Source organism: Phoenix dactylifera, chromosome 4 (genome assembly GCF_009389715.1).
Source record: "Phoenix dactylifera cultivar Barhee BC4 chromosome 4, palm_55x_up_171113_PBpolish2nd_filt_p, whole genome shotgun sequence".
In the NCBI taxonomy this organism is placed as follows: Eukaryota; Viridiplantae; Streptophyta; class Magnoliopsida; order Arecales; family Arecaceae; genus Phoenix; species Phoenix dactylifera.
The window spans coordinates 2,950,375-3,084,598 of record NC_052395.1 but is presented as its reverse complement, the minus strand read 5'-3'; the positions used below and the strand labels follow the sequence as shown (position 1 = coordinate 3,084,598).

At 40.4% G+C, this 134,224-nt stretch overlaps 7 protein-coding genes across 13 annotated transcripts; 4 read left to right on the top strand and 3 right to left on the bottom strand.

The window, feature by feature from the left end:
* Positions 1 to 18,066: 18,066 nt before the first annotated feature.
* Positions 18,067 to 20,073, bottom strand: LOC103712962 (glycylpeptide N-tetradecanoyltransferase 1). Of its 2 annotated transcripts, none has more exons than XM_008799684.4 (2): positions 19,908 to 20,073; positions 18,067 to 19,845 (listed from the first exon to the last, which is right to left on the bottom strand). In XM_008799684.4, the coding sequence occupies exon 2, from the start codon at positions 19,811 to 19,813 to the stop codon at positions 18,461 to 18,463; it is 1,353 nt and encodes a 450-aa protein (XP_008797906.1). In that variant the 5' UTR covers positions 19,814 to 19,845; positions 19,908 to 20,073; the 3' UTR covers positions 18,067 to 18,460. The 2 variants fall into 2 exon arrangements, with proteins under 2 accessions (XP_008797906.1, XP_026662693.1); XM_026806892.2 differs by having other exon boundaries at positions 18,067 to 19,820.
* Positions 20,074 to 34,017: 13,944 nt separating this feature from the next.
* On the top strand, positions 34,018 to 56,560 carry LOC103712961 (THO complex subunit 6). Of its 2 annotated transcripts, none has more exons than XM_039125317.1 (13): positions 34,018 to 34,354; positions 35,802 to 35,833; positions 35,941 to 36,051; positions 37,116 to 37,183; positions 37,766 to 37,811; positions 38,862 to 38,922; positions 40,320 to 40,373; positions 40,542 to 40,622; positions 41,334 to 41,373; positions 42,748 to 42,857; positions 43,879 to 43,989; positions 47,207 to 47,323; positions 56,238 to 56,560. In XM_039125317.1, exons 1-13 carry the CDS (start codon positions 34,109 to 34,111, stop codon positions 56,328 to 56,330), a joined length of 1,170 nt encoding a protein of 389 aa, XP_038981245.1. In that variant the 5' UTR covers positions 34,018 to 34,108; the 3' UTR covers positions 56,331 to 56,560. The 2 variants fall into 2 exon arrangements, with proteins under 2 accessions (XP_038981245.1, XP_008797904.2); XM_008799682.2 differs by having other exon boundaries at positions 37,116 to 37,192.
* Positions 56,561 to 62,019: 5,459 nt separating this feature from the next.
* LOC103712960 (single myb histone 4-like) lies at positions 62,020 to 71,076 on the bottom strand. Its single transcript, XM_008799680.4, has 6 exons — positions 70,780 to 71,076; positions 69,362 to 69,561; positions 68,662 to 68,746; positions 65,281 to 65,364; positions 62,555 to 62,837; positions 62,020 to 62,456 (listed from the first exon to the last, which is right to left on the bottom strand). Exons 1-6 carry the CDS (start codon positions 70,927 to 70,929, stop codon positions 62,425 to 62,427), a joined length of 834 nt encoding a protein of 277 aa, XP_008797902.1. The 5' UTR covers positions 70,930 to 71,076; the 3' UTR covers positions 62,020 to 62,424.
* A 6,949-nt stretch (positions 71,077 to 78,025) lies between these two features.
* LOC120110391 lies at positions 78,026 to 79,831 on the bottom strand. The gene has a single exon (XM_039125215.1). It carries the CDS (start codon positions 79,829 to 79,831, stop codon positions 78,026 to 78,028), a length of 1,806 nt encoding a protein of 601 aa, XP_038981143.1.
* A 3,587-nt stretch (positions 79,832 to 83,418) lies between these two features.
* Positions 83,419 to 99,333, top strand: LOC103712959. 3 transcript variants are annotated; one of them, XM_026806890.2, is made up of 10 exons: positions 83,419 to 83,677; positions 85,655 to 85,830; positions 88,733 to 88,864; positions 88,963 to 89,013; positions 89,373 to 89,469; positions 90,375 to 90,421; positions 91,209 to 91,425; positions 96,778 to 96,907; positions 97,029 to 97,071; positions 97,676 to 97,980. In XM_026806890.2, exons 1-10 carry the CDS (start codon positions 83,623 to 83,625, stop codon positions 97,895 to 97,897), a joined length of 1,170 nt encoding a protein of 389 aa, XP_026662691.1. In that variant the 5' UTR covers positions 83,419 to 83,622; the 3' UTR covers positions 97,898 to 97,980. The 3 variants fall into 3 exon arrangements, 2 of the variants coding, with proteins under 2 accessions (XP_026662691.1, XP_008797901.1); XR_605015.4 differs by lacking the exon at positions 97,676 to 97,980 and adding an exon at positions 98,812 to 99,333 and having other exon boundaries at positions 83,421 to 83,677; positions 96,778 to 96,924; XM_008799679.4 differs by lacking the exon at positions 97,676 to 97,980 and adding an exon at positions 98,812 to 99,333 and having other exon boundaries at positions 83,422 to 83,677.
* Positions 99,334 to 103,996: 4,663 nt separating this feature from the next.
* On the top strand, positions 103,997 to 107,171 carry LOC103712974 (transcription factor bHLH87-like). 2 transcript variants are annotated; one of them, XM_026806889.2, is made up of 3 exons: positions 103,997 to 104,306; positions 104,517 to 104,682; positions 104,918 to 107,171. In XM_026806889.2, the coding sequence occupies exon 3, from the start codon at positions 104,949 to 104,951 to the stop codon at positions 106,221 to 106,223; it is 1,275 nt and encodes a 424-aa protein (XP_026662690.2). In that variant the 5' UTR covers positions 103,997 to 104,306; positions 104,517 to 104,682; positions 104,918 to 104,948; the 3' UTR covers positions 106,224 to 107,171. The 2 variants fall into 2 exon arrangements, with proteins under 2 accessions (XP_026662690.2, XP_008797919.2); XM_008799697.4 differs by having other exon boundaries at positions 104,000 to 104,306; positions 104,517 to 104,705.
* A 6,104-nt stretch (positions 107,172 to 113,275) lies between these two features.
* On the top strand, positions 113,276 to 121,062 carry LOC103712957 (protein HEADING DATE 3B). Of its 2 annotated transcripts, XM_039125316.1 has the most exons (5): positions 113,276 to 114,397; positions 117,226 to 117,771; positions 117,850 to 118,223; positions 119,493 to 119,544; positions 119,658 to 121,062. In XM_039125316.1, exons 1-5 carry the CDS (start codon positions 114,176 to 114,178, stop codon positions 120,657 to 120,659), a joined length of 2,196 nt encoding a protein of 731 aa, XP_038981244.1. In that variant the 5' UTR covers positions 113,276 to 114,175; the 3' UTR covers positions 120,660 to 121,062. The 2 variants fall into 2 exon arrangements, with proteins under 2 accessions (XP_038981244.1, XP_008797900.2); XM_008799678.4 differs by having other exon boundaries at positions 117,226 to 118,223.
* The last annotated feature ends 13,162 nt before the right edge of the window (positions 121,063 to 134,224 follow it).

The following is a 134,224-nucleotide window of genomic DNA, read 5'->3' as shown; positions in this document are numbered from 1 at the left end:
TAGCACTCTGGAGTTTCAAGGAACAATGCTCGAGTCGACTCCGGGACTCTCCGAGTCGACTCCGACTGAGAACGGACAGAAGACAAAACGATGGATTTTAGACCCTGTCAGAGAGTCGACTCCAAAGGGTGTGAGTCGACTCCAATGCTTGGCGAGCCGACTCCAGATGGTCCCGAGTCAACTCCAAAGGGAAGCAGACAAAAAGACAGAGAATCAGTTTTGGAGATCCTATGAACGAGTCGACTCCGAGAATTTGAGAGTCAACCCTAAGTCAGCCGAGTCGACTCCAAGATGATCCAAGTCGACTCCAAGGCAGTTCAACTCCAAAGACAGAGGATCAGTTTTCGGGCTCTGAGAGCCGAGTCGACTCCAAGATGATTCGAGTCGACTCCAAGGCAGTTCAACTCCAAAGACAGAGGATCAGTTTTCGGGCTCTGAGAGCCGAGTCGACTCCAAGAAGATCCGAGTCGACTCGAGAAAGAAATGCAGAAAATTAGATCTCTCGAACCCTGAGAACGAGTCGTATCCAGAGGGCCGAGTCATCTCCGGATACTGGCGAGTCGACTCCAGGTTTGGCCGAGTCGACTCTAGAACGGGACAGCACTTTAATTCAAATCCTGAACAGTGGGCGAGTCGTCTCCAGTAAAGCATGAGTCGACTCCAGCAACAGCCAAGTCGACTCCAGATCAAGCGAGTCGACTCCGATCCCAACGGATACATTGACAGACTGTGCAGACGGGTCAGAACGGCTCTATTTTTGTCTCTAACGGCTAGATCCTTGTTCCAACGCCATCCAAAGATATAAAATTAAGGGGAGAACAAGGGAGAAGTCAAGGAAGTGGGAGAGAACACATAGGGAAGAGATTTCAAGAGAAACCTCCCAAAAGCACAAAAAGGGTCATTCAAAGCAAAAGAGAGTGAAGAAGAGTATCCGAGTGAATCCCAAGGCTTCCTCTCCAACTGTGTACTGCCTCAGTGATCCTCTACATCGTGCGAAATCAGAAGAGAGTCGAGTAAAGAAGAAGCCGAGTTCTTTCATCTACAAAACTTGTTTGAGGGCTTCTTCTCTTTACTCTATTTGTTTACATTGTTATATCTGATTGTTTAAGAAGCTTGTACTTGTTTTAAACTCTTGTTCTAGTATCTTGTAACTTGATTCAATCAAGGGATTGAATCAAAGGGTTAAGGTTTGTTGGTGAGCCAAAAAAAAACCAACGGTGTAAAGGTTGTGGTTGGTGAACCGGGAAAAACCAACTGGGTTTGATTGTAAACCCGAAAAAACAATCGGTTGGTTCTAGTCGGTGAGCCTGTGAAAACCGACCGAGTTCGTTGTAATCTCGTGAAAACAACAAGTTAGGTTGTGAGCTTGTAAAACAACCGGCTGTAATCTGAGGGATTATAGTGAAATTCTCAAGAGATCTTGGAGAGTGGATGTAGGTGCTGGGGTGCACCGAACCACTATACTTTTGTTGTGTCTGTGATGCTTCTTTGTTATCTAACTTCCTCACTCACTTACTTACTTAGATAAATTGCTTGCTTAACTCTTATCCGCGCATTCTTTAGTTGCAAGCATATTCAATTTACTTAATCAAGTCTCATTCAATATAACTGCATTAAGACTCATTGTATTTAATTGCATACTTGGGCAAACTTAGACTAATCTTTTATTGAGTCCGCTGCTTAATAGTTGATTAGATTAGAATCATACTCTTGCTAAGTTTAAATTCCACTATGCATCCATACAACTTAGCTTAATTAACTCTAAAAGATTAGAAGTAGTTAAAAAGTTTTAAAAGACCCAATTCACCCCTCCTCTTGGGCTGTATCTACTGGGCAACAAGTGGTATCCGAGCAGGTGCTCTTCTATTAATTATAGTCTTAACCGCCTAGAGCCAAAGATTATGACAGCCCCACATAACATATTATTTGCTGAGGGACTTTCTACAAACAGACCTCCACCATTTGATGGAACTAACTATATTCAATGGAAAGCTAGAATGAAAATCTTTGTTCAATCACAAAACTATGAGTTATGGAATATCATAACAAATGGCCCCCACCCCCACTTACTCTCTTACACTGTTAATGAAAAAGACTTAGCACAATTGAATGCTAATGCTATGAACATACTATATTGTACTATCTATTAAACAGAATTTAATGAAATCTCTGCATGCTTATCTGCTAAGGAGATATGGGATACATTAGAAAGTATTTATAACAAAATCCAGATTAGCTCACATGTGCTTCAATTACATACTAACAATGAACTTGCAGGAAAAGTTTTTGAATCCTCCAATCAGGAAGAAAGAACAACAAATGAAGAATTCGGTAATGAAAATAAGGATCCATCCCCAAACACCAAAAAATTCAAAAGCTTCCTAAAGACAAAGAAGAAGAGGAAGCAAGAAGAAAAGAAGAAAGAGATAAAAAGGAAGAAAGCTTTGACCAAGGAAGAGTCAAGCAAGAAAATGAAAGTTAGGAGCAACAATGATGATATTAGCTCCAAACAACTACAAGAGGTAACTAACTTGTGCCTTATGGCACAAGAAGATAAGGTAAAATCTGAATCTAATTTTACATCAAATGATTTTCAAGAAGAATTCTCTTATGATGAATTATTAAATGCTTTTCATGATTTGTATGATGAATGTAGAAAATTAGCTATGAAGAATAAAAATTCTAAAAAGCTAAATCTGAAAATTTCAAAAGAAAGAAATTCTATTGCTAAAATACAAGACAAACTAAATTCTGAAAATGAAAGCTTAAGGTTAAATTCAGAACGATTGATTCAGAAAAATCAAAATTTAATTAAATAAAATCAAAACTTAAGTGAAGAAATTAACCAATTGAAATTTTTTATTCACAAATTTACTGTAAGTTCAGAAAGATTAAAAATGATGTTTGAAAGCCAACATGCAGATTTTGATAAATCAAAATTTGGCTTGACTCCGTCACTTAGCAATGAACCCCTAAAGAAAAAGGTTATAAATTCTTCAAACAAATCATCAAAAAGGATAACGTATTTCAAACATCAAAAGAATGGGCATAACAACTTTACCTATAGTTCTAGTACAATTAAATCAAATGGTAAAGTTATTGCTATTAAACAGATTTGGGTTCCAAAAGGAACCATATGTCCTAACCCTCAAGGACCCAAGCAAGCTTGGGTACCCAAAATGAAAATATGAGAGTGTAGATGTAGATGTGCCAAGATACCCATGGAACAAATGGAATTTTCACACAAATGGGTGTTCTAGACACATGTTAAAGACTGGAACTTAAATGTAATCAAGAAAAAGCAATTAAAATAGAAGAAATAAATTCAAATTCTTCCATCTTTCTATGTTATACTTTACTTATTGATGGATACTTTGTTAATGATTAATCAATCTCCTTAAAATATCTTTTTGAGTCCTCTATATGCTTGATTGAGAGTTTTTTTTATCCATGGCATTATCTTTTATTGATCTTAGGCATAAGAATGTGTACTTGGTATATTTTTATATATATGTATTATGAATACCAAGATTAAAGAAACTAGTTTGGCATATAAAATCAACTCATGCTCGTATGGACTTAATCTCAAAAGATCTTGTCATTGGTTTACTTAGATTAATTTCTGCAAGGTCAAAGCTTTCTATGCATGCCACCTCGGAAAACAAACTAGAATTATTTCTAAATCTGAAAACATTGTTTCCACCTCTTAGTCTTTGAAAATTCTCCACAACAACTTATTTGGATCTCTAGGATAGTGAACCTAGGAGATAAGCTTCTTAACTTTGTAATTGTGGATGATTCCTCAAAGCTAATGTTGGTTTTATTCTTGGCACTTAAATTGAAATATTTTCTGCTTTGGCATAAACTTACAAAAGGTTTCGAATAAAAAAAAAGGTTTGCAAACTGTGAAAACTCATGGCACAGCTTTGAAAACCAATTTCTTGTTAAGTTTTGCACAGAAAATAATATTGAATATAATTGTTACTGCACCAAGAATACCATAAGTAAAATAGGGTTAATAAAATCCTTGAAGAAATGAAAAAGACAACGTTGTGTGATAGTCATCTGCTTAAATGATTTTTGTTAAAAGCTATCATCACTGCTTGTCATATATATGGTTTCTATTAGATCTATTTTTGATGAAAACTCCTTTTGATCTTCTAAAAAATAGAAAATGAACTATTGCATATCTTTCATATTTTTCAATCGTACATGTTATGCATGATATGTTCTGATGAAAATAATGCCAAATCTGATAAAGATACTCCTATCTTTGGGTATCATTCATCAAGCAATGCATATAGAATATTCAATGAAAAGATACTAGTTGTAGAAATATTAATTCATACTATTTTTATCAAAACTAGATTTTTTATTGAGAATATAGTTTATCACTTTGCTTTTATGTCACAATCTGAGTCATAATCAGAATTTTTAATAGAAATAGCTACTTAAGATAATTTGATCAAAACTTAACTTGTATATCTTATTGATAATTATCTTTAGCAAATAGAATCTAAGCTAAATTGATTCTGAAAACAAAGAAATGATTTGACCTTGATGGATCTTCCTACTGTCTCACATGCTTGTCCTTGAACCCTCTTGCTTAATGAAATTGTCTCTTTAGTGCAAGTGACGTGTGCTTACTTATATTTAGGCAATCTCTTGAGTAAAGTGACTCAACATTCAATTATTGTCATATCTTATGTTGAGTCATCTAGTTAAGAAATATATTGGATGAATGTTTTGTATCTTAAAGAAACTAATGACTTTCTTTCAAGAAAGAAAAGGATTTTGTTAATAATGCAGGATCCTTGAGCAAGAAAATGAGAGATTTCAACTTGAAGGATACCTCCACGTAAGATACAATAAACATTCACATGCAAATAAGAGAGAGGACCTTCTTCAGCCAAAAGTTTACACACAAGAAATCTAGTAGGTATTTGACTTGAAGAATGCAGAATGAATCGATAGTTTTAGATACCTCTCTCATAAATTAGCTGAGCAAAGTCAATAACTTAAATCTTGTTATGGCATGATTAAAGTCTTTACTTATTAATTTCTTGATATCATGTCTATATATGTATTGATTGACTTATGCTTTTAGAAATTGCTTCATGGCTTGCACAAACTAAAATATATCTTTGCCTATGTCATAACCATGAAATACACAAGTTTATGCTTAAAATTTTGATTTAAAATAACTTGTGAGAAGCTATGAATCCTTGAGCATAATGAAAATGTTGTTTGCATGATATACATCTATATGATACATAAGATTATTTCTTTATTCTGCTCTTTCATGTAAATTACTTGAGAATAACAAAAAGAAAGAGAGATAAAGAAAAGAAAATAAACATTATTCAAGGTAAGTAAAATCTAAGTAAAGGCAAATACTCCAATCTTAAAGAAAAGCAAAACAAGCATAATATATTCGGCACATTTGTGAGACTTGTGTGAGCATTCTTTTGGAAGGTGTAAAATTCGTAATTAATTACACTTAAACAGGGAGAGTTTGAAGTGAACATTTTAACCTTTCTATATTGCTCATCATAGGGATGGTGCCAATGGGGAGGCTAGTGGTAGTACCCGACACTATTTGATCCAACTATTCGGTGTAGGATATATTAGGGACGGCACAAGAGGGAGGCTAGTGGTAGTACCTCGTGCCCCTTCCAACTCCACCGGATAGGGAGCAAATAGAGTATAGAGCATAAGAAAGTAAAAACAAAAAAAAAACAATATCAAAATGTTCGTTAATTGGTTAAGAAAAGAAATTCAAAAAAAATGAGAAAATGAATGACAAAGTAAATGAAAGTATATAAGAAGAATCAAGTCAAGTTTTAATCACTTGGAAACACACCTTAAGGATGAAATCAGTGGAAGACTATTGTTGGGGGAAAAACCCCAAGTCATACATCCACGGAGGCGCTCGGCCGAAGTACGCCGACCGGAAAGCTGCTCGGCCAAGGAATGCCGACCAGGAAGGCGCTCGACTAGAGGGCGCCGACCAGAGTGCGCGCCAAGAGGTGCCCAACCAAAATAAGCTGCTCGGTTAGAAAGTGCCGACCAAAGACAGCGCCGAGGCGCTCTGCTAGAAGGTGCTCGCCTAAAGGGCGCCGACCAGGAGTGCTCAAAGCAGCCCCGCCACAGGGCGCCCCATTGGGCGACCAGCTCGGCTCGGCACCCTTGCCGAGCCGATGCCTTAACCAAATGTTCAACCTCCGCCTAAAGTCCAAGGGACTTGACAACTCCTACGGCTTGCGACCTGCCACTATCTCCAAGCCATCAAGGCATAAGATCTCCGCAGGCGTTCGGCACGACCTGCCATTAATGCATGAGACTCCCTCAAGTCTCCGATGCACTCAGGCATTTAATGAACACGGCCCAAGACGATCTCCGGATCACTGAACCATCAGAGCGCATGGCTCTACCTGACCGCCGGTTCATTCGGTAATAAATGCACTTACCATCCACAGACCCCAGGCCCGCTACGGCCGGCGGTTCAACCACTCCAACAGGTCCGATCGACCGTGACAACTCCCTGGTTCCGGTCTGATTCGGCCCCGTTCTCCACTACGCCATAAATGGGCCAAATCGTGCCCAATTATTACAGACAGGGACAAATCCCCCGGTTACCTCCCAGGTAACGTAATCCCCTCCTATAAAAGGGAACGTGGGAGAACCAAGGGGAGGAGGACGACAAAAACGGAAACAAATCCCCGGGATTGAACCCGCCGGGAAGCACAGACACAATTGAGGACACCATCCTCTTCGTCTTCTTTATCTTATCCAAATGTTCTTGCTGTCTTCTCCATATACTCTCTTCCCTGCTCTCTCCACATATTGGCCCCCTCTGACTTAAGCATCGGAGGGCCGGCGCCGGGGAGCCCGGCCACCGGCTTTTTGCAGGACTTACACCCTCCAGGAGGACATCGCCGGCCGGCGCACCGCCGTCCGCCCCCTGTAGCAGCGGAGCTCCTCCTTCCCCGGCTTCGCGGCGGCCCCCGGGTCCAATTTCCAGCAACAACTATATTTAAATAGGGGGAGTTTATTTGAAAAGAATTGATTTTGATCCTTGACATGCTTATTCTTAATATTTTAATGTATGACTTAACACATAATATATTTTGCATGTGGCATGATGTTTTGAATTATGGGTTCTCAATAAGTTGTAATGCTCCATGCTTGGATAAGTTGATTGAAATATGTTTTATCAACAACAAATTGATATTCATAACTTGGAATATGTTTTAACTTTGCTCACAAGTCTTTGCTTCACCCTTGCCTCAAACTAACTTGTGTTCCAATGCTTGAATGTTTGAAATACTACATAAAGTTTTTATAAGTAATATTAAAAAGAAATTTCAGATTTATCATTCACGATTATCTTTGAAAGTTAAATAGATTTACAAAAAGAAGAAGAGAAGGATATTTCTATTTAGGCAAAATGAATTGATCTTGATCTACCTTTCTACTTGCCTAACTTTGATACATAATGTCCTAATACTTGTTAAAATATCCTCCATTTTGTATCGAAACTCAATATTAAATACAAAGATTCTGAAAGTGCTCTAATGTTATTGAAATATGTGTTTTCAATCTTAGTGATTTAAGATGAGCTACAATGTAGAAGATACATATCTCAAATTATAATTTTGAAAGCCTTCTTGGAAATTCTTATGAAAATTCAGAATCTGATTTTGTATAAAAGCTTAAACTTAACTTAAAAATGCTTATATCGTTACATCTTTGTAACCTTAGTTATATGCTTCAATGATCGCGTCATTCAGGAGAATAACTCAATATGATTTCTAAATGAAAATTTTAACATAAGAAAAACATAATTAATTTTGACGCCTTGGTTGATTGTCTCGACGCATCCGAAACATATCTTTTCTTATCCTTAAAGTGTACTAAAATTGGTCTAAATGATGTGTTTTTCAATAATCTTGATTGCAAACAAATGTTTCTAAACATATGATTTTATTTTGATATTAAAAAATTATTATGTTTTATATATATACATTGCTGTAAAATCATTGAATTCTATAAATATATATACTTGAATGATCTTCTATATGTTTTTATCTTGTGCTTCTATCATTAAAGGAAAAAGCTATTTTTAAAAGTAGAGTAAATGCTCCTAAAGCTAGAAATATTTTAACTCACTCAAATGACTCTTAAAAGAAAGAAAATGTAATTGCTTTTGAAAGAAATTGAGCTTCAAAAGAATTATTTTGTGACTAATATTTCATTACATTTTCTCAAAGATCAAGACAAAGCATAACTTGCTCTTGAAAGATTAAAAAAAGAGTGATTGCTATAAATTTTGAATAATTCTAGATCACTCAACATTTTTGATATCATAGAGTTTCAGTCTTATTCACGCTTATCATTAAAATCTGAAATTCAACAAAAAAAAAAGGCATGCATCTTTTGAGGGGGAGCTTTAGATATTCAATGCATTTTGTATCTTATCCAAAAGTCACTTTTACTTGATGCATACCTTGAATGTTTTATGCATTGATTTTGATGAACCTCCTTGTATGGACTTATTAGCCTTAGTTACATAATAAGCCTTACCTTGAGTTGAGTTCTATAAAGGTCGTCTTATCTCAAATTTTAAACTTTATGAAAATATGCTCTCATTAGTATAAACTGAAACTTATAGAACATATATTTTCGAGATTGACAATTTGAATGTTTTATTGAACATTATCTTCAAATTCTAAACTCTTAAATGGAATGTTCAATTAAGGGGGAGAAAGAAAATTTTTAGGAGGAGAGATCATATGGAACTTAATCGCATAAATCTATAACTAAAGGAGAGAGAAAGAATACTAAATGAGAAGTGATCCTAATACTCTCCAATATGTATCATTTGAAATTTAAATCTGAAAATCTTTATGATACACCTTGAGGCTTGTTATTTGGTTAATATATCTTATGCATCAATCATGAACCAAATTATAATTCAAACAGTTGATCTTAAGAGCCTCTAGTTTAATGAAGAAAGGGGGAGAATAATGTGTTAAATTTCTTTGAGTATCTCCTGTGAACATAAATTTAAAGTAACTACTATATGTGATAGATTTATAGATTTTAAAATACACCTAATTGGCAAATCAGTTGTTTTGAAAAATCTATTTTGAAATTCACTAATGAGTTCTTATTGGCTTGCACTTTAGAGTTTCTATCCTGTGCCAATTTCTTTTAATTGATTTTGATATTATTCTCTTAAATGGAGCAAAAGAAAATCTTTAAAAGAGCTCTAAAAGAACTTTCAAAGCTCTGCACTTTATGTATGCTCTAAGATATATCATAAATTGCATGAATTCATGTTTTGGTATTTGTGCCCCAATACTCTTATTATCATAAAAGAACCTTCAAGTCATTAAGAATTAATGATCCAACATGATGGTATATTTTTCAAGTATATAAGTTTTAATCTTATACTCTGAAAATTAATTAGATTGCTCTCATGTTGCTAAATACTTAATATATTGGGCCAAAGGTCTTAAATAAACAAGCTTTCATACTTGTTATTAAAGATCTTTCAAAAAGGGGGTTAGATTTTCATTCGTGCCTTCTTTGAATATCAGTCTTGATACTTCTTGAATTAACTCGAAAAAGGTTCCACCTACACTTACTTTGAAAACTATCTTTGGAATCATATTCGATGTACTCTCTTTATAATTTGCTCTGAAATCATCTTAATTGGCTCTGATCTATGCTAATTAATCTTATTCTGACATTATTACCTTGAGTTATATGATTCATATTCTTGCAATAATTTGACATGCATTACCTAAGAATCGGAGTACAATAAGAAAAAGAACTATTTGAGTATCATTATCTTTGTGCTTAATGTTTCATTATCTTGCAACCTTTTTGATGTAGTCAAAAAGGGGGAGAAATATCTGAGTATATGCTCATAATGCTTTATGTGTTGATTATGTTAAGTTGATTAAATCTAAAGCATTATCATGAAGTATATTTTATAAGATATATGTTTTCTACTTCATGCAACTTAGCTATGCATTAGTTCTAGAACACAACAAGTTTATATTGCATCTACTCCAAGTTTTGTCATCATAAAAAAAGGAGGAGATTGATGACCCAAAGATTGATTTAAAGATTGATTTTGATGATCACAAAACCTTGAAGTATAATTACTAATGTTTGTGTTGCAAGAAGAAAGATAATTTATTTTGCAAGGAACATAACAAGTTGAAAGAAAGCTACACATCATTGGCCCAAGGTTCAAGTTAAAAGGATTCAAGTTGGAGGAGCAAATTTAAAGAAAGATTCAAAGAATAGTCCTCGAGTCGATTCCTGGAAGTTTCAGAGTCGACTCTAGCACTCTGGAGTTTCAAGGAACAATGCTCGAGTCGATTCTGGGACTCTTCGAGTCGACTCCGACTGAGAACGGACAGAAAGACAGAACGATGGATTTTAGACCCTGTCAGAGAGTCGACTCCAAAGGGTGCGAGTCGACTCCAATGCTTGGCGAGCCGACTCCAGATGGTCCCGAGTCAACTCCAAAGGGAAGCAGACAAAAAGACAGAGAATCAGTTTTGGAGACCCTGTGAACGAGTCGACTCCGAGAATTTGAGAGTCGACCCCAAGTCAGCCGAGTCGACTCCAAGATGATCCGAGTCGACTCCAAGGCAGTTCAACTCCAAAGACAGAGGATCAGTTTTCGAGCTCTAAGAGCCGAGTCGACTCCAAGATGATCCGAGTCGACTCCAAGGCAGTTCAACTCCAAAGACAGAGGATCAGTTTTTGGGCTCTGAGAGCCGAGTCGACTCCAAGAGGACCCGAGTCGACTCGAGAAAGAAATGCAGAAAATTAGATCTCTGAAACCCTGAGAACGAGTCGTCTCCAGAGGGCCGAGTCATCTCCGAATACTGGCGAGTCGACTCCAGGTTTGGCCGAGTCGACTCTAGAACAGGACAGCACTTTAATTCAAATCCTGAACAGTGGGCGAGTCGTCTCCAGTAAAGCATGAGTCGACTCCAGCAACAGCCAAGTCGACTCCAGATCGAGCGAGTCGACTCCAATCCCAACGGATACATTGACAGACTGTGCAGACGGGTCAGAACGGCTCTATTTTTGTCTCTAATGGCTAGATCCTTGTTCCAACGCCATCCAAAGATATAAAATCAAGGAAAGAACAAGGGGAGAAGTCAAGGAAGTGGGAGAGAACACATAGGAAAGAGATTTCAAGAGAAACCTCCCAAAAGCACAAAAAGGGTCATTCAAAGCAAAAGAGAGTGAAGAAGAGTATCCGAGTGAATCCCAAGACTTCCTCTCCAACTGTGTACTGCCTCAGTGATCCTCTACATCGTGCGAAATCAGAAGAGGGTCGAGTAAAGAAGAAGCCGAGTTCTTTCATCTACAAAACTTGTTTGAGGGCTTCTTCTCTTTACTCTATTTGTTTACATTGTTATATATGCTTGTTTAAGAAGCTTGTACTTGTTTTAAACTCTTGTTCTAGTATCTTGTAACTTGATTCAATCAAGGGATTGAATCAAAGGGTTAAGGTTTGTTGGTGAGCCAAAAGAAAAATCAACGGTGTAAAGGTTGTGGTTGGTGAACCGGGGAAAACCAACTGGATTTGATTGTGAACCCGGAAAAACAATCGGTTGGTTCTAGTCGGTGAGCTTGTGAAAACCGACCGAGTTCGTTGTGATCTCGTGAAAACAACAAGTTAGGTTGTGAGCTTGTAAAACAACCGGCTGTAATCTGAGGGATCATAGTGAAATTCCCAAGAGGTCTTGGGGAGTGGATGTAGGTGCTGGGGTGCACCGAACCACTATACTTTTGTTGTGTCTGTGATGCTTCTTTGTTATCTAACTTCCTCACTCACTTACTTACTTAGATAAATTGCTTGCTTAACTCTTATCCGCGCATCCTTTAGTTGCAAGCATATTCAATTTACTTAATCAAGTCTCATTCAATATAACTGCATTAAGACTCATTGTATTGAATTGCATACTTGGGCAAACTTAGACTAATTTTTTATTGAGTCCGCTGCTTAATAGTTGATTAGATTAGAATCATACTCTTGCTAAGTTTAAATTCCACTATGCATCCATACAACTTAGCTTAATTAACTCTAAAAGATTAGAAGTAGTTGAAAAGTTTTAAAAGACCCAATTCACCCCCCCTCTTGGGCTGTATCTACTGGGCAACAATATCAATATTTTATGATATAATGCAATATAATATTATATTTATAGTATAATACAATGACAAAGATATAAAATATTTTAATCATTAGCATAAATTATTTTTCCATAATATAACATAATATTAAATTATTTAACATAACATATTAATATATTATGATATAATGTAATATAATATTATATTTATAGTATAATACAATAATAAAGGTATAAAATATTATAATTATTAGTGTAAATTAATTTTTCGCCCTTCTGCAGATTTTTAGAATTATAAAGGGACATTTTGTATAATTGTTATATTTTATTACGGGTATTTTGGTTAAAAAAATAATTTTTCAATGGGGCCTAAAAGTGTTTTTCTGAAAAGTTCCAAAATAAAGTTTCTTCCAAAAAACTGTTTTTAGTTTTCTAAGAAAGATAAAACAGCTTTTCAAAATTTTTACCAAACACCTCAAGTGTATGTAACAAGTTCTACAAATATAACAACTAAGATATTAAAAACATAACAACTAAGACAACTAAGTTTGATACCACAATTTGAATTAAAAATAATTACTTTGGTTGCCTGATTAACAAGATAAAATACGTCATTTCTAGTATTCAATGGCCAAGATAACGACATAAAATAGCCTATTTCCATCTATCATGTATTACACATTCTTTGTTATGTATCATTCTATACCTTTATATAACAGTCACAAAGCACTATCTTTTTATGCATCTATTTTGCACATGCCAAGTTCTATCAAGTCCAAGTATTATATTCAATGTGGCCGGCCCTTAGAAAGGATTCTAAGTTTACATCAAGTTCGAGTCCTCTATGCATTATAGAGAGTTGTGCATACTCAAATAACCACTATAGCCCTGTTTGGAAGAGCTGTTGTCAATAGAGCTTTTGGAAGTAAAGCTTTCTGAAGTAGAGATTTTATAAAAAGCTATTTATTATTTGATAACTAAATTTTTAAAGTGCTGCAGCATTTTAACATATATTTGGTAAACAAACTGAGAAAGTACTTTTGTATGACAAAATTATCATAAAAAATATTGCATAGTATTATATTGTAGAGCATAATAAAATATAAACATTATAGAACATAGCATTTCTAAAGTTCATTGGTCTCAAGAACGAAACACACAACACAATTCCTCAGTTATGCATTAGAAAGACCAATAAAGAGCATCACATTAAGATATCAAGCACACAAGATTGAGAAATTGTGTGAGAGCTCTCCATCTCCAATATAAGCACAATGGCGGCTACGTACACGTAGCTTTTGGAGTGCAAAACATTCAAGCAGAGAAAGTAGAGCAAGTTTACATCATGGTGGTCATTGTTTCATATACTGTTCCATCATGGGCACTCCTGTTCGCCCCATGATGGAACAATGAGAGCTGTAATTTTTTGAAAGCCTGGACATCACAGTCATGACTCGCCTCATTTTAATGAGTTGTGAGGCCACTAGTTAGCATGCACATGCAATGATGCAATGCCCACGGAAAGAATGAACGAGTGGAGTCGAATCACTCGAGCTCACAATACATAGTCGTAACATCTTAAATAAATTTTCTATTCCAACTGCGGCAGAGCCTTTAACCAAGATAAGTGCATTAAATACAATAGTTTTTTTTCTAAACTATCCTTAGGAAGGACTCGTCAGTTGAATGCTCCATGAAATATGAGTGGCAATTTATAAATGAACCTAAGCAGATTTGGGTTTGGACTGTAAATGGACCGATCCTGGGTTCGGTTCAGAACTCGTTTAAACCGTTTTGACTAAATTAATAATTGAGTCGAAGTATGACCCAACTCGTTTAACTTATTTAATCTATTTAAAACTGCTTAATTCATTTCTGACTTATTTAACCCGACCTACATAATTTGTTTAACCTGTTTAAATCTATCTAACTCGTTAAAAATCCATCTAATCCGTTTAATAAATGAGTTATGTGGGTCAGGCCGGATTATCTGTTTAACAAAAAAATCGGATACAGATTTAAAATTTGACCTATTTAATAAATAGGTTGAGTTTAAATTGATGAATTTTTAACCCGATCTGCATCCAACCCGCCCCATATCCGACCCGCCCCAACCCAATTGCCAATTTGCCACCCCTAAGTGTAAGACATTCCAAATGACTGATTCATGCAGTGGTACACCCAAGGATATATTGGATGGATGTGATCTCCTATATGGTTAGGTAATTTTTTATAATAAACTATGAAAAGTTGCTTCATGCCTATGAATTTTATAAATTACACCAGATTCTACTAATAATAATATAACCAAAACTGATTTATCATAAGATAAATAGAATTATTGCGTCTCGTGGATTGAATTTTCAAGGATAGTAGAATTTTCTAGTAATTACCACTATCAATATATAGGTATATTAAAAGATGCCAATTTGACCCCCTTTGATCAAGGAAAAGAGAAAGATCATATCAAAAATTCGGCAAAGAAGACAAGGAAAAGGTCAGATTTGTAATAAAGCTAGTGGATGAAGACAAGCTTTAGTATTTACCTAGCATCAAAGGTTTCCCACTACTAACAAGAGCAGATTGGTACTGTGTTTTGATGCCATGAACAAAAGTAAACTTACTAGTTCAATCATACAAGGAGTTGATGGCAAATCAGCAAACTGTTTTCACTGAGCATCAAAATGCAAATGCAGCTAAAGGGAATGGTCAGTGTGTTGCACAATTTAAACACAACAAGAAAAATGTTTTCACTAGATTACAAGTTTAGACTTGATCTATACAATAAGAATATCATTAAACATGTAATGCCAGATATCTAATAACAAAGAATATGAAACCATTTTAAGTTGCCTTGTAAGGTTTGAGATGGAGAAACATATCGCATGCTTGAAAGGAACCAAAGGAAAGGAGACACGGAGGGAATAGGAACTAATAACGATGGTTTGAGGTTGAGCTCACCAGCCGCCCTACGTCAGTAATCTTCCTAACTTCTATTCACTTTTTTTCCTAACTTCTATTCTCTTTTTTTGTTCTAAGGTAAAAGTCTTAAAGAATATAATAATGGCTACTAGCTTATTTGTAAAGGGAAGGATAATACAAGAAATGGAGCAGGAATATTGGGCAGAGATGCCAGCACTAAGTAATAAAGATAGTGTGAGGTAACAAAATTATTAGTGTACCTAAAGTTTAGGCACCAAAAGGGGGTTAGAAGGAAAGAATAAAGTTGAAAAGAATAAAGAAGATAATTCCTATCATGATGAGATAAATTAATGCCAGGAAACCAAAAGGGCGAAATAATTGATCATGACTTCAAAGACCATGTAGATAATAGCAAAAAAGTATGAGATGATGCACGGTAAAAAAAGGATTTTGAAATAATTTACAATGCTATTTGGCAGCTGTATTCCACAATCTCAAACCATGTTTTAATAATAATAACTTTAACATGGATGACCAAAAAATATGATGAAGTATTCAATGAAATCAGTACAAAATGGTGAAAAAAACCCTAATCGAAAAATACAGACATATAGAGTTGGAGACTTGACAACCAGCATGACATATAGCAGCGGTCGCACATATCAAAAGCAAATCAAATAAAACATAAAGAGAACATTCAAGGTTACTTCATCCCAAACTGTACAAGCATAAGGATGTGGTGTAAGAATACTCATTAAAAGATGGAGCTAGAATGTACATGACATCCTGGTCATCATAGGCTCAGATAGAAACTTAGAATTATCAATAAGTAGCAGGCCAAGAAATGCATGTCGTTGCAGTCAAAAACAAACAAGGTTTTTTGAATTCATCTGCTACTAAATAGAAGGCCATGTTCTGATCATTTCTTACTCATTATCATTGGATTCAGAATTATCAAAGAGTGAAAAGACTGGCAAATAATTTGCACATTTAGCAAAGAGTACAGGATATGCTTTAGCAAGTCTGCATTAAAAATTCAAAATCCAATTAGTAAGCCAAGTTATGATGGTTTCAAAGGTTTCCGATACACATTACAGAATATACATACTCTAGAGTATATCAGTATATGTATTTATCTATTATATTATATATGCAACTGTGGTCTGCTATGCTGCTTTCAGGGCTTGAGTCATTTGAATTGCGGAAATTAGGCTTTGCAACCTTATGGAAGTGCATGAACTGTTTGGCGCTGAACTAACAATGCTCTAAACGAATAAGGTTCCGCTGATACTCTAGTTGACATATCATTTAGTCACAATTTTGTTGTTTATTATGAAGGATGCCTGCTTATACAGTTTATTCATAAACAGTAAATGTGGCAATTATTATATTTAAGCTTTGGAAATTAGTTTATACCTTTGGAGTAAACTAAACAATTTCCTGCGTGCCACATAACATTGGAAGGAGAACAGATAAAATAGCTACAGGTCAAGCCGGATTAAGGAAACCATGGTCCCAAAACCAAAGTTTGCAGATAGAAGGAACTCTTAACAATTGATATCTATAGAGAATGGTATTCATATCATTTACTAACATCAAGAATGGCCTTCAGTGATTCATTTCCAAACATGAAAAGTAAAATTTTATTGCATATAAACTTGAATGATGCAAAGAGAAACATCTCTGAAGACTTTAGAACGAAACACTAATCTATAACAAAGGGTCTTAAAGCCCGCAATCTCTAGATTCTTACCTTCTTGGTGTAGGTGCAAGGTTGGAAAACTTTGGAAAGGATTGAGACATTCTAGGATCTCGATCAAAATATAGGGTCCGAGATTTTGAAATATCAACTAGCGTAGTAAAATCTAGATTATTACCATTTTAATGCATTGATTTCAATATTCAATGATTTTAAAATAAATGATTTTAACATTCAATATTTTTTTAAAAAAAAAAAAACCTTATTGAAAAGAATAGTTGAAAACTCTCATCCGATATACCGACATCATATTGGTCACTATCTCAGGATATACCAGCCAAGCTAACAAGGGCTGAGATCTTGTATATATTGTATTCGTCAGTGCCTAGTACTCAGCTGAGATATACAAACCAATCTCTCAGCTGAGATCTCATCCAAGATGAACGCCTTGTCCATAACCAACTAAGCTCGTCCCATTCCTAGGTGTCAGCTTTATGAATTTTCATTACCTAATGTTTTCTAATCAGGGCAACCTCTGGAATTACTGCAGGATTTTTAAAATTCTTTTACAATATCATGTAGATTCTAATATTTACAATTACACCTGAAACCACATTTGACAGCATTGATTTGGTTTTTATTATTTCAATTTCCATTCAGAAGCATCTGCTTTACAGATATATCTATTTTCCAGATTCTACCACAACCATAACCATAGGGAATGAGTCCCTAATGGGCTGATGCAGTGATGGAGACATTTCTTTCCCCTTATGCAAAACATCGTTTAAATTGCATGGTGATGTGTCTGTACGTGATAATAAATGAGATCAAATAAAATAAGACAGAGTATGCCTGCCATAATCCCATCAATCTAAGCAAGAACAGCATTAGGAATTAGGACGCTAAATAGGCTGGAGAAATAAGATTTACTCAGAGCAAAAACAGAAACTTTTGCATCATGCAGAGTACAATTAATTTCAGCATATAACAAAGGATAAAGATACAGAGCACCCACCAGATCGCTGAATCTGAAGTGGCATCGGCATGACAAAGGCAAAATATTACATTTACCCCAAAAAAGTCACCGACCTCTGCGAAATGAACCAACCACCTAGTGCCATGTCGGATGGCGAAATAGCAGGCAAACCGAGCAGCATTCCTTAACATATTTCTGTAGCAGATAATAAAAGATTCTGTGGCATATATTAAAAATAAAAATGGTTTCACATATAATCACTAACCATACAGGTTTCTAAAAGCAGTCATGGAATATATTGAATGATGATGATCAGTACATAGTAAATTAATTCAATTCCAGCCAGGAAGTTCAAGATTTTAAGATATGACAAGTTCCTCATGCAATGCTGGTTACCATAGTAACAATTGGGAATTACAATAAGAAGTAAAAGAGCCCACAAATGCACGTAATTGCAATCAAACAGAGACAAAAGATCTAAGCAGAGATCCCCATTACATACCCAAGATTGAATGTGCAATGTGCAAACGTGATTTGCCAAATTCTAGAAAGTTTCAATGCCTGACACTCGGATGAAGGTTTACCACAAAAAGCAAAAACACTAATTAAACAAGGGCATTGCAATCAGATGGCAACAGACAAAAATGATGAGGCAAGTTCCCACCACAAAGCCAGGACCCAAGAAGCAACCTACAGAAGTACAACTCCAAGCTCTGATGGTTTCAAAGCATTCCTGACCCGATAATTATATAGGTAGTAATGGAGCTGCCCATCCCCAGGCCCAAACTTCAGTTCCTTCAGGAAAGACTCGTTGTGCATGACATCAAGTGCGTTGAAGACATCGTAATCCTTCTGTTTCGCCGTGATAAGTGCATCATTCATCAGCTGAAGCAAAGGAGTCTTCATAGACACGGTGTAGTAAGAATATGCAGCCTTCAACACTGAGTAATTCTGGTTATTGAGAATCGAAGATGGAAGGGTGTAAAAGCTGCAGAAGTCTGTGATTTCATGTGTCTCAGGGCTCTCAACCAAGTAACTATCCATCACATTCTCCAACGGAAGAAGCCAATGCTCGACATCATTCTCATCAAAATCAGGTGCAACTATAAACTGGCTTAAGTACTGCCTCAGCAACCGGGTCACTGCTGGCACATCACGGAGCTCCATTTTCCGGAATCCCGGGGTCACAGTGGATTCAGGCAGCTTGTAGAGCCTAATTGTCCGGCTCATGGTCATCCGGGCTCCAAGCTTGGAGAACCCAATATCAATGAGCTTCTTCGGATTCAACGACCGGTGCCAGTATCGGCAAGTCGTGATGGGTGTTGGGAGGATCACTCCGGCTGTGTACGCCGCCTGCCAGATATTCTCGAGGTGGACCCTCCTGGTTACCTCCTTGATCATCACAGGTGCAAGCCGCTTCGACCGCAGCTTCTTGTGGACACAGAGGAAGTTGATCTCCGCCATCCGAATAATGACATCCCTCACCCGGATCCTCGCAGGCACGCCAGTGATGAAAGCCACGAGCTTGTTGCTGGCCTTCACGCGGACGCCAATGTGCCAGGCCTTGTAGTAGCCAGGGGGGCGAAGAGCCCACCGGAGGAACTCCTTGGAGTAGTTGAATCGGAACATATTCTCATCGTCCTCGACGTAATTGTTGGTGAGGAGGCTGTAGACCTCGACGCAGGTCTGCTCGTCGTCCATGTCGCAGGTGGTCCACTCGTACTGTGAGGGAAGGTTGTAGGGCTCCGGCTTGACATCGGACAGTGGCGTCGGGGGCTCGATTGGGCCCTCGGGGAGGCTGGGGTCGCCGAGATCCTTGAACTGGCCCACCGGCTGGGTCTCCCAGAATCGGTGCCGCTTCCCGAGCGAGAGGGTCTCCTGGACCCTCCGGGCGAGCATCTCAATCTCACCGTCGGCCTCCGCTGCCGGCGGCTGCGGCGGAGCGGAGTCCGACGAGTGGGGATTCGGATCCTGGTTGGAATCCGGGTTAAGGTTCTGGCTCTCGGAGGAGAAGCCGGTGGACGAGCTTTCACCGACCGCCATGTCCAAACTCGGGGAGATCGGATCAAAAGGAGCTAAAAATTTAGAGCCAAATCGATGAAGCGATCGAGATAAGGACACGGGTTGATGCGATTACCTTCAGGGCGCTAGATCTCCGCGCAGGATCGAGCCATAGGGAGCTCGCGGACCGAAGCGAGGAGAGATCGAGGGATTAGGGTTTAGAGAGGGAGGGGCGGGGGGCGAGGAATCGGAGAAGTGGTGGAGAAAGCAAAGGAGCGAGCTTTTTAGAGGCTGCCTCGTCAATCCTCAGCTCTCCCGGGGAGTCTCAGTATTTTACGGGGAACAAGGATCGGCTGGACAGCACTTACACGGAACATTCTTATGGAGCAAATCAATGCCCGACACGTAGATTCCGTTCCGTGATCTGCCGGACCTTTTTAGCTCGATGGAGGGGGCGAAAACGGTGAGATTCTGGGTATGTAAGATTGCATGAAGGGCTCGTTTGGTTCGCGGGAAGTATTTTCCCTCCTAGGAATATGATTCCTGGGAATCAGATTCCTAGAAAGAGGATACCTAGGAAAGTACTTTTGACATGTTTGGTTAACCATGGGAAAGTGACTAATTTCCAAAGTGCTTATGTTTGGTTGACCATCCACTTTCCTAGGAAAGTTATGTATAATTCCTATTATGCCCTTAATAAAAATTAGGTCTTTAATGCCTCTTTAATGCTTCTTTAATGCTGAAGGGTCTTTTTGGGAAAAAATAAAAAAGGAGTGATTCCCACCTCATGGGAAAGTAACTTTTCCATGTTTCTCATGGGAAAGACTTTCCCATGAAATGTGGGAATCATATTCCCATGGGAATACAACTTTCCCATCTCTCTCCTTTGAAAACTCCAACCAAACAAGAGGCATTTCATTACTTTCCCGTTGACCACACTTTCCCCCCTCGTTTTCCTGCGAACCAAACGAGCCCGAAGTGGATTGCGCGGGCGTCATGAAAAATAATTGTTTGAGAAAATAATTTTTACGGAAAATTACTTTTCCATCCCTCTAAAGAAGATCTGATCCCAAAAAAAACTTCCGATCCACCACTAAATGGTTTTTTAATTTCCGGTCCCTGAGTTACTGTTTCCTTTAAATTATAGTACCCAAAGTGCTCCCAGGTTACGGTAAGTACCCCCATGTTGCCGGAAGCGGAAAAAAAAAATCTCCCGCGTTCTGTTTTCTATCCGAAACATGCTCTGTTTTTTCTCTACCGAAGATGCTCCCAAGTAAGCTTCCCACTTGCAGCTCTTAAGCGAAGATGCCCCTAGTAGTCCCACGGAAGATGTTTACCGAAGATGGCTTTGGAGGAAGATTTTGAAACCGAAAAAAAAGGTGACAAAATAGCCCGCAATAGAGTACGTGTTTTGTCTCTGTTCTTCTCTGTTTTGTCTTTCCCAATGGTGATTATTTGGTCAGAGAAGAGACAGGCACCCATTAGGATGGATGCTAGACGGATAGGGAGAGAGCATGTTGAGCCTTTGTATTGACCTAAAAACGTTAATAGTCCCTCTTACTCTTTACCTGTTCCCTGTTTGAGAGAACGCTAATAGTTCCTCTTTCTCTATGTAGTGAGACTCTACTCCACTATATTCCTAACTCTGTTTGCAATTCGGAATTATCTGTTCATTGCCTCCTCTTTTTTCCACTGTCATGGCTTCAGAAGACACTGCTAGCTCTATTTTTATGGCCATTTGTTGTTATGGTAGCGAAGCTGTGATTATTTCCATCTCAAAGGACACAATTCTTGATCAAATTTTTAAGAAAATAGTTGAAAGGTGGAGACATTTATCTTCTATAATGATAGAAGTTAAGTTTTATATTCCAGACAAGTCTAAAATGCTTGTTACGCTCATGAGCGATAAGAATGTTCGTAACATGTATCAAATACACGTCAACTTAAATGCCAAGGTGATCGAGATGGTTGTTTCTCATTCTCCAACTTTGATCGAAGGTGCTGCTGTGGTAATTGAGAGGTATTCCATATTTGAAATTTTAGTTTGTGCAACAGACTTTAGTAAGTTTGCTAAAATAATGTTTATCCTATTGTATAGATAGTGGCTCATCCTATTGTGCTGAAATTAGTTTGAGAGGGCAATATTTTTGAAGGGTAGCTCAAGTAATTTTGGTCAAGTTGTTGAAGAAATAAGAGCCGCAATTGAAGAGGAAGCAAGTCAAAAAAATTCGTTGGATGCTTGGAAAAATAGTATAGAGGGCGTTGGTCAGGAGTTCATGAATGTGGAAACTCTTCGTGACACTATTCACAACTATTGCATTGCAAATTGCAGAGATTTTGTGTTCGTGAAGAATGATCGTGAGCGAGTTACTGTAGAATGTGCATATGAAGGTTGCGAATGGCGTATCCATGCTTCTCGTCTTGGGAACGGTGAAAAGTTTGCAATTAAAAAAATGCACTGTAAGCACACATGTGGAGGAGGGTTGTAAGTGCGGTCTCATCCAAAGGCTTCGAAACATTGGGTTTCGAAAATTGTTAAAGATCAACTTCAAGATATGCCGTTATATTAGTCGAGTGATATTGTAAAGGATATTCGTCGATAATATGGTGTTGAATTGTCGTATCATCAAGCTTGGCGTGGTAAGGAGGTGGCTATGATGAATCTTTATGGTAATAGACGACTATCTTATGACCGGATTCGCTGGTATTGCGATGCCATTCTTCAGACCAACCTCGACAGCATTGCAGAGTATGAAACAATTGAAGGTCGATTCAGACATCTATTCATTTGTTTTCATGCTTCACTAATGGGTTTCATAAAAGGATGTCGTCCTCTGATTTTTATGGATGACACATTTATAAAGTATAAGGATGGAGGTGTACTACTTGGAGCCACTTCCAAAGGTGGAAATGATGATATGTTTCCTAGAGTTTATGGTGTTGTAGATACAGAAAGTGATGAAAATTGGGAATGGTTTTGCCGGTTTCTGAAAGAAGCTATTCATAGTTGTAGTGAGTATCGTGGTCAACAGTTCATATTTATAACGGATAGACACCAGGAGATTATTAAATCTATGCCGAAGTACTTTTCTGATTCTTACCACTCATATTGTATATGTCATGTGAAAGAAAACTTCTGGAATCAGGTTTGCATCGTCATATTATGAATAGTTTAAACTACAAAGTATCCAAGTAATATAGCATGTGGTATATCTGATTTTAATTGTCTTGGCAGGTCCTTGTCCATTATCGTATAGCTGAGAGAAAGAGGCTCATTGATTTACTAAATGCTGCTACCTATACACCAAGGCTTAGTGTATTCTAAAAGCTAATTGCAAAGCTTACATCAAAAGCCCCTGGTGCTACCACCTTTCTTCTACATGCAAAGCCTAAGCATTGGACAAATGCTGTATTTCCAGGTCCATGCTGGGGCATCATGACATCAAATGTGGCAGAGTATTTTAATAGTTGGGTCATGGAGGTTCGTCATCTCCTTGTGCCTCAGATGGTTAACCATATAAGGATTCAAATAATGCAGATGATGCACGAACGGCGTAATCGAGGATATAGCATTCAATCCCAACTTTGTCCGGATGCTGAGAAAGTGTTGCATAAAAATGCTGAAAATGGTCGGAGATTAGCTGTATTTACGTCCAACATAATGATATATGACGTAAAGGATACGAACTACTCATCCAAAGTTGACCTGCAGATGTGCAACTGCTCTTGTGGTGAGTGGCGAATCTTCCGTATGCCATGTAAGCATGCTTGTGCATGTATCGACAAGGCCGGCAGATCACTATACTAATTTACTGACAATTGCTTCCAAACTGAATTGTATAGAGTAACATATGCCGAAGCAATCAGTCCAATTCCTGACATGGAGAAGCCCCAAAGTGCCTCTGAAGAGATTCACATTCTACCCCCTATCAGAAAAACACGTCCTGGCAGGCCTAAAAAGAAGAGAAGACTTTCGCAAGTGGAGTCAGTACGTGAGTTGAAATGTGGACGATGCGGGAAGGTTGGGCATAATAGAAGGACTTGTAATGAGGTCATCAACTAAAGAATATGGAGATTATGAAGAATGTATCGAGATACCTGCAATGTATTTTCATGTTAGTCACCGCATATTAACTGGAAATCTCTTGTATTGATGTTAATGAAGTGCAAACTGAATTGTATATGTTGATTTTTTGTTAGATTTTGATTTTGGTACTTCAAACTGGAATGCAGTTAAAAAATTGTTGAAAATATGTAATGATACACAATTACCTGATGAATATATATTGACACCCATTTAATCAACAGTTGGCACACCAGTCCACACCATCTGTCACAATTACAATTTTTTAGCATGAAATGACACATAGTTGTATTTGGCGTGGAAAAGCTAAAATTGACACCTAAAATCCCGTTTCCTGGCTTGCCTACGACTTTAGCTGCTCTATGGAATTATCTGAGACTCTTAACGAGTCGACTCCCAAAGTATTAGAGTCGACTCGAACTGCCCAAAGGTCAACTCAGAACTCCATGAGATCGACTTAGGCTTCGCTGATTTCGACTGCTCTCTGCCTTTGCTCTGTGCCACCTAAGGGGTCGACTCGCCTTTCACCGGGGTCGACTCGAACATAACTGGTAATAATGAACTTATCTATTAGAATGTTATATTACACAGAACATGAAAATTACAGTTGGACAAACATCCTTTACAACACATTTACAATCAAGTTTTACAACTCATTTCCAATCATGTGATACAACATGGAGTCTACGCTTTCTTTGTACTTGACTTCGCTCCGTACATTGACCAAAACCTATCAAAGGCAACGCAGCCGGAATGTAATAGAATACTCCCTACAGCCTAGCTCCTATATAAAGAAGGATCTTTGAATTCTTCCTGCAATGGTCTTGTGCTGCCTCGGGTAAGTGCCTCTACAAATATAAGCACGTATGCCCCGCAGTCGACACCATCAGTTCTTTGTTGTGCACATTGTCGAATTTCACGATAAGCTAATTCAGGGATACGAAATCCGACATAGTCGTTTAGCCACGTTCGCACAAAAGATGCCTGCAATAATGTGAAGAATGTAAAATTTTTAGAAGAAACCTATGATAAAGAAGAAAATTAGTAATATCATATTGTACAAGTGATACCAACATATCTAACAGTGTCGTCCACAACGTTGAAACTCCACGAGGAGTTGTAGCAATCGAAACGCTGCTCCTTTAAGTCTAGAGAAAGTAGATACCAATGCCATCCCGTATTCATCGGAATGAAGAGATATCTACACTTTTGAAGATCGGCATAATTGAATTCCTGTAGCCATGTTTGAATACTGGGCAGCAATGACTCTATGATTCTTTTGGTAACATCAGTGGTTATCCGGGAATCCAATGGTAGATACTGGAGCATAGCAGCCTGCACACAATTTATTTATTACAGCAGAGTAGGCACGCTGAATTTCAATCAAGAATGTAAAAAAAAGTCATGATGAGCAGTAAGTTAAAACCTGGATCTCGCAGCGCAAATATAAACATGGATTGTCAATAATCTCAGTATACGCTTGAGGAAGAAGCTCCAAAATGCGAAAGTACACATTGATTACCTATACATAATAAAACAACATAGCAGTGAATACCAAATTATATTCCTCCATTAGAAGTGAGGTAGATGAAAGGGAAGACCGATTTTTGCATGCTTCTTATTATTTAAAAAAATTTTAAAAAATGCAGCAGAAGGATAGAATTAATCTAATTAATTCTAAGCATGCATCAGAGATCATATCTCAAAAATAAACCTATCCAGGATCTTTAAACTATTTATGCAAAACAACATGAGCATGATTAATCATAAAATTGAAAATCAGCAACTCTAGTTAAGTTCTAAACTTAATTAATATAAAATCGTACCTTTTGAAGTAGAAGATGGATCTGAAGCTCGAGCCTCGCAGCCACACACGTGTATGTCCTCCACGGATCGTCCACGCGAAGCTCCGGTTGATCTGATCCCGCGGAAGTGCTAGCTTTCGCGAAACCCTGCTGAGGCTGATTTTGTTCTTTCTAGAATCAATCAACCTTTGATTGAACTTCTTGGAAGAAGAAGGAAGAATGGTTTATAGGGATGGAAGGGACTTGAGATCTGATCTACAATCCCTAAAAGGAAATCCCTAAAACCTAATGTGTGGAGGATAATGGAGAGGATGAAGAGGAGGCGTGGAGAAGGTGATTTCTTTTTCATCATCGCGACACAAAGGAACACTTCCTTTTATAAGCATTGCATCCCCTTCATTTTGAATTCAAACTCATGCCAACTGATCCATATCAGATGGCGGATCACAAGGTCAATTAACCATAAGATTCTTCTTATGGCTGATTTGAATTTGAATTTCAAATTCCATGCGGGTGGGAGAAGGGAAACAATCATGCGACCATAAATGACTTCTTCATTTGTGTTGCATTCCTTTAAATTCTGATTCCTAATCACGCACCTCAACCTCATCTAATTGGTCAATTAATCCACATGATAAACATTTACCTTGTGGTGTGTTTGAATTTGAATTCAAACACCATGACGCCTTCCATGGATTTATGCCATGTGTCATGCGACATGAGGGAGATTGTTTTTACCTATTCAAACATACCATGAGATCTAATCTCATGATGCCCCCCCTTTAGATGGTTGCCACTTGTCTCATGGTGCCATTAATCAAGTATTAATAATCCTAATCAAATTAGGATGGCACCATGCATTGGATGAAAAGATATTTGTCCCAATGCGTCATCACATGTTCATGTGGATTTTAAGATCCGCATGATGCAGATCAAACCCAATCCAATTTGATCAAGTCCCATCAATCAGGGAAGCCTAATCTCCTTGGGTTGAACCTAATCTAATTAGGTCAAACCCTGATTAAGTGCAATCCTCTTGGGTTGAACCCAATCCAATTAGGTCAAACCTTGATGAAGCCTAAATTGTATCCAACTCAATTTGGCTCATCCTTAGTCCAATTATTCAATCAAATTGAGTTCATTAGTAAACTAATTGCTAATAAATCCTCCAATAATTCATTAATTATCTTTCAGCAACTTTTATTTATGATAATTTGTCAATCAAATTGATCAAATTATTCCTAGATGATTCTTAATCATCCATCAGCTATTAAGATCAACCTAGAAAACTTCTATGTGTATGACCCTGTAGGTTCGAACCTAAGCCGGTAGCACAGAAACGACTTTCTGTACTAATCGATGTGACCATCTAGCAACGGTACCCGACATCCGGATAGGTCGAATATATGCGAAGCAATATTCTGGAATCCTGGACTATGGTTACCATATAATTCATCACTTTGACTCCTAATACCAGGATGACTTCAGAGTTCTGTCAATTCTGTAATAAGTGCATCCATGATGTGATTCAACTTTAGAAATCCTGTGGCTCCTCACAAGGATTACCCTGGCTAAGATTTTACTAAATTGAACACAAGGCATTATCTTCTGTTTTCAGGATGGGTCAATCCCATCTTGACTCATCACTGTGGTGATCTCAGATCTGAGGGATACTTATACCCATATCCACTCGGAACATCTCTTGATAGTAGAGCGTTCTGGAATTGATCATGTTCAGTGAAATGTACTCCTACACTTCACCTGTGTGACATATCAGTGTCTCTACACTCCTTGGTTAAGAGGACAACCAACGTATATGTCACACAACGACCTAATCTTAATAATGCTGTCGTCCTAGTAACAGCATATCATTTGGTCGCGAACAGATTTAAGGACTCGAAGATAAATCCTCCTTTAACATAAAATAAGTCCTAAGGACTTCATCATATAAGAGTTCATTTGAAGATGTTCTATAAAATGATGAATCATGCCAAATAACACTTTATTAATTTGTCAATTCATTTACAAAATTCAATCATCAACATGCTGACGATTGACATTTAGGATACAAATCCCAACAGTAGAAGCATACGCCACTGCGTAGTGGCTTGTCATGTAGGAGCTGCACTAAGGCATAAGGGCTGCATGGAGGTTTGGTACGATCTTCGTCCTCCCATATTATATCCCTACATAATTCAAATGTTTAAGCTACTTTCAATGTGATAATTGTGAAAAACGGTAAGTTAACTTACCCAAACTCATATTCTTCAAGAAAGAAATTAATAGCTTCTTTCATAGTAAATAGGGAGTATACCTTCCCCCTTCCCATGATAGCTACGTTTCGGTGCCACTCTCTCAAGATCTACCACTTTAGTGGAAGGTAATACTTGCTAAGTTGAATAAATGGTGAAGACAATAATTTTTGTTAGGAAACTTAACTTTATAGACTTAGCAGATTCAATATGGATACATAAACACATAAGGACAAGACAACATTTCTATACTGCTCCCGGGGGTGAGGTTTCCTCCCTTGTTGGAGCAGATTTTTGGAGCTCCATTAATGCAGTAGTCGGTGGGTCGAATATGTTGGTTGACCGAGCGGGCGAATCCTCGGTTTGAGTAGTAATTTCCGTACAAACCTCACCTATTTGGGCAACTTTCACCTTTTTTTTAGCCCTTTTATAAGTCTTCGGAAGCTGTGATATGGCCTTCGCTTTCTCCGATGGCTTCTGCTCGCGTGCTCCCAGCTTCACGCGCTTGCATAAGGAGGACACATATGAGCTCGGAGCTCCAACTTTTTTCTTAGCTTCAACATTGGTGGACCAAATAACCTGATAGGAAAATACATTTGAAGACGATTTATACTACCATTATAAAATCATATACACTACGTACTAAATAATATCATACCTCCACCGAATCAGCACTATGCTGCATATGATCTTTCTGAAGAGCAGCGTCGTGAATAGGTGCAGCAACTGTAATATGCTCCTTCACGTAACCAAGGAAGATCATATTTAAATCAAGCGAGTCGATTCAAACTAGAACTGATAGTTAACTTGTTAGACCTTATTAAATGAAAATTGCTTACCTCAGCGGGAACTGTAGCATGCTCCCCAGATTTGTCATCCACCAGAAGGCCCTTAACTCGTAGGACCTTCTCTATTCTCGACACCCTCTTATCGATCTGTTCTATGCGGGTAGCGTCCTCCCCTTCGACATCCCCAATAGGATGAGGGTCTGGTAAACTAAAGCCATGTTGTACCAAACACTGTAATACGTGTCTGAATGCCCCGCAGTCGATGTCGATCACTTTGGCTAGATGACGAAATCTAAAACAACACAATAATGAATGTGGTGTATGAATTGAACTAACTGTAGGCATACAACCATGTGTGCAGACTTGAACTATGTGCCGGCAAGTGAAAAGTGCGTGCTAAATCAAAAGTGCTTCTAACTATGTTTGGAAATGCTATGTCACAGTTGTATGGTAATACCTGAGTTCTGACATGCACGGATTGTTGCTGTTCTTCATCTGTCCACATCTCAACAGGCCGTACTAATTGTGGCCTTCCTTGCGAGAGAAGGTGCAACTCCTCCTCTCTTGGATATAGCTTCTCAATAACCTAAAGCGACCGAACAGTTAATTTTAGGAACAAGTTAAAATATTTCCAATGTAAGAAATCAACAGTCAAACCTCAAATCGTTTTAAATTCTTCATAACATCCGCAATCATGTCCACCCTACGAGGGAATGGGGTGTTGTTCCAGCGTATGAGACGTGGATACATGAACGGTGACCGGTGGCTTCCAACAATGCTGTTAGCATGCTCAACAGCCCATACCTGGCAAAATACATTGTAAACATCAAATTACAACTAAATATACATATTGTAACAATGAAATTTAAAAAAAAACATCTTTTGATGCTCACCACTAGAGCGACCGTGCAGCCGTCCATGTATCTAGCAAATCCTTGGCCTGTGATATTTCTAGTCTTCACACTATCGGCTAGACTAGGTATCTGCTGCCGAAGGAAAGAGAAAACAGCAAGACCTCAACTATACGAACCTAAGCGGTCTAAATCATCAACATATGAACATAATGTCTTAGGAACATAGTAGTGTACGGTTGGGAAGAGGATAGTCCCAAAGAGATAAAGAACCCATAATTTTGTAAAATCCTCCATATCTTGTCGCCTGCTCTTACCGACAAGGTATTGTAATCTATTTTTAATTGCATCTCTATTGGCTTTTTGATGTCACCATCAAAAAATCGGGTGATGAGGTCAGACGTAACCCTCCTCTTTCTATGCAAATGCACCTCATCACCCATGGCACTCAAACCAAGGATTAGTGCCAAATCAATCCTTACAAAAGGCACTATAACCCTACCAAACCAAAAACCCTCCTCAACATTATCCCACAAGGAGAGTGTTGCTGGAAATTGGATCCGGGGGTGACCACTGGCCGAGAAGGAGGAGCTCTGGTGCGGATGGTACATCGGCAGATTGTGTCCTCAGGGGGATCTGCAAAAAGAAGCTGGTGGCTTGAGTTTCCGGCGCCGGCCCTCCGATGCTTATGTCAGAGGGGGCTCTCTTTGGAGAAGGAGATAGACTGTGTATAAGAGCTTAAGAGTCAGGATCCGAATCCCCCCTCCGGAGGGAGAGGTTTCTCTTTTATAAGAGGGGTACAGGGTTACCTGTGATGTGACTAGGCGAATTAGGTGAGTTACTGTCATGATTGGGTGTGATCGTCAGAATTAATGAAGTGTCGTGGGTGACTGGACGGAGTTGAGTGAGTAAACTGGTTGTCATGGATGATCTAAGATTTTGAGTAAGCCGGAGATCCATGGAGAGCATGCGCATTTATTGTTGAGTAAGCCGGAGATCCGTGGAGAGCATGCGCATTTATTGTTGACAGTCGTTTAGGCGGAGATCGCGGGACGAGGCCCTGGAAGGCTTGGTTCCCGGCGGAATGGAGGAGTTTGCCTCGTTCTCTGACCTGGTCGAGCGTCGAGGTCCGACGTCTTGAGGTCGGGCGCTTGGAGGTCGGGTGCCGGGTCGGGCGTCTTGAGGTCGGGCGCGCCGTGAGATCAAGCGCCTTGAGGTCGGGCGCCTAGTCAGGTGCCTTGAGGTCGGGCACGCCGTGAGGTCGGGCGCCTGGTGTCACGTGTCGGCGGTGTGCCCATGTGCTTCGGGGCAATCCATTTTTCCCCCAACAGAGAGCAATATGTCCAACACAGGCCTACTTTGTTTTATATATGGTAAACCTAGCATGTGTCCAAAAGGAGTGCCACGTATTCTATCCTTCTGCTCATGAGACATACACGGGATTAGGGTGACCATAAAATTTACAAAGTGGGTGAAATAACACCTTCCATTTACCATATTACTCGGGCCAACATAGGAATTTTTGCCGGTACTCTGCTTTGGGGCCATCTTAGATTTCTGCATCACAAATATAGTTAAAAATTATATTTTTAATAATATCAACTCAAAATAAATCATCCTAAAAACTATAACAAAGAACACAATTAGCACGGAATAGACATATTTTTTCATAACAAATATCTCAAATGTGCTACCACAACCTCTCTGTCCATTAATTCGGCAAATCCTAACCATTCCCACAAATATCTCAAATGCCCTACAATATTGCATATCACGTCCGTGTTCAAAAAAATTATTGGAGAAAATATGCAGTGACAAACCTGTTGAAGGAATGCAGAGACGCCTCAAGGAAGATTGGAGAAACCAATGTCCACCTAAGCTTCCGCTACAAACGAACAAGGCGAAGTCGGTTCGAAGGTCGACTCCGAGGCCGGACGGAAAATATCTCCTTGCTCCTCAAAGTCGGGTCGGAAGAAATCTACTTTTCAAAAAGACGAACGGCTTAACAGGGGAAAAGAGGAAGATCGAATATCGTTGGGTAGTGGTTTGCAGTTCTAGGGTTTGAAATCGGGACGAAAAATGAACATTGGGAACGAAACGGGGGCTGGAATCGGTGAAGTTTGAATAGGGCTCGTTCAAATGAACAGAGAAGCATATGAGGAACGACGGAAGAGGAGAAGGGTCAGGGGTATTTTAATCTCCTTATGGCGTTTCAAATGTCAACAGATCGCTTATTAAAAACACGATCAACAGGGACTATTCGTTATAGACGGGTCTAACTTTGGACAGCTAAGCAACTTCCCCTAATTTTTATCATATTTAGTTAATAAAAAAATTGAGTATCAAAAAAAATATTATATTTGATGAAAATATTTTTATATAAAAATATTACTAAATTTTTTTAAATAAATAATTTAAGTAATGCTATTTCTTAGTGAAGGATGGTTAAAAACCATGCCGCCAAGCAGTGCATGATCTATCGGACAGGAAAGACGAGCTGGATTCATTGAAAATGACCACTTGGTGATATGGTTTGAGATGAAATTATTGTAGAATTGATAATATTAAAATAAAATATTTGTGGATGGTAAAAAAAATAAAGATATTTTTGTTAAATAATAATAATTTCAAATTATTCCGTTCAATATTTTATGAAAAAAGTACCATTCTATGGTTCTATTTATTTTATTTCTTTTTTTAATAAAATAAGTATGGACCGATTATTTATTTTACCATCTCTCTCATTCTCTTTTTCTACCAAATATGTTAATTTGATATGGAATTTATACCTCTAACTAAACAAACCTTAAGGCGAGATCGAGTTGGGAAAGCTTATTAGTAACTTTATCCAAATGGATTTGAACTAGTAGACTCGGCACCCAGCACAAAAAGAGTAGAGCTAACCGGTCCTTGCTCTGGATAATATTTTATATAAGATTTATGATTAATCTTTGTACGGTTTGACCTTTTATTCTTCTTTCCTTTTTTTTCATTGGGAAAGTTAACTATTGAGGACCTATATTTATTAAGTTCCTCCGCGCCAAATCAAGGGAGCAAAGCTTGAGTCACACATAGCATCCAATCGAATCCAACACGGGGCAGCAAATGAACAGCAGACTATAGATGTTATAATCTAGTTCGACAACTTACAACTGTTTAGGACAATCATTGGTTTAATTGCTGCTCAATGTGGAGAATTTTTAATGGAGATTGGACCCGGGTGGAATATCCGCGATCATAAAACTATTATTACTTCAATTATTGTTGTTAATTATAGAAAGCTTTTCATAAAGTTCGAGAGTATGCTGTTCCATAATTGTAAAAAACCATAATTGCTCTAACTAGTGATCAACTATTTCATCCAAAATTTGTGACCTAGCTACTTATCAACAATTTATCCCTTCCATCCTCCAGAGATGGCGGCACATGAAAGGTGCTGATTTTATTGAATACATGGCACCACACTTGTACTTGGCTAGGTTGCTATAGGGTGACGGCTCAACCACAAGCAACTCATTAAGAGCAAGGCAAATGACAGAAATTCAAGCGTTAATTGGCTTTGAATTAACAAGTTATCATTGTGATAATTAGATAAATCTGAAATTTGTTTCACCAAAATAGTTACCACGAACCAACCAAAAGTTAAAAACACCTTGGTTTTTTTTTTTTAGCAAAAAGTATAACCTAAAAAAGACTATTGATATGCAAAATATATAGAAAACTTGCACATGGACGTTCACACTTGCGTGAAAACCACATCAATTTTATTTTGTATGTCATATCAACATGTACATAAGAACTTAATGCTAAGAATTTTTAACTGTGCACCCCAACAATCTTTGATTTATAAATAGTTCTTTTAACCAAGAAAATTAATTTATGGATGCCAAAAAGAATCTCAAAATATATTTTAGCAATGATCTTTTCAAGATCTTAAAAAACATACATCAGACTATAATGCATGCCAAAATATACATAATTGTATCCCCATAATCTATGCAAGTGCATATTGAAGTTTATATGCAAGTGCATATTGAAGTTTATATGCAAGTGCATATTGAAGTTTATATGCAAACATTTCTAGAAAAAATATTTTTCGGTAACAAAGAAAAGATTATTTGTAGTCTCTGGATAAACCAGCAGTCACGTACAAGTTTTTTAAGTCGCGAGTTTACATAAAATTAATACGAGAGAAATTATTTCTGAGTCCCTCATCAATATTTCGATTACTTACAAGTGTCTGACTGACGTCATGTTAAACCGGCGCGACTTTGGCCGACTTCAGTTTTTATTGTTCGCGCAGGGACTATCAATTTTCAAATGTTGTCCAGCCGAAATTAACTCCGGGTCCATAAAGTTAATATATTTAGCATTAAGTCCCTAACTAGGTTTCCTTGTGACCTATCCGATCCCCTCAACATAACGCCTTCCAGCCTTCCTGTTTACATCAAAAAAAAAAAAAAAAGGAAAAACAAACTGACCCCTTCTTTTTGTATTTTATATCAGTCCTGTCCCCCCTTGTTATAAAGCCGAAAGTCGCAGGGCTCGGGGCCACCGATGCCGGAAATGGCGAGACGCGGCGGAGGCGGAGGCGGAGGCGGAGGCGGAGGAGACGCGAGGAATTGGGACGAAGAGGGCTACAGGAAGAGCATTCTTCGAGAGCGAGAGCTCCACTATCGGACCGTTTTCCGGACTGCCTTCGCCCCCTCGCTAAACCCTAATCCGGAAACCCTAATCGTTGCCTCCAGCGACGGATCTCTGGCGTCCTACTCCATCTCCGCCTGCATCTCCTCGGTCACTCAGGTACTTTCTTGATCCGGAACTTGTTCGATTGAATGCCGGGGTGAAGGTTCTTTTCTTGGCGTGGCTTTCTCGATCTCCTAGAAAAACAAAGTCAAAGGGAGTTTGGCCAATGGGCTTGATAAATTTTGAAACGAATCAAAAGAAAGAGTGGCAGAAGTAGAACCTTCGAGAAAGTAGCTGATCATTTTCTTGTAAATTAGTATCTAGTGGTTCTTGAGACTTATGACTGTTTTTTTTTCTTGGATGTAATGACGATTTTCTTGGAAGTAACTTGTTTGATTGAATTCTCAAACGAAAAATTATCTTCTTATTACTTCCATATAGGTTCTTTCTCATAAAAATCTTAATTTTGCGAAAGGAGGGTACAATTATCGAGAACAATGATGGTCTGATTGCTCTTCTTTCAAGTACGTTACAAATTTACTGTTCTAAAAGGGTAGCGCTTGTATCAATATAGTTTACCTGTAAATATTTGGAGAAATCATAAATATTGCAATAACTACATCTGAGTAGAGACAAACACAAAAGAAAAGGAAGATAGAGAGAAAATCCTGCTTGAAGGATTAAAGAATGGCATTGACTGCCAAGTGCTGCATAAAAAATGAAGGACCTGATTGAGATTAAGCTTCATGGGGAGGATTTTTTCTAGGAACACTTGCTAATTATCTTAACATCTTGAAAAGTTGGATTGTTTTAAGCTCATAAATGATATTTAGTAGAACTAATTTTTGATCTCTAAGAACATGTGAAGCCAGAGATAGGTACTTTAATATGTTCCTTTTTTGTCCACTATCTGATTCTTTCACGAACTCTTTGACATTTAATATTTTGTTCTTCACTACTATGTTTCTACTTTTGTATTTTAGGACCTTGGGGCTGGGATAAGGTCCACAATCTCGGTACTGAGTACCGTATCGGTACCTTATTGGTTCAATATAGTATGATACAGTACGGTATGGTAGACCTCTGTACCAAAATAGCTTTTTGACTATGTTCTCAATTTTTATCTTGGTACGCCTCGGTACGGGCCGGTACACCTCTGTATGAGGCAGTACGGAGCTTGTTCCAACTTGAAGTTAAGTTTCGTATTGGTTTTCTTCCGGTACAGCTCGATATGGGGTGGTACGGCAGACCATGATCTGAGATTTGTTAATCATGCTCTTGTTTGCTAGGTCTCTTCATATTGTATATTGATATGCGCCCATTTGGGAGTATCTAATTATTGGGGGGATATCAGTACCGCTTTTCTTCTCTATATTTTACCCAATTCTTATTTTTTTTTCTTTTTAATTTTTTTTTTATATCACATCGTTGAACAGTTAATGTATCAGGATTCAGAAGTAAAAGCAATGTTATAATTTTAAAATGTTAAGGTGTTAGCGCTCGAAGTAAACAACAGCTTTTTGTGACAATGGTTACTGATTTTTTCTCTTTCTATTTTATGCAGCTTATGCATTTTAACAGGAAAATTGATGAGAAGTATGTATTTGCACTCCTCCATGTTAATACTGAAGAGGCGCCCCTTATATATGCTGATTTAATTGTTCTTGTTAATTAATCTTACATGTTATTCTTTCTCATGGAAGGCCTGTACCTGATTTTTTGTTGGTGGAACCACTTTCGGTGATTCAAGGACACAAGGGTCCTGCATATGATTTGAAGTTTTATCATGTTGGAGAAGAATATTTGCTATTAAGGTTTGTATTATGGTCGAGCATAAATGCTTTTCGTTGAGTTACTAGTGTTACACATTTACTTAGGTAACATGAGCTTGCTTATTCTACATTTGTACCTTTTTATTTCATGATATATCTTCCATGGGAAATTTGAAAAGTTCTTTATAGGGGGCTGCATTACACTCTAGACAATGATCTAGTGCTGCTTAGAGATTGGATAAGCATGAGAACTGTTTTGTGGAGATGTTGCATAAGTTAGCTATCAAGAATCATGTACTGGCTCATGCAATTATGCACCAAAGTTAAATACATATCTAGACATATAGACACATAGAAAGGGCGGCCTAGTGCATGAGGCTCTTGCCATTGCAGGATCTGGAGAGGGTCAGATGTACATAGCCTTATCCCATGTGCAAAGAGGTTATTTTTATGTTTTGAACCTGTGACTTTATTGTTACCAAGTCTCATACTCTATACATATACAAACTAGTTATAATGCATGTGCAATGCATGTGCCTATTGCTAAATATTTTAGTTATAGGATAGATTTTAAAAAGATTTTAGCATGATTAGGTACTAATATGCTTTCATCATGAAATTGTTTTAAGATTAGATGTATGTGTGTGTTTATACACTATCACTAGTAGAGATTGCATTTTCTGTTTGTTTACTTTAGGATCTGCAACCCTTTTTATGTGAAGAATATTACAATAGACTTGGTAAGTTCCATGGTGTCTTTGTTAGTGCATTGTGATTGCACTTGAGCTTACTTATGTTATTAATAATGTAGAAAAATGGCTCTAATGTGGCTGGCTTTCATCCTTTCCTGGAAACCTCAGCGTCAGTGGGTGTTTAAGGTCATACTTACTTGCATTGGCTAACATAAGAAGTGTGGTTGAAAATCTTGCTATTAGAGTGTTGTTTCTTCATCCTGGAAATTGATTGCAAATATTTTTACATGTTATATTTTTGCATTCCATTATGAATCTGCATTTGGCGAGTGAATAATAATTTCTTGTGCAAATTATGGCTATTATGGCAAGTTATCTAAAATGGTTAATAGCTTACATTGCCATCTTATGCAGTTGTGGTGATGATGGGCGGATACGGGGATGGAAATGGACTGAAGAACTGAATTCTGATCTTTCCATGGGTATGCAAGGTATTCCAAGCACAGACTTTTTTACTGTTTCATTATGTGAGTAGAGTTGATGCTCATGCACCAACGTAGCTCTAAGATCCACAACACATAGAAATGATGACATAGGTAAATGTCCGTCTCCTGGTACATTTAGGTGTTGTCTACTAATTCTGAATACAGAATGCTGATTCTAAATTATATTTCCCTTAAATTTGCTGGCACTATTGAGGCAAAAACAAGGTCTGTTGAAATTTAAAGTCATTCTATCTAGGCTCCAAGAATATCTCTATCAGTGTTTTGGATGGTCTCTATTATTTCTCCCATTTTTTTTCCAATTATACATTAACGTTGGTTCTTGTTCCTGTATCTTCCCTTTTCTGTTCTACAGTAGGATGTCTTTTCTATATAAAGTTTACTTTCATCTGTAAAATATGGGAAAGGCAAGAAAGAATTCTACTGGTAATTATCTCATAAAAATTCTTATCTTCTTTTGCTCATGCTTGTATACTAACTTGCATTGATTTAGCATATGAATGGACAGGTATTCTTATTCTGAAGTAAATGCTGATGTCCTATGTTTCTTTCTTTTTGCAGGAAACGATTTGAAGCCACTACTTGATTTGGTGAACCCTCAACATGAGTAAGTTTTTTTGCAAAAAAACATATCCAGTCTTCAAAGCATGTTTAAAACTTAACAAAAACATTTTATTTTATTATAATCTTGTGCAATCTTCATTCTTCCGAATGACCACTGGTCATGCCTATATTTTTTTTAATCACATGTTTTTTGTTTTGGGTTTTTCTTTCTGAGCATCTACCAGGTACCTAAGGAATTTGTGTTCCAGTAAGGAATACACCTTATGGTTATCTGTGCTGCTCATTGCAGTTAGATACATATATGATATATGAGCTTACGACGTGATGTGCTTGCATGAAATCTAATCACAATATGTAAAACTTCTCTATCGATATGAACTCACAATTTCAGGGCAGTGGGGATGCAAATGAAAGAGTTGAGGTGAGGCGGGTTTGGCCTGACCCAATCTGATAGCACCTTATGTCTGATCCAAAAACTACTTGATTTTAGTTTGATCCGACATGTTTGTGACATGACCTGTTTAATATTTTGGCTGGAGTCACTTAACTCTGCATGAATTCATGTATCGAACTCAAGCCAGCCAGTTGTCCAATGTGACTGATCTTCTAGCTACCCTGCAAATCAACGATTCAAGCATCTCTATTAGTCTATTTACTCATGTGTTCATATGCTTGCCTGTACATATATCTATATGCATATTGTATATGGATGCTTGTATGCTAAGAGAGGGTTGAGTTGGCATTCGGTTTTTTTAGAGGTCCCAAAACAACCTGACTCTATACGTTGATATGACCATGGTTGGTTCATTAATGTTATGGGCCGACCTGGCCAAATTCGAATACTCACATACCAATCCCAAAATTCTTCTTTGCATGGTTGACAATTTACCATGGATATTTATTTTCACCATGTTGGTTCTACAACATATTGCATTGTTTTTTCATAAATAATCATGCTTTTCACATACTTTCTGATTACTTCAAACTTCAAAGCTTTCTTGTTGAAATTACAATGCCATATTCACCTTTAACTTTTATTTTATCTTATTTTTTACATTATGCTTTAAATTTCTAACTTCATACTACATTGTAGAGGTCCTTGGGGTGCTCTTTCTCCGATCCCCGAAAACAATGCTATCGCAGTTAATGAACAGGTAGGTAATTGTTTTAGAGTTGCTCTATTTATCCATAATGAATTATTTTTATTCTATGTGGCTTGGAAAAGGGGAAGGGGGGGAGAGGGGTTGAGGTTAGAGTTGGCGGAACTATCTTGAACTGAGCAGTTTCAGCCGTCCCGAGCCGTACCCGTGGCTCACCGGTACGGTTCCGACAACGGAAACGAAATCTGTTGCCAGAGCTGCAGAAGGAGAAGGAAAGAGAGAGCAAGTGGGGGAGGGAGAGGAAGAGGGTGGGACGCCGGCGGAGGCCGCAACCCTAAAAAATTTTGAATTTTTAAGTAAAGTCGGCACCCTCCTCTGGCCTCTCTCCCTCTCTCTCCTCCCTCTCTCTCTTTTCCTCTCTGCATGCCGTCTCCTCCGCTGGTACAGGCCCGACACGGCCCATACTGACTCGTGCCGGCAGAGAACCGGTATGGTGCCTGGTACCGGTTCCGCCGACCTTGGTTGATATTGTGAAAAAGATGTACCCTAATAGTAAATTTCTGAAAACATTATATTAAATCATTTTTGGTGTAAGGTAGTAGGGAATACAGCCTGTTTCTAACCTGTTTATCTATGGATTGGATCAACATCTCTTGCTTTGAGCCAGCTGGAGAATATTTGAGTTATAGAGCTTCAAATCAACCAGGGGTAACAGGCTCCAGAGCTACAAAGATATTTAAAGATAAAGACCAAGGTTTTGTGATTGAATTCTACAATTTAATCTGCACAGAGTTGTTCTTCTAAAAGAAAGATAGACAAAATGAATGATTTAATGAAGACAAACAGAGAATGGTAGAGGAAAAAAAGAACGTAGAAGAACATGCATGGGAATGCATTAAGGAACATAAGAAGAAAAAAGAGAGGGGGAGAGGAGATGAAGGGAAGTAAATTTACTTGATAATCTGCCTAAGGCAAAACTTTTGTTATCTATAAAAGAAAAGTAAACCCAACTTACATGCGTATATAAAAGCCTATAATACCACATCTAATGTTAGTGAACTAAACCAGTCCCGTCCCTATCCATTGTGATAATGTCCTATGATCTTGTGCTTCCCCTTTTCCAATTGATAATTTGTGATCTTCACTTACCAAAAAGATAGTCTATGATCTACTAACCATATCGCTCCTACCTAAGTTTTCCTTTATATTTGTCTTGCACATTAAGAGAAAAAGGGAGGATCTTTGTCTCAAGCAAACAGACACCACACCATGGTCCTGTTTTTATAATCCCATGCTATTCTCACTCTTTATCCAAATCCCATTTCGACATATTCACCAAAACATGATTTCATACTTGCATTATTTTGTAACTGTAGAAGTTGTTGAAATAATAATTTTATGTTGGCAATATGCTTTATCATGTATACGTGATGCATTGCTTTCTTGAATAGGAAGGATCCATTTACTCAGCTGCTGGTGATGCTTGTGCATATTGTTGGGATGTGGTATGTATTTAGTCAAGGTAAATAGATTAGGTTAAATTTCCAATTCTAAGATGGTTATATACAGATTAGCAAAAGCGCCCCTTTTTTTAAAATTTCTTATAGTAGGATTTTGTTCTTTCCTCTTGCAATGATACCATTATGATGTTGTATGTCCTCTTACCACTGTAGGAGACTAGGAAAAGGAAAATGGTCTTCAGGGGGCATTCAGATTACTTGCATTGTATCACTGCTCGTAAGTCAAGCAATCAGGTTAGTTCGTCTTCTCTTGCTTTCATATTTACTGCATAAATTACCCAAACTGCATTCCAAGTTACATTCCATGGTGTGAGTTAAGAAAAATATGTTCATAAAAATGTTGGTGAACGGAAAAGGGTGCAGTACAGATAAGATTAGGAGAGACAATTAAAAGAAAAGATCTATTTAGCACATAGATAACAAATTATTTGGAAGAATACAAAGAATTTATTTTGCTTATTCACAAAAAATTGTTAGATGTATAAGGAATTGATTCCTATAAACTTACGACAATAATGAAACAAGTTCTTTTGATATTTCCTGTGCCCTATGAGTTAAATATAAGTAACTATTGGATTACTTGCAAGAAGTTAATGCTTTCAACTAGTTTAGTGGCCGGCGTGCAGTCTTTGTTCAGCCAACTAAGGTACAAATAACCTAGAAAACTCCAACCGGCTAGCCCATCACTATAGCCTGACCAATTATTAAGAAATAAGCCCATTTGTCTCCAGTCCGCTCACAACTTTGGAGCTTGCTCTGTTCGTAGGTCATGTGCATATGAGTGGCAAGCAATCTTTGCAATTTTCATTGATTAAGCAGTGTTATAACAGTACCTTCTGCATAAACCATATTAGCGCAGTTAATTGAATATTCCTCATAATGCATTAAATGTCTTTCTTTTTTGCTAGATTTTTTTATTCAGGTTTCATTTTTTACTTGTTTCAGATCATAACAGGTTCGGAGGATGGAACAACACGAATATGGGGTGAGCTATAAATAATATTATACTGTTTGCTGTTGCTGTTGTTATAATCTTTGTTGAGCAAAGTCTGTACTGGTTAAATGATTAAATAAGATCTTGAAAAAGTCTCTTTTCTTGGAGAGTTGATGCCAGTCCTGTTGATTTCCCAGTCTAATTTAAACTTAAACTTTTTCTATTCTTAACTTCAAATGGAAAGAACCAAACAAGCATGTCCAGATGCAACTCTTGACAGTCCCCTTTAAGATCACATGACCACAAAGAAGATCGTGCACGTCTTGGAGACAATAAAGCTAAACGAAGGTGATCATAATCATAATCATCTGGTCTTTTCCCAACTATTTGGGAATGGCTTTATGGATTCTCATTTGCCAACTAAGGCTACCTCTAACATTATTCCAAGTTTTCCCATACCCATCCTCATAACTTCCATCCATGTTAATTTAGGTCTTCCTTTTCTTTTTTTCCAACTTGGAATACAAACTAAAGTATTTCTCCTTATATGAGCCTCCTTAGATCTTTGCTATATATGCCCATACCACCTAAATTGATTTCCATCGCTTTGTCCTTAATTTATGATGTATTCATTTTTTAATCTACCATTTCTAGTTTTACTTCACATCCATTTTAATATTCTTATTTTTGCCACACTCAATTTGTTTTCCTTGCTGTTGTTCTATAAAATTTTCTTGTAAGTCTCCCAGGTTTGTACGACATAGATGACCGAGGGCCCTTCTAGATGGAGCCAGGTTAGGTCACTTCGATCGCTTAAGCCCTCACTGCTCTCACCCATATCTAAACCAATTCTTCTATTTAGAAGAGTGTGTTTATTACATAATAATCCAGATGCACGACTCCACTTCATCCAACCACCATTTCTTTTGGTGTAAATTCTGTCTTATTTCTTATAGAGGAGGATTCCATCAAGAAGTTATTTTCTCTAAAAGTGTACAACATCAACGATCCAACATATGCCATTCTACTGCCTTGCAAGACCTAGACAGGCCTGGCCTAAACAATGGGTTCTATATCATGAATTAATTAACATGTACTGATATGTTTTTCTTGGTGTTTAAAATTCTTCAAATTTAATGCTTCTTATGAGTCTTTTTTTTTTTGTACTTGTAAACCTTTATTACTTTTGCTTCATTTTTTTTAGCTTAGATGTTTTATCCAGTATATATTGTTAAAGAAGGATCATCTTAGTCTTTCCGACCATTAATTCTTGTGGTGTAATTTTACAAGTATTTTTGTGCTTAAAAGATATGTCCCAGATATGACATGCAAACACAACCACATGAATGTGTGTATCTATGGTCATTTATGTGTCTGTGTATCCAGATATGCTAATTTATGCATCTTTTATGATTTTAATTGTAGATTGTAGAAGTGGATCATGTACTCGAATTATATATCCAGAAAAGAACCGTAAGTTAAAGGAGCATTCATGGGTCAGTAGTGTTGCCATTGATTCGAGCGAAAGTTGGCTGGTAATGTATTTTGCCATGATGACATATATCACTAGCAGTTCCCTTTGAATTGCTTGTTTTATAATTTGTGTTAGATTGAGTTAATAAAACTAATTCTTTTTGTTTCATTGGCCGACAAAAGAAATTAATGATCTCAAAGTTGTTTGTCCTTAAAAAGATGATTTTTTTGAAAGCAATCTGAGAGTTGCTCTTAAATTTTCCAAGTCACTCTAGCTTCGTACAATAGTGCCTTAGTCACTTGTGAGATTGATCTGCATGACAACTGAAAGTCTTTTATAAGATGTTTACTTTATGCCACTTTTGGGTGGCCATGCTTCCACCCAAACAGTATCAACTCCATAGCCCAAGTACATAGCTGTTTTAGACTAGCCAATGCATTTGACAAATTTGATAACTACCCATGTTGCTTTGAAAAACATGTTAAGGAGTACAGGGTAGATCATATTCCTTTTCTCCTTTTTTATCGAACTACTGTCTTCACCTTAGAATAATATCAGACATTTAATTTAATAGGAACATTTATCATTTTGAGCAGTGATTTATTCTCAGTTCTTTACAGAAAATAACTGAAGTTGCTGATGTGATTACTTTTACGTAACCGTCTAGGGAAGGATGTATCATGCTAATCTTAATTAGGACCTCTGCGTGATTAATCATCTTGCAGCTTATGTCTGGACTTCCTCATAAGTTGATGTTGCTAATGCACATACTTGTCAAAAGATGATGCTACAATCATTTAAATGATGTTTTATAGTCATATCTCAATCCAATTCATTTTATTCTTTTACATATTTGTTTTATATTAATTGATTTTTGCAAGAACCAAATATTTAGGTATACAACTCAATATGTCAGAGGACATTCAAGCTCAAAAGAATGCATGTTGTCATATTAAGATTTGTTTGTTATTTTTTTGCCTTTTATTTTCTATATTTAAACTCTAGACTATGCTTTAATTTTTTGTCCCCTTTTTCAATGATTAAGGCAACTCAGAGTACTTTGATTGTTTTTCCCCTTCCAGGCTTGTGGCACTGGTAGTGGATTATCAGTTTGGAGTCTGTTATCTTGTGAATGCATCTTTAGCAGTGATAGTTGTGCCCCTGTGCAAGACTTATTGTTTCAGGATAACCAGGTAAGTTTTTAAATCCATGAGAATGTCATTCATAAAGCACATCTCTTTTATATCTAGTTCATAATAATTGCTTAAGTTGACCTCAATGGACATTTACATGATTAGCTATAGGAACCAATTTACCAATGTTTGTAGGCCATTTGCAATAACAACCATAATTTTTTTTCCTCTCTTTTTTTTTTCTTTTTCTTTAATAGCTGTAGAGTTTTATATTCCTCGGCAATTTTCCCATCTTTTTCTGGATTAGCCTTCTTGGCTATCTTCCAATGTGCACCCTCCCCCCCACCCCCCAGCAATAGTGGCTGAAGCTGGTCTCGATCAATAGAGGAGAGCGAGATAGCTGTGTTCGACCAGACCGTCGATCTTCACCCTCGGAAGAGGCCCCCCCTCCACACACCCCCCCCCCCCCCCAAAAAAAAAAAAAAAATTCTAATTTGTATCATTATAACTTATGCATGGTTTTAGCTCATTAATGCCATAGTTTCACTGTCCTATTCCCATCACAAATTATTTCGATCTGAAAAAATTGGTACATGACCATAATTTACAATCCCCATTGCATCAAATTTCCATCTGCTTTATAGATCCTTGTAGCTATTTTGTCACTATTGTATGCTTATGAAAAACTTTATCAAATCTTTTAGCAACTTCCATTTTGGTTTTCTCGTTTGGAACATCACCTGGCTGCTTTATCCTCAAACATATTTCATTGCAACTTTCTTTTGCTTATGTTGCCACAGATCTACCTCAACATTATCATCTGTCTGTGGCTCAGGTTATATAAAATAATATGTATTACTTTATGAACTTTCACAGACACGAGGATGATTATTAGATTTAGGGTTGAGAAAGATCATTTTTGCATGTGGATCCTGTGGTTCTCTGGGACACAGGACAACCTAGGGGAAGACTCTAAATGCTATCTTAATATGATTCCAATGCAAAACAGCAAGCGATATGAATAAATCTGAAAGCTAAACCTAGGAAAAACCGTAAATATAGGAGACTAAGTGATCCTAGATCAAAATTGCATGATCTAATTAAGAAAAATAGAAATGACATTGCAGTAACATGCAAAATAGTCTTCCAAACTAACCCAGGAATGATGTAAAATATGTATGCACCAAGTATGGCATTCAGCTGAGATCAAATCAGAAAATAAAAGTTGCAAGAGGCCTATAAGTATACAGATTTCAGCATGTTCCCAAAAGTTTCAAGATAGTTAGAATGCTATATGCATCAACATCCTTGAAGGCTCCTTTGTGTCGTGATCTGAATCTACATGACAATCTTGCAGCCTGAACAACCTCGTGCGGAAAACTCAGATATCAGCCCAGTTGTGACCTTCCCCAGGCAGTAGTATAATAGTAGCGCTGTAACAAGATAGATGGAAGATCGGCTGCCAGAAGTTGATGACTGGTTGATGTCAGTTTTAGGCAGATGCAACTAGCAGCAGGCATCCAGTCATTTGTGTGCTAAGGGTTAGGGTTTCAGCAAAGAAAACAGGGAGAGCCATTGCACTAAATGGAAAAGAAACAAAGAAGGAGAGAGAAGATATAGGAGAGGAGGGGAAGAGGAAAATTCAGACCTGGAATCACTCCAGAAAGGCCCTACACTGGTCTTCATGTTGCATGAAGGGGAAAATTCAAGACTTAAAAAGAGAACTTGAGAGACAAAAAGAATGTAATTTTATCTTTACAGTACCATAGAAAAGCACAGAAGAGGGGCCGGCTAATATAGATAGGGTTTCAACCAAGGTCCGCCGTACCGGTACCGGTCGGCGTACCGGTGGTAGCCCGGACCGGTACGAACCGGTCCCGTACTGGTCCGAACCGGTTCTCCAACAATAAACTACCGGTACCGGATTCCACGCTGATTCGGTACCGGTCTCAGGCCGGACCGGTACATACCGGCCTGTATCGGCCGGTACGGACCGGTATGGAAGACCATGGTTTCAACTTTCGTAGCCAAAATAACCCTCCACATATGTTCATATTGTAGGCAGTGCAAAAAACACTAAAAATACAGCAGAACATAGCTAAAATAGAATAAAATAATGAAAGTACAAAGAAAATGATGAAAATCCTAAATTATTTGTCTAGATCAACTCAACACTTGATATAAAATCTGGCTCAATCTACGACTTGATGCATCAATAGAGGCTCTCGGTCCAAGCTTCATCCATCCACAAGCTTGTCGGTTCCTGTCATCAATGCTGATTATAAGACTGAAACTTGGGATGGTCTCCATCACCTTATGATTAGATCTTAGCAATCTGCCCTAAGATTTCCCTTCAACTGCTTTCTATATAATGTTAATTTGCCTCGTGACTATGAATTTGTCAAAAAACATAGAGTCGAAGTTAGCATCTGAACCAAGATACTTTTTCTGATTGATTGTTTTCTAAGTAATAAAAATTTAATTACATGTTAAAAATTTTGAAATGATCATAGGGTCCATAAGAAAGAGAAAAGAACAGTATAAAGGACTAAATGACATTGGGCTGGTTTGTTAAATGTGTCATAATTGGTTGTAGTTTCTCTCTCATTTTTCGAAAATATGTGCGTCTTTCTAAATTGTTGCCCCATGTCTAATTTTAGAATTCGTTCTGCCTTTAACTATTTCAGCTGAATACCCACTCCCAGGAACTTTAGATATGTTAGTCATTTAGATTCCACGGAGATAAGAAAATAAAACAAAATCATATAAAAATCCTAAGTAATCCTTTAATCTGGCCCAATTATTTTGGTTAAGTCTATCCAGGAAACTTCACACAAAGATGGTACTTTTTTCTGGGGATAATTAGAATATAACAGCAAAAAAAAGTCTCAAGAATGACAAAGGCTATCTTAGACCCATCTAAATTGGAAGCACAAACTCGATAAAACTTGAAAGCTGGATGCTGCAGATAAAGGATACAAAACTCTGTAATTTAGTGGTTCTTTATTAATATTGCCAATAAGTTTATATTTTTTTCACAGGTTTCTTAGGATGCCTGATATGGGAGATTTATTTTTTACTATTATGCTTGTATCTATTTTCAGTCTTTGCTTATTTGCTTGAACTGTGAGTTTTCGCATGATTTGTATTCATTCTTTTTTTTCCTGCTCTTTTTTTTTCTTGGATAAATGATATTATATAATTTGTGCGGCAATTTTAGTTCCCATATTTTTTTCTTAAAGTGCTACTGTCAAAATTTTCCTTTGGTTCTTTTCAGGTTCTCACGGTTGGTTCTGAACCTGTACTTACACGTTTCGGAATTTATGGAGTGGTTCTTTCACAAATAAAATGTGCCCCGCAGTCAGCATTTTCTGTCTCCCTTCATCCTTCTGGAGTATGCTTCATTTCCTCCTCCACTTTACTAAGTTCTAAAATATCATTCCATCTCATAATTAAGAACACAACATTCTGCCATATATGACTATATTTTGCTAACTGAATAAGGCATATCTTGCAAAGTTTTTATGCCTAGGTTATTTCTTATCAGCTGTACATTTCCATGAACAATCCTGGCTGATTGCATCATCTGTTGTCTGTGCAAATTACAGATATTTTTGGCCAAAAGAAAAGATAATCAAGAAACCTCTTCTATAGTCTGAAAGATAGCATTTACATCTTAATTAATTGCTGTATTAAATATTAGTTTTGTTGGCAAAACCTTGGTGAAAGCTGATGTATCATTTGTCTCTAAATTATTCTGCTGCTGTTCTGTTGGCTCTCATTTATATGCAGAACTCCCAAAATGTCATTTGCTGAACCCTTAAAGAGTGGATCAATTATATTCTTGTATTTCGCAATGAAAGATAACTTTTTCTTTGAACAGTTTAGATATTCTATTTAGGGCCTGTTTGGATATTCCAATAGGATTGGGCTGAAAATCCTGAAGGATTCGTGGATTGGGCTGCTCATTAAGCATAGCTCTATCAACCAGACACCTCCCAGCCCAAATGCTGTGGGAAGGGAAAAAAAAAGATCTATGGAGGTCTTTTTTCTTCTTCCTGCAGCTCAAGGGCTAGGATTTGGGCAGGCTCTTAGAAGATGTGAGGTAACAGGCCAATAGGCCTGATTCCTGCAGGATTCTCAGCCTAATCCTGCGGGAATATCCGAACAGGGCTTTAACTTGTGTAGAAAAATATTGCTGGTATAGTTGCACATATTGCTAGAGTTCATTGAAGGTTTACCATATTGAATTGACAACGAATCTTTTTAGACCCAACTCAATTGAAAACAGCTGATGAGGAAATCTAAACATGTTTCGCATCATAATTTATCCATTGAGAAAGAAATAGATGTATGTTTTTTTCAGAACGAAGGGCTTTTTAAAGACTTTTTAAAGCTGCATTACATCTCATCTTTATTGTATTTAGGGTTTAAAAGATTAAGATTTTCAATATCTAAATTTATATTGAGGTTGTTCTATAACCTATACATAAAAGTGGTAGCTGTCATCCTATTTGGTGCTTCCTATTCAGTCTGTTCCAACCAGCAGCCCCCACCTCTTGGCCTATGGTTTGGGTTTTGCATGGGGCACTTGGTAGGGACTGCCAACAATCAGCAGACAATAACAAGGAAAGGAAGAGGGGAAATCCCTCTCGTCCCTTGCACTCTACATGTCTATCTTCAGGAAATTGCATCTAGCCCAACCAATTCTGTCTGAAACTTGCTTTAAATATTGCACCCTTGTAACTGTTTTTGGCCTCCTTTACATATTATGCATACGATAGATTCTATAACAGCTTATATTTGGCGTATGTTATACTGGTTTTTGTTATAAACAAACAACCATATGTGGTATGTGTACTGTTCTCTTGATAAAATAATATTTTCAAAGCTCAACTTTTTTCCAAAATTTCTCTCCAAAAAAATGTACCATCTGAGAAAAATATATTTTTATCAAACAAAAACGGCAATGTTTCAAAGGGAAACCCACTGAAACAGTTATAACAGCTACAGTGGCTGTTATTTGCCTGAAAAGTTACTTTTGATATTTTTGTTGTATTAAAACAGTTACGATTACAGTGACTGTTATGACAACATTATAACAAAAATAATGTGCATTATAATAAAAAATAATAACACTATTGCTATCTAATGGTCATTATAACAAATATTATTTTGATTTTAAGTAACTTATAATGATACAAGATAGGGCGGAAAATAGCTATTATGACCATTATGTGGATTGATGACGATTTTGGTGGGCATCCATCGTAACGGAATAATGCCTTTATTTCAGCCTTGGGGTTAAAATTCTGCATGACTACCAACATAAGTTCTGCGAGCTTTGATATTTAAACCAACCATATATTAGTCGCATGACCCCCCCAAGCATGACTCTTTAGTATGCAAGTCTCAAGGTTGAGAAAAATTAAGAAAATGAGTCTTTTTCATATTGAGCATTTGTTAATGCCACTGTTTTAGTAATGCTTATTTTGCCAAATAATACATTACCTTCAAACCATTACATGAACATGTTATAGTGAAAAAAATAACCTTTTAATGATCTGGGAATGAAATACTAGTCACTATTAGAACTACTAATAACAAATAGCAAAAAACTTATTTATTATAATTTAAAGATTATTTTTCAGTTGGTACTAAAATCATGAATAAAAAAAATTGTCTTATATGGTGAACTTAAAAGCCTATCCATGTTTTCATTCCCTTTGTGATGTCTCTTGCAAAATTTGGAGGTTGATGTTTTATCCCTTTTCTTGTTATTTCTTTTTTTAAAAAAACTTTTTCTATCTTCTCCATTTTCTAATCTTGCAAATGTACAATGTTTTTGCTTTCTAAGAGAAGATGGATGATCAATTACCAAAAAAAAGGAAGAAGAAAAAGAAAAACTTGGATGGCTTTGTTTCCGTCCAAAACAAATAATCAAAAGTGGCTCTCCTTTAATATTAGATTTTGTTTTCAAATTTAATAAATTGAAGAGATTCATTAACATAGTTAAAAAGAAGCATGATGAATATGCACCTACAATGTGTGTTATGAGTTACACATGCCCTAAGGTGTGGGTGTGTTGGCGTTCTTTTCCATTGGGCGAAAAGGTATGAGTCTCTGGCCAGGTTGTACTATTGCGCAGGTGTGCCACCAATGTCTAAAATTGGAAAGAGGTAAGGATGGTAGCATGGGTCCTAATGCATTGAGTTTTAAAGACTTTCAATACCGAGGCATCACCTTCTTGGAGGAGGAGGTAACCGGGGCGACAAATCTAAGCTAAGAACTGCAGGTTGAAGATAAACAAGGATAAAGCAAGGTAGTCTAAGATAAATTAAGGTAAATAAAGGTAAATGCCAACATAAGTAAAGATAAATGAAATGATAGATGTTTGATCAGCTAAAGATCCTTTAGAATTACATTCTAGTATTTGTACATCACATTATAAATGGCCAGATAACCGTCTACTTCTAGCGTCGACACTTGTCCATGCCTACCCTCCACCTCTCCTTGATAGTTCCTGTAGATGGAGCCAACTGCTCTCCACTTTCCACATCTTGGTAACTGTTATGTTCTATACTAATATTTGCTTTATCGGTTGGTACTATACTATATTGAGCGTATTGTAACGTATCGGTACTGAATCAGTACACAGTCTTGTATTGTATTGACACTCAGTATGCCTCGTTATTTCGTATCGTACTGCGCACCGATAATGTAATAGGATGGTACTAATACGGAGTTTGATATCGAGACGACAAACTTTGCTTTGTACCATATCACAATCCCTCACTGTGGGCAAATCTCCATAAGTCATCATACCTGATCGACCTCAGGTTTGATACGGTTGGTCCTTGCCCAGTCTATGCTTTCAGCGGCTACTCGGCCTATCTTGGCTGATGTTTCTTCTTTTTGGCATTTCGGGCATTGTATAAGTACATTTGTTTCTTCATCCTCTTAGTTATTAGCTCACTTCATCCGTTGATTTTGGGTACTTGGTTCGAGATCCTGTGATCCAGAGTCGGCGGAACCAGTACCGGGCACCGTACCAGTTGTCTGGTTGCACGAGTCGGTATGGACCTATGCCGTGTCGTGTCGGACCTGTACTGACATAGTAAAAGAGGCAGGGGAGGGAGAACGAGAGAGGAAAAGAGAGAGAAGGGGGAGGCCGGCGGAGAGCTAGCAGAGGGTCGGAGAGCCGCCGGGAAGCCGCGTCAGAACGAAACAGGGGCTGGAGGAGGCTCTTTTATTTTTGAGTTTTTTAAGTGAGTCGGCAAACCAATTGCCGACTTTACTTTTTTTTATATTTAAAAAGTTAAGTGCCAACTAAAAAGAATTAAGTGAAGTCAGTAATGGGTTTGCCGACTTTCACTTAAAAACTCCAAAAATAAAGAGGCCCTTTAGGCCCTGTTTCGAATGAAACAGGGGACCGGAGCGAGCCCCTCTTCCGCGGCTCCCTCTACGCGGCGGCTCTCCGACCTTCACCGGCCGGCCTCGACCTTCCTCTCTCTTTCTTCCTCTCCCTCTCCATCCCTCCCCTGCTTTCTCACTCTTTCTTTTTCTCTTTTTCCTTCATCTTCTCCTCCTCCAGGGCCGTTTTTATTTTCGTCATCGGAAACGTCCCGGGCCGCGCCCGGTATAGCTCGGGACGCCCCGAACTAGGCGGTTTGGGATGGTTCCGCTGACCTTGTATGATCATTGCCTTATCCAACACCACTGTGTGGCTGGCACGTGATAATCCCTGGCCACTGTTGGTTAGGATGTGGCGTAGACGTGGTGTCAAGTGGTTCACCAAAGGATCATATGACATTAAAAGAGTTTATATGAATGATGAGATCTATAAATGCCCTTTGCTTGTGTATGCATAATTCATAACAAAGGTTTCTGTGGTGTTATAATGACTATCATAATGATTTTGAGACCACTTTGTTATGTTATATGCATCAGGTAGCCAAGTAACAATAATTATTTAATTACTTTTTTCTATATTGGTAATTATATAATAAACTGATAGCTATTCATGATTATCAACCACTGGTATATTCTTAAAAAACTAAACCAATCACTCAAATGCCAATTGGACAAATATGAGAGCTAATTTGTTACAGCAATCGATGATAGTAACTTGAGGCCATTATAATAGGATAATAGTGGAATCAAACATATGAGACATAAGAGGAAGGAGCTTTTCATCAATGGTTGTGGTATCATGTATGCGATTGGGTAAAGTAATATAGTTGATGCGATCACATCAATCCATATAATTTTTGAAAATGATATTTGAAATTTTGTCGTAGTCCTGTGTGTTTGCCATATAGAAACACATGATCAATGGGATATAAATAGGAATATTGTAAACTGCTCTTTCAACAATTATACACAATCTACTGCACAAACAAATGGAATTAGGGTCTCGTCAGTGAATTGCTCTTTTAAGTTCATTTTACTTGCTATTCTCAAGCAACATGTGCCTAGTTTTCCAATACTTCTATTCAAGGACATTAAATTCTAAGCATGTAGTTCATGAAGACAGCAAGGTAGTAGATTGTATAACTACTATAATGGCGAACAATGTGGATGTTGGGACATTTTGATCCTACAGTGTAGTAGCTATTTTTAACTAATGTTATATTACACTCATGTTCTAAGTGTCTAGTCCCTAGCCTGGATGAGAAAGGTGAAGGTTTAGATTGACAGTCAGTATAAAAGTATGTCAGTGACTATGAAATGGATCCAAATGTGATATGCATGAATATTAGGGCATCCCTTGCTTTATGTGATGCGCCATAAGCTGACTTGATTTTGGTGAGTAGGCAAAGGTTGGTTAGGTCATTGTCCATAAACAACATGCTAAACGTGACCTGGTTTGGATTAAGAAAAATAACAAGTATTTTAGATAACCGATTTGGATTTATGCCTGAAAGGTCTACAATAAAGGCTATATTTTTACTTAGACAATTGATAGAAAATATAAGAAGAAAGAAAGGAGTCTATATATGGTCTTCATGGACTTAGAAAAAGCTTACGACAGGGTACCAGAAAAGGTAATTTGGTGGCCTTTAAGAAGGAATAATGTACGTAAACAGTATATTGAAATTATCGAGGAATTTATACTAGAGTGTTGACAAGTGTTAGGAGTTGTTGCAGTACATTGATTGTATTACCGGTTACTGTACACTTGCATCAAGATTCAGTACTAAGCCCATATCTGTTGCAGTACATTGATTGATGCTAAATTGGACTTATTGAAGTGGAAAAGTTGGAGGATAAGTTCTTAAATATTAGTAAAACGAAGGCAGTATGGAAATGAAATGTGATATCACACAAGATATCACAAAGTGATCATTTCGTTACTTAGGTTCTATAGTACAAAATAATAGGGAGATGGATGAAGATATATATAATAGGATTAAAGTTGGTTGGATGAAGTTGATAGATGCATCAAAAATATTATGTTATAGGTGCACATCTTGGGGACTTGAGAATTTTATAGAACAACAATTAGGCCTGCCATGTCGAATATCTCAGAGTACTCGCAATAAAGAAAATATATGAAAATAAGTTGAGTATAGTAGAAATGAGAATGTTAATATGGTTGTGTTAAAACTAGAGGAGCTATAGCATTTGCACAAATTATGAACAAATGAATTGAAAATAGACTAAGACGTCATGAGGAGACTCTAGTAAGATTTGTGAAGATATGAGGAGACTCTAGTAAGATTTGTGAAGTGTAAGAAACGAAGGGGAAGACCCGATGTAACATGGATGGAGGTTGTCAGGAAGGATATGGAGCAACTTGGAATAATATTGAGAAGGCCCTAAATAGGAATACTTGATGAATGAGGATCCTTAAAGCCGATTTTAAACAGATTAGAAAGGGCTAGATGATTATGGTTATGGTTATGGTTCTATCTGAATGTAATTTGTAGCTGGCTCTGCACGTGCAAGGCATGTGCCAAATAACTAGTGAATGATGTTGGCTGTTTGAAATGAATGAACTAGACATGAAACAGAGCAAATCATCTCTTTGTTCCTATCATTGGATTTATCATTTGACAATCCAAAGCATTTAATTTATAGCTTTTGCTTTTGATAGCTTATTAAATGGGCAAATGACCTATGAATCATGGTGAACAAGACGGACATGACTAAAAAAGAAATAAAAAAAATTAAGAGAACTAAATTGTGTTCAATAGACCGATTTTATTAATTAGCAAGTTCCCATCGTATTTAATTCAAATTGGTAATACTGGCTCTTTTATCGAGCAGTAAGTGCAATATATCTAAGCGCTAACATAAAAAAAGGGCAGTGAGACTCTTGCCATTATGGGGAGGGTTAGATATACGCAGCCTTATCCCCACATTTGGAGTGGTTGTTTCTGCATTTCGAGCTCATGACCTCTCGGTCAAAATGGAACAACCTTATCATTGGACCAAGGCTCATCCTTATCAAAGAGCCAATGTAAATTACTAAATACCCGAGTCTTGATGCTAAATCTCAGGATGAAATAGCACAGAGCCTAGTATAGAACTTGGAAGATACTTGGCAGGAAGGGAAATCCATCTGATCGGTTTTACAGTTTAATCTTGCACTGGTGTTGAAATAATCTTGTGGTTAGATGGGCAATGCACTTTTGGTGTTATATATATGATTGAGGGGGTACATATATGGTTATGGTGTTGGCGATCTGATCGGGGACCTGTAAAGATTGGTATTTAAAAGAGTATATAGGTACTTTTGTTGTTTTATGATATCTGAAACCAAGTGTTATAGGTAAGATGTTCATAGATCCATGACTCGCTGTAAGACAATGAAAATGGTGTTCATAGTTATCAAAATTCTTTTGATTTAGTTATTGCCAAGCGGTAAAGTTTCTTCGAAGGTCAGTTTCTTCGAAGGTCATGCTTGACTAGTCTATCAATAGAGCAAGTGAAATTGTCTATTAAGTTATCACTAGTTTCTCATAATTTAGCTAGTTTTAATCCCTTTCCATACAATATGCGCAACCCTCTTTCTCTCTCCCTCTCTCTCTCTCACTCACCCACTCACTCTCCCCCCTCTCCCCCCGTCTCCCGCTCGCTTGTGTGCACATGTAGTGGGGGGTAGGCATGTCCACAGGTTGGGTCAGAGATATATATCCGAAATTGAACTAATTTAAAATGGTTTTCTAAAATCGAAACCGAAACCGACCAAACCATCTACAAAAATCGCTTTAAATTGACCCAAGAAATTCGGCTCAATTTGGTTCGGTTTATTGGGTTAATGTTCAGTGGGTTGGGGACAAAATGAGCTGGGCTAAGTCTAAACATAAAAATTCTATTTTATATAGAGTTGATGTTGACTAAATGGGTTGGGCTAAGTCATATATATAGAGACACATATGGGTCAGGTCAAATCGGTTTGAATCAATTTTCTAAAAACTCAAACCGAAATTGAAGCGATTTTTTTTGATTCAAGACTCTTATATCGAGACCAAACGGAATTAAAAAAAAAAACAATATAAACTGAATCGAAGAGACCTACTCGGGTCGTGTTCATGGTTCGGCCGGTTTTTAGCACACCTCTGGCGGGGGGGAGTATATGCATGCATATGCTACATATCTAGTGGTGCATTTGAGATGCAAGTTCATATATGCATTTCTCATTATATATTATCTGAAAAGTTTGCTGAACAAAGAACCTCAGGGCTTCTCTTCTCAAGTTAAAAGAACATGTGAGATGCAAGTTTAGATATGCGTCGCTTATTATGCTTAGCAACTGAATATTATAAACTCTAGAGAATTTGGATACGATTATGGTTTCTTAGATTTTATTTTAAAGGATCAAATTTATTTAGAATTACAAGTTTTCTATTTACTTTATACTCTATATATGGGAAAATCTGTAAAGTGGTTTTACGCCTGCAACTGCAACCTTTTTCTACCAGTGCTTTTAGATATTCAATATTTGATAGCCACGGTTGGTTACAATCTTGCTCATAGAGCAGTTTTTTTGCCCTTTCCTTTTCAGTTATCTATAGCCTGATCTTTAATCATCATATGGCAACTGCATTCTGAAAACCCTGTTGTAATATGATTTTGGCATGTGTAACTCAGTTACTTCCGTGACATTTTCCAAATTGTCAGCATGAAGATGAAATGATCCTTACCTCATCATTGGCATCTGGCTGATTGATTGGGAGAGGAATATGGAGGGAGAAAACATTAAAATTACTTTTCCTACTCGAATCTTTGAAATCAGGACAAATTTAGTACGCTAATACCTGCTGCAGAAGACTGATGTGGCTCTTTTTTTTGCTGTTCAGGTTGTCGCAGTTGGTGGCTATGGAGGTCTGGTGGATGTCATATCAGAATTTGGGAGCCATCTTTGCACGTTTTGCTGCCAAGGCATGGATTAAGTACGCATGAACTGTTTGCCAAACAATCCAGCTATTAAGAATCAGCTTATGGCGCCTTTGCATTGGCATCCGTTGCCATTCCCCAGCTGTGTAAAAGATCTGTTTTGTATTGTTTCTGCGATGTATTATCTTGTCTTATGCAATGCAATTATCACACAGGAAACTTAAATTATCAAGTGTTCGTGGACATCATATCCCTGGCCGATCCAATCAATTACAATTTCAGCTCTGATTCCTGTCTTCTGTGTACTGGTTGTTACTCTGAACAAAGCCTGGCTCCGAAACCAAAATTAATTAGTAAACTATAGTGTTATATAACGGGAAATCTGGGGTCTCGCCGCTGCAGGGTTCTCTGTGCCATGCGAGGCAGCCCTGCTTCCCAAATCGGGAGCTGTTTTTGATTACCTGAGTTCTCTTTACCACGGAACCCAGCCCTGTTCTGATCTTACCTACGTTACCATCCATTGGTGCCAGGGACCTGCGGGTTGAGCTATGACGCTATGGGGTGCGTCCGCCAGCTGCTTTGGCCCAGGCATAGGGGGCAACAGTTCGGAAAAAAAGAGAGGAAAAGAAGAAAAAAAATAATTGTCTAATACTTGCCGGGTGGTTTCGATCTTCTTACAGATGGAAGTAAAGCACTTTCCGGAGTACTAATACTGGTGTCCCAACGTGTCATCTCCTGTACAGGCATGTTTTGAGGTATGTTGAAGGAACAAAAGAGTCTCCTTGAAAGCAAACTTAGAAGCCTTGGCCTCTCAAGAAGAAACGTACTGGCGCCAGTGTTCAAGAATGCAGTAGCTCAAAGATGGGAGATTGCAGCACCTCCAACCTTCACAAGATAGGACAATCATGGAGAATTGATAAATCAGACAGATAACTTTTGAACTACAGCATTTTTCAAGTCCTTATTTGACAAACTGCAGTAGAGTCTGTAGCCTTTCCAATGAAGTGGGCTGTACTCTTATCTTAAGCAACAGGATGTCTATGTGCATGAAGTGATCACAGTCTGCAAAGCCGCCAACGTGGATGGATTGCTTTTAAAACTTCGACTTTGAAAACCTCTCATAAGGTCAATCGGAATTTCCTCCTCACGCTACTCGTGAAGCGAGGCTTAGGTGCAGACTGGTGTCGGTGGGTCTCTTGCCTTCTTTCCTCACCACTCTCATGGTCTAACACACGAAGATCCACTATCTCCTTCCCTTTTTTATCCTTGCTGCATGTGTCCTATATATAATTATCCTGCGAGGGGCTGCAGCTAGCTATCGTTACCGGTCCAGCGGCAGGAACCAACGATGAGAAAATTACCCTCCTCTAACTTGTTGAAGCATGGGTGCTCTGTGGTGTTTACGCAAGCACGAACTACAAGGTAAGAAGAGTGCTATGGGATGAGATTACCAGCTTGGTCTCCCAGGACATCTCGATTGCTGTAGTAGGTGACTTCAATTGCATTTTGGGCCACGGAGGGGGGGGGGGGGGGGGGGGGGCTTTCATTGATTCAGTGGATAGGCAGGAATTTCAGGACTGGGTGTCGCGGAATAGTCTAGTGGACCTTGGCTATATCAGGCCACATTTCATGTGGTGTAATAATCAGACCGGCAAAGGATTGATAGGGCCATGACATCTCCAAAGTGGGTTCTTCGGTTTTCTACCTACCATGTGAGGCACCTATCTCGGATAGCATCGGACCACTGTCCGTTGCTAATTACTACAGCATCGAGCTCTAGCCACCATTCCCCCTTTCGTTTTGAAAAGATCTGGTTGTCTTACCCCCAATCTTGAGATATTGTTAGGGTGGCTTGGGCCCTGCCGGTTCGTGGTGATGCTATGCAGGGGGCTTCATGTAAGTTGGAGCTTACCAAGAGGCGACTTCACCGATGGAATAGGGGGGTTGTGGGCAACATCTTCCGAAGGTTATAGGAGGTGGAGGCCGTGATTGTTGATTGGCAAGGAAGAGAGGATCGGGGGGGTGGAGGGGTGAGCTCCTGTTGCCTGATATGGTTGGTCTACGGGGACTTCTCGCCACTCATCACTCACTCTTGCGACTGCAGGAGGTCTTCTAGAGACAAAAATCCAAGATATAGTGGGTCAATGAGGGGGATCGGAACATCCGATTTTTCTACCGGTTGATGGTGATCAGAAGGCAGCGAAGTATGGTCTGGTCGTTGCAAGATGAAACGAGTCAGTGGGTGGAGGGTGAGTCGGCAGTCAATAGGATGTTACTCGACTTCTTCAAATCCAGATGGATGGAGGAGGGGGACTCTACAGACACTGGTCAACTCCCGAGACCAGATTTTGGGATAGGTGATGTAGAAAATGAGGCTTTGGTTCGACCTATTTCGGAGAGGGAGGTGTAGGAGGCGATCTGGTCCCTAGCGGAGGACAAGGCCCTGGGACCAGACGGGTTTCCTCTCTTTTTCTTTTGGAGATATTGGTGTATTATTCAGAGATCAATGGTCGATGCGGTACAGTACTTTTTCAGTTGGGCAGTGATGGTGGAGGACTGGAAGGCTACCTACATCACCCAGATCCCGAAATGCCAGGATGATACAGAGCCTAGCCATTTTAGGCCAATCAGTATGTGTACAACCCTGTACAAGGTAGTAGCTAGAATCCTAGTGGGCAGGGTGAAACCCCTGTTGCTGACTATCATCTGCCAAGATCAGGGGGCTTTTATGTGGGATAGAAATATCTCGGATAACATTATGTTAGCCCAAAAAATAATGTGGAATCTTCAGCGGGCCTCGAAGCGGCAGAGCCTGATGGCTATAAAACTAGACATGGAGCGAGCATATGATAGGATCCGATGGCGCTTCCTTAGGCGTGCTCTGGAGAGTTATGCTTTCCATAGTACCTAGATTGGTTGGGTGCTGGGCTGTGTTTGGAGGCCTAGCTTCTCAATTTTGGTCAACGACACGCCATCACCCTTCTTCCGCTCTACTATGGGGCTGAGACAGGGATGTCTCCTATCCCCGTTTTTGTTTATCATGTGTTTTGATGTGTTGTCATATGCTTTATGGGCTGCATGCGCTACCCAGGCTATGGAAGCTTATATTCCTGCCTCGGAAGCCCAACCCATTTTTCACTTACTTTTCACTGATGATTGTCTTCTTGTGGCCAGGGCACGGGCGAGAGATGCACAGGTCCTAAAAGAAGTGCTGGCAGAGTACTGCACAGTTTCGGAGCAGAGAGTGAACTTTCAGAAGTCATCCATCACATTCAGCTCGAGTACAGAGCGCAGTGCTAAATGGGAGATCCTTGAGATGCCAGAGTAGGAGGTTGCCTGGAGCTATTTTAGGGTACCTATCACTGGTAAGAGGCTGTGGGTCTCAAGGTGCTCTGGCTTGGTGCAGCGAGTTCAGTGCAGGCTGAAGGGATGGCGGGCTTCGTCTCTTTCCATGATGGGCAAACTAACATTGATCAGATCAGTGCTGAGCTCGATGCTCGTATACTTTATGGCCAACATGGTGGTACAGCAGACAGTGTTGACCAAGATCGAGCAGCTTCTTCAGAGCTTCTTTTTGGGTTCGCATAGAGGGGGCCATGGGGTACATTTGGTAGCTTGGGTGAGCATTTATCGGCCTCTCTGGGAGGGTGGCCTGGGGGTGCAGTCTCTCCGAGTGAGGCGAGAGGCGATCATTGCCCAACACGCGGTGCGGTTCATCCTGAAGCCTTAGGAGTTCTGGAGTCATGTCTTGGCTGCTAGATATGGTCGCATGGGGCTGACAGAGGTGACCTGGCATAGACAGACTGTTTCTTTTATGTGGCATGAGATTGGGAGGTATCTGCCAACTACTTGAGCAAATACCAGATGGTTGATTGGTGATGAGAGGAGTATCGATGTGCTGGGGGGCTCGTGGGTGGATGCCCTACCACTAATTTTATGGCCGACTATGGTTAGCACACAGGTGGGTGACAGACTGCAATTGTGTGACCTTCTCGTCCTGGAAGGAGGGAAGTGGGATGGGGATAGGCTGCAGTAGGTATTCGAAGAGCCCGTTGTTGAGCACCTGCGGTTCCTCCCGGTGCCAGGGTGTGGGGGACCGGACGTCTGGGTTTGGCGATCATCCTGCAGGACCAGAGTGAGGGTAGGGGGATGTCGCTCGGGCCCTGCAGTAGGATCATGAGGCAGACCCTGATTATGCTTGGGTTTGGAGCTACCTGCATTGCTTACCAGATCTGGTTGGCCAGGAACGCTCGGACCTTTGGTGAACACAGCTTGTCTCCAAGGTTTGCGGTGGAGTGGGCACGGGTACAGGCAGCGGAGTTCAGTCACGGTACCTATTCAGGTGGGCTTTTGATAGTTCAGAACATCTGGAACTCCTTTTCAGCTCAGGTAGTGCCTTGTACAGTGTTCTCTATCTGGGAGCCCCTACCTCTGAGCTTCCTCAAGATCAATTTCAATGGGTCGGTATTGGATGGAGGGTGTAGGGGAGGCGCGGGGTTTGTCATCAAGGACCTGTGTTCGAGGGTGGTGGCAGCTGGTAGCTATCAGACAGATGATACCTCGGTTCTCGGTGCTGAGTTGCGAGCTGCATGGGCAGATCTTCGATACGCACGGCATGTCCTACAAGCCAGCTCTATTATTATGGAGGGTGACTCGGCCACAGTGATAGGTTAGATTCAGGGGGGCTTGACCGGGATGGGAGGGACTACCCTCTGATTCGAGATATAGGAGCGATGGGGAGGCCTTAGAGGCCAAACATATATTCAGAGAGGCCAACGGTGGGTGGTAGCTTATGTGGCCAGCCATTCGGGCGGTACTCCATGGATCCGAGAGGGGAAGCTTCCTAGGACACTCTGTGATATTTTGTTTTCAGATTTTATTGGATGTGTCCGTACTTGTATAGTATGATGCACCCGAGCTAACACAAAATAGAAAAAAAAAAAAAAAGAAAAAAAAGCAATCACATGAACAAATTACTAAGGTTAGAATCCTTGGTATGCTTTTGAGATGATCTCTGGTCCCAGCATAAACCAGGTGAAGTCAGCCTTGGTTTATCTTGGACAATCATCCAACCAAGGCCCTATCACAGAGGTACCTATCACTTATCTCGGAGTGTCAATTCATTGAAGAAACTATTCCTAGACAACTTTGGCAACCACTCATTGACAAGATCAATGAGAGGATCACTCAAGTTGGAAAAGATCTACCGTGTTTTGGGAGGGGAGACTAGTATTGATCAACTCTCTTCTTTCAGTTCATGACACTTTTCCTCCCCCATTGGGTAATCAAATGGGTTGATCGTATTGGAAAATCTTTCTGCAAGGACAAGCAGGCCATCTCGGAAGGATTCTGCCTCGTGAGCTGGAGCTAAAGCTGCCTTCCGAAACAAGGTGGCTTGGAATCAAGGACCTTGAACAAATGAACCTAGCAACGTCAGGAAAATGGCAAAAGAGACTTAATGGAGACCGGCACTCTGAAAGTAAATCATACTATATATACATGTACATAATCAAAGAAGGCCCATATTCTCAACAAAGATCCCATGCTGTTCATCACCCTTCAGAAGGCAAGTGCTTCATTGCAGTAATAGTTTCTTTTGCACTCCCTCCATCCAAGGCGACGGATCGAGCCAGTTTCTGGACAAACCATTGGCTAGGAAACTATGCTAAAAAATTCTTACTTCCCAAACATGTTCTACAAATGATGCTTCAGCTACAAACATAACCACAATGAAGGCACTGCAACTGCCAAATCACCAACATCTATTCAAACATGGTATAAAGTAACAACAGCAGAATGATTTTGTAGACCTCTGTCCTCTCCTGTCTAGAGTATTTACTTGTTTCTTCATCTGTTGATTGCTGCTGCTGCTAAAATTATTTGAATGAAGATGGTGAATCTATTGCTCCTCATCGAACAATGCAACAAACGATTTCAGTGGTCATCTGATGAAAATAGCATATTTTATACAAAAGGCTTATCTTACATTCCTGACAGGGTGATCCCATTATGTTCCTGTTAAGTATCTCTTACCACAAGAAGTTAATTCTATGCTTCCAATGACCACTAAGAAAAGAAAGTTTCATGTACAAAAGTTTAATCGATCAAGAGCAGGTCCCGAGGATACCATCAATAATTCTGTCGTGCAGCTTAAGCCAAGGTCATGATTTCACCACGTGCACCTGCAGCATAAAAGAAAAAAGCTCATCAGTTTTGAAAGAAGGGGGACAAACATGAAGAAACAAATAAAAGAGAGAAAAAATCAATCATCGCTATTTACATCTCTCAAAGATCTCCTTTGCTAACAGCAGCAACGAATCTGTCTCTTCAGCCATCTTGGATATCTTCTCCGCCTCCTTGATTGCTTCAGATGCAAAAAATGATTTGGCCTCTGCATCGGCAATTTTGTAAGCAGCAGTTATCGCTGCATCCTCGACAGGGTTTATAGCGTTGCAAGATCCAGAGTTTTGAGGCAGCTTCGAGCGGTTTGCCGGATCCTTTTGTTTTGGGGTAGGAGTTTTTGTTGCAAACGAGGAATCTTTGAGCCTGTACCCCCTTTGAACCTGCATTTCATGATTGCACAGCATGACCATTTCGTAGCATCTGAATAGCTAATTATTTTTTGCTTCTGCTCATGTTAATGCATGCATATGCCTACATGCTTTAATCCTTCAGGCAACTTATTTCCTATTTTTTGGAATTTAAAGAAGCCCGACTTGTGTCTTCTGGCTGGCATCCTATCCTTTAGCTCATAATCTGGGAAATTCAGGTTCAAAACTAGATAGTGGCATTCCCACCATTTTTCTGAAAAAAAGGAAAAAGAAAAAGAAAAGAATCTCTCTCTCTCTCTCTCTCTCTCTCTGGGTGTGCGCGCGCTTCGCAACTAAAGACCAAAACAAAATTTAACAAGATAATCAGTCAAGATTCAATGACTGTCTACCAAATTACTTATAATAGTCTGATGGTCTGGTTCCACTTTCAGGAAGGATTTCATGGAAGTGAGAAGGCAAGGAGAAGAAACCAATAATGGTCGGCACCCACTGTGTCTGGTTTTTTGTGGAAGGGGAGGGAGGTGCTAAAAGTGTATTCAGGTATGTACACGTGTACATCCCGGTTTCTTCACTGAATGGGATGCACTGCTATCTTGCCCCGTCTCGGTGGCCATTCTGGACAAGTGTCCAGTTAGGTACTCTCTCCCCCTTCTTCTTCCTTTTCTTTTCTCTTTGATTCCTTTTCTTTTCTTTCCTTCCTTTTCTTCTCACTTCCTTTCTTCTTTCCTTTTTTCTTCTCCTTTTTGTTCCTTTCTTTCTTTTTCTTCTCCCTTTCTTACTTTGTTTCTTTCCCTTTCCTTCATCTTTCATTCTTTTCTTCTCCTTTTCTTTCTTCTCCCTTCCTTTCTTCCTTTTCTATTTCTTCTTTTTCCTTCCTTTCTTTTTCTCCATTTTCTTCTTCTTTCCCACGTGGATAGGTTTTGGAGTCCCACACCATCCTGGTCTCATATTCTCCAGAAACAGGATAAGATAGCGTGTGCATGTATCATGTGTACCCAGGGGCGGCCCAATACATCTGGGGGCCTAAGGCGAATTCAGTAAATGGGGCCTCTTTTTTTTAAATAATAATTTTTTTAATAAATATAAAATATTTAAAAAAATGTTATGGAAATAGATTGCTATCAAGTATACTATTTCAACAAAGATGCATGAATCTAATAAAGGTAGACAAAAAGCCTCTTTAGTTTAATATAATTCTTGAATAAAAATATTAAAAAAAAATATTTAAAAAAAAAGGGCCCATGAAACTGTCCTTGGCAATACTGTTTACCATGTGAAGCAAGAGCAGAATAGGAAAAGGTCATCCCATGGCGCTTCACGGTCAAAGAATTTGTCCAGAAAGGGACCTCTCTATAAGAGAAAGTAGGGTCATTATGGGAAATTCACTCCATCTAATTAATAAAAGTCTCATCCCACCATCTCCCCTTCAAGTGAGTACCCAAGCAGCCACTGCAACATCACGGCACAGCAGCCATTCAACCCCCCTCCCTCCTCTTTCTCTACCCTCCTTTTCTTTTGCTAAAGACCATCTCCCCCTTCAAGTGAGCACCGAAGCTGCAACTGCAACATCACGGCACAGCAGCCATTCAACCCCCTCCCTCCTTTTCTCTCTCTACCACCCAAGAGGGGAGAAGAAACCGAGAAGAGAAAATTAAAAGAATCTCCACCCTCCAAGAAGTCCATCTCCAATCCCCTTATCTTTCTTCCTGATGGCCCAGCTGGATCAGGAGTAATGACTTGTGAGGGAAGGAAAACCAAGACCAAAACCAAAAAAGAGAAGGGATGAAAGATAAGAGTGGCTTCAGGCGTGTATCAAGCCAACCAAATCCCTCCTCTCTCTCTCTCTCTCTCTCTCTCCACCCAAAACAAAACTACTGTCCCCAACTTCCCCAATTGCCCCTCTGCAGGCCAGGAAACCCTCCACCTCCCTTCCATCAAGGGGGAAGACTCGTAGCCAGCTTCTGCTCCCGGAGGCCTTCCATTGGCCCGAGGCCTTAGGCGACCGCCTCGGTCGCCTAGGGCTCGGGCCGGCCCTGTGTGTACCGCGGTTGCAAAAAACAGCAGAAGTATCTGCAAGGATAAGAGATAAAAAAAATTGCCCTTGCTTCCATCAAGTAGATCTGTATCCTTATTGTGTACGAACTTCCAAGAATCTCAGTTGTTATAATTCTATCACATAGCCACAAAAATACATATATAATTTCAAATGATAGAATACTTGCTTTAGGACAAGTGGCAAGAATGTATAAACTCATATGTTAAAACAAAACTACAGATCTGTCACAGTGAAACCTCGACTTATGGAATTACATGTTCTTTGCAAGATACCTAGCAGTTCTAGAATTATAAATCAAGGTAAAATATCATATTTGTGCAAGTAGCATCATTAAATCATTTCTCTAAAAAAAGGTATCATCATTTAGTATCACCTGGTCGGGTGGAAAATGGTATTCACCTTTTCTATTTTATTCTGCGCAACAAGCCGTCTTAACTTTGAGCTAAGCAACCTCCTAAAATTCTGTGGTACATCATTTTGTTGCTGCATAAACATCAAAGAGACAAACTAAGTATTAAAACATTACTTAGCAGAACTTCATGACAACCTTAGAATGTATATTACACAAATATTCTAATAGCAAGGTCTTAGATATATGAAAAGTTATACTTAGTTTCTTCACATGTAATTAACGAACATCGCTATTCCTACATGTAATAATACCTGAATTTCTCGTAGCAAATTTGCAGGGTTATCTGAACCCTAATGTTTGACAGTGACATGCAAGTGCAAGGACTTTAATATTAACTGGTTTGATTACATATTGAATGTCCTAGTCACAAGCATCTTTACCAGTTCTGAGTTCTAAATAATTTGGACTGTAAAAGTGAATCAATTAGAATAGGAAAAGGTGGAACTGATGCCGAAAACATGATGCACAAAGCGAAGCATGCAAAGAGTATAAAATTTTGCTGAACTGACACCCGTCTTGTAGATGTGAATGCATATATGCATTTCAGAAAAAATAAGTCATCTTCGACTCTTCACAGATTCACTGTGTAAATCGGAGGATATAAATTTCATTTTTATAGTAGATAGCATAAGGATAATGAGCAATGTCTCTGCAAATGTTGCAAAGCAGATGAGTCCGAAAGCTGTCCGAGACGCATCACTAAGGGAGCTATTTTTGACATTCCAACAATACTTTATGGTGCCAACAGGACTTGGGTCCAATGGTTAGCAGTCTTGCCTAATGAACTGCTCTTGGAGAGGTCCAGGGTTCAAACCCTGGTGGTGGAGCATTATCATCACATTGCTAAAAAATAAGTAAAACAACTTTATGGTAAAAACTAAATTGAAACTGCAATTGTCTTTCAACTATCACTCATAGTTCATGTCTTCACACATTGCAGACACTATATTTAGGCCATTAGTTGAATAGCAAATAGTACCAATGAAACCATTCTGTGTTGTCGGTTAAAACCACTCTGTATTATCACGTAGTGGTCAGACTATGGTCAAAGACATTGAGGAAAGAAATAGTCATTCGACAAAAGGTTTTAAACTCAACACACTTTCCTTTATTTTGCCATTTCGATGTCAGTCTATAGTTTAAATTTGTTGTGATGGAGTGTATATTTCTTTCTTTACCAGCGAAAGCATGATTCGTACAAGACAGTTTCTTAATATTGTCATTTTGATGTCTGTCCATATAGTTTAAAGTTGTGGTGATGGAATATGTGTTGGTTTGCTTTACCAGAAAAAGCATGCTCATCTAGGATCAAACATAAAGCATCAACAGGCTTTACTGTTTTCAAATTGTCAAATTAGATGATTTTTGTTTAAGAAGGCTATGTGAACTATCCACAATAAAAAAATCAGTTAAATTGAGCATATCACAGCATGGCTTCAGCGAGAGTAAGGTACAAGAATGGCTCATCCCAAAACTTGCATATGCCAAGCACTCAAATTGCTGTTATAGATTTGTAATAAGTGATTTTCCAATGATTAGACAATAACTAAATTAAAATGATTGAAACACTAAAATAGCAGGTTGAATCATTTAAAAATAAAAGGATCCCAATCATCTTGATCATGGATGCTGCCTTTTTTTCCAAAAAAAAATGTGATGTCTAAAAGTACTTAATAAAATACAGTAATAAATATAACTCAAACTTTTCTTGAGCAAGATGTGTGGCCAAGGCAAAGTACTGACAAAGATGATCCATTCATCAAGGTGTTACGATTTTCCTTGTCATGTAAAGTTGGACATTATTAACAACTTCGAAAATTCAAATTTTTAATAATCAGTAGAGTTCATACAAAAAAATAATGTGATTTTTGAACCAGCAAATGATATCAATAAAGGCAAAATAAACACATAAAAAAATCATATTGCTAGAAGGTATATCTACCATTTGGGTATACAGATATTAAGCACAAAATGCATGTAATATGAAAACCAAAATTATTTTCTGAAGATATATATAGAATCTCTTATTTTTAGGATTTTCCATGAGAAAGATTATTATTTCTACTATTATTAGGCAAAAGTTAATGGATTTGACGGTATAACTAGTTCTCACTATTGAACTTCTGATTTAGACATGAAAGAAAAAAAAAATAACCATCCAAACTTCTCCTAACAATTTGAGCTTGGCTTTATGGATCCTCATCCACCAAATATTCCTATTTATTGTCACCTCTGAAGTTATTCTAAGCTTCTCTATATTAGACGCAAAAGAAAAAGAAAACAAAAAAGACTCCAATTGTACATAATATAGGTGAAGGTAAAGAGGCAAAAATTCTTATAGATCCAAGTTTTAAATTAACATGAACCAAATATTCCTTATCTCAATGGAGGAAAAGGGGCTAAGCCACAACCCCATTGTTCCTAGAGGAATTAATATCAATAATATATAGTCTTGACAAGACTAATGTCCTATGCATTTATATCACTCAAACTACATGCTAAGGTTTTTCCTAATGGGCTTGGCTTGGTCACAAAGATGCATATTCTCATGATAAATAATTAGGGCAAGCAGTCATGTTGGATCGGGTTGGATGAAGGTTAAGTTAAAAATCTTATCAATCCGAATCCGACCTTTTTATGAGACAGGTCACAAATCTGAACCCGAACCTGGCCATTTTATTAAGCAGGTAACCCAACCCAACCTACAATAGGTTTAATCAAGCTAAGTGGGTTAAATGGATTAAGCGTTGCCACCCCTATAGATAATCTCTGCAAGGAGGATGTCTTAAAAATCAAACTTGTGGATTTGTCAGAAACCAAATAGAAACTAGGAGATAGCATGGAATGGTTGGTACTTGGTAGAGATCTGAAAGGAAGATAATTAAATACAATTTGTGTTTTGAAGAATCTGGACTTAGGGATGAACACCATTGCAGAGTAAGATCCATGAAAATGAGCTGGATAAGATGATGCAATTTTAAGCTCTCTATCTATTATACCCTCCATGCAATTAAATTTCAATTTGTCTTCTCAATGGAAGTCAGGTCAAGCCATAGGGAAGTGTATAACATAACTAGAGGCTACATATTACATGCTTTTTAATGCATATGAACTGGAGATTGACATCCACTTTTTTATATTACAAACTGCCTGAAATAGTGGAGACAACATTAATATGCTTCTAATTGTTATTGTTTATATGACTCGTATCAGCATAGCAGATATAACAAGGAGACATATGAGATTATGATCCTATTGCCCCCCACCCCCCCAAAAAAAAGAAAGAGAAAAGGAAAAGGAAAAAAAAATGAAAGTGAAATACATGTTTCACTAAGTAACATAGTATTGATGAAAGCATGCCTACTAACCTCGATAAAGCTACAAATTGCACCAATTTCTGAACCATTTGGCTCTTGCATTGCCGCAAGTGCTTCGATTATCATTGCAGTGTACCTGATGGACACAAATCAAACTAACAAATTGTAAGAATAAATTCCCTCTAAGTCCAGATGCAGAGTAGTGGGGGAACTGTGAAAAAAATGTGCAAGATGGTGACAAAAGTCACAAAACTACTCAGAACTAGTATTCAAAACTGCATTAATAAAAGCACAAAGTATCAAAAACAATCTGTTGCTACTGTAAGTACCCATTGCTTCACTTTATTTTTTTAATCTTTTTCCCTGTTTCTGAAGCTCTGTTGTAGATTTAGCAACATTGCAACAAGAGATTTATAAACAAAGCTGAAGCGAGTCACTAACTCAAGCTTACCTAATAATGCACCTTCCAATTGATCTATGACTTCAAGGCATAAAGACCTAGTAATTTCCCCTTAATTTACAATGATACATGTGTGCTTTTCATATCTGATCTCAATTATTGGATTTTGTCCTAATATGAACTCTTATTTTTTTAAAAAAAAAATACAAGGTGACAGGTTTGATGCTAACTCAAAGGAGTTGCTGATGGCTCAAAGTTTGATGCAATGTTTTCCATAAATTAATGAGATTATTTTTTCAAGTAGTAATAATAGTGAAAATGCATAAATTGGAAAACAAAAGCATGATATACCGAGGAGGATTCTTCCCATCTTGCGAGTTCTTTGTAGAATCCACCATTGCTTGTACTCCATCATCTTTTTTCAGGGCAGAAACAGTGAGGTTCTGAGAGTTTGATGACGGAATAGCAGGCAGACCTTTTACTTTTGGTGTCCTTATCTTCTCCCGAGATCCATGGCCGCTAGCACTAACACTCATATTCCTCCATTTGTCCTGAATGTGCGTACAAAAATAAATTATTGGATGGATAAACCAGAAAAATTAGAATAAATAAATACAAGATAAACATTATATATTCAACATTTAAGGTGATGACATTTGGCATAGTCATGTATTAATTATTTTTCTCATAACATGAATATGTAATCAAACCTGTGCTTAGCATTATCACTCTTGATAAATAACAGGAACTCTAACAGCATAATAGCCACATAGTTAAGTGATAGAACAATGCAACAAGCTAAAAATAGCATAATATGGAAAATAGGTGTTGGGTACAGCCATTGAGAGCTACCATGCCTACCATTAGTGGGATCAATACATGAAAGAAGAATTGCTTAAGTTACAATAATACCGACTTGTGCATGTTGGATAAGAAAAAAGACTGTCGTTTCCGGTTCAATTACTGCTATCTGACAAATGAAGAGCATACCATTTGTCAGGAAATGATGCACCAGGACTCTGATTAAAGTTTGTTTTCACTACTTGGGGAATTTTTTTGGAATCACACTTGATCTCCAATCCTTTAAATCAGCTATCTCTATATCTATCAGCCTAATTAGTGCAGCCCTCAAACTGTTCAAACTAAGCTACCAATTGAATGCGACACGTAGATGCAGTATTTAATGAAGCCAGGACTCGATTCTTTTTTTGTTATAACTATTTGAAGCGTCGTTAATAGAATTTTTAAAGACCATCTGAGATGCCCATGATCTAGCCGTTATAAGGTACACTGGATGTCTACGTGGCTTCTCCTCTTCCAATGCTTCGTTTATGCCCATGCCAATGTCATTGTGAGCCAATTGGATCATCTATACTCTTCTGTTTCATCCACTTCAGTCCTCTCTAACTATAAAAAAAATTCTTTCAGGCTTCAGAAAACACTATCAACACCAAGATTGCTTAAAAAATTCAAGTTCCAAACAAGAACGAAACCTAAAAAGTATTTCTTTTTCTTGCATTTTTTCCAGATTTCCCCACCCCAAAAACCAAATTTTATCCTGAAAGACACCAAATCTTCATCAGCATGAAACACGGAAGGAATATCACGTAACCTCATGAGTTTTTTTTGGCGAAACAGAACAAAGATACACCAAAGCACCGTAAAACCCTAGCTAAGCACAAGCCCAGCTCGCGTGAATCCATGAAACCCAAGAAGAATCATGCTGGATTCCCCTAAACTGGAGACAGGAGAAAGAAGGTAGAAGCAACCTTGAGGTCGATGTTGGAGCGGGTGGCGAGGCAGTGGCTGAACTCGGGGTCCTTCTGGATGGTCCGCCACTTGCCGGCGCCGTGCTTGTCCACGCCGGCCCTCAGAGCCTCCTCCTCTTCCGACGTCCACTTCTGCTTCGGAGCCCCCATCTCCTTCCTTTCTTCCTTTCTTCCTTTTCTTCCTCTCCTCAGATCTCTTCTCTCCTCCTCCACCCTTCGCTCGGCATCAAGAAGCCCCCTTCTCTTTTCCCCTAGGAAATTAGGGTTAGGGTTAGGGTTAGGGTTAACGTTTCTTTGGCCATGAAGGAAGGAACTTACTAGGACGAGGAATTCGTACGTCGAAATAAACTGGGACTCGGTAGGATCTATTGGTGGGACCGGAGGGTCTTTGCGCCGATGGGATTGGTTAGGTTTCCTTCGTAGTCAATGCTTTGGGTGCGCTCAAAATGATACGCTTGGGTGTGGCAATACTACTTGGTAACCAAGTCTGGGCACGTGATAAGCATGTGTGTATTCTCCTGGCGTCCTGGGAATGTAACAATGGCGTTTGGGTTGTATTTTTCATGATTGATCTAAGACCTCTTGCTTCCATCCACTTGCACGAATCTGGAAGCAGCCATTATGCGATCCAACGGTTGACATAGTAAAAAAACATAAATTATTTTTTTCTCACAAAAGATATAATCCTAACTTGTGGGAATGCAATGAATGTGAATGTTCTAATAACATTGATAGTGTTTTGTATATGATTATTCTCGTGACATCCTCGGCATGCCACAATGCATGCAAGAAGCGTGCATTCCTCTTGCTTTGAAGTGATAACTGAACACTTTAGAGTCTATCGATTTGCAAATGTAGTAGGGAGGTGTTGGAATTTCTCTTAAGAATTCGGGCCATGCAACTTAGCATCGACAAAAAGAATCATGGAAAAGAATGAATAGAACTAATTAGTCTACAATTTTGATATGGGCCGATAAATTTGCATTGCTCGAATACACTCAAAGAAAGTATGATTGTTTTCACTAAGTTATTGGTCTATATTGTGTCCCTGTATACAAATTTTGCTCTCTAGCATCATAAATCATACTATCTTCAAATGGTGGATAATATATATTGCCTTTGGATGACTTAGATGCAAGGTCAATTGTAGAATAAAGATTTTTTTTTCATGTAGCGCATCAAGCAACTTCCAATGATGCATGCATAGCCGCATAGGTGAACTATATAAGGCATGCTAGATTGCATCCACTGCACAATATAATCTCTAACCCTTTCAATGCGAAACATGATACTTATATCACTACTACATTACCGAACTTACGCTGTATTGATGTTCAATTCATACTTATGAAATGTAAGGAAGAATCTACAACCAACAATAAACATATTGCCAAATATTTCACTAGAATGATATCACAATTTCAAGCAAAGTACAATCATAAAATTTAGCTCAAGGAGGTGAACTTACTGACAACTTAAAAGCTCTGTACCATATGGACTAGGTTGCATGTAAATTATCAGAATTCTCAACTCCTGGCTATATGGTTGGAAGAGGTTTTCTAATAGTTGTATATGAGTGAACAAAAACAACAAAGAGGTGATTTATGTGCAAGAGCTATTTTGCAAGAGTGATCAACATTGAGTTCATAATTTTTAGATTCTTCCATCTATTAACCTTCATACCGATTTTTCTCATTGTCCTATGTTATTCCTTGGGCCATTTTCAGATTTATGGAGCCTTTTTCTCCCTTCCTAGCTACAAGAAAAGGAAGAGGAGGAAAGCTTAACTATAATACTAAAACTACAAAACGTTATGGATGCACAAGAAATAACTTACAAGTAATAAGTCTCAACATTACAAGTGCTGAAATCTTATCATTGACTTTAATATACTTTATTATCACATAAAAGTCAAGTCTATTTTACTTAACTTGCATGGATAGCGTAGTTTATTACGAGTTTGCAATAATAACAATCACTTGTTTTACTGCCATTTTTATTTATTATTTACCTGATTAATAGTATATCTAATCCATGTATACAATTCAGTCAAGTGTGTTGCATGCAACTATACTTGTTTTGGTGCACAATATTATTTATCTAATCTTGTGTATATATATACACACACATACTAAAATAGAAGCTTTGCCTTGAAAGAGCTCTTTGTTTGCCACGTGTACAAATGTCACGCCCCGAACCCAGCACCCGGGTCCGGTACGCGACCGGCCGCATGAGCCCTAGAGCAGTGCCCTAAAGATCATGCAAGGCCTATGATTAACCAAAAATTTCAATAAATCCACAATTAATCTAGTAATTCAAATAGAGCAGTCCGACATGTCCAAATAAACAAATTAGTTCAATTACAAGATCTTCAAATGTTCATCGACATCAAAGAAGGATAAACAACTAACTAACTAATGACTCTGGTGCTCGCACTCTGCGCCCATCCCATCCAAAACTATGCATCCTGCAACTCTGGTAAAGAAAAAGAAGAAAAAGGGGGGTGAGCTTTACAGCCCAGTAAGAATCCCTACACATCCATACCAACACAATAATAATATGAATTCGAAAACCACGACAAATCGATGCACATTTCATGAAATCATAAACAGTTTCCATAAGACTCAAATAATCAATATAATTATGAACATCAAGCATCAATAAAAGTCCATAATTATACATCAAACATCAATGAAAATCTGGCCACATAAGAATTATATAATATATATATAGCTTATAAATCACTATGACTATTTTCAATGCTTTTTCTTCCCATTCCATGTTAACTTGATCCGGATCAATTATCTTTCCGACTTTGGGTCAAATCTTAGTCACATTTCTCAGCCTGTGGTGGGGCAACCAAATTATCACATTTTCAGCCTGTGGCGGGGCCTGCACACTATAGTTCCACATTTCTAGCCTGTGATGGGGCCTATCAAAGTATCACATTTTCAGCCTGTGGCGGGGCCTGCACATTATAGTTCCACATTTCTAGCCTGTGAGGGGGCCTACCAAAGTATCACATTTTCAGCCTGTGGCGGGGCCTGCACATTATAGTTCCACATTTCTAGCCTTTGAGGGGGCCTACCAAAGTATCACATTTTCAGCCTGTGGCGGGGCCTACACATTATAGTTCCACATTTCTAGCCTGTGAGGGGGCCTACCAAAGTACCACATTTTTAGCCTGTGACGGGGCCTGCCATAATAACAAGATAAACCCAAAGTCCCTTTTCATGCAATCCAGTTTACATCCACACATCAATTTCTTTTTATTTATTTCCGGCTTTAAACTAACCACGATCACGTTTCCAGCCCGTGACGAGGCAACCAATATCACATGATTAGTTTAGAGCACCACATCCATCAGTCCAATTATGTAGGTGTAGGTTATGCGCATGCATGCATCCATCATGATACCAACCACAAGCGAATACGATCATAATATCAACCACAAGCCAACACGATCAAAATATAATTTAATAAAACTATTTTTGATTTGTCTGGATCATAGCATATCATATATATCTAAGTATATATATATATATATAAAAATTATATCATGCAGGATTGGTGTACAAGGATCCTTACCTTTGTTGAAAATTTAGACAACCAATCACCCGCCCTCACGGCGATAAAGAACCGGAATGCACAGAATCCTGCTCAACGTCCTCTCGTCCAACAGATTGTTCCCCTACAGAGCCAAATCATCATTAAAATTTACTCAAGATATATGATAATCCAGGACCCCTGTTTAATCCTCTAAAGGGTCCTCTAAAATCTAGTATTCCAAGACTATTCAACAATCCATGATCTTCCTGATCCAAGAGTAAAAGGAAACCCAACAACAATAAACAGATAATATAATAAAAGGGTTATATAATAAGAGAAAGAGAGGGAAAAGACCCTTTCTCTTCCTCTCTTCTTCCTTCTTCCCGACGGAAAGGGGAGAAGGAGGTTCGGCCGCCGGTGGCCCACGGCTGGCGACGCCCCTGGTCGTCGGCCTGTGGCAGGGCCGGTGTGCCGGCGGTGTGTCCCCGACCGGTGACGACCGGCCGGAACGAGAGAGGAGAAGGTCGAACAAGGCGTCGGCTTCTCCATCAACCCGGCAGCTTTCCGGCCTCATTCCCCAAGGAGATAAGGGCCAAAGATGATGGAGGAGAGGGAGAAGATGCTCACCTTGCCTCCGGCAAGGTCCTCCCGACCGGATCGATGGCGAAAGCTCCGATCCTCCCCATGGCAAGGTAGAAACCCGATCTCTTCCTCTCTTTTTTTTTTTTTTTTCTTCTGTGTGTAGAAGCCCTCGGTTGATGCCCTAGGGGAAGAGAGAGAGGAGATCTTCCTGATTCGGTAGGTTTTTATCGCCCTAAGATCCTCCTTCCCGGTGGATTCGGGAGGAGGGGAAGGCTTCCGAAAAACAGGGGAGGGAGCTTTTCGATTCGGGAGACTCCCTCCCCCATTTTCACGAGTTGGGCCGCCCTTCTCAGAGGCCGGCCCAACTCAAACGTGGGTCTCTACATTCTTCCCTCCTAAAAAAAAATTTCGTCCTCGAAATTGACATACCTGAGGTTTCAAAAAGCTACGGATACTTGACTTTCATCTCTTCTTCGAGCTCCCAAGTAGCCTCCTTCTCCATATGATTATTCCATTGTACCTTCACAAAAGGAATGGTTCGATGTCGTAGTATCTGATCTTTTCTGTCCACAATTCGTACCGGGAACTCCTCATAGGTCAGATCCTCCTGAAGATGTAATGGCTCATATGCTACCACATGACTCGGATCTGGAACATATTTCTTCAACATTGACACATGAAAAACATTGTGCACACCGGATAAAGCCGGTGGTAAAGCCAGTCGATACGCCACCTTCCCAACCTTGTCCAAAATCTCAAACGGACCAACATATCTAGGGCTTAATTTGCCACGAACCCCAAATCTCATCACACCTTTTGTAGGTGACACTCTCAAGAAAACATGATCTCCAATTTGAAATTCCAATTCTCTCCTTCTATTATCAGCATAACTCTTCTGGCAACTCTGAGCTGTACGAAGTCGTTCTCTGATCACTTGCACCTTATCAACAGTCTGTTGTACTATCTCTGGACCTAACAATTTTCTCTCACCCACGTCATCCCAACAAATAGGAGATCGGCACTTCCGGCCGTACAACGCCTCAAAAGGAGCCATTTGTATACTTGCTTGATAGCTATTATTGTAAGCAAACTCTATTAGTGATAAGTGGCCATCCCACGCTCCTCCTAGATCCATAACACAGGATCTCAACATGTCTTCCAAGATCTGGATGGTTCTTTCTGACTGTCCATCGGTTTGGGGGTGGAAAGCTGTGCTAAAGCTCAATTTGGTTCCAAGAGCCTTATGAAGACTCTTCCAAAACTGTGATACAAATCTACTGTCTCTGTCTGACACAATGGTAACTGGGACCCCATGCAACTTCACAATATGCTCTATATATAAGCCTGCCAATCTCTCTGAGGAGAAACCAACTCTGAAAGGCAAAAAGTGTGCTGATTTGGTTAGTCGGTCAACAATTACCCACACGGCATCATTACCTCGTAGGGTTTTTGGCAAGCTAGTCACAAAGTCCATGGTGATATGCTCCCACTTCCATTGAGGAATAAGTAGAGATTGTAATGGTCCCGCAGGTCTCTGATGTTCTGCTTTTACCTGCTGACATACTAGACACTGGGCTACAAATTGAGCAATATCCTTTTTCATACCACTCCACCAAAAATGTTTCTTTAAATTCTGATACATCTTTGTGCCTCCTGGATGCATTGTATAAGCCGAGCTATGAGCCTCCTCTAAAATTTCATTCCTTAATTCTGGAACTTTAGGGACGCACAATCTGCTACCGAATCTTAAGGAACCATCCTCATGCACATGGAATTCGCTTTGAACACCAGACTCTACTGTTCCCCTTACCCTCTGTAATTCTGAATCCTCTTTTTGAGATGACTTAATCCTTTCAATCAAGGTAGGCTGCACTATAAGATTAGCAAGTCGTACTTGAGGATCATGCAGTCGTACTTCAATTTCATATCTCTCCAAGTCTAACAAAATGTTTCTTTGTATAGTGATCAGAGCCGCTAATTTACTTGAAGATTTCCTGCTTAGAGCATCGGCCACAACATTTGCTTTTTCCGGATGGTAATTGATAGTTAGATCATAATCTTTTAATAGCTCTAACCATCTTCTTTGCCTCAAATTCAACTCCTTTTGAGTATAGATATACTTCAAACTTTTGTGGTCCGTAAAAATTTCACAATGTTCACCACATAAATAGTGCCTCCATATTTTTAAAGCAAAGATCACAGCTGCTAACTCCAAATCATGTGTAGGGTAATTCAGCTCATATGGTTTCAACTGTCTAGAAGCATAGGCTATCACCTTCTCATTCTGCATAAGAACACAACCGAGGCCCTTGCGTGATGCATCACTATAGATGCTGAAGCCTCCTGTTCCAGATGGAAGGGCCAATATCGGAGCTGTCACCAATCGTCTTTTCAACTCCTGAAAACTCTGCTCACAATCCTCCTTCCATTCAAATTTTACTTGCTTTTGGGTTAGGCGAGATAGAGGCATGGCAATACGAGAGAATCCCTCAACAAATCTCCGATAGTATCCCGCCATTCCCAAAAAACTGCGCACCTCGGACACATTAGTAGGTCTACTCCAATCAACTACTGCCTCTACTTTCTTTGGGTCGACTGAGATGCCATCCTTGGATATCACGTGCCCGAGAAAGGTGATACTGTTTAACCAAAACTCACATTTTTGCAACTTGCCATAAAGCTTGTTTTCTCTAAGAGTTTGTAATACTATCCTCAAATGCTCCTCATGCTCTTGTGGACTTTTTGAATAGACTAGAATGTCATCAATAAATACTACCACAAATTGATCCAGATAGGGTTTGAACACCCGATTCATAAGATCCATAAAGGCTGCTGGTGCATTTGTTAACCCGAAGGGCATAACCAAAAACTCATAGTGTCCATATCTAGTTCTGAATGCTGTCTTTGGTATGTCTTCAGCCTTTATTCTCAACTGGTGATATCCGGAGCGTAGATCAAGTTTTGAGAAGATTTGTGCCCCTTGCAGCTGATCGAACAAATCATCAATTCTCGGTAAAGGGTATTTGTTCCGCACTGTTACTCCATTTATTTCTCGATAATCTATGCAAAGCCGGAAACTGCCATCTTTCTTTTTCACAAATAGTACAGGAGCACCCTAAGGAGAAACACTAGGCCTGATGAAACCCTTGTCCAACAGCTCCTGTAGTTGTTCCTTTAGCACTTTTAATTCAGCTGGAGCCATCCGGTATGGGGCCTTAGAAATCGGTCCAGTGCCAGAAATCAAATCAATGGAGAATTCAACCTCTCTATCAGGAGGTAATCCTGGCAAATCCTCTGGAAAGACATCTGGATATTCCCTCATAATGGGAATGTCTTCTAGCTTGAGTTCTTCCAGTTGGGTGCCCATTATCACGGCTAAGAATCCTTCATCACCTTTCCGAAGGAGTCGCTTGGCCTGTATGGCTGAGATTACTTTTGGCGGAGGTAACACTCTGTTGCCACTAAAAGTAAACTCTGGCTGACCAGAGATTTGAAATTTTACTGTTTTCTCGAAGCAGTCAACAGTGGCATGATATGCTGCTAACCAGTCCATCCCAAGGATCATGTCGAAATCCTTCATCCCTAGGACTAGTAAATCTGCTTTCATTTCCCTGCCTTCAATATTCAAGATACAATCTTTGTAGACAGAGTTAACTAAGATTACATCTCCATTAGGGATGGAGACACACAGTTCAGTCTCTAGTGGCAAAGAAATCAATGTACTATTTCTTCCAACAAAATCAGCAGATACAAAAGAATGAGTAGCTCCAGGATCAATCAAAATATAGGCATTAATGGATGAGATTTCAATTGTACCTGTCACCACGGTGTTAGAGGCGTCGGCATCGTGTTGTGTGAGAGCATAGACTCGACCCTGAGTTCTAGGCCTCTGCTGTCCTCCTCGTTGTTGTTCATTCTGAGATACTTGATTTGCTGGAGCTCCCGGAATAGGCTGAGACATTTGTCGAGCCTGTTGCTTACTGCGATTAGGACATGTATTTGCCCTGTGGCCCTGCTGGCCACACGAAAAGCAATTCCCATTGAACCAGTTGCACTCGCTCTGATAGTGGGGTCTACCACATCTATAGCATTTCACAGTATCCTTGCGCTGAGCCTTATCATTCACAGTAGTTTGTTTCTTGGGCCTGAATTCAGTATTTTTGCCATGCTTATTTTGTAACTCAGCTTGTCTGTTTCTCTTTTTCAAAATTCTTTCCCTCTCTTCTTGAGTGTCATTCAAGCCCCTTTCAACTACCAAAGCCTTGTTAACCACATCCTTGTAGGAAGAAAGCTCGAAGGTAGATACCTGTTGTCTGATTCGGGCTCTAAGTCCACTTTCAAACTTTTCAGCTCGTTCTCTTTCATTCTCCACCTGTCCTGGGGCATACCTAGCCAGTTCCTCAAACTTTGCAGCATACTCTGCGACCGTCATATTCCCCTGCTCTAACCGGGTAAACTCTCGGAATTTCTGCCGTCTCACGCTTTGGGGAATATACTTATCACGGAAAAGCTCCTTAAATCCTTCCCAAGTCAAAGATGTAGCATTCTGTCCTATCTTTCCTCTTTCCACATTCCACCAAATATCCGCTTCTCCCAGCAGCATAAATGTAGCAAAAGTGACCCTATCCTCATCAGGGCATCTCAGGGCATTGAAAACTTTTTCCATTTCATTCAGCCAAGTCTCAGCCTCTAAAGGGTCAGAAGTGCCTTTAAAAGCTGAAGGTGCAAACTTTTTGAATTCTGCCAAACTGACATGATGCTCTTGCCGACTTGTAGCCCCCTGTAGATACTGAGGAGTCACCTGCTGCTGCTGATGTTGTAACTGTTGCTGCATGAATTGTTGCTGCTGTTCCATGAAGCGTTGTTGCATCTCCATCATTCTCATCATGTCTGAACGGGAAGTAGCTTGTTGTTGCATCATTGTTTGCATCATCTGAGAAGCACTCAGTGGTTCGTTAGGCTGAATTCCAGGCTCACCCGAGGTTCCTGTCCTTGGAGTTTCCGGGGTTCCTATTTCCAGAGCACTACCAACAGGGTTGACGTGGTGTTCCTACGGGTGCATACTCCTGGCTGGCGAGGGTGGAGCACCTTCTTGTTGTTCGGAGGGCGTCCAAGCAGCGGAGCCATCGGCAAAGTGAGTCGGCCTCCTATTACGCCCACGTCCACTCCCTCGTGCCATATCAACCTACACAAGTTACTTTTAACATTTTAAGATTGCAAAGAAAATGTATCTATGGAGTACTTTACTAAGTCATTTAATATTCTTCTCCCCATTCACTCTCATCTGAACCTAAACCCTAGAATACCTTAACCTTAAGCTCTGATACCACTCTGTCACGCCCCAAACCCAGCACCCGGGTCCGGTACGCGACCGGCCGCATGAGCCCTAGAGCAGTGCCCTAAAGATCATGCAAGGCCTATGATTAACCAAAAATTTCAATAAATCCACAATTAATCTAGTAATTCAAATAGAGCAGTCCGACATGTCCAAATAAACAAATTAGTTCAATTACAAGATCTTCAAATGTTCATCGACATCAAAGAAGGATAAACAACTAACTAACTAATGACTTTGGTGCTCGCACTCTGCGCCCATCCCATCCAAAACTATGCATCCTGCAACTCTGGTAAAGAAAAAGAAGAAAAAGGGGGGTAAGCTTTACAGCCCAGTAAGAATCCCTACACATCCATACCAACACAATAATAATATGAATTCGAAAACCACGACAAATCGATGCACATTTCATGAAATCATAAACAGTTTCCATAAGACTCAAATAATCAATATAATTATGAACATCAAGCATCAATAAAAGTCCATAATTATACATCAAACATCAATGAAAATCTGGCCACATAAGAATGATATAGTATATATATAGCTTATAAATCACTATGACTATTTTCAATGCTTTTTCTTTCCATTCCATGTTAACTTGATCCGGATCAATTATCTTTCCGACTTTGGGTCAAATCTTAGTCACATTTCTCAGCCTGTGGTGGGGCAACCAAATTATCACATTTTCAGCCTGTGGCGGGGCCTGCACACTATAGTTCCACATTTCTAGCCTGTGATGGGGCCTATCAAAGTATCACATTTTCAGCCTGTGGCGGGGCCTACACATTATAGTTCCACATTTCTAGCCTGTGAGGGGGCCTACCAAAGTATCACATTTTCAGCCTGTGGCGGGGCCTGCACATTATAGTTCCACATTTTTAGCCTGTGAGGGGGCCTACCAAAGTATCACATTTTCAGCCTGTGGCGGGGCCTGCACATTATAGTTCCACATTTCTAGCCTGTGAGGGGGCCTACCAAAGTACCACATTTTTAGCCTGTGACGGGGCCTGCCATAATAACAAGATAAACCCAAAATCCCTTTTCATGCAATCCAGTTTACATCCACACATCAATTTCTTTTTATTTATTTCCGGCTTTAAACTAACCACGATCACGTTTCCAGCCCGTGACGAGGCAACCAATATCACATGATTAGTTTAGAGCACCACATCCATCAGTCCAATTATGTAGGTGTAGGTTATGCGCATGCATGCATCCATCATGATACCAACCACAAGCGAATACGATCATAATATCAACCACAAGCCAACACGATCAAAATATAATTTAATAAAACTATTTTTGATTTGTCTGGATCATAGCATATCATATATATCTAAGTATATATATATATATAAAAAATTATATCATGCAGGATTGGTGTACAAGGATCCTTATCTTTGTTGAAAATTTAGACAACCAATCACCCGCCCTCACGGCGATAAAGAACCGGAATGCACAGAATCCTGCTCAACGTCCTCTCATCCAACAGATTGTTCCCCTACAGAACCAAATCATCATTAAAATTTACTCAAGATATATGATAATCCAGGACCCCTGTTTAATCCTCTAAAGGGTCCTCTAAAATCTAGTATTCCAAGACTATTCAACAATCCATGATCTCCCTGATCCAAGAGTAAAAGGAAACCCAACAACAATAAACAGATAATATAATAAAAGGGTTATATAATAAGAGAAAGAGAGGGAAAATACCCTTTCTCTTCCTCTCTTCTTCCTTCTTCCCGACGGAAAGGGGAGAAGGAGGTTCGGCCGCCGGTGGCCCACGGCTGGCGACGCCCCTGGTCGTCGGCCTGTGGCAGGGCCGGTGTGCCGGCGGTGTGTCCCCGACCGGTGACGACCGGCCGGAACGAGAGAGGAGAAGGCCAAACAAGGCGTCGGCTTCTCCATCAACCCGGCAGCTTTCCGGCCTCATTCCCCAAGGAGATAAGGGCCAAAGATGATGGAGGAGAGGGAGAAGATGCTCACCTTGCCTCCGGCAAGGTCCTCCCGACCGGATCGATGGCGAAAGCTCCGATCCTCCCCACGGCAAGGTAGAAACCCGATCTCTTCCTCTCTTTTTTTTTTCTTCTGTGTGTAGAAGCCCTCGGTTGATGCCCTAGGGGAAGAGAGAGAGGAGATCTTCCTGATTCGGTAGGTTTTTATCGCCCTAAGATCCTCCTTCCCGGTGGATTCGGGAGGAGGGGAAGGCTTCCGAAAAACAGGGGAGGGAGCTTTTCGATTCGGGAGACTCCCTCCCCCATTTTCACGAGTTGGGCCGCCCTTCTCAGAGGCCGGCCCAACTCAAACGTGGGTCTCTACAACAAATAATAATGCTCTCCATCGGCTATGTGCCGTATCTAATATAGGTATCTATACGGTGCTCTTTGTCAACTATGTGGATACTTTTATTAATGATGTTCTTAATTGAACTCTTTATTTTGGATAGTAGCTATAGCTCTTATTTAATACATTTTTTATCAAAATATATCAATATAATATTATTAATACGAAGATTATTGGATTATTAAACTATATTAATAAATATTTTATTAGTACACTAAATTGATACAAAAATTAATGATATTATCAATGATTCTATTTGCTTAACATATGTTAATATATACTTAATATATGTTTATTAAATAAATGATTCATTGGTATGCTAAATTTGTGTAGAAATTAATGATATTATTAATAACCATAGTCGCTTAATATATGCCGATATTAATGGAAGATAATTTTTATTAATCTTATACCCTACTAATATTCGGCATAGATTATTGGATTACACTAATGACCTCACTATATCGTATTTAAATATTCATAGATCCAATTTTTTTTATTTATTATTATATACAAATTAGATCATAAACTTATGATACATTATTATTTTATTATATTGATAAATATATTATTATTAGTAGTAGTTGCAGCAGTAGAAATTTGCATAATGATAGTATGTTATAATATTAATGTCAAAAATTTATATCATAAATAATTATATTTTTATATTTTATTATATTTTATTCTATTTTTATTATCTATTTTATGACGTTTTTTATAATTCATTAAAAAAAAAAAAACTGCATCTCGCGCGGTTGTACGCTAGCCTGTACATTTATGATGCAAAAGCTGGGGACCAAAAACAAAACGTGTCAAAAATTCAATTGTTCCCATAATGCTCCGGTCCCTAATTTATTAGTGGGTACTGGAATCGACGGAGCTGCTCGGTGGAGGGGGAGCCGGGAATCGGGATACCCTCGAGGCCTAATGTTCTGAAGTCTCAATCCATCGATCCCGTTCTCCCCCGGGTTGGAATTCAAGAAACCCTCGGCCTCGGGGGAGGATTCAAGTAATCCTCGAGCTCCGATCGCATGGCCTCCGATCCTCCTCTCAACCGGACTCTCGTCCCTCTCCTAACGTCTCCAGGTGCTCGCGATTCTCCTCTAATTCGCCCATCCGATCGTCCCTGCAGCGATTTGCTTTCTTTTTTCTATGTATTCTTTTTCGATCTCTGATGGCATCTCGCTTGCGGATTTCGTTGCTTGCTGAAACTTTTTCGCTTGTCTTGGGGTTAACGTTTGAATCCGGGACCTTGTAGCCGTTTATCGGAGGTTTTGGTGATGGCTTTTGATGTGGGTTTTGCTGCGATCGTTACTGCAATCAGCTGCCTTCTCGTTTCTTTGTTTCGATGCCCTTTTTTCGTGGGTTCTTGCCTATTTTGGGTTTTGCATTTGTTTCTTGGACTTGTTGGCTGTTTCTTGGAGACTGTTTGAAGGTTTTGATCATTCGTCTGTCTTTATGAAGCTTTTGCATTTGGTTCTTGTTGTGATTTTTGTTTTATGGCTGTTGTTGATGCCCTGACATGGAAATTTGGTAATTCTTATGATTTTAAGGACATCTGGTAATTCATATGTTTTTAATGCCGCATCGGTTTTTCTTCTTCGTTGACGTCGAAGATTCCATAATGTATGTCACATCAGTGGATTTTTGGACCAAAGAAAGCTCATCCACATTTAGAAAGAGTTATTTCTCTGTTTTAGATCTCTTCTGTGTTTGTATGTTTTGTTGTTTATTGAGATGCTTGTTTGCTCTGGTTTCTTTTGATAGTTCTTATGATTTTGATGTCATATTACTGGTCATACTGTCATGCTTGCGTTTCTATCTTGGAGTTGCCACAAGGTGGATATTTTTAGATTTTTTTTAAAAAAAAATAATAATTGAGAAACAATTCAAAAAGAACTCAAAGCCTACTTTTCAACTGTAATTTATCTTGGTACTATTGTATCAAAAAGATCAACTATCTTATTCACGAAAATCTGATCATAGATCAAAAAGAGTGAAATGACATTTTTGAAAGATAATAATATTGGGTTTATTTTCATGTTAAAAACATCCAATTACCTATTGTTCCTTCTATTTTTGGTCCACGCTGATTATTTTTAGCTGGTATCTTTTTTGATAATGTACAACCTTGCGCCATATGTTCTGCCCTAACCATGGAGACCTACAGATAAAGGAAAAGGTTTGTTGCTGCTTTGGTTGAACGTAAAGCTTACGATGAAATTTATATTATCAAGATCTCCTATGTCCATGCCCTCTTGGATTTCAAGTTTTTATGGTCTTTTCATTTCTCTTTTGCTTGTTATGCCTGTTTGTACTGCTAAGGGGGTTTTGCTGTAAGATCTAACTTAACTATTGTTTATGTTGCTTAAACAAGACATCATACTTTTAATTTCTCTCTCCTTTTCACCTTAAGCAATACGAGGATAAAAAACTGTTCATGTGATGCAGTTTAATTATGTTTAGAGAAATTAGAGGATTCAATCATTTATAGGTTACATCTATTTGTGAAATTCAATAGTGAAAATGGATATAACCATATTCTTACACACACAGTGAGAGAGCAATGTCATTGTCATAGTGAATTGATTACTCTGAAGTGATTATCAGGGCCAGGAACTAGTCTTTATAGTTACATATAAAGATCCAATCTTCCAGAGAGTATGTATCGGTGATAATCTTGCTAACCATTTCCTTTAAGCTTTTGAATTGATTGCTAAACATACTAGAAGGAAGTTATTTCTGCAATCCTTACTCAAATCAGATGCATGAAGTAATCCTATATATACCGTTGGAGCTTATGGTTGGCATATTATTGAAATGTTATGGCTCACATATTATTGAAATGCTAGACTAACACTTTAGTCACGTAACATTTATGACTCATCTGCAGTACATTTTCTTCTGAAGATGCTAATATTTAGTGCATTTTCATTTCAGTGTTTTCTTAATTTCTTGTGTCCGGTCATAGTTGTCTGGTTTTGTTGACTTATGCTGTGGCTGTTAAGTACATGTTTCCTTACTGTAGCAGTAATGCCCAGCTGTTTTCTTTATATCATGCAGGTGGCTCCCTTTCAGATGATGATGCCCAATTCTTATTAGTTCCTATCCATATCGTCACCCATGCTTCTCAACTTCCAGCTGAATTTCTGTATCCCTCAGTCGATAGGCAACTGATCATTGGATTTGATTGTGAGGGTGTTGACCTTTGTCGAAATGGAGCTCTTTGTGTAATGCAGGTTACCTACCTTTTCTTTTTTCAATTTTTATTTGCTCACAATGAATGGCGTGTAATCCTTATATGCTTGAATAAGCAATTTGCACATAATTGCATTTATTTATACTTGATGTATGGCTACGACCTTAAGTTTCAGTTTATTTAGCTAATTCAGCTACTAAAAAATCGATCACCTTGCTTCATGCATATCCCACTATTCCACAAGATGATATTAATTCAGCAAAGTAGCATAGTGTTCAGCACTTATCAATATAAACTTAACATGTTCCAGTGTAAGGTCAAGTTTTATCTTTAATTTTTAGTGAAAATTTATGACATGATAAAAAGCTACATTGTTGTAGTCTTAAATCATGCTTCAGATAATGTGTTACTTTAGCCACTGGATATGTATTTCTTTTTCTTGGTAAGCATTTGTAACCACTTCTTAGAAATACTAGCGAACATTTATGTGCAAATGCACATGCAGAACAGTAACTGTTAAAACCCAAAGTTATAATTGTACATACATCAAAATAAATTTAAACCTATATTAGTAAACTGGTTTGAGACATAGCTTTACTATGTTCAGAGATTAAAAAAACTTTGTATATTTTTTTCAAAAGACTCATAGTCTTCATAAAATAATCTCAACTGTTTCTAATAAGAAATGAGACAAAAGTTTAGCATTCCAGCACTCTTCACCTCATGCTATATCGTGCTCAAAACGTATTGCATTCGTATCAGTTTCCATGTAGATACATCAGAATTGATAAGAGTAAGCCCTTTTGACTCAAAAGCCTTTAGACACCATGGGTAAGAGTTGGTGGGTAGTTTGGATGCAGGAAGCCAGCTGGCCATCTTTGTGCGAGTAAGTTTGAACTCAGGAGGGTGTTTTTGCCAAATTGGAGTTAATAACCAAACAGTAGATGAAGAGAAGAAATGAGGTTTTTAATAGGAAGCTTGCAAATTGACGACCCTGAGGAGCCTAGCCAATGTACCTCTCATCCATTAGAAAGTTTCTTCAAGAGCAACTGATACACAAGGGATTAAAGTTACATGGCTCTACAGTTTTTCTCCCCTTTTTCCTAACCAAGCATAGCTATAATAATGGACAAAGGTCAAAACCAAATCGACGATACACTTGATAAGGTGAAAAGCAATAGCTTCTCACTATAAAAATAAAAGCTTAAGACAACAATAAAATAAGTAGAGAGAGAAAAATTTCATGTACCAAAATGTATTGAATAAATAATAAATTTTTTTGGCAAGTTATGAGAACCAAATCCAACAAGGAAAATCAAATTCACAAATCAATTGTTAAGGAATATCCGGTATTGTGTAAGGTTGAGATGTTGTAGCATTCAATCAAAACTGTTGAGTTCTAGGAAAAGAATTGAGGGTGTGGATGGTGAGCTGTTGGTGGTTGATATCAAGTCAATAAAATCCAAAGCTTATGATCTCTTCTGGACAGAAATTATTGGTACTTTTATATATAGTATAGATTATTAAACTTTTTTACAGAGTTGAATGAAAGAATTTTTCTCTAGCTTTAAACCTCCTACATTCCCTTCCCTACACTTTTTTCCATGCAGTGATTACGTGACTTATTTGAAGCTTCCACCATTATTATGTTTAGTTACTTATGTGAAATAGAACTTATAAAGCCACAATCGTGAAGGTACATAAGCACACACACAAATAGGAATTATTGGCAAATAAATTTCTACGGGGCCACATGTGCATGAATGCACACAAACATGCAGCCACACACAAATGCAAAAATGCACATGCCACAGGCAACCACATACACATGCAGATAGGAATGCTTGGCAAATGTGGGTTCATAAAGCTGGCCTACAATAGTTGAGAGAAGGCCTTGATGGTTATGGTTAGGCACTTATGATGATCAAACACTTGGCATTATGTTCCATGGTGTTCAATGTATTTTCTCACTGAGAACTTCTGACATACATTTTCAACATATTTGTTTGTGACCAATATTTGCTTAAATATTTTTGATTCAAATTAGTTTGAAGCATATTTTGATTCTTCGGGCTGGATTCTACTTATACATCTTGATTAAAATAGACTAAAAGCATATGCTACCTCATGAATGAACATAATGGATGAAAGATCTTACTATATCAATTTTGGTTATTCTTCGTATGGATCTCATTTTGCTATTGATTCATTTGTCATAGCCAGGTCATATAAAAAGGTTAGTGTATTGAAATTATTTATTATTATCTGATCCAAGTTTCCTCTACTCACGTCTCTTCACATAACCATTTGTCCTATCTTGCAGATGCTCTCATTGTTTAAAGCTACTCTGCCTATGTTCAAACTATGGCATTTCTACTTCTTTTGTCTGATGTTGGCCCTACTCATTCCTACCTCCATCTCTCCTACTTTTACTGTACTTAAACTTCATGGTCCTCATCTTTGTTACAGCTTGTGCTCAAAGGGTCTCCATTGCTATCAGTAATCTGAGTTATATAATGAGTCTTGTTTTACAAAATTTTATTCAAGTTTCCAAATGGATTTGAAGATTACATTACTCTCTAGAGCTGCATTTTAATTCATCCTCCCTAAATTGTCTGATTCAATAGGATCAAAAGATCAGAATTGTGATTCACATGGGTTCGAACCGAACTACTATTTGTTAAATATAGTTTAGGTGATCTTCCTGAATTATAGAGTATGTTTGATCATGATTTAAACAATATTGTACTTGTAGCACTATGAATTGTGCATCAGATGGATTTTCTACTAAACTTTATTTTTATTGGAGTTCGCCTGGAAGAACTGGCTGTTTTCCTTTATCGTCCGGTGGGCGCCCTTCATCTCGAAAGAATGACGATGAGAATAATGGGTTTTGGAGGATTGCCCTCGTGTTTTAAGCATTTTCTTTGTTTCTATTTTAGCTTGCTTTCCCAGATGCCGTATACTTGGTTGATGCTGTTGAGGGTGGGAAGGCACTGATGCAAGCTTGTAAGCCTGCACTTGAGTCTAGTTACATCACAAAAGTTATTCATGATTGCAAACGGGACAGTGAGGTCTGTTCAGCTTTAAGTTGCTCTTGCTGTTATCCATTCTCATTGAAAGATGTTCTCCATATATACCAACATATTCAAATCTCATTTACTGCATGCAGGCTTTATATTTTCAATTTGGCATCAAACTGCACAATGTTGTGGATACCCAGGTAAACAACAATTCAATTTTTTCTCTTTTTGATATAAAGGATTAGTCTTTATCAATAGAACATGTTTTTTTCATACCATGTAATTGCATGATACTACTACTTAGTATTTTGTTTCTGTACTGTTGCTTTCAAATTTTGACATGATGTGGCTTCAAAATTCATGCTTAGAAAATATTTTATTTGTATTCTTAAATTTAACCCAAACACCATTTCAAACAGATTCTTTCCTAAAAAGGACGGGCTGTCACTGCATTCAGCAGTTGCATTTTGAATTTACCTAAGGAAAAAGTGAACATAATTTTTAGAATATGGAAGTGCTGTTAGAGAAGATGACATTCTCAGTGGTGTTGCTCGTGCAGATTGCCTATTCTCTGATCGAGGAGCAAGAAGGAAGGAAGCGATCACCTGATGACTATATATCTTTTGTTGGCCTTCTTGCTGATCCTCGTTATGGTGGTACTTTCTGGACCTAAGCTTTTCATTTACCTTGATGAAATTTTGGTATCAAATAAAGTATGAGTTGTTTTAACTATATAGTGGAAAGATCCAGAGTTATGAACTTCTTGTAAGTGTCTATAATTGATTCATTTTCATGTTTCTCTTGCCTTTTTTTGATGAAACTACTGTTACTATTTTTGCATGTTGTCAGTGAACAAGTTGCTTGCATTAATGTGATTAGGAAATGCAGCAGCTACCTTTACTTGAAAATATCACACAAGGCGTAATAGTGAATGTAAAAAATCCAGTGCACATGTTATACTGCTTATCATGGATGTCAGATAACCCTTATCCTGTTCATTGAGGAAAACTGCGGGATAACATGATGGATTCTTCTTATGTTTATTTGATAATTTGTTATAAATTTATGACTAGTAGATTATATGAAATAATATATGGACATCTTAAACCAAAAAGCTAACAAGGCAAATTTTTTGTCTGCTACCTAGCCTTCTAGGTCTAACGTGCGCTTATCTCTTGTCCAATATTGCCTTTGTTGGGAAGTGGGCCAGTTATAAAACATTTGTCACACTTAGGGATCATACCTTGAAATAAAGCCAAGCCCATATGGATGGACTAAGGCTTGTTGACATACAACTGATTCATAAATTATTGTAGTATATTGTAGTTGTCTAAAATGTGAATATTTTTTAAAAAATAAATGTCGTAAAATGTTTGTCTTGCTAATTATGTTCTAGTTCCTTCCATCCTCCATGATTGCGTGTCATTTATGCTTTTTGTTGATTACTTTGCTTCAATATAGTTTTTTAAAAAATGATTTTGAAGATGAGATGAAATCTTTTTCTTCTTTGTGTCCTTATTTCAATGTTCCCATGGCAATGATTTTTGACTTCTTTATGTAGGAAAATCATACCTGGAAAAGGAAGAAGTGCGTGTTCTTCTAAGGCAGGTTAGCCTAACATGCCGATTATTATGTGAAATTGCATCAAATATTGCTCTCAATTGGATCATTAGTGTTGATGTGACTTTTGGGGAAATAAAAAAGCATTGCACTCCGCCTGTGATGTTTATTTTGGCTACTATCTTCAGGGAGCAACTGGCAAGATTGAAATTTTAATTTGCTTGGATTAAAATTGCAACCATATTAACCATATGTTTATCAGATTAATCATGAATAGTTGATGGCTTTTATTCATGTGTGTGAAAAGAAATTCGCTATCATGGCCTTACCATTTAGAAAGTTATCAATGCTATCAATGACATTGCAGCTTGTATGAGCACTGATGGCAGTGATAAAAATTGCTTTTGGCATAGTTATCAGTATCAAAGGTAACCGAGCAAATGCCTATAGTGCCACTCTTCTCCCGGTAACATATGTTTTTATAATGGTACCAACTGGCATAACAACTAAAACTATTTCTGGATGGTGTTAACAAACATAGCATCATCTAAAAATGTAGTTAATTTTTAAAATGATAATAATTCTCTGTAAGTCTGAATTGTTCTTGTTTAATAGCCATCAATTAATTTTTGTTGTGGGACAGGAAAATAGGTATTCATTTTTATATTTTTTCCTAGTGAGAATGAATGGCTCAGGTTGAATTACATAAGTGCCTTTGCACTTTAATTTACTGTTGGTTTAATTTACTAAATTAAATTGGCCTTGCATTAGACATGTATTAAATATCTTGAGTTTAACTTATATGGAGCTGATGTTTTCAACCTTTCTTTTTCAGGACCCTGCATATTGGACATACAGACCAATGTCTGAAATGATGATCCGTGCTGCTGCTGATGATGTCCGCTTTCTCCTCTACATCTATCACAAAATGATGGAGAAGTTGAACAAAAGATCCCTATGGCATCTTGCAGTCCGTGGCTCACTGTACTGTAGATGTTTCTGCATCAATGATAATGACTTTGCTGATTGGCCTCGTCTTCCCACTCTTCCAGGTCTTTATGTCTAGAAAGAAACATGTTATTTCAGTGCTGATTAAATATCAAGCATGCCTATGTCCACATATCAAATTCTCATCATGATTATATGATTGCTTTACAAGCTAAAAGATAGCCATCCCATATTTTCTTAGCCTACTCAGTTCTCCCCATATAATTAGACCACTATGCCATAGAAGGAGACAAAAAAATCCCTAGAGTATCATTGTGATGCCTGCTAGACCAGCACTTTCTGCATGCTAATGCAACTTTGGTGGCATGTAGTTACCCAACATTATTATAGTAATGTGCATGGATGGAGATCTGCTCTGCTTATTTTGGGTTAAGTTTTCCTTTTGGGACAGGATGGATGACACATATAAACTGAAGTCATGCAAAAAAGCAAGATCAGATAGGATCTCAAAATGCCTTCCCTGATATGGAAACTAGCACTTGATGGGAATGAATTGCAAAAGCTTCATGATGTAAAAGCTGTAAAGGGGCTCAGATTGCCTTTATATGCTCAACCTTGTCCAGTGTCTAAGGTAGCTTAAATGTTAAAAGAGGATGTTAGTAGTTTGAGCTGGTAAAAAAATAGTTTAGTTACCATAAATAGGCCTCTGTTTATAGAAATTGTGGACAGGGAAAATGAATTGAACAGATAAAAAGGATGTACGTGATGATGCAATTATGAGTAGTATCGGTGCTTAAGTGGTGGCAGAATTCTTTTTAATGGATGAAACCTCGTGTATCTTCTTTTTGAAATCCTATTTTTGACTTGGATTCATGTTGAACTTTGGTATTTCATTTAGATGTTGAATTGATCTTATAGTCCTCAGAGGTTATATTAAGAGTGGTTGGACATTTTTTTCATATGGGATTTTCTTGTTCATTTTTTGTAAGTTAAGCCAGTTCTATGTTTTCTTTGATTATGGAAAGGTCTAGCATTGAGGTTGGTGTGGATAAGATTGTCTATAGAAGTGTCTATTTTCTCATACAAACTTTATTATGTGAAAAATATTTAATATTTTCCAATCATTTTCCTTATATTCTTGAAGAAGGCATAGGTGAGAGCATCTAATCAATCAGTTGTGTGATGCCTTTTCAATTTGAGATTGGAATCTTATTGAGTGATTAACATCTATGTACTTTGACATTAGGTTCATCAAGTGTGTCTCCTCCCAGCTTGTTTTATTATTTTTTTTTCACAGTCTTTGTTTTTAAATTTTTACACTAAAGGAAGGGAAATTGATGAAAATAATAGAGATTTTCTTGTCATTATTAATTTAACAACCAGTTTGAGGGGTCGGGGCATGAATGACTATTCTTTGAATTTAATTGATGGAAATATAAAATTCAGTGAGTAGATAGACCCTTTGATAGGGAAATATCTGGGAAATCAGAAACTGATCTCCATTCTTAATGGGATCAAGGTTAAGATTGTATTGCATCAAATTTTTTTATTGCTGGTATATTCTTTTAACTGAGCCATAGTTCAATCTCAGATGCATGTATTGTTGTTTTATCATGAAATTCCATACCTAAGTGTTTTCTAAGAGAAGAAAAATAAAAGAAGAAGATTTAAGTTTTATAATTCCTATGAATAGGCCTGCCTCGATGATTCTGCATCCTTCAACTTTTGGCTTTGCTTTCCCACTCCTGCAGCCAAGTTTACTTCAATACTTATTTTCAACAGAAGCAACTAATGTTTCAATGTTTATTTGTTGAATGCTCAAATTTAGAATTAAATTATCACATATAGTGATCATGTTAAGTAGTAATTTGAACATTCAGGCAACTGCTAGTTATGACTCTGTATAGCTAACCATAAATAGATAAATAAATGTTAAAGACTCATGGTTACGTTTTATCATGTAAAATTAATTTGTGATAAAGCTGTCTGTTCCATGCACCTGGTAATGCGATGCAAATTTAATATCATGTGTTGTACATTAAATGTATAGTTGTATTTCTATGAGATAATTTATACTAAAGGTCCATACGTGCATGCAATAATTGAAAAATAATCACCATTCATATCTATAGCTTTGAGGTGTTGTTCACAGGGCCTGCAGAAATAACAACACCCTCTTGACCAAGTTTTTCATGACCAAGGTTCGCAATCTTGGTACTGGTCCGGTATAGGGGTCGGTTTGGCATATAGGGACTCGGTATGCTCCTTATACCAAGTATTAGTTGGGTAACAGCATGGTAAGGTATGCCCTGCGCTACGCACGGGCACAACAAACCTTGCTTTTGGCTGCCCAAGTTCGAGGAGCCTTTTTCACTAGGAATTACACTAAATTTCTAGTTGTTTTTGTGTGAGTGAATTCCTAAATGCACAACTGTCTGAACTTTTGATTATGTGGTCAGGGAATTTATGAAATGTAAATATTTCAGTCAATCTAATATATTAGGAAAATCTATCTCAAACTACATAGTAGCAAAATAGTTCATACTAGATTTCAACTGTCCTGTGTTCATGTTAATTCTGACTTCTTTTGTCACGACAAGATCTTTCTTTTTTTTATACAGTGTGGAAATTTAGTGTTGTTTTATCATTCATTTTGGTTTAACATTCCTATAGTTGACATTTACAGGGGAGTTGCTACCCGAAACATATTTAGTTTTGGTAATTAATTGGGAATATGCTTATATCAGATCTTGGATGCATGCAATCTGTGATACTCATTAAGTTACATGGATGGATATAGGAAATAAAATTTTAAAAAATATAAACCTGATGTTTATTTAGGCCAACATAATGGTATGAGTATCTTAGAAAACTCATTAATTTTGTAAATTTTCACTTCCATGAAGTTAGAGACACAATATATTTAAATGATAAACAGGGATGCTCATCTATTAAATATGACCGTGTTGTATCCTTTGAAGGACTGAATTTAGAGAATGCAGCCATGCAAGATAATGGCATGAATTAACTAGAGTTAATGATTTGTTAATTTTGATGTCAGAAATCCAACATTTTTGTAAAATTCTTTTATGGTTAAAGCACAGTAAAGTGTGCAGTTTTATAATGTCCACTTGATATGGCACCATCTCGGGATTAACAGGAGACATGGGTCAGAAGCACAGGTGGAACCAAACAGTGGTAGGCATTGTGTAGGTTCAGGAAGCCTGCAAGTAAAGGACAAGCCCAACTCTAACCATCAAGGGACCCGACAAACCCTTCTCTGTTGCAAAATAGAACTTAGGTTGTTCATGTGAAAGTAATAATCAATTTAAAATTAATGAAAATAAACAGGTAAAGGATTACTGTTGTTAAATCACTCTGTGACCGGAATTCCTGCTTGCTGTATAGAATTGGCATGGTGTTGTACAGGGCTTGCCCTTAATTTATTGAAATCACATCCAAGCTGCCTTCAAGTTCATATGGAACTGAAGCTGCAGATCAGTTGAGCATAAGCACCCTAGGGAAAAAACACAAAAGACAGCTCTAAAGTCACTCAATTCGTTATAAAAAATGGAGTACATGAGGTATTTTTATCACCTAGGGTCCTATTTAGGATTTGCTGGTGCTTTTAGAATTTGGCTAAACTGCAAAATACTACAAAGAAGGAAAAATGAAATTTGGTTCAAACTTGACTATCTGACTAGAAGATTTGTGTCAGATTGGTCAAATGCAAGCCGAAAGGTAATAGATAGCCTTTTGACTCGTTTTTGGGGCTATGCTGCTGAAAATTCTGTTGATGTCATGTTGTTCCATACATGTCTGAGGGATTTATGGTGCATCTAATGCAAATAATTCATCCTTCGATACCAAGGCTGCTCTAAGTTTGGAATGTTGATGGCATTTGGAATAAAAATTTTAGTGTAGGATGCATTTCAAGCCGATATACTTTGGTTACTGAAAAGTGTGCAGCATGCTTTTTGGTACACTGATAACTATGTTGTATAATTTAGTAGTCATCCAAGGTGTGTATTCTGACCAAGATTTACCGTATCGGTTAGTACTATACCGTATCGATACTGAACTAGCATGTTGTCTCGTATCGTACTGAGACTCGGTACGCCTTGCCATCTCATATCGTACTGTATCCGGATACTGTAATAGGATAGTATCGGCCCAGTACTGAGATGGTGAACTTTGATTCCGACCCTCAGATTGCCCTTGACGCCAATCTCAACATAGAGGTGACTCTATTTAAGGTTGGTTGGACCGATACCGGAGGTTGAACTAGTTAGTGACTGGTTCGGTACAGTATCGATACATAACGTATTGATCTAAGGTGTACTGAACCAAGGGAAGGGAGAGGGAGAGGGGAGAGCAGGAGGAGAGAGAGGAAGAGATAGGAGGAGGGAGAGACGGATCTAAGGCGTGCCGAACCAAGGGAAGGGAGAGGGAGAGGGGAGAGAGGGAGGAGAGGGAGGAAGAGAGAGGGAAGGAGAGGAAGGGGGAGAGGGAGGTAGAGAGCGAGCGAGGGAGGGAGGGAGGGAGGGGGATGGGGAGAGAGAGGGGGGCACTTATGGAGGGGGGGAGAGGGAGGAAGAGAAGGAGGGATGGAGGGAGAGGGAGAGGGGGGAGAGAGGGGCTTACCTCATCAGCAGCGGCAGCTGGAAGCCTCAAATCCTTACCCTAAACTGACAATCGGAGTTGGAGATGTTGGCAAAGGCTTCAGTGGTGTCGATTGGGGGCGATAGCATCATAATTTGTGTTGATTGTGGGCGATTGCATCATCTTTGGCATTAATCGAGAGCAAGGGTTTCATCTTCAATATCGTTCGAGGGTGAAGGAGTCGGTTGGCATCAGTCAGCATCTAAGAGGAGAGAGAGAAGGAGAGTAATCAAGCCTTTGGCGAAAATTGGGCAGTGTTTTATAAGCCGAACCAATTCGAATGGCGCAGAGCCATCCCGATTTCATGTCTGCTCAGTCGGGGTCCGGTGCGGACTGAATCGCTCTGTTTGGTTTGGTTCGGCAAACACTAATTCCATTCCATGTTGCCACCGGGTACATAAGATAAATTGATCCAAAATAGTTGCAAACATATAACTACTCTGCTCTTTGGTGTAGAATTGACTTGCAAACCGATGACCTTAAGTATATACTTTTGAGAATGCACTGTAGTTAGATTTATTGTCAGATGTTAATACAAAGATTGAAGGGCTTTTTACAAGATTCGAAAAAGGAATGCAATCAAAGGTCTGGCTGGGTCATGAAAGAGCTCAAAGCAAGAAAATTTTTTGCTTGCTTCAGGGAAATGTATTGCTTTTATGTATAGGATGTCTCTTTTATTGGAGTTTTTGGTTTGCAACTTACTGGACAATTTGGCAATATTGAAGTGGCATAATTGTTTGAACTTTTCTATTGAAGTGGCATGATTTTTTGACTTTATTTGATGTTACACCCAGATATCCTAGCTGCTGAAGGTTATGTCCCTGAAGAAGAGATACTCTCCGTGCTAAATGTTCCTCCAGGGAAAATGGGACGAGTTATTGGGAAAAAAGGTGCCTCTATTCGATCAGTAAAAGAATGTTGCAAGTAAGCTGATTATGCATGTAATGTGTTTGCAAAACTATTTATATCAATTCGGTTAGTGTTAATTTTTATTTTCTTTTATCCTTCTTGAGTTGAATGTTTCATTCTGTTTTGTATATTGCAGTGCAGAGATTCTCATTGGTGGTGCTAAGGGTCCTCCTGACAAGGTAAACTTGGTTGTGTTGGTATCTCGAAGGGGCTGTTCTGGCTATGCATGAGGCACTAACCTAAATTAATGATACAACACCTTGGTCGCATAATTGTAACATATCATGACTTGCAAGAAAGAATGCTAGCTGGTCCCTGAGTCCCCAGTGCCAAAAACTGCATAACATCTGTGGGAAAAGAGCATTTTCTAATCCACTGGGGTTGTATCTTTCGTGCGAAGGAATGATTCACCTTCTTTTGTGACCTCAACTGCTGGCTTGCGCAATGGCCACTTCAAGATCTGGGCAGGCGGATGAAAGAAAAGTTTGGAGTGCTTTGTGATCTGTGTGAGATGCGATCCAGTGGTTGACATTGCGAAAGAAGATCATTCTTTTGCACGAAATATACAACCCGAACCCTTTTCTAATGTTATTGGCATTAGGCCTATGATTTGAACTTTCTATTTTGATGAACTTTTATCCTCAAATTTATTAGTTATTTGAATTTGTGATGGCTCTGCACTGTCTCTAAAATCATAAATATAAACTGTTTGTTGCCTTTAATATCTCTTATAGTAGTCTGGGGTGTTTACCTTTTGACCATTATTTATGATATGAATTCCAGGCTAGTAACCTCCAATGCTTTCTGGAAGACCGACAAAATGATGATAAAGTTTTCTACTATAAACTATCAGACTTTCCATATGATGGTCATGTCATTAAAATGTTCAAGTTCCAGACCAGTAATGTTCGTCATCTGGTCTTTTTTATTTTTCCAACGATCCAAGTAAAGTCTTTATCTTTCTCCTTTTTCCTTACAGAGTCGGTGACCTGCTGCTTCTTCTAAAAATCATGTTATTATAAGTACAAGCGGTAATTATGTCATAGACAATGAAAAATGCTGAGCAGATGATTAGTATTTCAGCCTTACGAATGTGCAGATTCACATAGAAATCCCATTCTTTCATTGTTCAAATGCCCAAGAAATACCTTTAACAAGTACAGTAGAAGCAGTACAAGGTCTTATTTGAATCTTTCTGATAAAGTTCTCTGATCTAGACAAATGTGAATATGCATGCTATGCAATATCAAGTATGAGTCTTGCAAATTTTGGTATGTAATGTCTAGTTTCTTGTGTTTGTGGTTGTGGATAATTATTTTGATGATCATTGATCAAAATCAGTAATTCATTTAGTAAATGTCACTTTTTATTGGTCTCATACTGGGCATGCATGATGCAGTTAAAGAAGAAATGGGGTTTGTACAGCATGTAGTACTCTTGGTATTTCTTTAAATTGTGTTGATGAAACTTAATGTGTAATTGGTCCTTATATTAGGCATTTATAATATAGATAAAGAGAATGAAATATGTCCAAAGCTGGCTAACTACAAGTTCTCTTGTTTATTGAAAAAACATCGAATATGATTTCACAACCTTGAGGTTTACTCTTGGTACTCAAGTCTGTTGGCATGGGAGTCTTCTCATACCACATCGATTGAACAATGCATCTGGGGAACAAAAAGATATGCCCGGTTTCTTTATATTCTGCATTATAGCTTTTATGTAATCATTAATTATTTCTTGAAAACTATTCCCATTGATCCCATGCCTGTGGGTTTCATGTGCAACCAATGGATACCACTGCAGCAATGGACAAGAGTCTGTTAGTTTTATCAGAGGACTGAAGCTTATGGAGTCTTTTAGTTCATTTTATATGTTTGTCCTGGTAATAATTCATCTGACTGGTGCCATCCACATAGGTTTTCATCATTGGGCCTGTGATGGAGGTGAGGAAGGCTGAAGCTATTCTTCGTGGGCGGATGATAGACCTGTAGCGAATCCACTCTCTGTGAAAGCTCCAGATATCGTCTTTTACACCGCTGATACAGGATTTGACGTTGTGGTTCTCCTGACATGCCTTGTATGCTGTATTTCTCTAAATGCTGCAGTCATGGTGCCAGTTACCTTCCAATATGTCAGCTGTGGTCTGTCATCTGACACTGTTCCCTACTGTTGTATAAAAGAATGGCAGCTCCGTTCCAGAACCTAGTTCACACTTTATAAGATGAAACTAGGTTGTGGTATATGAAATGGAGGTATAACAGGTTTGCCATTGCTGTTGACAATCTTTGTAATCCATGATTGGATGGATCGCTACAGTGGATGGTCCAATTTTGGATCATGTCAAAAGAAAAATAGACAACTTAGCATTGTGCTCCAAAGCGTAGGTTATTTATCTATATTGTGGTACAAAAAAATATATATTGCAGTGCTATGAACTACAAAACGGATTACTGGTTGTAGTAGCTTTTAACTAGGAGTCATTACCGAGTAATGAAGTTTCGGTGCAGTCATGCTTATGGAGGGAAGTCAGGGATCCGTCGAGGTAAACATCTCTACCGATTGATCTATAGAACTTCTGAATGCTGGGCCCACATACATGTAATTGATCTGTTTTGCCCGAGTCCGTCGGTAACTGGGCATTGAAGGAGAGTCAAACCATCCTGCTGATCGGATGCGTTTCAAACCCCGCGTGGCCCCCAGCATCTGATGCAACCCCGGGGGGGGACCATCCTGGTTAATTTTACCTTCCCGTCGACCTCAGAGCTGCACTTTCATCTCCACCTTTTGGTCGCCTGATACAAGATAAGGAAGAACTGAAGTTTCAATTTGTGCTTGTTCTCAATATTCCCACCAGAGTAATTTGAGACGGGCAAGTTTACCACTATCTTTTTGCATTTTCAGTCTGTACTTTATTTGTGTATATATAAGAGGACAACGGAGATGTGAATTTAATCAGAAGGGAAGCAATAGCATAAATTGGGTATGCTGGTGCGTTTAGACCTTGATGTTCCTATGAAACAGTGGAACATTGTGTCTGTACGCCTGTGGTCGATAGTGTGGGTCTCGAGGCAAAGCTCCGTCAGGGTTGCATCACGTTGGTTGGCGGATCAATTCAGGCTGGATGGGGATGTTTGTTGGGTCGAGGGAGAGTGTTGATAGGACCTCCCTCCCCCTCCTGTCCTGAATGCAGCCAATGGATGTGACAAAATGGTTCGGAGGGTTTTGGGGGTGGACGATGCATGAACCAATTCCGGTGGATAAGCATTCAATTGACCAGAAGGAAGCCTGCTGAAAGCCATGGCCGCGTGTGATGGCGATGGGGATGAGGTGGTCCGCTGGAAGCTGCTTCTTGATCAGAGGGATCTCTCTCTCCCTCACTCAAGGCTGCAGCTGCACTGCCGTCAAGAAGGGGGAAAAAAAAATAAAAGGGCGCAGTGGTGCGTGGCATCCAGACTCGAGGCTTTCCTCGGATGTTAAAAGGTAGGATCGAGTCTCCTATCCATCATGCTATGCCCTCTGCCATTCATTTGGTTCGGTGCTGAAACAGGAAAAGGAAATCAGAGCGCCAAGTGGTTGCACGGAGCTATACCATCCATTTGTTGGTAATAGGTCAACGTGCATGCGGGGCATGCAAGCAAAATCGCGAAAAGTGTCTGATAGAAATAATATGTTAGAGGCCTAATTCGAAGAGTTTCCGTTCGACTTCCACAGTGGTAAAGCACTTCCACTCTAGATGTGATGCCTGTCGATTACTGACGTATTAGAAAATAAATTTGTGAACTGATGTGAAGCATCATCTAGCAGAAAAGCCTGCATAATAATGCAATTTGCACTAGGGATGTGGATGCCTTCTCGTTCCCTTCTTCTTAGGGAGGTCCCCTACCTTGTCTCTCCACAACAGATCATAATGACAAGATAGATTTCCACACGGTTTGGATTCCACTAGATGATCGATGATCACTGTATCACGGATATGTGCAAGACAGTCAGCAGTGCCGCAAGGACGTGCAACCAAACAATTTCCCCAGGACCACTGTGGGAAACAACTAGATCCCAAGAGATTCCCGGCTCCAAACAATAGCCATGCTATGAGGTGAACTCAAGTCCCTTGCAACTAAAAGAAAATTCATAAAGTTACCGTCTATTGAATTATAAAGTTAGAAAAGAAAATTCATGCCAACTAAAAGGTATAAAATGTTTGCGCAAACCGTCTAATATTTCAATTTTCTTTTTTATGGAAAAAAAAGAAAGTTACCTTTTTGATATTTTTATGTAACTAACGCAGCAAACAATTAAGAATGGAATAAAATATTATTTAATATGTTTAACTTGTTTCAACTTATTATAAATTAATATGTTTAAGTTATTTTAATTCATTATCAATTGAATTAGATTATTTATTATTTATTGATCGGTTTAATAAATATACCGGATTTAAGTTGATAAATTTTTTGTCAATCTTATATCCAATCATAATTGTATATGAATTTAACTCAAAACTATTATAGCAATTTATGAATGCGATCCAATTGAGGATCTACACCTGCTGGCTGGTCCCGACTGCTTTGATCCCCATGTGCGAGCAGGGGATCGGCCGGGGCCTCCCCCAATCGGACAGCTCCACGTCCACCGAAGCGATGTCACCCCCACGAGCTTATAGCGGGGCAGGGACCCACCAGAAAAATCTCAGGCTCGGACTAGCGACGCCACACGTCAGCGCGGGCGGGAAGCCTGAGCAACAGAAATAACTCATCGACCGCGAACGTAACACCCGGGCCGGTCCCCGCCCATGGGGAGAGAAAAGAGGATGGAGATCCAATGATTGTTGAGCGGGGCCCAGCGCCTGCACGCGCTCGAATTGCTGGTCCCTGAAAAAATTTCGCTTTCCCCCTCTTCCTCTCAATCATTCTAATTTCAACAGTATCTTCTCAGAAACTGTGGCATTCTGTAACCCAAAGGCCAGTAGAATAGTTGATGCAATTACTGCGATCACATAAATGGTTTCCAGTAACTGAATTGGTTATTAAAAACATCAAGACTACGAATTTCTATCAGAAAAACATCGAGACAGATTTCATCATGCCAAAGGCCAGTAGAATAGTTGATGCAATTACTGCGATCACATAAATGGTTTCCAGTAATTGAATTGGTTATTAAAAACATCAAGACTAAGAATTCCTATCAAAAACATATCGAGAGAGATTTCATCACGAGCTTCATGCCATGCCTGTGGGCGCATGCTTGTGGCCCAATCTTATCTCTGGCCTTGTTTGTTTCCTGCATAATTTGAGCCAAGTTGTTGTATAACTCGGGAAGAAAAAGATTGGAGGCGTAGGCTTGAGCAAAATTATTCAACTATTTCGGCCAGATAGATTTATTCAATAAATTGTTGCTTGCATTGCAAATCTTTATGTTGGTGAATTGCCGATTAAGAAAAACTTGAATGAAGCCTCGTTCCTTTTCAACTTTTCTGAAGTTTCAAAAGTACCTTTCCTTCGATTTGCTTTATTCTGGTGCTGAAACGATTGTTCGACGGAATAAAGCTAGATAAATTGGTTTTATTCATGTTTATTCCAGATTGTTCATGAAGCAGCTTGGGCCTTGATCATTTCCGGGTCATAGCTCTGAGTGACATAAATTTTCTGTTAATACTTGCATTCCATTCAGTGCCTCATCAATTACCTGCATTTGTTATATTAATAATGTTAGAATTGATTCTTGCATCCTTTTCATCGGTTCATGATCCCAGTCGAAGCTACACTACTCATTTCATTATGAAGGATTGGACGGTGAGATTTGGGTGAAAAACAATGGAGAAAAGCTGAAAAAATTGACAACCAATCCAAAAAAAATTGAGCAAAGAGAAGGCAAACTTCTCTATCCATGGTGTTGAAGAGAAGGGAAGACAAATATTAAATAGTAGAAATAAGACTTTGAAAGTGATACGCTTCGGAACTGACCACAACCCATGTGAAGGACCGGCCAATTATATCCTTCCATGAGACCCTTAATATACCAACTAAGACCGGCTACGTGGCAAGTCTAGAAGCATGCAAGGAACTCTTTGAATTTCAAAATCTCTCCTCAGCTGGTAACATCTCAACCACGATCATGGATGAGTTCCTAAACTGCATTTGCAAGATGCATGGGGCAAAACGCGAGTACAAAACAGTGGCACATGATCTCTAATTCTAAATAGAATCTTTTTTTTCCTTGTAATATTCCTTTGCCCTTAGAAATAGCGCGCATATTAAGATATTCCAACATACTCTAGTTGTTTTGCTATTCATTTTAACAAGTGCAGCAAAAATGTTTGTTAGTATTATTTAATGCATAGCCCAAAATAGTTTGTTTGCTCTCTCTCTCTCTCTCCCTATCTATCTATCTATCTATCTACCGAGAGACACACACATCCTCTAGTCTCATCTTTTTCAGCATATTCTTGTTGCTTTACTGATTCTTCAATTTAAAACCACTATAGTTATACCACTTGAACCTAATCCAAAATATCCTCTCACTCTCTCTATTATATATTATCGCCTATTTATGTTTGAAACATCCTCTTGTTGCTTTTGTTTGTTATTTTTCTGAAAATTATTATTTTATTATAGGTACTATTTGAATCTTCTCAAAAAAAAAAAAAAGAAAACCTATTTGAACATAGTCCAGAAGATTAGTAGGAGAAAGAGGGAAAAGGAGAGTCCAGAAAAGCTTATTGGGTCCTCTCTCTCTCTCCGTCTCTCTCTCTCTCTCTCTCGCGTCGATATGTGTGTTCATGAATACATTGTATAAAGGTCAAGACATTGAAGTGGACCTCTCTCTGAAGGTTCATACACGCATTCCATTTCTAATATTTTTTAATGCATATTTCTAATATATTAATCTGTCGGTAGGAACGTTACATCAACCAAACCAAGAAGGATAGAGACGTTTAGAGTTACCAATATCAATTACCATGACCTTTAATTACAACTATAAGCACCATAAGGCCAATTTGTAGGTTTGATTAGATCTTTAATACTATAGTTTCTCTAGACAAGAGAGTGTGGTGCTCAAACTCTTACTGCAGCCTACTGAAAGTTGGCAGAGCGCATGGAATAAGCACAAGCCACCAAAAGAGGTGAAGGCCTTTTCCCAGCTTGAATCCATTTTTAAATCCTTCTTCAGAAGCCTCATATGCTGCCCATCTGCTCTCAAGTCCTCCCCTCCCCCCCCAAACTGACAGCCCTCAAAAAGCCTCCATCTTTCTTTTAAAAATCCAATACAGCAAACCTTTTTTTTTTTTTAAAAAAAAAGAGCTCATGTACAACTATCAGTGAGGACCATTTCTGCATGCCTCCTCTTTATAAGCTCACCTTCTAGGAACAGATCACAGAACAGAGAGCATCACCTTCTTCATGGAAATCCAAAGGTAGAGAAGAAAACATCTCTATACAATCTCCTTCGTTGATTTTTTCCTTTCTTGTTGTTTGGTTACTTGTCTCTGCGGCCTTGTAGTTTTGGTGCGTCTTATCGTAAAATCATGGAGTTTTAATGCCTTGTCTCTTAGTACACAGTTGGCTACAAGATTTCAGTTGCTAAAACTGACGTTAGCAAACGCTTGCTTTCTTCCTCCTTGCAGCATATGTCGTCATGACTGATTCCTGATATCACTGCCACATTATATAAAAGGGCAGCACCGATAAAATTCAGCTAGCGGTTGTTCTCTTCGAGCCTGTGAGAGAGGTCTGGAGATAAAAAGTCCTCTGTTCAAAGGCAAAAGTCAGTCCAGATTTCTAGCTTTGGTGGTACGTTACTCGATCTTCAGAAGGTAGGAGTCATGACTGATGAAACAATTTTTCTGCTAATTATTTATCCCTCAGATTCCCATAAAAGTTTTTTGATAGCGCATTCGAAAATGATAATAGAATATTCAAAATGTTGTCTAGGACTTCAAATTAGATGTTGCATATGAATATTGTGTTTATTTTCTCTCCTGTAGCATGTGCATGTGATTAAAACTTTGTTCCTATTGGCATTCAGGCATCATACCATAAGAGAACCAACTCGGGAGATGGATAGTTTGGGCTGGGATAATTCAGCAAACATCGCAAGTGATATCTCTTCAATTCCATCATGCTTATGGAGCAACCAGTATGACAATTTTTCAGAATCCAATGAAGAATACAGTAATACGAGCGACCAGGCTGAACTAGATCGAGCTTTCTACGCTTCAGGATTAAAGCTCCAAGGGGTTCAGGCTAGCGAAATGAGTTCGTTCGATAGAGTTGATGAGATGGTAGAAATGTTAGCTCCCGCCTTGGATTCGGTAAGCAATAATTTGGATCTGGATTTCCTGCAGCGCCACGAAGCGATAAGTTTAGCAGCGGCCGATTCTATTCCTGAGAAATCAGGAATCAGTTCCACTTGGGGAGATGTTTTATCTTCTGATCAATTACGTTCTTCTCTTCCGCCCATCACCAGCTCCGAAGCTGTCGATCCATTCGATAGCCTCGCCGAAAACTTCAGCTCTTCGGAGGAATTACGAGTCCTCGGCGACATTGCAAACGACGAGGAAGGCATCTCGACAATCTTTTCGAGCAGCGAAAACATTCGTAATTTGAGCTGCTGTGGTAATACCTCTTCAGGTGAGTCCGAGAACCATGGCTCCTTCGATCACCGTCGGCCGAATCGAGAGGAGATGGCCTCGGTCTCACAAGGCTCTTCGAAACCAGACCGAACTCGGTCTGGCATTTCAAACCCTGACCAAGCTCGCGACGAACAAGCCAGAAGAAGCAAGCCCATCTCTACTAAGAGAAAACTGGAGGAGAACCATTTCACTGGCTTTCATATTAGCTTTGGGAATGGGCGCAAACCGAAGAAATCGAGATCTGAGAAGCATTTGGGGTCTTCTTCAGGCATCTACTTCGATGGTGAGAGCAGATACGAGCCTGACACCGAGGCAATGGCACAAGTGAAGGAGATGATCTACAGGGCTGCAGCTCTCAGGCCAGTGAACTTTGGAGTGGAGGAGGCAGTAGAGAAGCCAAAGAGGAAGAATGTGAGGATCTCCAGTGATCCCCAGACTGTGGCTGCCAGGCACAGAAGAGAAAGGATCAGTGAGAAGCTAAGGGTGCTGCAGAGGCTGGTCCCTGGGGGGAGCAAGATGGATACTGCCTCAATGCTTGATGAGGCTGCCAACTATCTCAAGTTCCTCAAGTCTCAAGTCAAGACCTTGGAAGCCCTAGGTTACAGACTCGACAACATGAACAGTGCCGCACTTCCCTTTCCAACACCTTTCAACCAGACCTATCCCATGCACGCTCTTTTCACCCAACCAAAACCCTAACCCAAAAAGTTAGGGAAAAAAAAGAACCACAAGTCAGTTCCTAACTTGTGGTTAGGGATCTTCCTTTTCCTTCACCCAGCGATACTTTTCCTGACCAAAATCCTAATTCCAAACACCAGAAGGATTAAAGGTTCACCTTTTTGATCGATATGGTAGTGTTGTTCCTCCTTTTTATCCCAATCCACCTTTTCACTGCGTCCATAAAGCAGCCTTGGTCCAATACCATTATCATTCTCCATGCAAACCCTAACCCCAAACACCCATATGATAGTCTTCATGATTGCTTCCTTTATGTGTTTAAGAGAACATGGCAAATACCCTTTGATCCTTTATCTTCTTGACTCTACAGCCAAAGCTTTCTTGAACATAAAAGTTAAGGAATCATGACTCCTATGATTAGGCGCCCGAGGCTTGAGAGCTTGGAAGTACTCACCACCTCAAAATGTGTCTCATGCGAGCCTCTTTTTCTCTTGGGTTGTCAACCCTAATCTTAGTGCTTTCTTTTAATTTAGTGTTGGTACTTTGGAAAGCCCAAGGCCAGAGACATTCCCTTTGGGTCTGATACCAAGTCTGGCAGAGGACACTGTCCCCTTGATTCGACCCAAGCGTGCCCTTGAGAAGACCACCAGCCATGTTGCTTAGCACGTGATGGAGGCAAAAAGAAAAGAAAAAAGAAAGAAAGAAAGAAAGAGGATGCCGCCACCCCTTCTTCTCTTCTCTCTCACCTCACCCTTAGCCTTGCAACAAACTTCTTATGTCATTCAATGAGGAAAAAAAAGGAAAAAATAGATTCCACCGTAACAAACTTGGGTGTTTGATGATGTGGGTTGGCAAGTTGCAGTGGCCTTTTGTAGGCACTATGTATGTCATATGCTCCTTTTCTTTTCCTTTACTCAAAAAGGATCTAGAATTTGAAATTGAAGGTGGTTATTTAATTAGTTGCTGAAATTAGAAGTTCCCAAAGTTTTGAAAGTCTTTTTCCATGTGTTTGTACTTTGTTCTTCATGCATATATTCCTTCCTGGAAAGTACAACATCCTTGGGTCCCTGCAAATTTTGAACAGCCCTCCAAGATCCAACTCAAGCTAATAGAAACATATGGATTTAAAGCTGGCTGCAAGTCAATCGAATTAGGCCCATGGCACGTGAGCAGTCCGTTTTGGTAGTAGGCCCATTCTTGTGGTCACCATATCGTGGGGAGCCACCGATTTTGTCGAAGGGAAGTTAGTGGGCTTTGGGAAAGGGTCGAATGAGCGGTGACGCGACCACTCTAACAAAAGCAATAACGGATGCGGGATCGCTTTTTCTTCTTTCTTTTTTCTTTTCTTCTTCTTTCTTTATTTATTTATTTATTTATTTATTTATTTTTTTTTGCATCATCAACTGCTTATACTGTTCTAACATGAGCACAATCAGCTACATCAGAATCTGAGATGATTTTACAGACGATGCATATGTATAAAGAGGCCAACAGAACAGCTGGTTAGGTGGCCTCTTATGGCCAGATATCTTTTGTGGGCTTCGGGATCTATTATTATTAGATTTTTTTTAACCATATCGATAATATATGATGCATCCACTTTATCAAAAGAATAATAAAAAAAGAATGGATCCCATCTTTGAAATCTGGCAATTATAACAGGGTCGGTGGGTGGTGTGCTTTTGTACAAAGGTGGTTTCAAGGCCCAGGCTACGAGTCTAGCACGAAGTAATTGCGTTGTACTTGGGCTAAGTCGAGCCCTTCCTGAATGCGTCATTAGCAAATGAGAGTATTCAATTCCCTCCCCCGGAAATGCATGCCTTTTATTAAATCGCCTGGAGGTACATCCTCTGTATTGGAAATAATGAGCAGGGATCTAGTGACCATTTCAGCAGGAGTAAGGGTTGGCCATAAGTTTTCTGAGTGTTCGAACTCGCACTTCAGCTGATTACTGTTTTGGAATCTCCTTTCAAGCTAATATCAGTAGCCCTTAAAAATAGTGATGGCATATTCGGTACCTCATTTAGCTCCGCTCAATGTTCTATTGTATCATAAAGATAGGCATCACCAAAAAAGATGAGTCAGGAACTCTGATCACAAACCTTGCACCTCCACCAACTCTTCCGTCCATAACATTGCCATCAAAGTTGGTCTTGAGGTGGCTCCCAGGTGGATTGAATCACGACAAATGGGGTACAAATGGTTGGATGGAAGCTCCCAGGCTTTTCCATGGTTAGGTGGGACATGAGCGCTGCACTAACCATCTCAACCATGGAATTGCTGGGAGCTTGAGGCTTAAGTCATGGGTTTGTATCATGATTCTAGTAAGGGCCATCATTATGAAACTTACAACCTCTTTATTACAGTATACATATATTTTTACAGTAGCCTCTAAATAATGGCCAAGTTATATAGATCTTGTGATCGTATATTTCGTTGTTTCCAGGTCGTTACCTAGTGTAAAAAACAATTAGCAGCTAATAACAGACATGATATCAAATAATAAATAATAAGATGACAAAAAGTTATTCTCTAAATTTTTGCTTAAAGACCATGTGTTTGTAGGTGGCTACAAAAGATATTGGCAACAGTCATTTGAGAAAAATTGGTGACTCGATAATTGATTCAAACTCTATATGCGTAAACTAGAGATTTTTTTTTTTTTGGGTACAACGGCGGCTCACACAGCTCTAGTGTGAGTATAGCCAGAAGAGTCTAGAGAAAGGATGTGATGCAAGGGTGGTGGAGAGAAAGAAACATTTCAAGGTTTACTTCCCAAAAGGCAGCGAAGTAGGTTTGCGAATTTGGAGAAGCCAAACATGGAACCTTTAAACCCAAACCAATTGTTTCGGGTTTTGATCGTGTCCCTTTGGTTCGGCCTAGAACTGTCAGGTTGGGTTGGGCTTGGGCTTATTACTACCTCTTTCAAATAAACGAATCGAACCAGAACCCGGACCGGGGGTTGGACTTTGGGTTTCTCGGTGGAAGTGGTTGGAGTTTGCTGCTGCTGAGCCCAAGTTCAAAAAGGAGCTTCTTCAGTATCTGGACGAGAGCAAACTGCGGACCGGACCGTGTCCAAATCAGACTGGGTTCAGTGTAGCAGGCCTGTTCTAAGCCGGGCTGGGCTTTTTTCCTGTTCGTCGAGGTTTAGTAAGAGACTACCGTTCCCTTCTCTATCACTGGAATAGGAGGGAGTGGTAATGGTCCATCACCATGCTCTTCCATGCCAACAAAGCTATCCATTGACTTCCATTTCAAATCAGTGATGGAAGAACGATCTGTATCACTGGAATAGCCGCTTCAAGACCTGCAAAGGCAGATAGAAGAATTATGTAGCTAGTTATTTCGGTAGTACCTTATGTGCTGGAGATAGAGAGTTGCCCCTGATACTCCGAGGTATTTTATTTTTGATTTTATTGGGTGCATCCGTACTCGTCAGGTCTGATCCACCCGTCTTAGCGGAAAAAAAAAAAATTGCTTTGAGATTTGTGCAAGATGCGAACCAAAGATTGAGGTAATAAAAGATGCAACCCGGACTTTTTAGATTTGTGCCATCCCCATCTGCATTAAATGGGAAGGAAGCTATTAATTTTAGCCTCATGGGCCCATCATGTCTAGCCATTGTAAATGGTCAATTAAGCTGCAACTTGGAGAAGCTGGGCCGGTCCAAAATGAACCCAAGCTTAGGTTGTTTTTTTTTTCCCTCAATACACAATAATCTGACCCCATCTTAAACCATACTCTGATTAGATAAAATTAAGTCAGGCCAAGTTGTAGAAATGAATTACAAAAATATTTTATTTGAAATATAAATGTAAGTCTGTTTGTTCGATTGAGATTGAGTTGCTTTAGAACCGAGTTTAGGTTCGACTAGAACCCCAACCTAGTACGACTCAAGGATTCCTAATCTCAAACTAATCCAAGTTCACGAAACTATGTCTAATTTACCCGTCCAAATAAATTAGAGTTGGACTTATTAGATCTTAACAATTCATACAAGGATTTGGTGTCGCCAATGAACAAATTGGGCTAGTTGTGCTCGAGTTGAGCCTGACTTGGCTTGCAACTGCGAGTGCTTTTTTTTTTTTTTTTTTGGTATAACGACAGCTCATATGCGATGAATGTAGATGCAGCCAACAAAATCAAAAAAAAAAAAGATAATATAGAGGATAAGGCATTGACATGTAGTCTTTCTAAATAAAATCATCAGAGTGGTGAGCCACAAAGGAGGCCAACCAATCAGCAGCGCTATTCGTCTTCCTATAGATATGTGTGGCTCGATAGATATCACACTCATTTAATAGCCTACGGATATTGTGGAGCAACAGTTTAGTATTAGTAATCCATTTTTGATTTTGAATTTATTCGATCACCGTGGCCTAGTCTCGCCTCGAGCTTCTAATGCTTTAAGGGGCGTTTGGTATGAGGTGATCGTCCCAGAATCAAAGGTGATGTGGGTGGAGGTGATGAGATCACCGCATCTGGTTACACCACGGTGATCCTACGTGGAGGTGATCCTAAATCACCTTCACTCCTCAAATCACCACCCAACTCAGTGATGGGATACCCCATGGCAGTAATCCTGGGTTAAAAGTTAAAGACCAAAATACCTCTCAATTTAGCAGAAAAATTGATATATCAATATACCATCGATATATTATGTCAATGTTATATATATATATATATATATATATATAATATTATGTTGATATTATATATTATATTAATGATATATATATCATATTATAATATATTACTAATCATATTATTATCCTATTATTATTGAAGGATAATTTTAAATTATAGTAGAAATATATTATTATATGTTATATTTATATAATGAAAATATTTAATATATTACTCCTATTTACTTTATTTTTCTAATCAAAATAATTATTAGTATTAAAAAATCTATTATAAGTATAAATAAAAATATCAATTCTATAATGAAAATAACATATTTTTATAAGATTAATAATTTATAGGAGTAATAAATATATATTTTATAGAATATATTAATAATTAATATATTGATAAATATATTAATATTTTATTATAATATATTTTATATGATTAATAAATATATAATAAGGGCTACTAAAAGTAAAATATGTGACAAAATTATGAAGATATTATAGGAATTAGCATATTGACTTACATTTTTGATTTATGAGAATTAAAAATACATAAAAAATTCATCTAAGATATATTAAGGGTATTTATGGTATTATGTGGTCGGTGATCTTAGATCTCCGTACCATACCAAATAAATTACTCTTGGATACTCAGAAATTTTTAATCACTGGATCATGGTCTACTAAATATATTGATCATGGATCATTGAGGATTAAATCATTCCAGCATTTGAATCAGCGAAGATTTAAATGGCTATGGTGATACTATTGGGGTCACCAAATGCCCCCCATTGAGTCAAAGCAACCATGACGCTGCAACCCCTCGGGAGGCGCAAGGGTCGCCCAATCACCTAACCAGATGTCGTTCATATGGCTAAGGCGTGTTCGAATTTGAAACTGGACCTCGAAAAACTAGTGCGAAGCCATATTTACCTAGCGGACGTCTCCATCCACATGCAGTGATAAGACCGGCGGAGTCTCCTATCACATCATCGGTGCCTTTTGGCGTCTGCTCTTTTTCTTTATGGGCTCGTGCGGTCCTTCAGAATTCCGCTTCATTTCTTTCAGCCCTTTCTTTTCTGATGGGAAGATAAAGCGAGGTTCGCGAGCCATGCAAGCAGACCACGAGAAGATAGGGAAGTGGTCACGTAGAATCTAACGTAACGTTTTGTCTACTTGTCTTCCAATTGTGGCCTCATGTTTCAACGGGGAAGGGGAAAGGGGCATTAGAGATCTAAAAATATCGAGGAAAGCACATGGTGGGATATTGAGATCAATGATTCACACCATTCCCTGGAATTTGGGTTGTGCCAACTCATTTGCCCCCCTCCGTAAGCTGAGATCGACCTTATCCTTATCATGAGACACGGTTGGTGGAACTAGTTTTTAATCCAAGAAAGGGAGATGTGTACAATAACCTATACCATTACCATCAGCAGTGCTGTTGACTATGAAACCTAAAACAAATACCAAGTAAATGCCTGCCCATCTAATCGTGGGCGATTTTGAATTTGAACTATAAAACCCAAATACAACCAAATTAATCATCTTAGTTGCAAGCTTAATTACATCGGAGAAAAGCGGACTTAGGGATGTTAATTCATATCCAAATCTCAAGATCCAGGTAGCATGTCTAATTTGTGGGGGAGGCAAAGGGTCATGCATACTCTAACTTGGATGAGTGTATTCGAGTCAATTTGGCTCGCAAGTTTTATCGAACTAGATTCAAGTAAATTTAGGTCTGGCGATTCTGTTGGGGGCAGGCCATAGTCGCTTTCAAAATTCAGTTTAGCTGGGTTAAGATATTCGACCAGAATTTGGTCTAGATTTAAGCATGACAGGTTATGTTAGATGACAAATTTGGATTGTTTACTTACATAAGATTCTGGCGAGTCTCTATCTAATGAGCTTAACTAAATCCCACATACTAATAGCTCAACTACTTGGCATGAATCATGAATCTACCAAGCTTAAACATGCAAGTGAAAAAATACGTAGTTGATGACAATGGAACTGATTTTTTTTTGCAGTGCACGATTTGCACCATAAAAAATTGTACAGTTCTAAACGACGAGTATATCATTTGATCATAAAGATAGAGGGCTAGTATTACATGCTATACGTGATGTGTTTTGCACGTTGTATACCATACCTTAGTTAATAGCTATCTAGGGTTGAACACTCTTTGCAGTGCAAATCATGCACCACAAAGGACCATAGGGCTGATGACTAGACCTAGCCCCAAAGCCACACCCACCTGATCCATTGCCAAGAATGGGAGTGGACCAAGGATGGTGTCATTTGGCACAAAGGTTTATCCAAGACCCTAATATTTTGCTTAAGACAAACCCTAATGCCAAGCCCCCTCGTGGGCCCGCCGCGACTGGCACTTTTTCCATTTCCTTCAGATATCAGGATCCTCGGTGGCATCTTTTCCCCACTCCAGATATTTCCTTTCCATTTTTCGATTCCCACCTCCTCCCCTTCCTCCACTCCCGGCCTCCTCACCCCCAATATTCTCGACGGCGATCCGATTGGGGAAGGGTTCTGGCCTGAGAGTATTGCGTGCCGTGCGGGATCCGTCGCTGTTTTCTTCGAAAGATCGGATTTGGGCTGCTGAGTTGTGCTCCCAGAGGTCTTTTCCATCAAATTTCGTCTCGATTTCGGCAAAAAGATTGGATTTTTATTCAGGGACTCACTGTAAGAGGTTTTGCTGTGAGCGGAGGTTTGGATTTTCCCCCCTTTCTCTTTAGGCTTAAATCTGAAGGATTTTCTCCAGATTTCGTCTCGACTTCGGCGAAAAGACTGGATTTTGCTATCTGGGGTTCGCTGTAAGGGTGCTCAACCTCTGTTTTTGCCGTGGTTCTGCGACTGTTGGTGAAAGGAGGTTTGGATTTTTATTTATTTATTTTCGCTCTAGTGTGAAGACGGAAGAAATTTCGTCGAATTTTGCTTCGATCTCGGCGAAAAAAGGGGGTTTTCTATCTGGGATTCACTGCGAGACTGTTCGACCTCTGGTGTGATCTTTCTATCTCGGATGCACTGTGCCACCGGTGCTAGAAGGTTTGGATTCTTTTGTTTTGCTCTAGTTTGAAAATTGCAAGGAAGAATTCGTTTTCTTTCTCCTCGGTTTCGGTTCATATGCTTGGCATCTTCTGACCTTTGTCCGATTTGGAAGAAACCCCTTTTCTCAGTCGGGACGATCGGAGCTCGAGATTTTCGGAGGATCTATTAGGGATTAGCAGTTGTGGATGGGAGTTGGGGAGTATTTCTTTAAGTTTCGTCGGCTTTCTGGGTTTGCTGATACGGCTTTGTGGTAAGTCGGTGAAGTTGAACGCAATGAAAGGGGGGAAAGAGAAGGATAGGATCATGGGGCCTCTGTTTCCAAGGCTCCATGTGAATGATACAGATAAAGGAGGTCCCAGAGCACCTCCGAGGAACAAAATGGCACTCTACGAGCAGCTCAGTATACCTTCACAAAGGTTCAATTCAGCTGCTTCTTCAATGCCTCTTCCTCCTCCCAACGCCAGCACCTTAGTTCCTTCGGCTTCGTCAAGCCAGGTATTCAATCCTCTCACAGGCATCTACTCTAGTTCGATATTAGTCAAGTTTTTGGAACTGTTTTTTTATCATGCTATTATCAAAGAAGCTGTTCCAGTTTAATGAACACAAGGGGCATGCTGTAATTGGTCATATAAGGGACTCTTGATGAGTGTCAAGTTGGTTTGATAGGTTTGTTGTGTGTGTGTGCGTGTTTGCTACTCGTGATGTTATGTTAACGCTTGCTATGGCTTGTGCTCATACATATATAGCCGTTCACTGCTTTGGTTAAGTGGCCAAATCGTAAAACATAATTGCTTTTGACTTCCCAACATTCCCCTATTCCTCACATTTGCAAGCTTCTTATGGAGAACCTGATGGTATAATATTGTTACATTGGTTATCAAACACATAGCATAGTGAGGATTTATTTGAATGATGCAAAGCTATGTTATTAGATGCCTTACAAGAATATATTGAAATCATGGGGGTTCATGCCTGCCTTCTGTGATTACTCTATTGAGCATAACAGTTGCTTAATAAGAGTAAATCTGTTGGGGAAGGGCTTCATAACTACTAATACAGCTTCCTCCATAGACGAGCGCCTGGCTTTATGCGGGTCAATGATGTTCATCCATGACAAAATGAATGCTAAGGTCATTTTTCTCACTATCGACAAGACAATGACATATCATAAGTTATTTCTCGTTGAAGTGCTGCTTAAGGAACATTTGATTGCATTGTATTCTTTGAGTAATGCAGTTGACATTCCTGGTAACTTTTTACAATACAATCAGTATAATTTTTCTTTAAACTAAGGCAGTGCATGGCATTGTTTCCATCTATCTTATTTCTCGAAACATGAAATAAATTGGTTGTTTATGTTTTCTTTCCAGTTTATTGAAAGCATGAAACATGTGTGTTTGTCACTGTTGTTTAACATTTATTTAAACAAAGGAAAACATCAGGTGGTGGTGACATGTCTGTTGTGCATGGAAGTGGTGGTGTCAGTGGTGGAGGGCTGGTTGTGGTCTAGAGGATGGTAGGTTCGTGGTGGCAGTAGTGGCGGCATGCAGTTGGTTGTGAGCATAGGCAATGAGCGAATATTGATATGCTTGCTTTGGATGCTGAATAACTGAAAGTGCAGATATTGTCGCCCTCTGCCTTGCAAATCCAGTTATTGCTGTCCATGAATATCAAAACCCTGTTTGTCTGTTTCATGCTCGATATTACCCATATGCTGTGCAGGACCAATATATTGAAAATGTAATGCCCAGGTGACAATAATTTGCATGCTATCATAATAAATAAGCTGGAAAGCTAGTAAATTAGTGGCTCCCATGTTGGAAAATCAGTGTACCGTTGATGCTAAATACAGAAAGACTGATGAGTTTGAAGGCTCAGGTATTGTTTGGCATTTTTTCCAGTTTTCATTTTTCAGTTTTTGTCCAACTGAAACCCAATTTCTATTTTTTCTTTCTGAAAACTGAAAAAGTTGAAACCTGTTGGATGGTCACTTAGTTGGGTTTGGTGGCTGTAGTGGTGGGCAGCTTTGATCTTCAGAAAATTTAGAAAACAAAACTTTTCAGCTTCCAAATTTTGTGAAACTAAGATATATTTTTTTTAAAAAAAATAAAAATAGAAGTGAGATTAGCAAACTCCATTTCTCCCTTGGTTTCCATGTTTTTGAGAAGGAAAAAAAAACTAAAAACTGGAATCTGGAAGTGATGCCAAAGAGGGTTTTATTTCCTAAATTAATTGAAAGATTTGTTTTCTTCTAAAAGTCAATAAATAGGAAGTTAGTTTAGCTTTAATGTTATCAGCAATCAGTTATTTGCAAATTCTATGGCTTCTTCGTAGTGCTTAAGTTGTTGTACGATGTCATCTGTTCTCATCTTGATGTTTTCTGCATTTGTCATCCTTAGTTTCCCATCATGATGTTGATTTTTTCAATCACAAACCACATGTGATCGCATTGAACAATACCATTTATTATACATTCTATTTTAAGAGTTGTCACTTTGAAGCAATTGCCTGAATCTTAATTGTTATAACTTTGGGAGAAAGTCTTCCAAACTTTATAATGCTTTTTTTTCCCCATGATACATTGTTTTAAACCTCATTTTCCTGCATTTCTTGCTAGTAGGTTATTCTTTTTACAAATTATTTTGATGGTATATCTATATATCGATTTCTGAACCAGTGAAAAGAAATACTTTTACCTTCAGTGAATTATGTTGCTTCTACATATCAGCTCGTACATGTATGTAGTTTACTAGTCCATTTTAGCTCAGTAAAATGATACTAACATGAAGAAAACCAAGGCCATTTAACAATGACCTATCATGTTCTTATTTTTGGGATGAGTTCTTTGATGCTAACTGCTTTTCATGCTTCAACCTCTATAAACCAGCAAGAAGAAAGTTAAAAGCCTTTATACTCTCGTTGTCAAATATGAGCTAATTCCACTTTTAGCTTGTCATTTGGTTAAAGTTTTCGCCCTAAACATCCATCAATTATGTGCTTCTGCATTCCATTTCTGGTTCCCTGATTCATGTTTTGATTTTCTGCTTTCTGTCAAGATACGTGCAACTGGCACTTTTGGTGGCTTGTTCTAACCATGATATGCATACAGTGTTAAAGATTACCTGCAGTTATCTTCATGGTCTTTATAGCTCATGCTGCAAACCTTTTCTCCATAGCAGTCCAGATTAGATATGCCTTGTTAGCCTGAGAAATGTGCTCTTTGTCGAAGAACTATATACTTGATTTGGAAAAAGCTCTGTCATTCCATTTATTTTCTTACATTAACATTAATTGATTGCTAACAAGTGTATTACTGACTGTAGGGGTGTGGGCATGAGAGGAATGTTTACTCTCCATTTTATATGCCTGCTCATACACCAGCTCATTCATCTGAGAGAGTTAACTCCTGTTCCTTTGATGGAATGAATCTCAATGCCACAAGGATGGAATTTGCACGAAGATCCATAAAGCATACGAGTAATAGATCTTTGAATGCTGCAGGATCGGTTGCTGAACGTAGTTCACTACGTCAACATGACTCCAATGGAAAGAACTCTTGTGAGAAGAAGTTGGATGATGAGGATGATTTTAGGGTTCCAACCTTTGTTCAGTCAGGAATTGGTGCATGCTCAGATAGAGACGCACCTTTGATGGGCCCAGAAAAATTAGCTCTCATTTCCAAAAGTCCACAGAAAAATACCTCTACCACATTCATCTCTTCACTTCAATGCCCAAATGCTAATGACAAACCCTCTGAACAAACCAATACTTCTGATAAGTCGATAGATTTTGATAGAAACAATGGTGGGAAGAAACCTAAAGAAACTTTAGTGATTGAAGATCTCAAAGAAAGGTCTGTACCTCACCAGGAATCGGGAGAAAATTTTGGAGAACCATCAAATGTTTCCAAAGTGCCTCTAGATAGAGATCACCAGAGTACCATAAATGTTCTTGAGAAGTCACGCCATGGAAGTACAGGATTTTCTCGAGATTCTTGTGGTAATGGAGTTTTAGGTGGACCGAAGAACATGAATGACATCAATTTAGTAGAAAGTAGGGATGCTTCAAGGGCAAGAAATAAATCAATGTCCAAACCATCACTTGAGAACAGTCATGGAACTTCAAGTACGGCTGACAAGTGCAACGGAGAATGCGGTGATAAGGAAAATGGCAGATTGGAAATGAAAGATGGGGAGAAAAAAGACGAAGTATCTGAGGCTTCAATGGTGGACTCTATTTCAGGCTGGGAGATATCTCCAGATGATATTGTTGGTGTAATCGGTCCAAAACACTTCTGGAAAGCGAGAAGAGCTATTGTCAAGTAAGCACCATGTTATTTCTAGTCGTTTGCATTGTCTATCATTTGCAGTGTTGCAATCTAAATATTTTCCTGCTGTCCTTAGTGCTCTAGTTGGTGTTTTATAACAGTTGATAAATGCTTAAACATCTGTTATAACATATGCGATCGGTTGCATGTTAGTCTGGTTGAGTATTGGTAATATTGAAGTATGATTATAACCAACTTCTCACCTTCCTGTTATGACTAATTCTTCTACCTGATATTCATAGAGAAAGGTTATCAGGCCTTTCCAAGATGTTGGTGTCTCCATTAAGAACTTCCTTTGTGCAGGGAGGAAAATCGACTCTTTTCCTCGCCCAAATCCGGATTTGGGTAGTCTCTTTTGAGGACCTGCAAGGTAGCTTAAGCCATGACAGATTGGTTGCAAAACCCTGTTCAGATTGGTTGTAAAACCCTGTTCAATCCTTAGCTGAACCCATTTGCTATGACAATTCATGAATGACCATGACAATGATAAAATCATCTATTGTTACAGTACTCAGATACAAAATTGATCCGTCGATAGTCAGTAGATGGTCTGTTCTGATAAAATAGCAAATGCAAGTCTGGTTCCAGAGCTTTCCAATTTCCAAGATCACCCGATTTGGATGTATAGGTGATAAAATATACTGCAGTACCATTGTTGAGCATACTGTAAGTTACACAACTTGATGTTCACCCATTCGACGTATCATATTACAAAGTCTTCACATGCTTCACAGCCGGCCTTTCTTTCTATTCAAGTCCAGAAAACACTATTGTGTTCTCCTTTCAGGTACAGCTCTGACACATTTTATCATCTTTTTTTCCCAAGTTCTGGATAATGAGACATGCTCTACCTTGCTACTCTTTTCATTTTTTTGTGTCTTATTGTTTCCCACTTTCCATCAAATGTCATACATCTTGTCATGGACATAATTAGATTCATAAAGGTAGTAATAGGTGATTATCCAGAACTAATTCATAAAAGTTCTGCTGTTGTGCTAAGTTATATATTATTTTTTGATGAGGAAGTAATAGGTGGTCATAAAGGAACACTTGCCAAAACTATGCCGTCCTTCTGATTAAATGATCATCGTCCTTCTGATTAAATGATTATCGTCCTTCTGATTAAATGATTATCGATCTCTGGCGTTTACTTTCTGGGGATGCTATTTGCTTATCATTGTTGCTGGCTTCTCTCTCTCCCCCTCTCTCTCTCTGTCTCTCTCTCTGTTTTTCTTTTAAGTGCTTGTTCTTAATTTCTTGCAGTCAACAGAGAGTTTTTGCACTCCAAGTTTTTGAGCTGCATAGATTAATAAAGGTTAGTCAGCCTCAAGACCAGTTAAATAACTAGAAAACAGTCTATCATGCTCATAGAACACGGGTTTAGCCTAAGTTTGTGTCAAACTGACCTCAAAATATGACCTCAAACAGGTTCAAAAGTTGATTGCAGCATCACCACATCTACTTCTTGAAGGCAATCCTTATTTAAACAAATTTTCAGCAAAGGTACCAAGTAAAAGTCTACCACCTGAAGGAAACACAGAATCTCTGCTACAGACTGTTAAACACAAAGATAGTTTCCAGAAGCCAAACCAGAATGCAGAGTGTCCATCAGAGAACGCTGCAGGAGCTCCAACTTTTCCTTCTTGTGAAGACGAAGTTAACCAAGGTCTTCATGATCAGGTTCCGAGAAATGAACCGTACTCTGGGACCCCCTCACCTATGTCCATGGCTCCGGAGAATAATCCAAGTGCCTGGTGTTTCCATCTGCCTGCAAATCAATGGCTGGTCCCAGTTATGTCACCTTCAGAAGGACTTGTTTATAAGCCCTATACTGGACCTTGCCCTCCAACTGGTGGTTTCATGGGCCCTGTTTATGGAAGCTGCACACCTTTGAGTCTACCACCAGCAGCTGGAGATTTCATGAACCCAGCTTATGGTGTTCCAGCTTCTCATCAGCCACAAAATATGGGTGTTCCCTCCGGTGCTCCTCCTGTTGCTCCAAACTACTTTCCTGCTCCTTATGGCCTTCCAGTTGTGAACCCAGTTATCTCATCCTCAGCAGTTGAACAAGTAAACCCATGGCCTGGCTTAGGGCCTCATGGACAAATTGACCAGCACTCACGGGGCTCGTGTAACATGTCACATCCAAAGAGTGAAGCATTTTCATGTTTTTGGAAGTTTCAGGCATCTAAAGACAGTGAGTTGCAAGGGAGTACAGCAAGCAGTCCTTGTATGAAAGCACAAGAAGAAAGCGATGCATTGCCCCTCTTTCCTATGGCCCCAGCTACAGACGGTCCAAACCGACCTTCACAGTCTAGTGGCAGAGAAAATCAGACTCGTGTGATTAAGGTTGTGCCTCACAATGCCAGATCCGCAACAGAGTCAGCAGCACGGATTTTCAGGTCTATACAGAAAGAGAGAATAACATGATTTATAATTCATATACATGTATCTCCAATTGTGTGCTTCCCCAACTTTATGTGGATCTACCTGTGGGCTCAACTGCAGTCACCTTGGTGCCTGATGGTGTTTCCTTGCCATAGTTCAGAGTATTTTGGTATACTATAAATAGGTTACTGGTGTCTGATCTATTTTGTTTACATGTAAATATGATCCTCTGAAATCTACAAAAATCAACATTTTGTAGCTTTTCTTTTCTGCATTTTGTGCTGAGCAGACTTCTCAATGTTATCATTTTAGAGAATCAATCTTAGATATAAGCTTTGTTTTACAAGAGTACAAATTGAGCTGTACAACAACTCTTCTCTTGGTAGGGAGGATATTTTGTTTCTGGAGAAAAGGGATTCTTAGTTCTTGCTGCCTGTACAGGTAACTGAGTGTGAGATTCTTTTGTATATGATGTTTCCCACTGACATACTTTTTTATTATTCTTGTACACTGTTCCTTTTAACACAACTTCTTTAAAATATATGTGGATATATGTGTGCCAGTATTTAAAATGCTAACTCTATGTTCTCTCCACTCATCTCATGTAGAGTTTCCATATTTCATGGCCAGATGGCTTGAAGTCTTCTCTATGATGCATTTGCAGTTTCTTTTTAGAAGCGACCTCAACACTTTGCAGATAACCTTGTTAACCAGCTGAGAAATGGATCTAAATCTGAGTGCGTCTTCTAGCTTCATGCTTTTTATGGAAACCTGAACTTGTGCTTACATATTATATTACTTGTACTAAGCTTAAAATTCTTTCTGATGATCTCTTGATCTATGGTAAAGTTTTGTTCAATTTTTCCATGGTTGCATGTTATCATCAGTATTTCTATATTCAAGAGCTAGCTACATGGTATTATAAGTATTCTGTATTGAAAGACTCTTTACATGGCATCTCATGCTTAACTATTCTTCTGTCTGTTCTTTTTTTTTTTTTTTTTTCCTTCTTTCTTTTAAAGAAAAAAATTGCCTCCCTTAAAATCTGTTACCATTCTGCCAATATTGCCTGAGATTGCTCATCAGTTGATATACGCTCCAAAAGCTTCATGCTTCTGTAAAGCCCTGTAGTTCAAGTACTTGCAATAGTTAACACAAATAGTATTAAGTTGGCAATCGGTTCTAAGATTCTCCAGAGGTAAACTTCTTCCTTTCAAACGTAGATGGTGAAGGAATAGATGGAAAAGAAACTGTAAAGAGTGTTTGGTAGTGTTGCTGGAAATTGGACCCGGGGGCCGCCGCGAAACCAGGGAAGGAGGAGCTCCGCTGCCGGGAGGGCGGACGGCGGTGCGCCGGCCGATTGCGTCCTCCGTGGGGATGAGAGAGCGGAGAAGAGTGCGTCCTGTTCTGTCCTGCAAAAAAGCCGGTGGCCGGGCTCTCCGGCGCCGGCCCTCCGATGCTTAAGTCAGAGGGGGCTAGTATGTGGAGAGAGCAAGGAAGAGATATGTGGAGAAGATGAAGAGAATATTTGGATAAGATAAAGAGGATCTTTTCCTCAATTGTGTCTGTGCCGTTTTTTTCTCTCCTCCGGTCCCCCTCCTCCTTTCCCCCAGGTTTCCTTTTATAGAGGGATATTGTGTTACCAGGGAGGTGACAGGGAAATTTTGTCCTCTTTTGTGATAATTGGACACGATTTGACCCATTAATGGCGTAGTGGAGAATAAGGCCGAATCAGACCGGAACCAGGGAGTTGTCACGGTCGATCGGACCTGTTGGAGTGGTTGAACCGCCGGCCGTGGTGGGCCTGGGGTCCGTGGATGGTAAGTGCATTTATTGCCGAATGAACCGGCGGTCAGGGAGAGCCATACGCTTTGATGGTTCAGTGATCCGGAGATCGCCTTGAGCCGTGTTCATTAAATGACTGAGTGCATCGGAGACTTGGGAGGGTCTCATGCATTAATGGCAGGTCGTGCCGAATACCTGCGGAGATCTTATGCCTTGATGGCTTGGAGATAGCGGCAGGTTGTAGTGGAGTTGTCAGGTCCCTCAGGCTTAGAGGGTTAGGCGGAAGTTGAACATTTGGTTAAGGCATCGGCTCGGCAGGGGTGCCGAGCCGAGCCGGTCGCCCGACGGGGCGCCCTGTGGCGGGGTCGCTTCTAGTCAGTATTTCTGGTCGGCGCCCTTTGGGCGAGCGTTTTCCTGATTGGCGTCCTTTGGTCGGCCTTTTCTTAGCCGAGCGTCCCTACCTGGTGCTTTGGTTGGTCCTTTTCGGATCGGCGCTCTCTAGCCGAGCACCCTTCTGGTTGGTGCCCTTTGGTCGAGCGCCTCTTCTTGGCGCTCTCTCTGGTCGGTGCTCTCTAGTCGGGCGCCTTCCTGGTCGGCGCTTTTTGGCCGAACATCTTTCTGGTCGGCGCTCTTTGGCCGAGCGCCTTTCCGGTCGGCGCTCTTTGGCCGAGCGCCTCCGTGGCGGTATGACTTGGGGTTTTTCCCCCAACACTACCCCCCGACTTCCGAGTTCCAGTTGGCTACCAGCTGGAGCGCGGGAAGTAGCTTTAGTTGGGTCATTACGGATTTCGAAAATTTTAATTTATTGCGCATTTTGAATTATCGGACGCTTCGAGATGTCTTTAATAGGCGGCGTCTCTTCTTTCCCGAAAAGCCTCATTATTGGGACACCTTTTGCGAAGCGTCCTCGCGTCGTGGGTTCATGATGGGGCCGCACGATCCGATGGGGCGCTTCGGCGTTCGAAGCGCTAGCCCTAATTAAATGCGTCGTTCTGTCTTTTGGACCGACACGTGTGGTCATCTCAACGGGATGCGGCTTTTCTTTTTGCCGATCGGGGCTGTTGGGGAGGTTTATATAAACCCTCCCCTGGCCCTCTGTCCCCTTCTTATTGCCTTCTTCTTCCAGCTTTTCTTCCTTCAGCCTTTCACAGTCCGAAGTTCTTTTTCTCCGGCGTCTTCCTCAGGTCCCCCTTTTTCTTTCTTAACCTCTTTTTTCCTCGTAATGGGTTCTATCCCTAGTGAGGTTGAGTCTACCATGAGCGTTCTGGAGGTCGAAATGACCGAAGAGTGGTTTTTCCCTCTTCACGGGTTCCGTTTGGAACCCGCCAGGCGAAGGGATCGGGTAACCGATCCTCCGGTAGGCCGGATTGGAGTGTATCTGGAATCACTCTGGGCCGGCCTCCGATTTCCTCTTCACGGCTTCGTGAATGAGTTGCTGACGGTATGCCAGCTGGTTCCGGCGCAACTCGCTCCGAATGCTTGGAGGACAGTGATCGGTTTCCTGTCACTGTGCTTACTGCACGGGATTCCAACTTCTGTCAACGTTTTCCGGCGACTTTTTATCTTTAAGTCGAATTCGGGAGACAGAGAGTGGCTCTATATCGCCCTTCGGGCGGGTCGGCCACTTTTTCATGGTGCCCCCTCGTCCATTCATGACTGGAAGAAGAAATTCTTCTTCCTAAGTTCTGAACGGTCCTGGGGGTTTGACCCCAGGTGGGGGCCGGCCCAGCTCAGGTCTATCAACAAACCCCTCCAGCTTTCTCCACGTGAGTAGGGGATCATCGACACCATCCGCGGCCTCGGGGACGGCATTTTGCTGAACGGCCTCATATGTGAGGACGCTTTAGTGAACGTGGGCCTGAGCTCGGCACGTCCTCACGGTAAGGATAGTTTCAGTGTCTTTTTCGTTTTATTACTGTTCTAATGTTCTAATCCTGCTCGCCCTTGCAGATATCGCAAAGATGGTGACCAAGAGCGAGGTCCTCTACGCCCGTTTCCAAAAGAGGGCGGCTGAGCTCTCGGGCGAGCCTACCGAGCCGAGGAAGAAGCAGAAGGTCTCGGCGACCCCAGCGACCCCGGCGACAGCAGTGGCCGAGGCGGGTCCTTCTCGCCCCGCACACTCCGAGGCGGGCCCTTCTCGCCCCGCGCACCCCGATGCTGGTCAGAGGGAGGGCGCGGATTCCAGGGGCTCGGGCTCCCGGGGAGCTTCGGTGGTGCTCCCATGCCCGGTGCCCTTGGCGCAAGTTCCTGGTCGGCAGGATGCTTCAGTTGCCGACCAGGGGAGAAGTCCTGCGGGTCTCGCGCTTGCGCGCCCCGCTTCAGCGATGCGGCAGTCAGATCGGCCGCTTGTCCGACCCCAGCCCCCTAGCTCCGAGCCGGGGAGCAGTCAGGGAGCCTCGGGGTCGGCTCCGCCTAGGCCAGCCGATGCTGACCTTCTGGGCCCATCAGGCTCGGAGGAACGGGTGCCCCTTGCACCCGTCTGGTCGGTATACGAGGGCGATTCAGCCCTCGACAATCCTCGAGTGGCGCGCGAAGTTTTTCGAGTCGCGCTGCTCCCGGCCGACCGGGCCAGGATACAGTCCATGAGCTATAATGCTTTCATGGACGCTACCCGCTGCAACGCCGTCCGGGTAAGTAAAATTTTTCATCTGTGTAATTTGTAAAAAATTTTTACTCGTAGCGCCTTATGTTTTTCTTTTCGTCTCTTTTACAGCATTTGCACGAGACGGAAATGCTGATGCACATAGTCCAAGACTACCGGGAGCGGGCCCGGAGGTGCCAGCGTGGTTATGAGGAGGCCCAGGCGAGGTATCTGGCCGCCGAGGCGAGGTACCGGGCCTCCGAGGCCGAACGTCAGGTGCTCCAAGAAAGAATTGGAGCATCCGAGGAAGGAATTCGAGCTCTGACCGCCGAGCTCGATGAAGAAAAGGGCGCGCATACGTTGGCGAGGTCCGAACTGCGCGCCGTAGAAGCTCGTCTGGCTGGAGCCGAGCTGGCGCTGGCCTCCCGCGAGCAGGAGGTGGGGAATGCCCGCCTTCGCCACTTAGAGCTCGAGCGGGAATTAAGAAACCTCGAGCGGAAGGCCGCATATCATGAGGCTCGGGAGCTCGAGGCTCGGGAGCAGGCCCAGAGCGCGGTGAAGCTTTTCCGCGAGTCGGAGGAGTTTCACGACCTCCTAGCAGAGGAGGGTGTGAACGGGCTGATTCAGGGCTTCCGGGATTTCCGCAACCAATTGCGGCGGCTCCTCCCGGATTTTGATGTGAACCTGCTCCAACCGGGAGCAGGGGTCGAGAGGCCGAAGGCGGAGGCAGAAATTCCGGGGGCCGACCAGGGAGGTCTGGCCGAGGCGGCCGTAGCCGTCCCCGAAGTGACCGAGGTCGCCTCCGAGGCTGCTCCTGTTGCTGCCGAGGCCATTGAGGAGGTCCCGACTACTGAGCCAGCCGCTCCTGACACCGCCGGAGCCGAAGTAGTCGAGCTCGAGTCTTAGTGTAATTTTCGTTGTTTTTTAAATCGGGATGGTCCCCACATTTGTAAGGGCCGAGCCCGAATTTTTGTACTTAGCCTGCGGGCTTTTTGAAATGAATATACGTTTTTGGAAACTCGTCTTTTGCAGACTTAAAGTTTCTCTGCTCGGATCCATTTTAGGTTCCGAGGATATGGGCTCTATGGCCTCAACTTCGCCCGCCACAGGGTTCGGGTTTAGGTTCGGCTTGCCGAGCTTCATTGCTCGGTCCTTCGGCCAGCTGTACAGTAATATTTTTGCCTAAGGGATTTGGGCTCGGAGAGTCTTTCTGAGCCTAGTCCAAAATATGACCAAGTCCTAGGGCGGTCATTTCGAACTTCGAAGTTAGTGAACTTCGAGCCTCGCGTTGCCGGGGCGGACCGGATTCTTTTTCAACGAATGGGTCGAATGCTCGTCAGTTCGTGACGAGGATTCAACAGACTTGGTTTATACCAAGTTTGTTGGTATCATGAGCGTTTTCACGCCGAGGCGATTAAAAATGCTTCTCTGCTCGGGGTCCGTTCTTTGAGAACGTCGGCAGAGATCCAAGAATAGATAAGATAATGTAAAAACATTAAATAAATGGGTACCTTGTACCGTGTGCGTCCTTGCGCCGAGGCGACTGAAGACGCTCCTCTGCTCGGGGTCCGTTCTTTGAGGAAGTCGGCAGAGATCCAAGAATAGATAAGATAATGTAAACATTAAATAAATGGGTACCTTGTACCGTGTGCGTCCTTACGCCGAGGCGACTGAAGACGCTCCTCTGCTCGGGGTCCGTTCTTTGAGGACGTCGGCAGAGAAATCCAAAAGCAGATAAGATAATGTAGAAACATTAAATAAATGGGTACCTTATACCGTGTGCGTCCTTGCGCCGAGGCGACTGAAGACGCTCCTCTGCTCGGGGTCCGTTCTTTGAGGACGTCGGCAGAGAAATCCAAAAGCAGATAAGATAATGTAGAAACATTAAATAAATGGGTACCTTGTACCGTGTGCGTCCTTGCGCCGAGGCGACTGAAGACGCTCCTCTGCTCGGGGTCCGTTCTTTGAGGACGTCGGCAGAGAAATCCAAAAGCAGATAAGATAATGTAGAAACATTAAATAAATGGGTACCTTGTACCGTGTGCGTCCTTGCGCCGAGGCGACTGAAGACGCTCCTCTACTCGGGGTCCGTTCTTTGAGGACGTTGGCAGAGAAATCCAAAAGCAGATAAGATAATGTAGAAACATTAAATAAATGGGTAGCTTGTACCGTGTGCGTCCTTGCGCCGAGGCGACTGAAGACGCTCCTCTGCTCGGGATCCGTTCTTTGAGGACGTCGGCAGAGAAATCCAAAAGCAGATAAGATAATGTAGAAACATTAAACAAATGGGTACCTTGTACCGTGTGCGTCCTTGCGCCGAGGCGACTGAAGACGCTCCTCTGCTCGAGGTCCGTTCTTTGAGGACGTCGGCAGAGATCCAAGAATAGATAAGATAATGTAAATATTAAATAAATGGGTACCTTGTACCGTGTGCGTCCTTGCGCCGAGGCGACTGAAGACGCTCCTCTGCTCGGGGTCCGTTCTTTGAGGACGTCGGCAGAGAAATCCAAAAGCAGATAAGATAATGTAGAAACATTAAACAAATGGGTACCTTGTACCGTGTGCGTCCTTGCGCCGAGGCGACTGAAGACGCTCCTCTGCTCGGGGTCCGTTCTTTGAGGACGTCGGCAGAGATCCAAGAATAGATAAGATAATGTAAACATTAAATAAATGGGTACCTTGTACCGTGTGCGTCCTTACGCCGAGGCGACTGAAGACGCTCCTCTGCTCGGGGTCCGTTCTTTGAGGACGTCGGCAGAGATCCAGCGATGAAGAACGAGCCGAGCTCGTTGGCTGAAGCCGATGGAGAACGAGCCGAGCTCGTCTGGTCACTTAAGACCGCATCTCGACGTCTCGAGCCATCCCGACGGATCGGGGCATCCCGACCGTGGTCAGGGTAGGAGAACGAGCCGAGCTCGTTGGCCGATGGAGCACGAGCCGAGCTCGTCGGTGGAAGTCGATGGAGAACGAGCCGAGCTCGTCTGGTCACTTAAGACCGCATCTCGACGTCTCAAGCCATCCCGACGAATCGGGGCATCCCGACGTCTCGGGGCATCCTGACCGTGGTCAGGGTAGGAGAACGAGCCGAGCTCGTTGGCCGATGGAGCACGAGCCGAGCTCGTCGGTGGAAGTCGATGGAGAACGAGCCGAGCTCGTCTGGTCACTTAAGACCGCATCTCGACGTCTCGAGCCATCCCGACGTCTCGAGCCATCCCGACGGATCGGGGCATCCCGACCGTGGTCAGGGTAGGAGAACGAGCCGAGCTCGTTGGCCGATGGAGCACGAGCCGAGCTCGTCGGTGGAAGTCGATGGAGAACGAGCCGAGCTCGTCTGGTCACTTAAGACCGCATCTCGACGTCTCGAGCCATCCCGACGGATCGGGGCATCCCGACGTCTCGGGGCATCCTGACCGTGGTCAGGGTAGGAGAACGAGCCGAGCTCGTTGGCCGATGGAGCACGAGCCGAGCTCGTCTGTGGAAGTCGATGGAGAACGAGCCGAGCTCGTCTGGTCACTTAAGACCGCATCTCGACGTCTCGAGCCATCCCGACGGATCGGGGCATCCCGACGTCTCGGGGCATCCTGACCGCGGTCAGGGTAGAAGAACGAGCCGAGCTCGTTGGCCGATGGAGCACGAGCCGAGCTCGTCTGTGGAAGTCGATGGAGAACGAGCCGAGCTCGTCTGGTCACTTAAGACCGCATCTCGACGTCTCGAGCCATCCCGACGGATCGGGGCATCCCGACGTCTCGGGGCATCCTGACCGTGGTCAGGGTAGGAGAACGAGCCGAGCTCGTTGGCCGATGGAGCACGAGCCGAGCTCGTCGGTGGAAGTCGATGGAGAACGAGCCGAGCTCGTCTGGTCACTTAAGACCGCATCTCGACGTCTCGAGCCATCCCGACGGATCGGGGCATCCCGACGTCTCGGGGCATCCTGACCGTGGTCAGGGTAGGAGAACGAGCCGAGCTCGTTGGCCGATGGAGCACGAGCCGAGCTCGTCTGTGGAAGTCGATGGAGAACGAGCCGAGCTCGTCTGGTCACTTAAGACCGCATCCCGACGGATCGGGGCATCCCGACGTCTCGGGGCATCCTGACCGTGGTCAGGGTTGGAGAACGAGCCGAGCTCGTTGGCCGATGGAGCACGAGCCGAGCTCGTCGGTGGAAGTCGATGGAGAACGAGCCGAGCTCGTCTGGTCACTTAAGACCGCATCTCGACGTCTCGAGCCATCCCGACGGATCGGGGCATCCCGTTGTGTCGGGGCATCTCGACCGTGGTCGGGGTAGGAGAACGAGCCGAGCTCATTGGTCGATGGAGAACGCGTCACGAACTCACGAACATCTTCAGGGAGTCCTCGTAAGTCCCCCATCATCCCGAGACATCGGGGCATCCCAACCGTGGTCAGGGGAGGAGAATAAACCTGGTACCAGGAGAATCGGTGAGCTTGAAATGAGTATGCAGACCATAAGTTTATTATGAAATGAAATTCGTAGAATGAAATTCAATAGTTGAATAATGAGGGACCCATTGGGGTTCTACTGGTGGTACACGCGGAGATTTTCAGAGCTCCAGCTCCGCGGAATGGGAATCCCATCTAGAGACTCCAATTTATAAGCTCCGGGTCGGCGGACGCGCGTGACTCGGTATGGTCCTTCCCAATTCGGGGCCAGCTTCCCTTGCTCAGTTGGTCGGGAGGCTTCAGCTCTTCTGAGGACGAGGTCCCCTGGTCTGAAAGATCTGACTTTGACCCTGGCGTTGTAGTACTGAGCTGTCTTTTGCTGGTACCTCGCCATACGAACTCGGGCGGCCTCCCTTGTTTCCTCGACTAGGTCAAGGTTGCTTCTGAGCTGCAAAGAGTTGGAGCTGGCATCGTGATGCTCGACTCTTGGAGAAGGAAGCCCAATCTCCAGTGGGATGACAGCCTCCGTCCCATATGTCAGGTTGAAGGGAGTCTCGCCGGTGGGGACGCGGAACGTCGTCCGGTAAGCCCACAGGACATTGTATAGGTCTTCGACCCACTGTCCTTTGGATTTGTCGAGCCTGGCTTTGAGACCCTGCAAAATAGTACGGTTTGTTACCTCGGTTTCTCCATTTGTCTGCGGGTGCGCGACCGAGGTGAAGCGGTGGTCGATGCCAAGCTCGGAGCAGAATTCTCTGAAGTGAATGTTGTCAAACTGGCGACCGTTGTCAGAGATAAGGATGCGGGGAAGCCCGAATCTGCAGATTATGGACTTCCAGACGAAATTCCGCATCTTCTGCTCGGTGATCCGGGCAAGGGGCTCGGCTTCCACCCACTTTGTAAAATAGTCGATGGAGACGACCAGGAACTTTCTTTGCCCGGTGGCCAGTGGAAATGGCCCTAGGATGTCAATTCCCCACTGGGCAAAAGGCCAAGGGGAGCTGATTGAAGTTAAGGGAGCCGAGGGCCGGCGTTGGACATTGGCGTTCCTCTGGCACCGGTCACATATTTGGACAAAGTCCATAGCGTCCTTCTGGAGCGTCGGCCAATAATATCCTTGGCGTAAAATTTTGTGGGCCAATGCTCGCCCTCCCAGATGATTTCCACAAATTCCTTCATGGACTTCGCGCATGGCGTAATCAGCCTCCGTTGGGCGGAGGCATCTGAGGAGGGGAGATGTGAAAGATCTCCGATAGAGCCTTCCCTCATACAATATGTACCGGGTGGCGGAGCGCTTGATTCGGCGAGCCTCTCGTTCATCAGTGGGGAGGACTTCATCTTGCAGATAGCTGATGAGTTCGTCCATCCAGCTCGGCTCGAACTCAGTGCAGAGGGTCTGCTCGGGCTCGTCTGTACTGGGCTTTTGGAGATACTCCAGTACTGCCTCCTTGGGAAGCTCGCTCATGCGAGAGGACGCCAGCTTTGACAGCTGGTCGGCCTTGAGATTCTCCGACCTGGCAATATGTTGAATGTGAAAAGAGTCCAGGGTCAAGGCGAGATCCCATACCTTCTGAAGATACTTTTGCATGGTCGGGTCTCTGGCTTCGAAGTCGCCCACGATTTGGTTGACGACGAGCTGAGAGTCACTGAAGGCCTTCAAGTCCTTCACTCCTAGCTCTTTGGCTAGCTTGAGCCCGGCGACGAGCGCTTCGTACTCCACCATGTTATTGCAAGCAGGAAACTCGAGGCGCAAGGCTTGCTCGGCGACCACCCCCTCCGGGCTAGTGAGGATGAGCCCTGCTCCGCTACCCCCCGAGTTTGAAGAGCCATCGACATGCAGAGTCCATGTCAAACTCGGGGTCTGCTCTATTGGTGGCTCAGGTTTGGGCTCCGCCTCGTCCGGTATGGTGCACTCGACTATAAAGTCTGCGAGCGCTTGTGCTTTGATCGCTGGTCTGGGTCGGTACTCGAGGTCGAATTCCCCGAGCTCGATGGCCCATTTCGTGATCCGGCCCGCACGGTCTGATCTTTGCAGGATTTGCTTGACCGGCTGGTCGGTCAGTACGGCCACTGTGTGGGCTTGGAAGTAGGGTCGGAGCCTCCGAGCTGAGATGACCAAAGCATAGACAGTCTTCTCCAGTTTGGAGTATCGGGTCTCGTTATCCCTCAAGACCCGGCTGGTGTAATATACTGGCTTTTGGAGCTTACCCTCCTCTCGGACCAGGACCGAGCTTACTGCTACAGGGGAGACAGCTAGATACAGGTAGAGGAGTTCACCCTGTTGAGGCTTTGTGAGCAGGGGAGGGGAAGCCAGAAGGCGCTTGAGCTCTTCAAAAGATTGCTGGCACTCGTCCGACCACAAAAAGTTCTTCGGCTTCTTGAGGGCTGCAAAGAATGGAAGGCAGCGCTCGGCCGAGCGGGAGATGAATCTCCCGAGAGCTGCAACTCGGCCCGTGAGCCGTTGTACCTCCTTGACCGTCCTAGGAGGTGTCATCCCCTGGAGGGCTCGGATCTTTTCAGGATTGGCCTCAATTCCTCGTTGTGTAATGATGAAGCCGAGGAATTTGCCGGAGGTGACTCCGAATGCACATTTGGCTGGATTGAGCTTCATCTGGTACTTTCGGAGTGTGGAGAATGCTTCATCAAGATCGGCCACATGATCTTGTGCAACCCTACTTTTCACCAGCATGTCATCTACATAGACCTCCATGTTTCGGCCTATTTGGTTTTTAAAGATCCGGCTGACCAGCCTTTGATAAGTTGCCCCGGCGTTTTTTAAGCCGAACGACATCACCTTGTAGCAGTAGGTTCCCCCGTCGGTGATGAAGGCTGTCTTTTCCTCATCTTCTGGCACCATGCGGATCTGGTTGTATCCGGAAAAGGCGTCCATGAATGCCAGCAGCTCGTGACCCGAGGTGGAGTCCACGAGCTGGTCGATGCTGGGAAGTGGGAAGCTGTCCTTTGGGCAGGCTTTATTCAGGTCGGTGTAGTCCACGCACATACGCCACTTCCCGCTGGCTTTCTTGACGAGGACCACGTTGGCGAGCCACTCCGGGTAGGATATCTCCCGGATGAAGCCAGCTTCAAGGAGATTGCTGACCTCCTCGGCTGCTGCTCGCTGTCGTTCAGGGGCGGCGCCTCGCTTCTTTTGTCGCACGGGCTTGCTGGTTGGCTTCACTTGGAGCCGGTGGACCATGACCTCCGGATCTATCCCTGGCATGTCCGCAGGCGACCATGCGAAGACGTCCATGTTGTCTCGTAGAAAATTAACGAGGCGACCCCTCTCATGCTCGTTGAGGCCAGAGCCGACCTGCACGGTTAGCCCGGGAGAGTTCTCTCGTAAAGGAACTTGAATTAATAACTCACCAGGCTCTACCCGCTCTTTCTGAGGGTTGACCCGTGCCTCCATAACCTTAGTTGAGGGTTGGTCAGTTGCTAGGGCAGGCACCTCGGCTGGCCGTTTTGCCTCGTGGGTTGCCAGGTAGCATCGCCTTGCCACCATTTGGTCCCCTCGGACTTCGCCGACTCCCTGGCTGGTGGGGAATCGCATAAGCAGGTGGCGGATCGAGACCACTGCTTGGAGGGCGTTGAGACCCGGCCTTCCGAGGATGGCATTGTAGACTGAGGGCAGGCGTATTACAAGGAAGCTCATCCCTACGGTACTTTCACGGGGGGCGAGCCCGGCTGTGACCAGGAGGTCGATTTCGCCTTCTACTGGGACTGAATCCCCAGTAAATCCAACTAACGGAGCATTCATCCTCCGTAGCTGCTCATTTGTCATCCCCATTTTACAATATGCACCAAAATACAAAACATTCGCCGAGCTTCCATTATCGACCAAGATGCGTTTTACATCAAATTTATTTATGATCATGGAGATGACCACGGCATCATCATGGGGAGTTTCGACTCCCTCTAGATCATCATCTGAAAAGGAGATGGCTTCAGAGGCGCGCAGGCGCTTTGAGGAGGTTTCTTCCCCCGAAGCTTCTCCAGCTGAGGGCCCGCCTCGGATGGTGTTGATGATGCCGGCGATGGGCCTGTTGGCATTTGGACCTTCAGGCTGTGCAGCTCCTTCGGCTGGCTTCTTCTCTTCACGCCGGCCTTGCACGAACCGATCGAGCATCCCTCGGCGGATGAGTGCTTCGATCTCATTTCGGAGCTGATAGCAATCCTCGGTATCATGGCCGTGATCCCGGTGGAAGCGGCAATACTTCCGGGGATCACGCCGGATTCTGGTATCTTGTTTTGGAGGTGGGAGCCGGATGCAATCCCGACCCTCAATCTTCATGAGGATTTCTGCCCGTGGAGCATTGAGGGGAGTGTATTTTTCATACCTCCCTTCTGGTGCATGGGCTCGCAGTGGGAACCTCGGGCGGAGTGGTGACCTCTGCTGTGGCGGTCCCCTCAACCGGGGTGGACTCTTCGGGCGGGGCGGATTCTTAGCTCGTCGCGGAGACGGGCTTCTGGGCTGGCCGCGCTCCTCGCGGCGTCTCTTCTTGGGGTTCTGCTCGGTCCCGCCCCGCCTAACTGCCACGGCCTCTTCCGCCTTGGCGTACTTCCGCGCCCGAGCGAACATTTCGGTGAGGTCCACGGGAAAATTCTTCTCGATCGAGAAGAGGAATCTATAGGACCGGGCTCCAGTCTTTAGCGCCGACATTGCGATTGACTGGTCAAGCTCCCGGACCTCCCATGTTGCGGCGGTGAACCGGTCCAAATACTCCTTGAAGGACTCTCCCTCCTTTTGCTTAATGTCCAGGAGGGAGTCGGATGTCCGTCGCTGGGGCTGGCTGGCGGCAAAGTTGCCAGCAAATTGTCTGCTGAGCTGCTCAAAGGAGGAGACAGT

Excerpts from the sequence above, each read along its gene's own strand:
- LOC103712962 (XM_008799684.4), bottom strand. The coding sequence starts at position 19,813 with ATGGCGGTCGGTGAAAGCTCGTCCACCGGCTTCTCCTCCGAGAGCCAG.
- LOC103712961 (XM_008799682.2), top strand. The coding sequence starts at position 34,109 with ATGCCGGAAATGGCGAGACGCGGCGGAGGCGGAGGCGGAGGCGGAGGC. Across the intron at positions 35,834-35,940 it reads AACAGGAAAATTGATGAGAA|GCCTGTACCTGATTTTTTGT; the intron begins GTATGTATTTGC and ends TTCTCATGGAAG. Across the intron at positions 43,990-47,206 it reads TATTGTTTCAGGATAACCAG|GTTCTCACGGTTGGTTCTGA; the intron begins GTAAGTTTTTAA and ends GGTTCTTTTCAG.
- LOC103712960 (XM_008799680.4), bottom strand. The coding sequence starts at position 70,929 with ATGGGGGCTCCGAAGCAGAAGTGGACGTCGGAAGAGGAGGAGGCTCTG. Across the intron at positions 65,365-68,661 it reads CAATTTGTAGCTTTATCGAG|CAACAAAATGATGTACCACA; the intron begins GTTAGTAGGCAT and ends ATGTTTATGCAG. Across the intron at positions 62,838-65,280 it reads CGCAGAATAAAATAGAAAAG|GTTCAAAGGGGGTACAGGCT; the intron begins GTGAATACCATT and ends CATGAAATGCAG.
- LOC120110391 (XM_039125215.1), bottom strand. The coding sequence starts at position 79,831 with ATGATGCAACAACAAGCTACTTCCCGTTCAGACATGATGAGAATGATG.
- LOC103712959 (XM_026806890.2), top strand. The coding sequence starts at position 83,623 with ATGGCCTCCGATCCTCCTCTCAACCGGACTCTCGTCCCTCTCCTAACG. Across the intron at positions 89,014-89,372 it reads ACAATGTTGTGGATACCCAG|ATTGCCTATTCTCTGATCGA; the intron begins GTAAACAACAAT and ends TTGCTCGTGCAG. Across the intron at positions 96,908-97,028 it reads TCAGTAAAAGAATGTTGCAA|TGCAGAGATTCTCATTGGTG; the intron begins GTAAGCTGATTA and ends TGTATATTGCAG.
- LOC103712974 (XM_026806889.2), top strand. The coding sequence starts at position 104,949 with ATGGATAGTTTGGGCTGGGATAATTCAGCAAACATCGCAAGTGATATC.
- LOC103712957 (XM_008799678.4), top strand. The coding sequence starts at position 114,176 with ATGAAAGGGGGGAAAGAGAAGGATAGGATCATGGGGCCTCTGTTTCCA. Across the intron at positions 114,398-117,225 it reads CTTCGGCTTCGTCAAGCCAG|GGGTGTGGGCATGAGAGGAA; the intron begins GTATTCAATCCT and ends TACTGACTGTAG. Across the intron at positions 119,545-119,657 it reads AGCTGCATAGATTAATAAAG|GTTCAAAAGTTGATTGCAGC; the intron begins GTTAGTCAGCCT and ends GACCTCAAACAG.